Below are 144,179 nucleotides of genomic sequence, written 5' to 3' on the forward strand. Positions count from 1 at the left end.
ACCAGCGGTCACTTTCAGACAGGAAACCGACGCTTTGTGAAGGCAGCACACGGAAGACAGCAATCAACCAATCCTGTTTCACCAGATGAGCCATGCTGCCGTGCACACAGCCAGTGGATGAAGGCAATCTCCTCTTCATGAAGCATTCCGACAAAGAAACCAAAAGAATAACAGAATTCGGATGCTCTGGTGCTTTATATTAATTAATTAACTGATTAATTAATTAATTAATTGGGGGGGGGAGTACATGCGTGGAGGCTGGAGGAAAACCTGTGGGAGTCAGTTCTCCTCTTCCACTGTGTGAATCCCTGGCATCAAACTCAGGTGTCAGGTTTGAGGACAAGCGCCCCTATCCCCTGAGCCATCTTGCCAGCCCGGGTTATATAATGTTTGATCTCCTATGAATAAAGGAAGCTTGGCATTGAGCATCAACACCTGCTGCGACAAAAGGACAAGTTGGGTGTCTCAGGATGAGTGAGTGGGACAACACTACCTTGCCCGAGGTGCCAAACTCTGAACCCTGCTGGGAGCCCTGGGGGGGAAAAAGAAGTCCAGCCAGCTCTGCTGTCAATGCCTGAGAAGCCCTGCCTCCCTTAGGGCCCTGGACACAAATACAGCTTGCACTTTGGCTACTTCACAGACAACAATTTCAGATGAGTCAGGGGAAGCAGAGTTAGTGAGGCTTATTCTAAAGGCAAGTACACACTTTAGATTTGAGAGTGGACAGCAGAAAGAGAGATGTTTGCCCAACAGTGAGGATACAGCACAAGACTGGATGTGAGCATTTTAAGAGCCACACTTAGGTATCTTTGTGATGGCTGCATTCGTGATTCTGTGGCTTTCTGAGTTACGCTGCTGAAAGGCTGTGATTTACAACAAGGCTTACAGGTTAAGCAAAGCTAAAATTTAAGGGATTTAAAAATTAAATAAGAATTATGTGAACTGATTTGCTTAATTTTTCTTATCTTAAAGAAAAAATGTTATTAACTATAAGTAAAACTACAAGGTGAACTAATGAGGTACATGTTTCGATTTAAGGAGGGAGTGTGATAATATGGTAAACCTTGGGGTTGTCTGCATTCTGACCCTAAGTAAGCATGGTTCATTTGCTGTTTTTAGCATCCTTACTTGAGATATTTTTAGGAAAACATACATCTATACAGGTAATTTTGGCTTTATGTGTTCTGTTGAAATTTCTTGCCTTCAGTGAGAAGGAAAGGCAAGCTGGATTCCAGGCTGAGGGGCTTCCTTTTCTTCTCCTGTCCCTTGATTTTCTTTTTGTATTGCTGCAAAACTCAAGTGTAAGCAACCCTGGGAGTTCTCTTGCCATTGTGCAGAACAGAAGAACATACTGAGCTGCTTATAAGTATCCAGGAGGTAAAATTTAGAGCAGAGGGAACTTGGCATGACAAATGAGCCATGCTCTTAACAAAGAAACTGTAAGGGGGAGATCGAGCCAGAGGGTCAGCCAGGAGATTAACACAGATTTCAAAGACCTTCAAGTAAAAACAAAAAGATAACCACAGCTCCAAGAAACCTTCAGATGGCAAAAACCATAATCAGTGGCGAGAACAGTGACTTTAAAACCTGTTGGCAAAAAATTCAGCAAATTCCTGTGTGTGACCCCACCCACCCCTTGACTCTGAGCCGGCTTTGGTGACTGACTCAATTGTAGCCAACAGAATGCACTGGAAGAAAGTCTGCATGACTTCTACCTCAAAAACGCTGGCATTTCCTCCCTGCTTGAAAGGACACTCACTTTTGGAATCTGGAGCCACTATGTGAGATCACTATGTGAGATCAGATGATCACTATAAGGGAGCCTGGATCTCCCCAAGACGCCACGGATAGGCACTCTGTTCTGAGGTGGCGATCCCAGCAGAGAGTCAGGCTCAGCTTTCAGACATGTGACTAAAATTGTCCCTGCCCTATTCCAGCCCTCGGCTGTGGAGTCACCTCCAGATGCTGAGTCTTCCCTGAAAGCCGTGGAACAGAGACCATAATATGCTATTGCTGGGTTAGGCTGATGTGTAACAGGCAGTGGTTGGCTGCTTTGTCCAATTCTACACTCAGAGTTCCCACATTAGTAGTTTGAAATTGGTAGAAGTATTTACACCACAGAAATCAGCAAGTATTCAGGGTGTTGATTATTGGCTGTGCCCATGAATTCCTGACTCTCAGAAACCATGAGGTGAATGAGTTAAACCACACAGTTTGGTAGTCATTAATTATGGATGGCAGCAATTGGAAAAGAAGGAAATGAACTTTGTGAACAAGACTACTGCTGTGGAATAATCCTTCTGTGCACTGTGAAGATGTGTTGCTCTCATTGTAAATAAAGAGCTGACTGGCCAATAGTTAGGTAGGATTTTGGGAGCAGAGAGAATGCTGGGAAGAAAAAGGGTAGAGTCACAAAAGTTGCCAGTCAGATGTAGAGGAAGCAGGACATGAACATGCCATGCCGAAAAAAAATATACTGCCATGTGGCAGAACATAGACAAGAAATATGGATTAATGTAAGTCGTAAGAGCTAGTTAGTAACAAGCCTAAGCTATCAGTCAAACATTTATAAGTAATAATAAGTCTCAGTGTGATTATTTGAGAGCCAGCTGGTGGAACAGAGCTGACTGCCAGGACACAGAGAAACTCCACCTACAGACTACGGTCTTGTTTCTTTTGGGAGAAGAAAGGTATCAAGACATCTGGAGTGAATGGTAAGTTCTCTGTTTTTAAAACTGCTTCATAGTTTTTACTTGATCATTATTATTGTTGTTTGGATGAGGGTCTTACTAAGCTGCCCAGGCCAGTCTCAACCTTGTGAGCTTGAGTGATAAGTATCTAGGACTACAGCTACACATCACCACAACTAAGTTGGCAAATTCTTGAATCTTAGTGGTGGTTGCAAAGATATTCATCGTACACTATTTAATTAAATCACATGTTTTTTCATGTGATTTTTCTGTATCTTTTATAAATAAAACATGTTTTAAAAGAAATCTTTCTCTTTATTTCCAATGTATTCAGCAAGATGCATTTGAATGTGGAATTACTGTTTGCTGACATTAACAATTTAAACGTAAAAGTTGAAATCTAGATTGTGGAAGACTGTAGAGGGCACTAGGCCCTTGTGCTCACAGATAGCACTAGAGAAACCAGGAATCTTAAAAAGTTGTCTCTTCAACAGAAGAGACGGATTCCTGTTTTTCACCCAGAAGGCTGGGAACGGATGTAGTTAACAGCCCGGTGACCTGTGCTATCTGCAAGGCCAGACCACACCTGAATTCCCCATACTCTTCCTCCCCCAACCTTTATCTTGAACATAGTTTCTCAGTCAGTCGAGCCCATCCTTAGGGGAGATGTCACACGTACTTTATAGCTTGGTGACCTCTGTGATGACCAAGACCACGTCAGATCCCCCCCTAGGCCCTTAAGCTATAGAACCCATTTTTATGGCAGAGGTCACACGTACTTAGCAAAAGAGTTTCTATTTAGTTACACCTTAAGCTTTATTGTACACACAGGATTGAGATAATTGTTACCAGGAAATTTTTTTCCAAATTTGTACTGTACTTAAACGTTTTAAGTAAAGTGCCTGGTGTCAGACCCTAGAAGTTTGAGCCAACACTGACTACTGAGTTATGTTGAACCAGATCTCCTTCTTGTCTCATGTGGATGGTTACTCTGCTGACCCTGGTGCTTGCAGAGACTCCCACAGAAGACCAACAAAACTGTGGCCATATGAAATATAATCAGAATGGAAACGGTCACATAGTGTCAAAGAAGAGATGTCCTTGTGTGGCCTTTTGATACTCTGAGTTCCTAATTCCCATAGGACAGAGTTGAAAACAAGCTTAATATGTTAGGAATGTAAGTAAAGCCATCTTGTGTGACTTGGAATAATGTAATGCTTGCAAGATAGGAGTCAGCCACAAGGCAGCTCCTGTGTGAGCCACACCTATGATAGGCTCTGATAACCGACTCCAACATGGCTCCGATATGTTAGCAAACCAGCCCTACATTGTGAGCCAGATAGCACAAAGGCAATGCCCACTGGAACAATACAAACACTGAAACTTTGGAGGCTGCTCCAGCATCCCACTGCCGGAGTCCAGAGACAAGGCATCTCAAGCCTCGGCACTGATTCCCAACGGCAAAAGGACTTTGAGACTGGCTACTGTGTGCTTCTTGGTCCTGGTGACCACGGCTGTGCTCACACTTGCCCGCCTGTCAAGGCTCTCAAGGACCGTTTGGATATTCCAATAGTGTCACCCTCCCTGCCTGCCACAGCTGAAGGATGCCGGTAGAGCTTGCTGCCACAGCGCCCTCACCAGAGAGGAATCCCCAGCAGAAGTCTGCAGCATTTCCTGCCCCACCATTCTCTGCTCTATAAGATGTCTGTTTACATGAGACTACTGTAATAAATGGTATTGTAAGGAACGTTTGTGTGAATAAACTGAGCATATTCTAAAAGCACATCTCCTGTGGACATCCTAACTGCTGAGTGCCTCACAGAGCAGCAGCTCTGCTCGCCATATGTAGTAGCTACCAAAGGTCATATTATAACTTATATGTGATGTCTGAGAATTTGGGGTGGTATAAGTCCAAAAGCCTTATTATATTGTGTGTTATATTTTATATAGAACAGAAATAGAATCTGTGGAATCTGTATTTATTTACCAATACAGTTCAACATATGCAGTGTTCTTACTTGAGCATGCTAGATGGTGCTATATGTTTGGTTACATTGACGATTTGTCCCTGATAGTTGGTTCTCTGTATCTGGACAAAGTTGTGACGACAATGGGAGCAGTAACAATGCCATACCAAGCAGCTGGGCCCAGGCCTGTAGATAAAACTCTCAGTACCTGAGTTTTGCTGTGTTGGTAAAGTACATACATAGCTACACGGTATGCTTTAAGCTATATGATAAAGCTCTTGAGAACATCTGGGCTGCCATAGGTGCTCAGATTTCACCATTAGAAGCTATTCATTTCTATCTGTAGAACAAATATTCCTAAAAAAAAAACGTTGCTTTGGGGCAACACCTTAATAAGATATAATTGACACCGTTCTTAGAGAGACTTACAGGGATGGGACATGTATCCCATACCTGAGCAAGGTAGGTAGGAGAACTCTCAACAAGTGTGTGTGTGTGTGTGTGTGTGTGTGTGTGTGTGTGTGTGTGTGTGTGTTGAAAAGGGAGGTGGAGAATTCAGGGACAATCTTTCTTTTCTTCAAACCAACTCTGTTCAATTACAGATCCTCAAGCTGTTCTGAGAAATCTGCTCCCCTCTCAGACTTGGCTAAGGCTAAAAGTTTTTGTTATCAAAATACAGAAGAATGAGGGAAGAGGGCAATATAACAGTAAGGATATGGAATTGAGCTATTAGCTACCTAAAAATACCTGTAATACACGTGATTCAGTGTATAAATATACATATATAGAGTAGGTGAAATTTCTCCATCTGGGTTGACAATCCTTCCTCGAAGAGCCAAAGACCATCTAATAAAAACCCCAATACCAGGCACGAGAAGCCCTCTTTTGAGTTGTTGGTCAGGGTTATCCACGAGACTCCCAAAATGTCACAGCCTATTGCTATTGCCTCCTAGAGGTGGAAGGTAAGTCCCTATTGCTGAAGAAACTATACACTTTAGATGTGCGGCCCAGAGCTGGAACTGACCTGAAAGCTTCCCCCTGAGGACTAGCTTACATGGTACCATGCAAGATTTCAAAGACGGAAGCAACCAAAAGTCCCACCCAAGTATGATAGCTATGAACCACAACAACAGCCAGCATGGCATGATAACCCAAAGGTGTAATAGTGGCACCCAGACCTTGGCAGTAACCATCAGCTCTCTGATTAGACTTAAGAATCACTCAACAAGAGGGAACTCATGCCTGGTACTGGAAACCAAGTCAACTACCTGGGCCAGTGAATCTATGGATCTTGGAGGAGAACCTATAACCACTATTTTACTAAACCAGCATAATCTTGACTACACTCTAAATATCTGTCCTGACACCCACAGATAAATGTAGTTCTCACCCCTCATCAAGGAAACTTCTCTTTGCAAAAGAGAGAGACGACTACAGAAAACCACAACCAATCAAAATGCAGAGCTGTGGAGTCCAGTCTCATCTATGATAGAGCTCCTGCACCTAAGGCTCAGGGATCATTATGGAAAAGGGAGAGGCAAGACTCTAATAGCCGGAGGAACAGGGAGTAATTGGTGAGGTTTTGTCTCCTAGGAGGATCAGAAGCTACACCCCCGAAGTCTCTCCAACTCATGCCTAAACATGAACTGAACAAAGACAATAGATATGCTAATGTAAACAGAGAAAAGCCCCAGAGGCCTCAACCTTACACAAAGGATGACAGGCAACTAAGGAATACTGAGAGCCATAGAAAGCTTTCCTCAGAGAAGAGCACACCAATCGATGATTCACTATCAAATGGCCAGCCCTGAAAACACACACATACAAGTTGTTAACACTATACAGACTAATCAGGTTATACCTATATATGTAAGTGTGTGTGGTGTGTGTGTGTGTGTGTGTGTGTGTGTGTGTGTGTGTGTGTGTGTGTGTAAGGAAAAAAGAGGCCTTGGAGGGAGGAAAGGGAGAAATGATATAATTATATTAATTTCAAAAATTAAAAGGAATAATTTTTAATTTTTTGTTATCAAAAGGAAATGTTTAGGAATGAGAGAAGATTGTGGTGGGTGAAACAAAATGACTAGTAACGCCATCTTGTTCTGGCTCCATTTTGTAGTTGCTTAGACAGTTCTCAGCACTCTGCCCACCTCCCCAATGGTCACATCTGCCTTGCAACACATTTGAGACTTCCATGACCTTGACCATGGTCCAGATGTATTAATCAAAACAACTAAAGTAAACTAAAATAGATAGAAATAATATAAGTAAAAAATAATTGGCAGGTTATGTCTAAAATACTTACTATGCTGTGTTAGGCATGGACGTTTAAGAGGCTCCAAGCCTTATCTAACTTTGATGTAAACTATGGTCTTTGTGGGTTTTGCCTTTAAAAACTCTGTTCCCCTGAGCTTGGGCACCAAGAGGGTTTTCAGAGGCACAAGCCCACTCTTGGTCTGGCCATCCATATAAAGGACTTAAATTTTTTGATTGGCTTAATCATCGTGGTTGTCAATAGCTATCTCTTGTGGATCATTTCATGAAACATGGAGTCACATACACACATGCATCAGGAATGACTAAGTATGTTCCCTGCAACAATATGCAAACAAGTAATAGTTTTGTTGACTACATAAATGCTATAGATTAAATTTCAAAGACTTACCCACCTCAATAATGGTAGATCAGACCTTTTTGAAAAGTTCATACAAGTTCAAGGATTTTAATTTATTAAAATCTCAGTTTTATTTTAGGAAAAAAGGATTCAGCCTCATTCTTGTTCATGGCATTTGCTCATTTCCTTTGTCACCTCTGAGGTGAGCTTCAAATGGAGGACAGATCATAGACTCCTCTCTGATGCTCTGTGGCTATGTCTGTCTGTCTTCATGTGTCTCCCTCTATCTCCCCACTGGAACTCAGAAAGAGAAACCGACTTGTTTATGTGCTCTTTTCCTTCTGTTTCAATCATCATCTCCCATTTTCATCTGCCATGGCCCCTTACTACCACGGTTACTTCTTAGATCTTGGATCCACTAGCCAATGGTTCTTTGTATGAAGTCCTTGGCTTCAGTGAGAGCCCTCAATGATTCCAGGCAGGAAAGTGGCTCTCTGTGTGTGCTGGAGACTTCCTTAAGTCCTTATAAGAGGTACTGTAAACTAACTTCCATTCTAGCCAGAGAAGTCCTCTTTCCATTCCATTGTGTACATTTGCATGGTGACCCTCCTAGAGGGTACCCCTGCTCCCCCTAACTCCTGCTCAAAGTCCTGTGTTATGATAGGTGTTGACTTTGTGAGAAACTGTATAAAATGGAGTTAATCCTGTCACACTTCAGTGAAATAGAAGGTCAGTTGATGGAACTGCTGCTATCCCAATGAGACTAGCTTTCCATAGGCGCTACCTCCATCAGACACTCAGCACCTGTCAGCTCCTGTAAGCACTGGAAATGCCAGTGAGCCTTCTTTTGTAACAGAGTGTATGACATTTTGGGTCTTTTTTTGTTGTTGTTTTCGAGACAGGGTTTCTCTGTGTAGCTTTGCGCCTTTCCTGGCATCCTTGGTAGCACCAGATCTTGAACTCGACAGAGAGTGCCTTTCTCTTTTTTTTTTTTTTTTTTTTTTTTTTTTTTTTTTTTTTTTTTTAAGGCATTCGCACATCTCGTGTCAGCCATTTTGGTCTTTCCCAACTTTCCTTTGTTCTCAGAGCATACTACATTTCACCCGATCCTAGGCATACGTGTCAAGATAGCAATCCAAATCTTTAATTTTGAAAGAAAGTGCCTTTTTTGGATGCCCACCCCTTTGTTTTGTGAGAACATTATGTTGAATCATAGCACCTTGTGTTCTTGGCCCTGAGCTGTCTCTGTGGCTATTGAGCCACTAACATTTAGGTTTCACATGCAGCTTTGTAAACCATTCCTAGAGAAAGATACAGTGGTTTTTAGTTTTTATTTTATTTTTTATTTTTTTGCTATTGAGGACTACAAAGACAAGAAAATGCAAACTTGGTAACCTTGCATTCACAAAACTCAGTCATCCTATATTATTAGAACATGAGGTTTGATAGAATTCTCTGCTTTCCCGCTTTGTATGATTTTAAAACATAAACCAGCAAAAACTCATCAAAACATACAAAGGGTGTAGCTACTGCTCATTTCTACTGAATTTTTTTCTTCCCTTCCTTTTTTCACACCTACTATTTAACTTATCTGTCATTACTCATTAAGCGACTCAGTAGTGACTTCAGTACCTTAAGGCCTCTGCCAGACTGCGGGTGGCCCCCAGAACAAAGAGCTCATGCAGTCTCGATAGTGACTATGATCTTTTATTTATTTGTTTGTTTTTGACAGTCTTAGGAAGCCCAGGCTGGCCTGGAACTTGCTACAGAGCCAAGATGACTGTTGACTTTCTGATTCTCCTACCTCCACCCCTATGAAGTGCTAGGATCACAACTGTCTAGATGTACCACACTGCACACAGTCCGTGTCCTGCTGGAGTCTGAATCTCGGGATTTGGGGTACACTGGGCAAGCCTACAGCCCTAACCTAACCTGGCAGTATCACTTTCATTCTGTTCTACTCCAACTAAAAACAACACAGTTGAGTAAAACGTGCTTAACAAGACACGGTTGTAAGTCCATTACAATTTAAATATTTATCAGTTTTTTTTTTTTTTAAATGAAAGCATTTCTGAACATCGATAATGTTTTGGGTGGCCAAGATGGCACCCGTTCGTGGTTCTGGTTGTGAGTGTGTTGCTTTGTTTTTGTGGCGGTGGCTTGAATTAGAGAAGCAGAACAGATTAGCATTCAGTTTCCGTGTTCCTTTTCTCTTGCTCAGCATTTTGTCCCTCTGGAGCAACAGACACGACCGCTAAATTGATCGCGCTGCCAGCATGTCCTGCCCTGTCTAACTTGCTAGGCGTGGCTCCAGCACTCCTAGGATGGCCGTGCAGACTTCTTGACCGTAGGCAGGGGAATCCTAAAGCCTGGTGAGGCTTCACAGACAGTAAGTTTTCCTTTTCAGTCCTGTCAGCGGCAACCGTGAGGGCTGACCGGGAGATCTGAGGAGCCAGAAGAGGACCGCTGCGCTCATCTTCAAGCTCATCTGGCGCCGCTGCTTCTGACACAATGTATGGGATGTCTGTGCTGCGCGAGCGCGTGATCCTTTGGACTTGGCATTTCCATTCGGCCGAGTGGAAGTTCCATGCTTGGTCCATGATTGAACTGTACTCGGCACCCCAGTTGCTGAGTCCCCGGACCAGCTTTCTGCCCTCAGAATAGACGAAGCTCCTGGACTTCATTGTTTTGTAGGCGTTGGGGTCTCCCGGGTAGTAGCGCGCGAGTTTGCTCTCCCGCAGCTGGTGGGAAAGGGTGCTTTCGACCGTCAGCTGAGTGCCTGCAACAGCGGCTGCATTCACAGTCGGTGCAGCTTCTGCGCTCTTGAGGTCAAGCTCGCCAGTGGAGGTTCCGGGGTCCAGTCCCGGTCTGGACTCTGCGCTTATGGGGCCGTCCAGGGCAAGCCGGCTGCGGCCTGGAGTGGCGGGCGGGCTGGGGCCCGGGGTGTGGTGCAGGCTACCCGGCTGGTCCAGGTGCGACTTTGCATCCTCTTCCTTCACGCGGAAGGAACAGGTTTTTTTCCGGAACGCCGACCCTGGAGCCGTGGAGAGGGCAGGCTCCTCAAACAGAAGCTCCTCGCCATTGAAATGGTAGCGGTACATGCTGTAGCCATCCGCGCTGTTGATGCTGCTCTGCCGCAGCAGGTAGGTGGCCTCGCATTCTGAGGATGCTCGCGACCGAGCCTGGATCAGATCAGACCTGTCAATGCCCGCCAGATTCTCCAGAGCGCTCACCATCCTGCCCGACAGCTCTTCCAGCTGAGAAAGCCGAAGGTCAACAGTCTGCAGAGATGTTTTCATGAAATTTTCTCTTTCATTGATTTCCTCCAACCTCATTGACATATTTTCAACTCTGGTAAATACAAAGGGATAGGTTTATTAAATTGAGATTAATTCAGCATTGAAAATAGTAGCGATAATGTTGTCGCTGTATGCGCCTCCAGGCTTTGACCACCAGCCTTGCTGAGCCTGTTTGTGCATGTTGCCTACCCCTAATACAAGCTCTCCCTCAAATTACGAGAAGAATTAGGAAATATCAGTTAGCACAGAGTGTTTGCCGTATGCCAGGCATTCTGTTAGAGCAGTGTGCGCTCACTAATAAGTCTTTACTTGGTGCTGGTCTAGGCATAGTTAATCCCCACCAGTGCCCCATGAGATAAGCTCTGTTACTGTCATTCCCATTTTACAGAAAGAAAGTTAAGCCACAGAAAGTGTAAGTAACAGAGGTCACAGCTAAGCTCAGGATGTGTGATTTGCAAATGAGAGGCAAGGTTTGCTTCTGCCGTTGCCTCTCAGCTGGTTCCTCATGCTGCATTAGTAATGAAGAAAGATACTGTGAAGACTGTTGGATGGCCAGCTGCACTGGACTAAGGAAGCTTTCAAGCGCCCAGAGCCTTACTGAGCACACCTTTGGAAGCGCCTGTGAGGGCATTTCCAGAGAGGATTGAGTGGGAAGAATTCCATCCCACTGAATAAAAAGGGGAGAGGAGAACAGTACACCCATAAGCCATGTAGGCCTTGGCCTTTCTCTGCTTCCTGACCTTCCAGATGTGAACGAGCTCCCACCCCACAGCACAAGGCAGCTGCCATGTCTTCTTCCATGATGGACTATACCCCAAGCTGTGAGCCAAAATAAATCCTTCCTCTTTTAAGTTGCTTCTACAAATACAGTAAAACCTCGGTAGCTACCAGAGACTGGTTCCAGGACCCTCATGGGTATCAGAATCCATTAGATGCTCAAGTCCCTTATAAAATGGCACACTAACTGCATATAACCAGTACACCTCCCATATACTTTAAATCATCTTTAGATGATTTATAATGCCTTATGTAATGTAAACGCTGTGTAAAAAATTGCTCCATTTTATTATTTGGGTAATAATGACAATGAAAAAGTTTGCACATGTTTAATATAGAGGGAATTTAAAAAATATTTCTTTTAAAACTTATTATACTTATTATTTTTATTTGTGGTGTGTGTGTATGTATATTTCAGTGTCTGTGCCTTGGAGTCGGGGGTGGGGGTGGAGGCTGAATGTTCCTCAGCGCAGATGTGGAGGTCAAAGGACAATTTGTAGAACTGGTTCTCTCCTACCCTGTGGTCTCAGAGCTCAAACGCAGGTGGTCGAACCTGGTGACAAGCACTTTTATCCACTGAACCATCTTGCCTGCCTTTAGTGCGTATTTTCAGCCTGAGGTTGTTGCATCCACAGATGCAGAACCTACAGATCTGGAAGGCCAAATGTACTAGCCATGACTCTTGATAATTCTAGCTATGACTTTCAGCAATACATGGGCCAGGACAAAATAAATCAATAAAAATTTTCATTGGAAGTTCAAGGCACTCCAAAAAACAAATTTTAACAATTAAGTGCAGATTAACACATAATTTACTTGAAGGACAATGGCTCATTAAATTGTCTGAATACCAGATTCTTGTTTATATTTAATAATATTCTCTTAGTGAGGTTCCACAAGAAAATATAATGGCAAATTATAAATATTTGGTGTTAGATAAATTTTTTAAAAAATCTCCCAGAGCATCAAGCAACAGCTTATGAAACTGTAATGCTGCTCGAATGGAAACCTGCTAGAACCTTGTTTTCTATTTCAACATGTACAATGTGGATAGGTTCATGACATATAACTCCAGGAGGCAGTGAGGTATGCCCAGGATTTTGGACTACTTTTTTTTTTTTTTTTTTTTTTTTTTTTGAGCTGAGGATCCAACCCAGGGTCTTGCGCTTGCTAGGCAAGTGCTCTACCACTGAGCTAAATCCCCAACCCTGGACTACCTTCTAAAAGTTGAATTTGTTCCAGGGATGACTTGGGAATCCTGGCTCTGGGAAACTGAAACAGCTTGTCCAGGCAGGTCCCTCCCTCTGTGACGGCAGACACCTTGATGCAATGCCACTAGGCTTTGATTTTCCTCCCAACTTTCTTCAAAGGAAATGTGTGGTTTCTATAGTAACTTGGCTTGCAGTGCAGTCTCCTTTTAGGCCTTGGGTGTCCTTGCTACATTTCACCATAAACTCCTCTCTGTTCTGCCGACCTCCCTCACACCCGCACTGTGAGAGTCTGCCCTTCCCCTTTCTTCATTGGTTTTCTGGGTGATGCCCAGTGAGCGCTCTTCCTTGCACTACCTCCTCTGCTCACACCGGATATCCGGTGTGCCCCACACAACTTGCCCATGTGCTGGCAAGCGTGCCTGACATTTGCCTGGAGTTGCTTTGGTCAGGGCTACTCTTGTGTCGCCCACACTGACAGCTGCACTTTGCTGCATGGCAGGGTCCTGGTGTCTATTCTTAACTCTTTTCTTGGAGAGGGAACTATTCATGTGCCCCTTGATGAGCTACGTCATTTGAGGAGGGAGGGTCTGGCTTCCTGGAAGCTTTCCACTAAGCAGAATCAAATCCAGTGTGGGCGAGAAGACCTGGCTGCCTTGTGGTATAGTCTCTCTCTCTCTCTCTCTCTCTCTCTCTCTCTCTCTCTCTCTCTCTCTCTCTCTCTCTCTCTTTCTCTCTCTGCCAGTCCAGTCCTGAGGATTTCTTTGCTCTTGCTCCTTGGGGATGTGCGGAAGAATCGCAATGAAGACTTTCCATTACTTTTGAAGGACACTTGGAGTTGACTGTTAAATATGCTCCTTGCTCTCTCTCCTCAACGCAGTGATTCCTTTTGTATTCAAACCACAATGCCTCCGCAACAGTTGAGCTTGAAATCCTTCAACAAACATCACAGCCCAAGATAATGCAGCTGTGCACACATTTAAATAGAAATAAACTGTTATAAATAGAGACAGGCATCTTTCTTCTGACATCTTCTATAATTATCTGCCCCTTCAGATTAACCAATTCAGAGTGCAGTTCGCCAGCCACTCATACATGAAAGAAGAACCCTCAAAGTCAAAGTCACTGTTTTTTCGTTCTGCTTGTACTCTGGTTATCTCTCTAACCTTCCCTTTCCACTGCATGGACTCTGCTCCTGGCCTCTGGGAGGGTTCCCATTTTGACCTCTCACATCTCGTTTCTCTAAGCAACTTCCTGAAGCTAAGAAAGAAATGTTTCGTAATCTAACAGGGGCCAAGAGAAACTGCCAGATGCCTGGTTAGAACCCCTAAACTGTTGCCACTTGGAGACAGCCCATTTTTAATCACTGTGTCGGATGGAAGGAGGTTGACCTGAGGTGAGGTTCTTTTTGTTTGTTCTTTGCCTTTTCTCTCCACGCTGAAATTTTATAGGATATATACAAAAAGAAGGGGAAAATAGGCTGATTTCATTTACCTTTGAAATGATTAATGAGAATAACAAATTATGAATGTCTCAGTTAGTTTTCTATTGCTGTGACAAAATATCATGACCAAGGCAACTTAAGAAAGAAGGTGTGTAATTTGGCTTATAGTTTCAGAGGGCTAGAGACCATGATGGGGGACCAAGAATTCAAATAAATGAGCCTATGGGGGCCATTCTAACTCAAAGCACACATTGCACTCCTTGAAATAGGCTTGTGGACATACATAATGCAAATGCCTTTAGTTCAACTTTAAACGTCTTCATACACTTTCACAGTCTCAACAGTTTCAAAGTCCAAAGCCTCTTCTAAGACACAAGCAATCTATGAATTGTAGCCCCCTGTAAAGTCAAAAAGCAAGTTACACACCCCCAACATACAATGGCACAGATCTACATTACCATTCCAAAAGGGAGGAATGGGGACCTACTGAGGAATTACTGGACTAAAGCCAAGACCCAACCCAGCAGGGCACACTTAACAGCTATAGCTCCATGTCTGATGTCAAAGGGCTCAGATGGCTCCCCCACCCCCAGCTTTGTGCCTACAACAAATTTCTCTCCCTTGGGCCTGTTCCACTTCCCGTTTGCGGCTCTCCTTGGCAGGTCTTCCACGCCTCTGACCTCTACAGCATCCTGGTGTCTCTAACACAATCCGGGCTTCACTTTCACAGCTTCGTGCAATGGGCTCTCTGTGCCTCCATGCACAGATTTCCCTGCCACACATTTGGCCTCAGTGGTTCACCTTAACCACAGATAGAAGATTCCAAGACACCTCTATTCATGTATCCCTCATAATTCGAAAGCCAGAACCACATGGACGGCACTGCCAAATTTGACTATCTTGGGATGAATCCAGGCACCTCTGAATAATATTTGTAGCTGCTTTGATTTGTTGTTGTTGTTTAGGAGCAGAAAATTCCTTAGGCAATTTCTTTTCAGAAGTTGGAAGCTTAGCTGGGTGGGGTCTTGACTTGAGGGCACCCCTCCCTTTGTTTGATTTCTGATCATACTGCTCTGATCTTCTCATTTCTTCCAGCACAAGCCTTAGCTACAGCATTAAATTTCTTGGTGCTCCTCCTCCTCCTCTTCTTCTTTCAATGTACATTTGTATTTATTTTTGATCCACTTGCCCCTTTTCATTATAGATTTGCTTAAGAGTGATTACTAATAACTACATGACAGAGTCAATATTAATCCTGAATCTCTTCTGCCAAGGAAATTAGTGCATTACTTTTCAGTTTAGCCTTGGGCAAATTCTTGGGACAAGAGCAGAAAGCAGCCACATTCATTACCAAAATATCACAAAAATGGTCTCTAGCCCAGTTGCTGATAATGTTCTTCTCTGAAACCTCTTGAACTGGGCCTCCATAGTGTGCATAGCTCTTAACATTATTGTCTTCTAAGTTCCTACAGGGAAAGCCCATTAGGCTCTGATTTTAGAATCCAAAGTCTTCCATATTCCTCCAAAAACAGCATGGTCAGGTCTCAGTAACAGTCCACTCTCTGGTTCCAACTTCTGTCTTAGTCACTTTCCTATTGCTGTGATAAGACACCATGACCAAAGCAATTTATAAAACAAAGTGTTTAATTTGGCTTATGGTTTCAGGGGGTTGGAGTCCATGATGGTGGAGTGAAGGAACACTGAGAGCTTACGTCTTGATTCACAACCACAAAGCAAAGAAAAAGCACACATGCTAGGAATCTCATGACATTTTTTGAAATCTCAAAACTCATTTCCAGTAATACACCTCCTCCAACAAGGACACATCTCCTGATCATTCCTAAATAGTTCTACCGGCTGGGGACCAATCATTCAAATAAATGAGCCTATGGGGGCCAGTCTCATTCCAAACACCACAATGAACTAGTCATGCTTTGGGACTTCTTACTAATCTTGACATCTGACAGAGTGATTCCACATGGTAATGACAGACTACCTAAGATTTACTTGACTTCCTTTTTCTCTCCCTCCCTCCCTCCTTCTCTCCCTCCCTCCCTCCCTCCCTTCTTCTTTCTTTCTTTTCTGAGACAGGGTTTCTCTGTATCCTTGGCTGTCCTGGAACTCACTCTGTAGACCAGTCTGGCCTGGGATACACAGAGATCTGCCTGCCTCTGCCTCCCAAGTGCTGAGATTAAAGATGTGCACCACCACCGCCTGGCTTACTGATGTCTTTCAATGTGCTTAGTTGCTAATATAAGAAACGTCTATTCTTTATGATAGAGGCTCATAGTGAACTGTGATTAATTAGTAAATACATAGATAACCATGTTATTTACAAATAAGAATAGTTCTATTTCTTCCTTTTCAAGAAACATGCAAGCCATTTATTTTTATGGTCTTATTGAAGGGGCTATGACTCTCAGTACATCATTGAATAGCCATGATGAGGTAACTGTCCTTCCATGTTTCAAAATTTTAGCAAGCAAGCAATCAGTTTTTCATCATGTAACTACAGTTTTTGGAAATTCAATTCATCAGATTGAAGAAAGTTCCTAGTTTCCTTAGAGGATTTCAATTTTTAAAATTTTAAAATTACTTTTATTTTTTAAATTGTCTGTGTGCACATGTGTGCATGCATACTTGTTTGCACTCATGTGTGAACATGCAGAGGGCAGAAGTTGATGTTGAATGTTTTCCTCTATTTCTCTCCACCTCATTTTTAAAAATATTTATCATTATTATTTAAAATTATGTGTATATGTGTCTATGTGTGTTTGTATATGGGGAGGGTTGTACATAAGTGTTGGTACCTGTGGTAGCCAGAGACATTAGATCCCCTATAGTCGAGGATGCAAACAGTTGTAAGCCATCCATCATGGGTGCTGGGAATCAAATTTGGGTCCTCTTCAAAAGAAATGTATACTCTTAATGGTTGAGCCATCTCTTCAGCCCCTCTACCTTATTTTTATTTTTTGAAATAGATCCTATTCAACCTAGAGCTCACTGTTTCAGCTAGACTTGCTGGCCAAGCCCCCAGGATCTGCCTGTCTCTGTGCCCCTAGGGCCCCAGCATTGGAATTCTTGGCACAAATCTTAGCACTGGCTTTTCCGTGGCTTCCGGATATCTTACCTCAAGTCCTCAAGTGTGCACCGAGTGTCTTACACACCGAACCATCTTCCCAGCCAGGGTTCTTTCTTTCTTTTTATTTTTTGTCATCAATGAACACTGAATTCTGTCAAGTGTTCCAATTGATATAATCTCATGGCATCATTTTCCTCTGACTTGTTAGTATGGTAGATTATAATATTTGCAATTTTTGACCTAGCTTTTTATCCCTGACTAACCTACTATTTCATTTAATATTAAAAGACATACAGTCCATTATTTTATCTCGATCTCATAAATAAACATGCAAATTGCTAGGAATAGCCTCCTTGCCTGCAGCGTCTTATTTGTGGCTTGTTTGTTTGTTTGTTGTGTATTTGAGACAGGGTCTTGTCCTGTAGCCCTACAACTCTCAACCCTCCTGCACAGTCTCCCAAATGCCACCACACCCAGCCACCTCCAAAATTATTTTACTCTAATCCAAAAGATAACACAGATATGCAATTATGGTGCTCTTTGCTTAAAAACAGTAGCAGCTTCCACACAGGAAAAACAGATTTTGCTGGATACAGGGGCTGTGCTAAGAGCTCCTGTAACTCCACTGGTTACCATCCCATGATGTGGACAACGAGCGTTTTCACGGTATAGAGTGCAGTGTAAGTGCTCAGCAGATCTGACCTCCTGTAGGGATTTCTCTCCCATCCCTATGGTCACATCTCTTCAGACCCCCCCCCCCCATCTTTCCTTCCTGGCTCGTCCTGTTCTTCGTCCTAAAATTTGCTCAAGCCTTCTTCACAAACATCATCAAAATGGAAAAAAAATATTCTCTAAGAACTTGAAAACTCCAAACACCCTATGCCTTTGATTCCAACCTTAAAAAAAAAAACAAAAAACTATTCTTTTTTTTTGTTTGTTTGTTTTGTTTTTTTTTTCAACAGGTTTCTCTTGTACTTTCGCCTTTCCTGAACTCATGGTAGTCAGCTGCCTCAACTCACAGAGATCCGCCTCCCTCCCATGCTGGATAAAGCGTGCCACCACCGCCCGGCCAAAAAACTATTCTTACAATGGCAGTGCCTTCAGTATATACCAAAGAACCAAATGAGTGACAGCCAGGGATGTGACACCAGGGACATCCAATACTGCATGGAAAAGCAAATGTTACCTGGCTTCAGACATTATTTAAATAGACTGACTCGACTATGTTACTTACTAAATGGCTTTTACATTTTTCAAATATTTATTTTATAAAATGTACCAGTACTGCATTCAGATGTTTCCAATAACTTGATCAAGTCACTCACAACTGTTTTTCTAGCATGACTGGTACTCCAAGCTCAAGGGCAGACTTCCTTGGTCGGCAAGCAGGTCCTTTGTGATGCACTGTTCTTCTGAATGCCCCGACACTGATTCCTGACCAGTTCTCTTGCTATTTCCCTCCAGACTGAGCTCCTGGTTTCTGTAACTACTTCCGCAGGCAGACTCACTTGTGAATCACAGGAAGCAGCTCTGGGTTCTGCTGCACACATCACAGCAGCATTCACTTACAACACAGGCCACTCAAGAATACTTGTGCAAAGGGCATTGGGATCATTTTTCTAACTGTCAAATACGGGGTTTTTCATCTGGCAGGGTAGCAGAAAATTCTTGGGGGCTAGCCTTCTCCTTTTATATGAAAGGAAATTCACACAAATAAAATCTCTAAACTTCCTGGGCTCACATGCATCGTGCCTTTGTCTTTGAGTAGAATTTTTAGCTCCACTTAATTTCCAACACCAGTTTTTTTTTTTTTTTTTTTTTTTTACCCTTCTCTTTCTAAAGACATTGAGGAGCCCAGAAATGAATTTGCTTAATCTCTTTGGACTTTAACTAATAATCGCAGCATCCTGTACCCCTTAAGATTTCTCTGTCCGATTCAGAGGTTAGTATAGATTGCCTTTGGATTCCTCTGTTAAGAGAGTGCATCCTAAATGCTACCATCATCCTCCAGGTTTCAGATTAACAGCTGACATTACATACTTACTCTTTTTGTTTGTTTAGTTTAGGTTTTGGTTTTTTTTTTTTTTTTTTTTTTTTTTTTTTTGTTTTTGTTAATAGAAAAAACTCCAGGCTGTTTCTGGTCACTTCCGTACCAACTTCGGGACTCCTGTGAGGGCTGGGGATGGAGTTGCTCCTCTCAGTTCTCTTTATCGTGCATCTGTCCCCAAGAGTCCCTCTCGAAGGAACAATAGTAGTGAGTGGCTGCAGCACAGTTAGCTGCGTTGGAAGACTTACTTGAAACTGTATACGTGAAGGTTCCCCACAACCTGCAGATGCAGCTCGAGTGTCAAAGAATATGCCCGAGTGGAATGAGGTGCCGTTACGAGCCTCCTCCACAGCTCCACCCATCTCGACACTGATTACTAAATAGGTATTTTGGTTTTAGTAAAATATCCGTAAAACTCAAAGTTGAGCAAAAACTTTTTTGTTAAAAAAAATTGAAGCTAGTGCTTCCATATCACTTTAAAACAATAACACATTTAACAACGTGAAACTTCTGGACAATATGTGGAACTTTTGTAGTCATTTTCTAGGGGATTACCTATGCAAGGTACGATTCTGTTGGATTTTGCAGGGATTCTCGTCTGTTAATGTTAGTCTCACCTTCATCTTCTCATGGTGAGACCCTGTGTGTCTTTTTGGAAGGAAAGGACCTAGATGCTCTACCCTAAGCCAGTTATTAAAACATATTTTTTTTTGTGCTGCCACCTTTCCAGGGGGAACAGTCACCCTTTACCTGCAAGGCACCTCACAAATTACACAGAACATTTCCATAATGACAGAGTTAAATAGTCACATCAAAGCATGATGTTAGTGGAGTTAGGTCCAGTTCATTCTTGTACAAACCCATGTTTCAAGATCCCATGGTATTCTACACTTGCGTTCTAAGACTGTTCCTACTCTCTAATTTCATTCCAGATCCATAGCTCATAAAGTTGTCTAATCCACTCTAAATTTTACACCAGGCTATTTTAATTTCCAGTTACTTCCTTGCATAGGGCTGTCTTTAAGGTTAGTAATTATAGGGAGAACACCCAGGGTAGCACCTTGCCCTGACTTGCAGAGATTTCATACATGAAAGACTGAATGAGAACTAATGATGACAGAATGAAACTTAAGCCTCAAGTCTCCTGTCCTTCTCACTCTTTGAAGTCAACAATACACTGAACAGTTTTCAGAAGAAGAATATTAAGCTCCCTAGGACACTAGCTCTGTGTTCCTCATTTATACACCACAGTATATAAATAGAATTATATAATATAAATAGAATTTAGAATTCTAGGCATCGAAATCAATAGCTTCTTCTGGCACTTTCTGTTTGGGCCAGACCCTGTTCAGCTGCTAAGTGAAGCCCATTGGCATCCTGGATTCTCTCTTCCACAGTCCTGGTTCCTCACCCTTCGCCTATCATCACCAAGGCTGTAGAGCCTGGTAAAGATAAATAGTGCCTAGGGGCAATCAAATGTGTTTATGCTGCCATGGGTGACACTGCTAGTATTGTCACAGCTAGTTGATTGTGGTAGCAGAGTCTCTTCAACCTCCAAGTCCCGTGCATCCTTACACTGGGGCTATGGAGTGAGTGCTAGATGGTCTTATGTCAACTCAACACAAGCTAGAGTCACCTGAAAGGAGGAAGCCTTGGTTGAGAAAATGCCTCCAGAAGATCCTGTTGTAGGACATTTTCTTAATTAGTGATTGTGGGTGGGGCCATCCCTGGGCTGCTGGCCCTGGGTTCTATTAGAAAGGGGCCCCCAACTGGATCAGGCCCTCTGGATAGGTGAGACAGTTGATTGGCTTGATCTGTTTGGGAGGCATCTAGGCAGTGGTACCAGGTCCTGGGCTCACTGCATGAGATAGTTGTTTGAAACCTGGGACTTATACAGGGACACTTGGCTCAATCTGGGAGGAGGGGACCGGACCTGCCTGGACTGAGTCTATCAGGTCGATCTCAGTCCTCGGGGGAGACCTTGATCTGGAGGAGGTGGGAATGGGGGTGTGCTGGGGGAAGGGGAGGGGGGCAGGAAGTGGGAGAACAAGGGAATCTGTGACTGTTATGTAGAACTGAATAGTATTGTAAAATAAAAAAAAAATATATATATATATATAAAGAAAGCAGGTTGAGCAAGCCATGGAGAGCAAGCCAATCTGCAGCACTCCTCCAGGGCCTCTGCATCAGCTCCTGCCTCCAGGTTCCTGCCCTGTTTGAGTTCCAGTCCTGACTCCCTTCTATGATGAACAGCAATGCTGAAGTGTAAGTCAAATAAACCCTTTCCTTCCCAACTTGCTTTTTGGTCTTGGTATTTTGTCGCATCAATAGAAACCCTAACTACAACAGGGTGTCTCTGATGGAAGCCACACTGACACGTCCCAGTACAATGCTATGTACTCTCATTACTGCGGCATTTTCATGACTCTGCCAAACAATCCATGGCTATCCCCCTTCTGTGTGTATTTTCCCTGAAAGTAAATACGTGCAACTAGAATCATCCCTGCTGGATTCATGACCGCTGTAGCACTCATGGGTGGTCCTGATTCTTAATATTTTTTTTTCCCTTCTGTGTTCTCAGTCTTCACATTAGTGTCTCCTGCCACTCTTGTGGCCTCTATTTCTTCTGAAGGAGGAATGGTCTTCTGATTGGGGGTTGGAATCCAGGCCACCTGCACATTTTTCCTTCTCTCTGAAAATCAGCTGTCTGCAAGGAAAGTGGTTTTCTGTTTGTCTTGGTCCTACAGAAGCTTGGTGGGACTGATGACCATGAGCAGGAGCTGTGATTACTACTGCCAGTGACTGAGCTGGCACGTCTAATCCTAGGAGTGTATTGGCAAGCACTGAGCCACATTGTCCAGTATAATTCCATTGCTAATGAAGTTGATATTTTTTATCTGTTTGCCTAATGTTCTCTCCCTCTCTCTCTCTGAATTGGCTCTGTGCATGTTAGTTTTATGTCAACTTGATAAGAGCTATAATCATTCTGGAAGAGGGACTCTCAACTGAGAAAATGCCTCCTATGATTTATAAGATTTGCTTATAGGAAGTCTGCAGTGCATTTTCTTGATGAATGACTAATGTGGGTGGACCCAGTTCACTGGGGGCAGTGCTGCCCCTGGGCAAGTGGTCTTAGATGATATAGGAAAGCTTGCTGAGCAAGTCAGTGAGCAGTGTTCCTCAGTGGCTTCTGTCTCAGTTTCTGCTTCCAGATTCCTGCCTTGGCTTTCATTGATGGACCATGACTCAGAATATGGAAGCCAAATAAACTCTTCCTCCCAACTGGTTTTGGTCATGGTGTTTTATCACAGCAATAGAAACTGTAACTAAAACAGACTCTCAGAGTCAAATGAGGAGTAAGAATGTCATTCATTGAGCCCAGAAGGCTCCAGCATTTAATCCATCCCTTTCTCTCTCCAAGCAGCCTTGATTCCCATTAATCTGTAAGATGAGAGCATTAGAATATAATTGGTCCCAAATGTCTTTCTCACTACTGTGTGTTTTGTCTTCTTATGCTCTCTACATCTTTCTAAGATTGATCTCTGCTAGCTACCATCTTGTCTCCTTGTTGAGGTCTCTTTACCAGCACCTCCTCTTCCTCACCACATGAGAAAAGGATACCAAATAACATCTCAACACCATAGATTGTTGGCTTCATTTCAAGCCTACAGGAGACCCAAGACTTAGCCCAGATACATGAATCTGACAGAAAGTCCCCCTGACCAGAATCTATGGTTACAGGTTTGGCTAGCCCAAGCCTAAGGCTCTCCAGAGATAGGGCCAGTTGTATTCAAAATTTGTAACTTGTGAACTCTATTCTGTATGTTTTGAAGTATTAGACATAATAAAACTTATGTAAGTGCTGCACTGGGAGACTGAGGCAGGGGGCTATTAATTTGAGGCCAGGGTGAACTACATAGCAAAATATTACACATGTCAGCAGAATATAATTTTGAAAGGAAAAGAAGAAATATATCACATATTCTATGTCAGAGACTAATATATTTATTGTATTCAAACACTAAATTTTGGTTTTAGAATTCCTTGAAGCCACATGGGCAGAGTAAACATGGTGGATAACAAAATTCTTGATTTTGAAAATCAGAAGTTAAGTCTTTGATAAAGATTTTTCAGAAAAGACTCTTTCCAACCCAGTTGGCCCTGCAGACCCATTGTAGAGATGCAATCACCAAGAGAACCATGTGCCCCACACTAGACTTGCAAAGACTTGGGGAGATGTTGGCACTCCAATTGCCAACCATACACATTGCCAGCTAGTCATTAATCAGGAAGTGATAATCTCATTTTCAATTCAACTGGATTTGAATCAATTAGGAGACACACCCTGAGTGCATATAAGGGTGTTTCCAGAGAGGGTTAACTGAGCCAGGAAGAATTATCCTGATTGTGGGTGGAACCAAATATGGGCTGAGGTCTCAGACTGCATAATGGAAAAAAGAAAGTGGTGAGCTGAGCACCAGCATTCACCTCCCTCAGCTTCTCACCAAGGATTCAGGGAGACTGGCATCTACATGCTCCTGCCAACATGCCTTCCCACCACGATGGGCCTCAGATGACCAGCCTAAATAAAACCCTTCTTTCTTTAAGTTGCTTTCCTAGGTATTTTTATCACAACCACAAGAAACTTAACCAATGCATATGATGAAGATGAAATGTTCAAGGTGACGAGCTCTGACCTGTCCTGCTGGTGGATATTATCATATAGTCTCCTGCCCCCAATTCTTGGTTGGCTGCTGTTGTGATTTGAGGGAAGAGACAATGCCTGCCAACATTAGCCCTTGTTTTGGTGTTGCTAATTTTGAGCATCCCCCTCTCTCCTCCTCCTCTCTCCCCTCCATTTCCTCCTCCTCCTCCTCTTTCTCTTCCTGTTCTTTTTATTTTAATACACATTTAAGGCTGCTCTAGAATTCATTACAAACCTTAGAATGACTTTAAGCTAATGATTCTTCTGCCTTAGTTCCCAAGTGCTGGGGTTAAAGGCATGTGCCACTACGCCCAGCTGATACCAAATGTCCTGGGAGCTGTGCACTATATGGTCCTTTGCCTTTCCCATTCTTAATAAGAATCACTAAGTCTTCAGGAAAACCAAAACCTTAATCCAGATACACAAATCTGACAGAAAACCTCTTCACAGGGGCTGGGAGAAATCAGAACCTGCTATTAAAGGATTAGACCATTTAAGAGCAACAGCTTCTTTAGTACAGGACCAACTGCATCTAAATGTATACTTTATGACCCGCATTATGTCCTGTATATTTTGAAGTATCAGAATACATAAAATGAGTAAAGAGAAGGCCATATAACAAGATTCATGAATAAGTCTATGAAAAAAAAAAAAGCTCTAATATAGAAGGTTCTAGGGAATCAGTGTCTGCCATTACAGGTTTGGCTAGTGAAAACCATAGACATTTGAGCCCAGAGGGAGCATAGTTGAGTTCAATCACCTGCCTCAAGTTCCACAAGGGAACTGGTTGAGAATAGATTAGAGATTTGTAGTCAAGTCAAGAATGAATGATTTTTTTAGTCATTTATTCATTCATAAAACTCTGTTCATACCTTGTGGAATTATTAGGTAGACAAAATCCAGACATGCTGACTATATCATAAGGATCACTGGTCTTGACCCAGTTATGTGTGTTTGGTGGTCAGGGAACTTTTTCACATGGCATTGGCATTTGAGCAGAGATCCAAGGGATGAGTAGGGAAGGTGGGTGTGGGTGGACCAGATAGAGGGATTGGCATGGGCAGAACCCCTGTGTCAGAAAGTGCTTTGAGGAAGTCAAAGAAGAGGAAGGTAAGAAACATGAATCACGATGACATTCAGTTTCTGCCTTGTTGAAGTGGCTGAATGGTGGTGCCATTTATGGAGTCTGGAGCCCAAGAGAGGTCGTCTATATCTGAGAGAACTCGGATCCAGTGGGCTTGTGGGTGGAGCTTTGAGCTGAACGCTTTGCGGCAGCCCAGGGCTGTGCTAGCCAACAGTGAGTCATACTGTAAATCTCTTCCTGAGGACCTAAACGTTGGGTGTTACAAGATATTGCCACTTGATAACAAAAGTAAGTGTTAGAACTTAATGTTCGTTTCCAAGCATTAGGAAGAAGCCATGTGTGGAGTCCCCACCTTGACACACAAGCTCGGCAGACCCTTCACGGAGGGCAATGACTAATGTGCAGAGCCCTGCGTGAGCACATCGGGGAGACGGTGATGAGGCTTCCCAGTGTGTGGTTGCAAAGACACTTGGGCAACCGAGAGGTAAGAGAAGGTCTGATGAATGCCTCGCCAGACCCGAACCCACACCCGGTGGCTGAAGCAGACGCCCGTGAGAGAAAGAGCAGTCGGTCATCAAACAGCAAGCACAGTGTAGAAATGAACTGACTGGAGAGACGGAAGGGGTGGCAGAGTTAGCAGAAACTCCCAACACATGAATGTCTGTTTTGAAAGTAGCCACAAGTACCCCAAATTAGGTACAGACAAGGAGCATCCCTTCCCTGCCTCCGAGGCACTGGCTCCTCTGGTGGTCTGGTCACTGGGAAGAATGTTCCTCCTTTGGCCTAAAGCATTCACCTGTGAGTCAGCCTTGGCAGGGAGCAGCAAACGGAAGCAGAGGAGCAGGAATTTGTTCCCTTCTCTTGTGGGGGCCTCAGCCAAGAAAACAGGAAGTGGTGTGTTTGTATTCCCTGCACACTTTCATACCTATTACGTGTGCACAGAGCCCCAGGAGAAAAGCACAATTTGGTTGTGCACTGATAACTCCATTCATTGAATCACTGGTCCAAGAATGATAAAAATCCAGACAATGCTAGGGGAAGAGAGAAGGGAGCGAGGCAGAGCAAAGCCAAACACAATTTCCATTGTGAATGGCTGACTACAATTATATTCAGGTCAATGTCTAACTCCCAAATGGAAAATTTCTCACTACATTTTGAAGAAATAATTTGTATGTTTTAGAAGTTTAGCAACTACTGTAAACCCATCAATTGAGCGGTTCAAAATCTTATTAAAAATGTACTTCATTAAGGCTGAGTGTTGGTGCAGGTAATCTTTGACTTTAGTTGGTTGAGTTTAGTTGAATTACAAGGTGACTTGGGTTAGGAGGGGTCAGGAACCAGATGTTGCTGGGGCACAGTCAATGGCCTTGCATGCTCCAGAGAGGCTTGAAGATGTGTCTGAGTTCTGTAGCAGTGGTTGGGCTTAGTTGGCCAAAGCTGGCTGAAGAACCCTTTTCAAATTCTATTGTGTTTGTGTTTCTCAGCATATGCTGACATCTGTACCAGAAAACTACTAAGTGCTCACGGATATAAGATGAGCTAGATCCTGCTTAGGTGTGTTTCCTGCATCTGTGTCTACCCACGGTTAGTGGAATTCTCAGGAACAACATACTAGCAAGATCTGAACAAGCTCACATTGCCTTTCCTAAGCAATAAGGTGTCCCAACAATTCTAATTTGAAAAAAATGTAAATAGAAAGAGTTTGTTGTTCCTACCTAACATTTCTTTGCAGGCTACTTATTCCCAGTTTAGGGAATACATCAGACTGGCATACTCCTTTGTCTTCCCCCTTGACTTTCCTTCATCGAACCATTCATTGATTTATGTACTTATTCATCCATCCACCCACCCGTCTTTTGGTCTGCCCATCCATCCATCCATCCATCCATCCATCCATCCATCCATCCATCATCCATCCATCCATCCATCCATCCATCCATCCATCCATCCATGGTTAACTAGTATCATGCTGATTTCTCTGTCAACAGGACAGATCCTGCCTAATTCAGAAGATTAAAGGAAACAGACACCCACCCTTTACCTCAGCCCTCCCAGATCTCACTCTTCATGCTATACCAGAGGTGGGAACCTTTTCTCTGGACTTCACTGCAGCGGCAAGGAACTATGCATGCATGCAGGATGAGGAGCTCAGTCCCCAGTGGACCATCTCTCTTGGTAAAGGGATAGAGGCAGGGATTTTATGGTTTTCTGTAGCTGATATAGGATTTGAGGTAAATACTCCACTTGACGAAGTATGTTTTTTTTCCTGCCTGATTATTTGAAATAAACATTATTTCCCACTTCTGTATACAATTTGCCTCACTCTTGCAGAGGTGGGGGAAAGGTAACTTTTAAAAACACAGTTTAAAATGCAGGAGAATTCTGAGCAACTACTTGTGATCTTAGCCAGAAAAACCCAAGAAGTGATTTGAAATGAACACCCCCGGTAGACTGGGGTGCAGAACTTGGCGCACCTCTCGCACGTGACCCGGATGCGCTCGTCACTGGACGACTGCTGCTCATCCTCCTTTTCCCGGAAGTGCTCCTGCACGCACTGCTCCTCAAACTCATGTAGTTTCTTCAACTCGTCGTCACTGAGGAACAGCTCTGTGTAGGGGGAGAAGTGTCAGGCACGTGAGGACCGCTTTTAGAAGAATCACTTTGGCTGTGTGACTGAGAATTTTATAGTCAGCCTTTGATTAAGCTTTAATTCTACACCACGGATAGGCAGTTTCTTGATTACTTCAAGTAGTTGTTAGCCCCCCCCCCATGCCTCTCCAAAGAGAAAGACTCTATCTCACGCAGCATTCCAAATGCTATCAGAGCAAAATGGATCACTTTTTAATAAAAAGCAAAAGTGAATGGCATCTGTCTGGAAAGCAGAAAGGTTTCCTAGAAAACGTTTTGCACATTATTGCACGGGCAGTCACGCTCATGCGGCTTTTCTCTTTAGATGGAACACATTAACACATTTAAAAGGGTCTTGAAGCATATGGAGGTGTATATAAGAAGGATTTTGCAAACTTTCAGTCTCTGGTCTCCCTGAGTTGGCTTTTTACCGATATTGATTACACTATATATGAGCAAAGCTAAAATACACAGAAAGCAAGAAACATTCTAAAGTGCTCTGCAGTTAGACTGTTACGTTTTTCACACACCTCAACATTTTGGTGAGGCTGCAATGCACGTGTCTATTTAGTACCTTTTTTCCCTTTAAATTAGCCCACAAATAGAAATGGAGAATCCCCAACATACTCAACCCACGGTCCCGTTCCTCCTGGTCCCCTTCTCTTTTTCTTCTGCAGCGACCACTGAGGCGCATAATGATGATATAGATGTGGCTTAAAATGATCATTGGCGGGGGCAGGACTGGCCTGTCATGAAATGTCATGATCAGTTGGTATCGCTGGAACTTCCACACTTGATTAGATATCGACTTGACTTCAAAGAAGGTGTTGCTTAAAAAGAAGACAGTTTTATATTTAGTTTCTATTGTAACTTTGGGGCTATCTGTTGCTTAGATTTAAATGAAAAGACATCATGAGATGGACTTAATACAATCTCACTGAGGCGAATTCCTTAATCACCTGACATTTTGCCTTATCCATCAGTGTGGATTATCTATGCTCAAAAATATCAAGTATGTTGAATTTCGGTTTACACTGTTTTCTTGAAAATTCACACCGAACTCTGCTGACTAATACGCTCAGTGTGTTACTTCATATTTTAAAGGTGCTTTGAAGAGTTATAACTTTCCATTCAAATGACTAGATGACTTGCTTTTGTACTTTGTAGGTGAGTGGCTGATTAATTATTGAGCTTATTTGGTTGAGGTATTTTGGATGTGGGTAAGTGCAATCTTTGTCACAATTTAGCTGCAGGAGTCAGTCAGTGCAAGATTGTACTGTCTGTTAGCGCTGGGGCTTTAAGAAAGCCCATTATTGTCTAGAGACCACAGCTGGAGCCTTGTCTTGTTATATGCTATGACTTTACAATTCTAGGGAGAATTTTTCTTCATATTCCTCAATTGGGCGGATGCTTTGTTTTTGTGTTTTGTTTTTTGACACAGGGTCTCATGTAGCCCAAACTAGTTTTGAACTTGCTGAATAGTTGAGGATGACTTTGAACTCCTTGATCCCCTTGCCTCTATTTCCCAAATCCATCTTAGAATTTTTTTTCAACATTTTAAAGTATTGTCAACATACTCAATGCATGTCAAATGGGCAGTTTTATAAACACTTGATTTAGTAATTTAAGCCACTCTACAGCCCTGACTGATAAGATTTGATATTTTATATATAAAATAATCACAACAGCTTGGGAAGTATTTTTGTGTGTTTCTGGTAGTGAATGAAAAGCACAACTTGCTCAAATCTCCTCTCACTCAGGAGACTTCTGCCTAAGAAAGTATTTTCATTAGATTAAAATGTGTGCTTCAGTGTTAAAATACTAGCCCAGATTAAATTTAGATATATTTAAGTGCTGACTACATCAAGACTAATTACAGTTGAGCAAAAGGACTTCAAACACCCATCACTTTAAAAGCTTTAGCTGAACATATATGCAGGTATCCCCATAACTTTCTGACCCTGAACTGGAGATCTGTAGAGCAATGAACAGCAGCCACCAGGCCTCTGTCACACTCTGTCATGATACCTACTTGAAAACAGCAATCAGTAGGTTGACCAGCAGGATGTTGGCCACCAGGAGATAGCAGGCCATGAGGGCAGGTGTGAGCCAGGCACCAGGGATGCAGGGAGGGAGTCGCTTGCCTTCCTCATCATAGAGATTTTCACCACAAGGAGCTGCAAGAAAAGTTTGTGTTTTTTTTTTTGGGGGGGGGGCTTGTTTTATATTTGTAATGAAAAGGATAAATATCTAGTATGTGTGTTTTGAGTAATCTTTTTTTCTTTTGGGGTGAATACTTACATGTCTGTGTATGCACATCTGTGTGTCTGTAATGTAGAGGCCAGGTGCTCTCCACCTTACTTTTTGAGGCAAGGTCTCTCTCTCTCTCTCTGAACCTGCAGTTTGCTATTTTGGCTACACAGGAGCCAGCAAGCCCCAGGGGTCTTCCTGTCTAGTGTGTGCGGCTTCACCTTGCTTTTTCACGTGGGTTCTGGGGACTTGAACTCAGGTCCTCATGCTCCACAGCAAGCACTTTACCCACTGAGCCAGCTCCCCAGCCCTGTTTTGTTTGAGACAAGTCTTATTATGTAGCCCAGGCTGGCTTACAAACTCGAGGTCCTCTGGCCTCAAACGCCAGGATTACGGTTATGCACACACACACCCCTGACACTTGACTTCATTTGACTTTTGTATTTCATAAGCAATAATTTTCTAAGCAAAAATTCAAATCATATAAAGAAGGTAATAAAATTTATATTTTCACTCTGCGATGGTTATAGTGAGCTTGTTGCGTTTGAAAACACTTTCCATTTTCTTACCACCCCACCCCCTTGCCATGTTTGGAAATCTTGTTCGTTTGTTTGGTAGTACCAGGGAAAATGAACACAGGGCCTTGGACATGCTAGACAGGCATTCTACAATTGAGCTACTCTGAATATATATATATATATAATCAGTTCTTAAATGATGATTAAACAGATCCATTTACCATTATTGTGTCTTCCTATGTTGTCTATTAGAAGCTTACTCTGTTTGCCAATAGCTTATGCTATCTTTTTGTGATTTCCTTGCTTCCATTGTACATTAACTCTGAAAACACTTTTGGTTTCAGGTGTGGGGTCGGGGTCCCTGACAGGCTCTCAGATCAACTATGGAGTTGTGTTTGAAAATGAGTCCTTTCCTTTCTGTTCACAGAGGAGACCTATTTCCCAAAGCAGGCAGGATAGGATGATCTCAATGTGGAACTTATGGTCTGCTTACTTTTTATATGTAGTTTAAAAAAACTACTGGCCTCAGAAAATTGAAGATATATTTAAAAGTAGTATAAGACTATCAGTAATTAGCTGAGGAAAAACATTACTCAATAAAACCCTTCTCAAACTCACCCCACCAATTCCACGTGCACTTACGGTTAATTTCCATGGCGTACACTAGACAGTCATTGGATATGAGGAGTGTGTTTTGTTTTTTAATTGTCCCAGGAGGCAAGGAAAGAAAACAAGATAATGGGTGAGAGGAACATAAAGCAATTTACCAACACAAGCATCACTTTGCTACTAAGACAGGCGAAGACTCAAGCCTGCTTAGAATGAATGTACCCATTATTAATTCTGAGAAACAGATTTTTGTGAATATTCATCTAAATTTATGTCTATAAGCAACAGTTCGAGCTTCAGGGTTAAGCTTTGGAAAGACACGATGTTGTTGCAGAAGATCCTTAAAACTGTTGAGTGTGACCACCAAGCATCCCTGAATCCTGCCACAAACACCTCAGCAGCACAAATAAATACAAAGGTACGGTGAAGCAGGCAGATGAAGGGCTGAAAACCCACACTTAATGATGTTACTAAAAAAGTATAGTCTTTTGTTTACCTCGTCATCATCTCTCATGAACCAGTGTTATTAAAACCACGAACAATAAAAATACTACAGCTCTGACTGTAGTCAGAAACTGCTGTCTTTTTGCTTTAAATATATGTTTAAATAAATTTGGTTTTGGCCAGTTTCTCACATGAATACAAGGTGTACCGACCACTTTCATCCCTACCTTTCTATCTCCCTGTCAACCTCTCTTCCTTCCCACAAATCTCTCTCTCTTATTCATGACTATTCATTGGTTTTTTGACCCACTTAGATTAATCAGGACCATTTATGTGACCACAAGTTTGGAGCTAATCTTTGGAGTCTGGTGGGCTCAGCAGAGAACACAACTACAGGCAAAGATTCTCCCCTTTTCCCAGAGTCTATTGATAGCCAGTCGTTGAGAGGTGAAGGGTAGGGCACTGTGAACGCCCCCCCTCCCATTTCCTTGACTTGTTGGTAGTCCTGGTCTGGTGTGGTCCCCATGCAAGTGTGGTGGGATGTGGATTGTGAGAGCTGAATTGAGTCTAGAGAATGGCGTTTTGTAGCCCATCCTTCCCCCCATCTTCATGACATAAGGGGAGGGGAGCAAAAGGGATAATGGAGGAAGATAAAAGAAATTTTCTCTCTTATGTAGAGTCCAGATTTTATGTATGTGTGTGTGTGTGTGTGTGTGTTAAATACACATATACATATATGTAATAGCAAAGCAGAAATGAGGCTATTTGAAGGCAGGAAGGGGCCAATAAAAGAGAGGAATAAGGACAGGGAGGATACTGGGAGAGGGACAAATAATAGAAAGATACAATGACATGTGAGGTGAAAATGTCATAATGAAGCCCATTATTTTGTATGCTAACTAAAACACAATAGAAAAACCAGAATGATATATATGCTTACTTAATCTAATTTGAAACCAAATTAGATTTTGATGTTTTGATTTACAAAGCTACAGTAAGTGGTTAATTTTGTTATATTTGTAATAATGATGTCTTTAAAAACTACAGAGAAGTTCTTAGTCCAACTCTGCAGCAGCAGATGTACTGACAACTTTGGATTGCACATGAGAGGAGAGTGTTCTCCACCTTCTGTTTCCAAAGAGCAGAACTCTGCAGGCAGCAGGGACGCTCTTGGACTTGGTGCTTCACGACAACGTGTGAGGGACAAGATGTGGTCACTGCATGGAAATAGGACTGAGGTCCCTGGTTCATCAGAGTCCAAACTGTCCTGGTGTCATGCACACAGGGACACCTGAACTTCACACCCTGCACCACAGAGACGCTGCCACCTACCAGCTCGCCTGAAGAGGCACTGGGGCTTAGAGCCCATCCTCGCTTGCAACCCCTTTCCTCTGCTAATCCCAGGTTACTATTGAGAATAAAAAACTGGTACTCCTGTATATGTGCACTGGATAGTCACATTGTAAATTTGTAAAATCATGTGTCAGTTGAAAATAAGTAAACAATATGTTTTTAAGAAGAACACTGGTGGTGAAGAGGTAATAGATAGCTGTATGGGAAACAGTGTGATGATGTGAAGAAAAGGACCACGTGAGGTATCTGTTGCTCTGCTGCGTACACTGCTTTATGGATTAACCCCACCTTCTTTTTCTTGGGGTGGGAGGAAGATATCAGGGTTGAAGACATATTAGTGTACTGGGGCTACATCATGTGATGTAATGTCCAACCGCTCAAGGGAAGTGAGACTCAGAATTCTAGAGTGGCTTTTAGAGAAACAGAAACAGCTGATGCCTCAAAGCCACACTTCACAGTCTGTACTTATTTTTTCATGAAATAATCCAGTGCCTGTGGCAGAATGAAAAATACTTTACTTCCAAATTAATGGACGCTCTTCCATTAACTTGGAACTAACTGATCATCTGCCCTGGAAACAGGGAAGAGAATCTTACTATGAATTCTAGTCTTACGGTCTATCTGGTCTGCAAACACCTCTCCGTAGATCATCCAATAGGGCATGTAGAAGATGTTTCGAGCCAATTTCCAAGAAGGCTTCTCCTCTGGGTGCAAGATGGCTTGGCGAGCTACTCCAAAACTCATCAGCACAACCAGCATGATGACCACAAAGTACAGCATGTCAATCATCTGTGTAGGAAGAACATGCACCTTACTTATGGACTCCTGGACCAAGTTCACCTCGGCTCATGCTATTCCGCTCCTCAAAGATGTCACTTTAATTATGATAAAGAAAGCTTCTTTCCCATCTCCCCTTCTCATCCACAGGCTGGTAGCTTTTTATACCCCATGGAAAGCACGTGTCTTATTCCAGAACCCTGCTGCCTTCATCTGCTCAGGATCTTTCTTGCTTCTCTGTTATTGCTGCCCATTGCTCTAGTTTCGGTTCTAGAATGCCCGTCACCAAAGGTTTTTGAATCATGTTTTCTAGTTCGCATCTAGAATATCCCTCACTAAAGGCCGTGTGTTGAAGGTTTAGTTTTCAGGATGACACTATTGGTCCCCAGGATGGAGATGGAACCTTTAAGAGGTATGGCTTTGTGGGAGGTCCTTAAGTCATCAGGAGGATGGTCGGACCCCATCTCCTTCCTCTCCTTCCTCCTTGCCTTATGCTGTAAACATGCCTGCTCCAACATGTACTCTTACCACAAGGCGCCTCCTTGCCACACACCCAAAGCAACAGGCTCAGCCAACCATGACGGTGAGCTATGCTAGACATTTTCTTTTATGGGTTCTATTTTATTGTGGTGACAAAAAGCTAACTGACACACCCATACACAGATGTTCTTCTGGTAATTGTAACTGGAAATAGAGAAAGGGCCGGCCGTGCTGGCACACATCGCTAATATCAGCACTTGGGAGGCAGAGGCAGGGAGCGTTTTGTGAATCTGAGGTCAGCCTGGTCTACATGCTGATTACCAGGCCAGTCAAGGCTACGTCCTAAGATCCTGTCTTACAAATGAAAAGTGAATGGAAGAAGGGAGGCCTCATAAGAAAACATGGAAGTTTCTAGGAACAGCAGCAAGAGAGACGTTTTCTTGGAAATAAAGACATGAAGAATTGTGAAAACATACTAATCTCCACGTATTACATGAACGCTGAGTGGCTAGTGGTCCTGATGCTAAACCAATGTAACTCCCAGTTCCCCCCTTTTTTGTGGTGCTATCAGTGCATATGTTCTAGGCAGGAACTGAACCATATTGTCAGTGCTAAACTGCTGTAACTCCCAATTCAAACAAACTCCCCTTTTTATGTGTGTGGGTGCTTTGCCTACAAGCCTGTCTCCACCGCATGTATGCGGTGCCAACAGAAGGTGTCAGATCACTCGGGACTGGAGTTACAGACAGTCGTGGCCAACTTACGGCTTCTGGGAACCGAGTGAACTCAGGTTCTCTGGAAGAATAGCCAGTGCCCTTAATCACCGAGCCATCTCTCTAGCTCCTATAATCTCCAATCTTGAATATCCCTGAGTATGAAGGTACTTACTGGAACTAACGAAACCATATGTCCTGTAGCTCAAATACACTTCTATTAAAGTATTTCAAATGATAATTATTATTCTATTATTATCCTATTACTTGATCATTACATAGCTTAGAAGGTCGGCTTTCTTCTGAGACTAGTCCTAACACAAATCATTTTATAATATAGGGACAACTTGCTGGGTCATGGTTAGTATCACATTCTCTAGCTGTTCTAAAATAAATGTCACATGAATGTGTCTCAAACTAATCACACAAAAAACATATATCCACCATCCCACACCAAAGCATATGAGCCAAAGTCTGCTGGATTACAGGTAGGGCCAGCCTTGGTCCTCATTGTCACTGGCTTCTTCCCAGGGGCTAGGAAGTTACCAATCTAAATTTTATTATGAAAGCATTCTGAAATGGATGAAACTTCACAACACACAAAATCCAAATCCTACTGTGAGGAATTTCTAGCCGGGTGGTGGTGGCGCACGCCTTTAATCCCAGCACTCAGGAGGCAGAGGCAGGTGGATCTCTGTGAGTTAGAGGCCAGCCTGGTCTATAGAGTGAGTTCCAGGAAAGGCTCCAAAGCTACACAGAAAAACCCTGTCTCAAAAAACCAAAAAAAAAAAAAAAAAAAAAAAAAAAAGTTCTATAATGGTTTCAGCGCCCCCCCCCTTCAAGAGCAGAGCAAGTAGATTGAGATACAACTATTGCTGATGAATTATTTTAAAAATTTTTAAATACTCTATTTTATGGGTATGGGTACTTTGCCTGTATGTATGTCTATGCAATATGTGCACACAGTGCACTCAGAATCCAGAAGAGAGTGTTGAATCCCCTGGTACCGGAGTTACAGATGGTTAGGAGCCACCCTGTGGGTGCTGGGAACTGAAGCAGCCAGTGCTCTTAACCTCTGCGCCATCTCTCCAGCCTCCTGCTACTGAACTCTTACTACATCTAAGAAACTTAGGCTCTCTTATATCCTGGGACAGCAAAGCAAATTCTTTAAAAAAAAAAAGTGGAGGATATTTTCTTTTCTCTTGCTATCAAAATATATTCAGTACAAAATCAGAACAAATTTGATAAATGCAATTGATCATCCTACAGTTTAAATATAATATAGAAGAAGGACTATGTCATACATTCAGTCCCTAGTACACAGTAATAGATAAATGTCTATATAAGGGTGTGTGTATAGGAATCTTCAACTCATGGTTTCCTGTTGGAATTTATTAAGATGTCAACACGTAGGGCAACTGTACATGTTAAATCAGCTGCAAAGGAAAGACCAAATGAAATCAAAGGAAGCCACACCCAAGCCTGGTCCAGTGTTCTAATGCCAGACAAGCTATCTGGTTACTCATGGGGAGTTGTTACTAACCATCTTTCCAATCATCATCACGTAGGGACCAAGGTATTTGTTGACACCAAAGATGTCTAACACTCGGATGTACCAGAGGATGATGTCCACACAGTAGATGACCCGGCCATAGCCCATGTATGGCTGGTTCTGGAGGCGGAGGATGGCCCCAACCATGAACATAGAAATGGCCACGAGGTCTGTGATGTTCCAGTACTCCTGAAGCCACACTTTGATTTTCTGGCTGAGTTTGCCTGGTTCCGACATGAGGATCTGAAAGTAAACCCCGAAAAGTAAGCAGTAAGCTGAGAGGGACCTATCAGAAACCCTGTCTTCATTAGAATCTAGGAGAGCCAAGAGTGCTGGGACATTCCAGGACACCTGGGCCCTTGTGGCTCAAGATCTCTGCACACCAATTTCTCAGGCAGAGGGTAGAACTAGAGGGGGAAATTCCATGGAATCCTCCGTATTCTTAGATTCAGGGCTTTCGTAGACTCAGGAAATGCCTTCCAAATTGTCTCCTTCTGACTGTAATTAGAGCAGCTGCCTTTTGATTCCCTTTTTAATTATCTGGACTCATGCCTGTTGGCTCACATTCCAGAACTGTAAAGAAGGAAAACTCTAGAGCAGGAACAAGTTCTCTGTTACCACAGAGGGACGACCCACCTGGCAGAGATGGCTGGATGGGGCTGGGAAACACAGACTTGCCAAAATTCCTGCTCAAGTTAGACGTGAGAAGTCAGAGAAAGTTGAACCAGATTTTCCCTCCTGCTCGAGATATTAGCCTTTTGCTTCACCACTGACTAAGAGGACACTTCCACAGAGTCAAGTGGAAACTATTCAGCCAGCAGTATGCACAGTCATGCTCTCACAGTCATGACAGGCACAGTGGCGGCTGAACAGGGCAAGGCAGCCAGGCCAGGGTACCCCTTCAGCTCTGAAAATCATGGGGAGATGCCAGAATCCGAGGGCCAGTGGGGTATTATCCGTCTATCAATTAATCCAGAAGGGCTCACTGTCTCAGCAAGCCGTATGTACTGACTGACAGCTGCCCCATCTCTCCCCAACTATAGGCAGGATCCAGATCTTGACGAAGGGTCAGCAAGAGGACTCAGGGGACAAAGGCACTTGCCATACAAGTCTAGTGACCTGAGTGTGATCACCTGGGACCCACATAAAGGTAGAGGGACAAAGCTGGCTCCCCCAAATTGTCCTCTGACCCTACATGTGTCCTCCCACCATCATATAAAAGTAAGTGAAACATGCACCTTGGGGAGCCCTGGATGTAAAAGCCACGGAAATCTGATGGAGGCCAGCTAGCGAGGCAATAGGAGTCATAAAAGAGGGTGGGGTGTAGAGTGAATTCACGACACTCTTGATTGCTCAGCCGTCACTTGACTGACGACATCCAACTTAATCTGCTGGATGTGGTCAGTAGTAATTACAAAATAGTGTTAATAGCTCTGTGTCCATTGGGTAGAGGTCAGCGATCTGTGCTGTGTGTTTCTTCACTGTAAGTTCATGTTCTGCCCAGATAAAAACTTGCTGTGGGTGACAGCCCATCCCAGGTAGCATTTTCTTTGCTGTCTTCAGAAACTGCCTTTTGGCTTTCCATCTTAAATAAAAGACCTCGTTGATACGTGTCATGCATGAGAGTGTGTCTGTTCTTTTTCAGCACTTCCTTTAAAATCTGGACCCCTCTGTTTGCGGCAGATGCTCTGGGCCCCGCCCAGCTCCCCTGGAGCCTCTCACCAGGTGGGCTTGCCACCCATCTGCTGCAGGTGCTGCTGTGAGGCCCACACCTGCCCCTTTCTGGGAGGCCTGCCCTTGGGTAATTGGCGTCACTGCTGTGCTGGGTGCCAAACACTGGTGTGGGTATGAAACTCGTCACTCTCTTTCAGGGTGGGTCACCTATGGGATTACACAGAGAACAGTCTCTTTCTGAAGCCACACCTCATTCAGCTCCTTCTCCTCTGGCTCCTTCCCCTGTTCCCACTCACCAAGAATTCTTCCTCCACGCACCAGCTGTGTGAGCACACCATGTGATGCAAAGGCCCAAGTTACAGCAAAAATGCGTTCTGGAGGCTGGGGAGGGGGACCTGGGGTGAAGTGCCTTTTGGACGAGTGTAAGGCCCTGAACTTAGATGTCTGGAACTCACATAAAATCTGGACACAGTGGTGTGTCCTATGAAACGCTGTGGTTGGGGGCAGTGATGGGGGGGGGCATTGCAGAGACAGAGGAATCCCAACTTTCTCACCAGCCACTCTAGCCAAAACAGTGAGTTTCAGGCTCATTAAGAGACCCTGTTTCAAACATGAAGGTAGAGGAATGATGGAATGAAGCTAACCTGCACCAGCATGGGCAAGTGTACCCACATGGATGGGTGTATTCGCATGTGCGTGCACACACACACACACACACACACACACACACACACAACTTGCCATCATGTGTATTCCTTCAGTTTTAATCTCAGGTCCTCTTGTACTTCCTGGCTTATCTCAAGTAGCTGGCAGCATTCCCTACAGCTCTTCCCCACACTCAAACCTGTTTTCATTATCAAGTGTCGTTTCTGCTGCTTTGTGTTTTGAACTGTAAGTTCAAAGTCAGTCAGAGGAGGTGCATACATCCGAAGCAAGTGAATAGAACGCTTGGGACGGTGATGCCTCACAGGGAGGGTCCTAGGGCAGCCACTGTCTGCACACAACTCTGCATTAATAAAATCTGGATTTTATTAATGGAACTCAGCAGTTAGTGAGCTGGGAGCGGCCTCTTCAATAATCACCTCTCGTATTTTCTCTAACGCCAGGCTCACGATGTAGGAGATGACAATCCACTCTTGAGGGGAGGGCCATCCGTCCATCCGCACCAGAATGACATAGTTAAAGAGCAGCAGGTAGCCCAGGTAGGAGATCTGAAGAAGAAGAAAAGCTGGTGGTCGTGTCTCAGGGATAACATTCAGGGCTTCATCCACAAGGGGTTGTCTTCTTCTCATAGACTTAGTGGGTACCCTTCCTCCCCCGACATCACCAGTGCAGAAACTGAGGTAGGCTGGGGGCGCCCTACAACTTTGGTATAATGCAGGCGCTAACAGTCCATGCTCCGCCATCTCTTTGTTATGAAGTTTGCAAGAATCATAATATACAAGGGACCTTTTTGGTAATTTGCTGGTGTGTCTTCTACATTCTGGGGAAAAAAGGCAAAGGTGACTTAGCCTTCCTGCCTCCCACAGCTCGTTCTTAAATCTCCCATTGCAGACAGACAACCGAGAGTATAGAGGAGAGAACCTGTGGGTGAATTGTCTTCTGAGGCCCACAGTGCCAGCCTAAGAGTACCCCCACTTTCCAGTGACAGGTCTGTGATTTTTCTGCGGCCATAACAAATGATTCTTTTGACAAGGAAAAGAGTGGAATTGTCTCTCTGCCGCTGGCTCTCTAAAAATGGCACTGTGACCAAGCTATAGTACTCCTGGGCACGACTCTGGGACTGCATGTAGGTAAGCCTGTTCCATCTAAAGGATGCTCCAATGTGTTCTTGTGTCCTGTCCTGCTCTTGCTTCCAGGGAGCCATGTTCTCAGTGGAGTACCGCTCTAAGGCTGGAGAATGACCCGCTATCGCCCAGCACATCTGTTTGGTCAGGGCTTTAGAGAAGAAAGTCTTTGTGGTCCTTCTAAGTGTATCCGGGTTCAGCCTTGCTATCGTTTCTACTGGAAATGCTCCCATTGGCCCATGTGTTCCCAGGGCTGTGGTGCAGCCTTTAGGAGCTGGCACCTGGTGGGAGGCCGGTGGGGGTGGGCCTTTGAAGGTAACCTTGGGACTCTAGTCCCTTCCTTCTACTTTCCTTTTCATTTCCTGTCTGTGCGAAGTATGGTTCTGCTCTGCTGCCGCCTCCCAGCTATGATGTGCTACCTTACCACAGGTTACTGACTGACTGTGGACTGAATCATCAGAACCATGAGCAGATGGAACCCTGTTCTCTTTATTAGCTGATCTGTTGGGGGGTGTGGTTTATAGTAATAGCATGCTGACACAAGCTATATCCTTTCAATAACCATGTCATTTTAGTGGAAAAAAATGGGATCTGTGAGTTGGCTCTTTAATCCACTAGTCATTTTTATTGAAGAACATTTTTACTTTTATTTTAATTTTTTTTTGCGTGTATGGGTATTTTTGCTTGCATATAAGTTTGGGCACCATGTGCCCATGGAAACCAGAAGAGGGTGTTGGATCTCCTGGAACTGCAGTTACAGACCGTTGCGCACCACCGTGTGGGTGCTGGAAATTGAACCTGGGACCTCTGGTAGGGCAGACAGTGCTCTTACTTGCCAAACCATCTCCCCAGCCCCCATTTTTTGTTTATTTTAAAGCCAAATAAAATTTTCCTTAGTTTCAACTACTAAAAGCATTTTAAAAATCCTTTCCCTTAAGCAAATAGAATATGTCTATTTTGCTTCATAAAGTGGTCATGTGGGCTGGGATGGCCAATATTCCTGAATATACAAAATATGGATGACAATATATCGGGATCTAATTCTAAAGCTGTCAGTTAGTCCTAGTTTTGTTTTATGACTCATTTTATCTTAATGAAGCTTTGGACATTTGTTGAAGCTTTGAACTTTTTCTTGATTCTGGTGTAGCTCATTATTCCCCACGTGACCAAGGGCAATCATCGGAGAGAGCCTTACTGTGTAAAACCAGAACTTGACAATGGGCGCATTATAGAATTCACAGATCTTTGTTCCAATGGGAATGCTCCTCTGCTTTTTGTGCTCATTCTCCTCATCCCCCTTTCTCGAGCCAGCATCTGCATTTGCATCCTGGAAAATAGCACAGCATATGGCAGGCAGTCTGCAGGTGGGAATAGGCCATCCCCAGCTCATGGCAGGCAGTCTGCAGGTGGGAATAGGCCATCCCCAGCTCATGGCAGGCAGCCTGCAGGTGGGAATAGGCCATCCCCAGCTCATGGCAGGCAGTCTGCAGGTGTGAATAGGCCATCCCCAGCTCATGGCAGGCAGTCTGCAGGTGGGAATAGGCCATCCCCCAGCAGCTCATGGTAGGCAGTCTGCAGGTGGGAATAGGCCATGCCCAGCTCATGGCAGGCAGCCTGCAGGTGGTAATAGGCCATCCCCAGCTCATGGCAGGCAGTCTGCAGGTGTGAATAGGCCATCCCCAGCTCATGGCAGGCAGTCTGCAGGTGGGAATAGGCCATCCCCAGCTCATGGTAGGCAGTCTTCAGGTGGGAATAGATCATCCCAACCTCAGCCCACGGCAGACAGTCTGCAGGTGGGAATAGGCCATCCCCAGCTCATGGCAGGCAGCCTGCAGGTGGGAATAGGCCATCCCCAGCTCATGGCAGGCAGTCTGCAGATGGGAATAGGCCATCCCCAGCTCATGGCAGGCAGCCTGTAGGTGTGAATAGGCCATCCCCAGCTCATGGCAGGTGGCCGACAGGTGTGAATAGGCCATCCCCAGCTCATGGTAGGCAGCCTGCAGGTGTGAATAGGCCATCCCTAGCTCATGGCAGGTGGCCTACAGGTGGGAACTACCCCATTTCCAGAACAAAGTGGCCTTAACAAGAGGAAATTCTCCAAGTGCCCCTGTTAATAAGCTTTCTAAGTCCATGGTAAAACACATCTGAACACTGCTAGTGAGAGCCACCTGACCCTCTTGGGGGCCACTGACCACATTCTCCTCTTCTTTCTCTTTGCCATCTTCATTCTCCTTGGATGTTTGGTATGAGAAGTCATCATATGTACGGAATTCCAAAAATAGGATGGTGGGTGGTAGAAGGATCCCCATGATGACCTAGGTGATGAGGAACAAATACAGTTTTAAGTTGTGGTAATCCACGGAAAATCTAGTCTCTGTCAGTTACTTCTTGGTGTCTTGGAATGAAATACCTAAGAAAACAAGTTATGGGAGGAAAGACTTATTTTAATCATCACAGTGGGGAGGGGAGGGGATAGGAGGGGAGGGGGGAGGGGAGGCAAAGCACTGCCGTCCTGGCAGAGGGGGCAGGACCTGGACCTGCACTTTGGGCTTTCCCTTTATTTCCTCCATCTGTAGCCTGTGAACTGACGCCATCCACATTTTGAGTAGGTCTCCCCTCTCGACCTTAGTTAATCCTTCCTGGGTATGCCCTCACAGTCCCCTGAGAAGTGTGCTTTACTGATTCAACAACCTTAGATACCAAAACCTGTGGGTGCTTACGGTCGTTATGTGACTCAGTGTTTGCATATAATCTACATGTGTCCTTCCACACGCTTCGAATTATGTCTAGATGGCTGCTAACCTGATGCAGTGTGAGTGCTGGGTTCAAAGCTGCTCCACCCTATTGTGTAGGGAGTGAGACCAAAAGGACGGCTTACATACATTCATACTTACAAATATGGATTTCTAAAAATCACATATCCATCTAGTGTGTGTGTGTCACATGCCACAGTGAATTTGTAGAGATCAGGGCACACCTTGCAAGAGTTGGTGCTCTCCTTCACCCATGTGGGTCAGGGATTGAACTCGCGTCGACAGGCTTGGCAGCAGGCACCTTTGCCCACTAAGACCTTCTGAAAGCCCTTAAAGGGGTTTTTGATGTGTATTCAGTTGATTTCAAGAACATGAAATCCTGGGAGCTGGGGGGCTGACTGTCGAAGTTGTAAAGTTACACTGGCCACACTGTCGGTCTCCTGGGAGCCTGGGTTGTCCTCATTCCTGCCCTGACGATCGGTGGTTTTATGTGCTGGATACTTTGGTAGAATCTCGGATCATGAGAAATTTGAGAATATCCACTGATTTTTTTTTTTTCAAAAGAGAGATGACAAGCAATGTTGTTCGTAATCCAGACTTTAAAAAGCAACATTTAAACATTAAATCCCCACACAGGTAAGTCAAGGTGGAGGCTTAGCTAGAATACTTGCCAGCATGGGTGTGTCCCTGCACTGACTCCCAACACCGTAAAAGCAAACCACACAATTAAAGCAAGTAGATAACTAAACTAAAATCTAATGAATATAGTAACACCTCTGTTTTATATAAAAAATACTGCGGTGTGATGAGAATATGTGCATTTGGGCTTGGAAGGTTCACAGAGGAAGAGCTGAGCTGAGCCCAGAGGGGGAAATGATGCCTGGCTCACAGATAGAGGCTTGCTGCTGCTTTACCCATGCTTCGCTATGCTCCACTGACTGCTAAAAACCTTCCAAGTTTGAATTCTGACCAAACCTGAACCTTAACTTTTGTGTGTAGCTTTCATTTTTCCCTGAAATTTAGATTTCCCATCTGTCTTCTTGTTAAGGAGTATCAATCGTGTTTGCTTCTCTGTTCCTGCAACCTCAACACTTGGGGGCTTCTTAGCCATTGATCAGTCTTTTAGTCCTCTCTCTGTCTCTGTCTGTCTGTCTGTCTGTCTGTCTGTCTGTCTCTCTGTCTCTGTCTCTGTCTCTGTCTCTCTCTCTCTCTCTCTCTCTCTGTGTTTCTATGTGTGGGTGCACATGTGTATGGTGTATGAGCTCATGTGGGAGCCAGAGAGACCTACTTAGTTTGTTTTGCTTTTTGATACAGGGTTTCTCACCGGCCTGGAAGTCACCAATTACAGTCCCCTGGCTGGCCAGCAAGCTCAGGGACCCATCTGTTATGTCTCCCCTGCCGTGAGATTACATGTCTGACTGTTTTTTTTTTTTTTTTTAATGTGGGTCCTAGGAAGTCAAACTTAGTACTCAGGCTTGCAAGGCTAAGTGTTTGACTGGAGCAGCCGGTGTGTCCCCTTCTTCCTGAGTGCGTCCTTCTTAGGCCCCACAGAACTCTGTATTTAAGCAGTTCAACTGCCTCGCATTCCATTGCGTGGATTGCATTGGGGGTTGTAAACACAGGGGCTTATTTATTCTGTGTAATCTTTTGGAATAGCTATGATGAAAGCAGTTTCAGTGTTTGTCTGGTTTATTTTGTATTTATTTTTGCACTCCTTGGGATTAAACCCAGGACCACCTGTGCTCCAGGCAAGGGCTCTACCACCAAGCTGTCTCCTCACCGATTTGACATTTTGTTTGAGTCTCAATGAGTTGTCCCCACTGACTCTAGCTCACTCTGCAGACCAGGCGAGCCTTAAACTTGCACGCTTTTTACCTCAGCTTTGTGCCACCCATCCTGGCCTGGTGCATTGCTTGTTTTAGAGGAATCTGCTTTCCTTGTGCATTTTACTTCTTATTCTGTTGCCATGACAGGATTTGAACCCAGGGCCTCGTGCAAGCTAGACAAAGGTTGAACCACTGAGCTACATCCCTGGCTGTCCTCAGATGTTTTAAAGACCTGGATCAGGTGGGGGGAAAAATCCAGATTCTAAATGTTTTTCTAATCAAAACCATGAAGACGAAGACCTTGCTTTTCTGCTGACTTTTAGGTTACAGCGCTTCTGTTGCTAAGCCAACGCTCATCACATCACACTTGACCTGTCTTCTTTAAAGCCTTTACAATCTCTTTGACCTTGACATTCTGAAGACCTCTACATTTGTTAATATCCAAGGCTGTCTACAATATCAATATAATGAATTGGTGCGCTGCATAGCACTGGGCAGTTAGGCACAGCACCTGTATTTGGAAGAAGTGGAGGTTCTTCTGCTAGTCACTGTGTCATACAGAATGAGTGCCCATCGGAAATTCTAATTACTCCAAAAATCTGAACCCAACTCAGTGCACAGTGGGAAATCCCACACCTGACTTAATGTAATGGGCCATAATCACAATGCAGGCACCCTAGAAATGGTGAATAAAATTAACCCTCGGGATGTGAATAGAAAGTGAACGTGAAACAATTGATTTTGCACTTGGGCTTGAATACCATCTCTAAGATATTATGTCTGTGTAAAAATTTCAAACCTAAAAAGAAATTGAAGACACTTTGGGCCCCAGACATTTCAGATAAGGGATAGTGATCCTGCAGTGTTTCGCCTCTATTTTCATAGAGAGCCCATAAAATCAATATATAATATAATTATTATATGTTGCATGAATTCTAAAAGGTTTTTTTAAAAAATAAAAACCCATAGCCAGATATTGGGGTTAATGCTGAATGATCAGAGAGACAAAGGAACAAGCCACTGCCATGTCTTAATTCTAGAACTCCTCAGCCTGAAAAGCCTTTAGTTCTTATCTTCTCACACCTTATATACCTTTCTCCGCCCAGCCTAGTGCTGGGATTAATGGCGTGTGTGCTTCCCAAGCAGAGGCATGAGCTCTCAAGTGCTGAGATTAAAGGTGTGTGACTCCCAAGTACTGGGATTAAAGGTGTGTGCCACCACTGCCTGGCTCTGTTTCTCTCCTAGACAGAGTCAATCTCGTGTAGTCCAGGGTGGCTTCGAACTCACAGAGATCCAGACGAATCTCTGCCTCCTGAGTGCTAGGATTAAAGGTGTGTGCCACCATTGCCTGGCCTCTATGTTTAATCTAGTGGCTTGTTCTGTCCTCTGACCTTCAGGCAAATATTATTAGGGTACACAATATATCACCACAATTATACAGCTGGATTTCTGGCCGAATAAAATCTTTTCTCAAGATAATCTAGGAGTTTGTTAACTGTTTCGAACTCTCCAAGCCTTTTCATTGTTTCGCATTCTCTCATAAACCGTGTGTAAGGGAGAGGTGTTGTCAGCCAAAGCACTGTAGAAACAGAGAGCAGATCTGTACTTCGTTTTTTTTTTCAATGATTAATTTGTTTTTATGCATATGGATACTGTGTTTGCATGTGTGTCTATGCACCATGTGTGTGTCATGCCTGAGGAGGCCAGAGAGAACATTGGCTCTCCTGAAACTGGAGTCACACATAGTTGTTAGCCACTATGGAGGTGCTGGGAATTGAACCTGGATCCTGTGATGAAGAGCTCTGAGGCAAAGCATGGTGGCTACATGGGGGCCAGAGTGTCTGACTACCTCAGCTCAGGTCCTGTCCCGTACCGTACCGACCACCTCAGACCCTGGGCAACTTCATCACCGAGCTTTGAGTTCCTCATCTGTGAAGCCGGAACTGTTGGAGTGTCTGCTGTGTGGGGTTTCAGAGGGGAACACAGTGGTCCGTCCCCCTTACCTCTCCCAACCACCAGAGGATGCCTGACACAGAGGGTACTGACCTCCACGCCCTCTGTGTGGTGTCCGGATGTCTGCGGCATTGCTACCTAGTGGCAAAGCTAAGGTGCCATACATTTCACACCCCGCTGCCTCCTGAGCATCACCACTCTCTTCTGTGGAGCCACGGATAAGGAACTTCAGGATTACTTGAATACAAGCACTGGGTGTTGTGACAGTCGATATGCTAACTGAGATATCTACTAGGTGACTAATGGGTAGGGGCAGCACACGTTGTGGACAGACTGGACAAGCCGAGGATTTATGTTTGGGGCTGGGGGTTGGGTAGAGTGGGATCATCATGCTACTCAGAACAGCATACAATTTACAACTCAAGCAAGGAGATTAGGGTAAACCTCAGCAGCGGAGAGAGTCTTCATCTGGTTTACAACAGGCCCTTGATTGCCCCCCAAACAAACAAACAAAAACAAAACCTTACGAATTCATTACTTCTTGAATTTTCCATTGAACATTTTCAGGCTGTGGGTGACGAGGTAACAGAAGGGGGCGGGGAGTGAACTCCAGTACCGTAAGGGCCACTGCAGAGGGAACAAGCTACAGGGACTGAGCTCAGCCTAGTGTCCCGTCTGTGTGACCCCAGCGTGGTGACTGCATCACACCCACCTTCAGGCCGGGGTTCTTCCTCATGCGGAGCCTTCCCATCCACATGTCCGTCAGCAGCATCTGGCTGCAGGTGTGAGCGATGAAGTCCCGGTGCTTGGCCGCCACAGCCAGCTTGAGGCAGGTTGAGTTGCTCCAGTTTTTGAGCTCGTAGGTCAGAAGCTTCATGGCCACCTGCTCATCGTGTTTGTAAGACTGATCTAACAGCTCCACAGCAAGCTGCCCAAAATCTCTGCGGGGGTGAAAAAGATGTCGGCGGCGATGAAACCACAGGGGCTGTGAGTTAAACATATGTGTCCATAGCCATCTGGGGAGCTATACAAGACACAGAACACAGGATTGAGGGTGCTTTGATGTCCTCTTAAGTTCTCAAGATCTGTCATCAGAGAAGGGCGCAATAAGTAGCAAGCTCTGATTGGTCAGAGAGGGCACTGATTGCTCTTCCTCCAAACAGAGCTTAGCTGTGTCCCTCGGGACCCCCAGGAGACAAAGTCTTTTACTCGGGATGTACAAAGAACAAGGAGGCAGACTGAAACGGCAGGATCTGTGGGGTTGCGGTAGTAACCAGCGGTTGCTTCGGAGGGACCAATGAGTGGGGTCGGTAGAGCACCAGGATGGCTCGTGGGTGTTGGTTAGGTTCCGATTTTAAATGTGGGTGCTGGCCATGCCCGTGTGTTTGCCGTAAGCCAAACATCTAAACCATGTGCCTTTCATGGGTTGTGTAAGACTTCAACAAGCCGTTGGTTACAAGATAATTCAACATGCCCAGGGCAATGGGACAGAGCGTAGCTGTCACAGGGCCAGAGCGGGTCATCTGATGGTGAATGGCAGCAGCGTAGGAGTCGGGGCATGCAGAAGGTGACATGGCTGAATTTTGAACATAGTTTGTTCTTTTTTCCTCATGACCCTGCTTTTATAAAGACAGCTATAGCCACTTCCTGTTCCTTCGTCTTTGTGTGTGTGTCATGGGATGTGATCACATAGTGATCGTTCTCCTCTGGTTTTGTTTCTCCACCTCTAGCATATTTTGTTGCAGTTATGAAGATGGAGATGGAGGAGGAGGGAGAGTGGCCATTCCTGTCCCTGGAAGGTTCTGCGGTGCACAGTACTTTCTGGTCCTGGTCCTAGGCTGCAGGGCAGCACATCACCAAGGGAGGACTCTGCAAGGCAGGACTGCGTCACCCAAGGTAGGTGAACGTATCTCTGGCCTAAAAATCTTTAGGCTCTGGAGTTAGAGAGATGGCTTAATGGCTAAGAGCATTCATTTCTTTCTTCTGCAGAGGACCCAGGTTCAGTTCCCACTACCCACATGGTGGCTCACAACTACCTGTAACTCCAGCTCCAGGGATTGGACACCCCTCCTCTTCTGACCTCCTCAGACACCAGGCATGCTGGTGGCATCACACACACACACACACACACACACACACACACACACACACACAGAGGCAAAACACTCATACTCATAAAATAAAACCAACCGAAGAGAAAAACATTACAGTCTTTGGTGCTAACATTTAGAAGCCAGCTAATCGTTTTGGAAATCACTGAATCCAGAACAAAAGCACAAGGCTTCCAGACAAAGCTGTCAGGTGCTGGCGCAGCTGCCTGGCTGGGTCTGCCTCAAGTTCATGTGCTAGAAAGTCGTCCCTGGGCTTCAGATTTCCAGTCTGGCACGTGATGAACTTGGAAAGAGCTGGCCACTCCTAACAACAGATGAAACGCCGAACAGGCTGGAGCTCAGCTTCCCTTCCTCACTCCATCCCAGGGAAGACTTCTGTCCCTGGACCGCAGGGACAGGCAGGCAGACACAGAATCATTGCTCACTGTAGCAGACGTGTCCGCAGAACCAGGGCGAGCTTAGGAAACACAACTCTAGCTATAACCCATGTATTACCGAATGCTTGCTATGACCAAGTCCAAATGTAATCCAGGGCCCCACCCAAACAGGTTCCGACAGCGAATGTAGGAGCACCCCCTCTTCGGGTAGGGGAAAGGGAAAAGGAACCTCATTGAAACCTGACACTACTCTGCCCTCCTTAGCCAGGCCTGCCCCAGGAGAACCTAGCTAAACAGAAAGCCTAGCCTGCTGCAGGTATCTGCATGAAGAGAAAAAGCCAACACCAGCCCCCTTTAGCCATCGGCCCCAGCTCCAGGGGAAGAAAAATCCAGAAGGCCTTCTGACATTCAGAGCCCAGTGCATAGATGTGCTGAAGTGTGTACAGCATCCGGGGGTGTTTCTTTACGGGAATCTATTTCACTACTTTTGCATAGAGGAGTGCTTCAATGATTTGCATGAGAAAGCTGCAAACCAAACCAGTAACAACAGCCCAGAGGGACCGCAGTGAGAATACTGACAGACGGGATGGGCAAGGCAGTTTGTGAGTAAGCCTCAACCACAATGGTCCTTAAAGGAGACGTCTGCGCAGTGGTCATGCCTTCAGCGGGGAGAGCACCAGGGCAAGAGTCAGCCGTGGCCTCAGGTTCCCTCAAGATACTCACTTGGAATTGTTGTCCAGATCCTGAGAGATGTCATCTACCAGCTCGCTCTCGGAGGACTCGTGGGCCATGGCCTTGTAGAGCTTACAGGCCACCAAGGCCTTTGCCATGCTCTCCTCCCCACGCTGCCACAGGAAGACAGCCATCTTCTGGCGCTTCATGAGCACAGCCCACACCATGAGCTCATGGAACGGATACTGGAACCGACTCACGGCGGGGTCGTCCACATCAATGTCAATCTCTTCCTCCTTCTTCTTCTTCTTTTTCTTCTTCCCTTTGGCTGGAGGTTCATCATCCTGAGAGGAGAGAAATACCCCTTTGGGAAAAAAAATGGCTCTTCCTAAACTGGCAACAAATTAGCTCTTCAGGAGCTGAAGGAGAGAGGAAGACTTCCATGTCAGAAGCAGCTGAGAGCCTTGGTGAGCCAGGCTCTGGCCTCCACTCTGCACACTGGTTCCTTTGGGAAGGCGCACATGTTTATTATGAAAAGCAAATCACTTAAAACCAAGTGAACTGAAAAGGAATGCTGCTATTTGAGTAACTTATCGCTGGGCTAGCAGCTCTGTTGTTTTTTTTTCTCCAGAGGGTTTTAACTGAGGAGACAAAATAAACATGGAACAACCTCCCCATAAACTAACTACAGATAGCACAACAGGAAAGGTGAAGTCACTGTTTGTCTCTTCAGGGACATCTTCCAACACAGCAGAAGAGCGATACTTGTTTGCAAGATAGAGATGAGCTAGGAACTGACAGAAACCGTGTAAGCAGGGCCTGGTGGCACAGGCCTGTAAAACCAACTAACCCGGAGACTGAGGCAGGAGGTCAGTAAGTTCAACCTCTTCCTGGCCTACAGAGTGCGTCAAAGGCAAGTCTGGGCAACTGAGTGAGGTTCTGCCTCAAAAGAAAAGAAAAGGGCTTGCTATGCAAGATGAGGAACCGAATTTGGATCCCTACGCCACTTAGAAGGCCAGCTGAGGCAGCAAGGGCTTCTAACGCCAGCACTGGGAGGCAGAGGCAAGAGGATCCCTGGGGTCTGATGGCCAAGTGTAGTCCACCAGTGAGGTCCAGCTTCAGGGAATGACTGTCTCAAAAAAACAAAAACAAAACAACAACAACAACAAACAAACAAACAAAAAAAAAAAAACGTGGCCCAACAGGTTCCTGGTGCCAAGTCTAAGGGCCAGAATTCAATTCCAGGACCTCCATGATAGAAGGAGAGAACAGACTTCTACAAGTTGTCCTCTGACCTCTACTGGCATGTGATGCATGCGCGCACGAATAAACACACTCACACACACACACACACACACACACACACACACACACACAGAGGAAAATAAAACTGTAATTAAAAAGAAAACTCAGAATAAAAACTATGCGTCACTGAAGCTATTGGACAGGCAGAAGAGGCTAGAAGGTTGTGTGAAGCCTTGTAAAGGCGAACTTGAAAGTCTAGGTGAAGTCACTTTTAGGAAAATGGAAATGAGCAAGTTCGACTCTGTCAGACAGGAAGCCTAGACGAATTCATATCCTCAGTGCCTGTCATCAAGGAAATGAAAAATAAACTAAAACCAGGCTTGGGGCAGAGAATTACCAACGCACATCTAGACGACTTTGTAGACCAGGTTGGTCCAACCAGATTGAAGGACTCCAGAGAAAGGAAATATCAGAAGATTTGGGGCTCACAATCGAGCCAGAGGCGGGCCTTAGCTGTGAATTCTGAACTGAAGCCTTCTTTGAAAATCCATTCAGAATGGGATGCTGTTAAACACGGTAATTTATTTATAAATATGCTCGACTAAAGCAAACACTATTCTGTGTTACAGCATCTCTCCCACTCATTTGAATATTTTTATGGCTAGTGTGTTGTTGTTTTTATGGGTTTTTCCCCCCTTGGTGCTTAATTTTTAAAGCTTTTTTAATAATGGTGTTGTCAATTCTTTTGTCCCATGGTGAGGTCACTTGAGTTGGCCTTCCTGATGTCAAATAGTATTTATTATTTGCTGACAGTCATTTTGCGAAAGAAACGTAGCAATAAAGTGACCTCTAATGACATTCCTCTACACCCATAGATCAGTTTCTCTCTCAGTCCTCATCAGAGAAGCTTCCTTTTGGAACTCTCAGTTCCAAATGGGACATTTTCACCAAATCCTCCCCTCTGGGCTCAGGGAACTTTGAAGAAGAGGAGGCAGAAAGATTGTAGGATCCAGAGAAACAGTGTCTTCCAGATACAACAGGACTGATCCACATATGAACTCACAGAGACTGTGGCAGTGTGCCTAGGCCTGCACAGAGCCAAACCTCACAGAATCCCAGCACTTGAGATGGGGCAGTAGGCATGAGCCCCCATCCCCAACCAGGAAGCTGTCTCCACTTGATAACTATCAGAAAGGGTTATAGAAATCACAGTTAAGGTCAGCCCGTACCCAGCAGTAGATGGGCACAAAATGAACTCATTAGTATCTCAGGGGATTTTTTTTTTAAAACCTTACTGGTCTTTTGCTTGTATATTATGGCTTCAGGTTTTGAAGTTGTATGGATTTTGTTTGCTTGCTTCGGCGTGTGTCTGTGTGTATCTGCGTTTCTCATGTTCTTTCCTAGTTTCTTTTTTTGTTGTTGTTGGATAGTTTATTTTGCTGTATCATTGTTTGTTGTTTTTATTTATCTGTTTGTTTAAGAGAGAAGAAAAGTGTGCAGTTGGAAGGGTTGGGAGGTAGGGAGGATCTGTGAGGAGATGGAGGGCAACCATGATCAGAATTTATTCTGTGAAAATAACTTTATTTTAATTTAAAAAAAATGTTAGGAATGTTATATAATTTTTAGTTTTCTCATTAGTATCTACTGATAAATGATCATGTCATATCTTTTCCTTGTTTATCTTAACAGTGAGACAACATATTAAAGACTTACTAACATTAAATTATATTTGTATTCTTAGGAAATCTAAATTTCTTATTTAAGACATTACAAAGTTGTATTGAGATTTTTTGGTATTTTATGGTTTTTAAATAGTAGAAATAACATCATTCTCTAAGGGTTTCTGTTCTTTAGGATTTCTTTAGAAACTGGTTTTACGAACTTTATAGCATTAGTTAGGTAGCCTCTATCTTTAAAAGTGTCTGTTATCCCATAGACACCCTCACCAGACATTACAGGCTGTTATCATTGCTTCTGGTTACCTTCCAGAACTTGATAGCAAGATCCCATTGCTGAAAAGACCATGAGTCAAGGAGAAATCAGGCTGGTACTGACCTGGAAGCTTCATCCCTACTGGCTAGCTCTCACAGAGCTGGAAGGCTCTGTACACACTACCAGGGAAAAAAGCTAATCCTGTCCTACCCACTGGGAATCCTGGGAGCTACAGTAATGACTGGTCTGGCAAGACATGTCCACTGGTTCAATAGTAACATGAATATTATTGTAGTAACCAACACTTTCTGATTGGATTTAAGGCTAGCTTCACAAGATGAACCTTTTTTTTCTTGTGCTTGGTACTGGGCCCAAACCCATGGCTGGCTAGGTCATAGGCCTTCAGAGATAACCCAATACATCTGCTAAATGGACATAGTATCAAACTGCCCCCCTAAGGTATTTTTATGCTCATAGATTAGTACATCTTTCAAATCTTATCAGAGAAGCTCATTTTTACAGTAGAAATTGTGGAGCCTCATCTCTAAGGGGGACATTTACGTCATATTTTCTTTCTCCAAGGCTTAGAGATCATTGCAGAAAAAGGGGAAGAAAAATTGTAAGAGCCAGAGGTGGTTGACATCTGCAGTGAAACAGTTCTTGCTAGACATACTAGAGATGTTGCCTGTGTGACCTCACAGTGGCTGTGACTGTTTGCACAAGACCTGCATAAGATCAAGCCAACCAAAATCCCAGCATGGGTGGGGGAGGAGCTTATAAAGTCCCACCCCTAGCTGAGGAGCTACTGGCCATTGATGTCTATGGGGGCAAATAGAGCCAGTTTTCTTCAGGAATGAGGCTTCTGAGAGGCTACCTACACTTCATTAGGTGGTCCTACACCCATGTACATAGTACAGAGGACTCAGTGGCTTTAAAAAACAGCCCATGAAGTTGGGAGGGAAGAAAAGTGCAGGGATATGGGAGGAAATGGAGGGAAGTGAATGAGAGTGAATTTGATTGATTAAAATACATTATACACAGGTACGAAATTCTCAACAAAAAAGAAAATTCATTTTTTAAAATATGATAAACTTAGGCTGGGGAGATGGCTCTGTGGATAGAATGCTTGGCTCTGAAGTATGAGGACTGAGTTCAGATCCCTAGAACTCAGATAAAAGCTGGGCAGGCGTCATACTTGCCTGTAATACTAGAGACAGATTTCCCCAAGCCTAGCTGGTTAGATAAAGTAGTTGTAATCAGTAAGCTCCAGGTTCAGTGAGAGATCCTGCCTCAATAAACACAGTGGAGAACAACTGAGGAAGACATGTGAGGACAACCTCTCGCCTGCACACACCGACACACGTAGGAAAACACAGTCTCCCCCCATTAGCACTTAAATTTTTTAAAGGTTGTATAACCTTTTTTATGATTCATCCAACTCATCTAAGATTTTGGTGAGTTGTGTAGAGTACTCATTAATGGAAAACATTGCCCAATTTTGTGTTAATCTAGATCTAAAAGTTTTCACAGAGTGACCAAAGTATCATAAACTACTACAGACCCGCTGTACTTACTTCCATTCCCAGAAGTTTAAGCGCTTTGGGCTGCATAATGAAGAAGGAGGAAAAGAAAGAAATTGACTCAGGTAACTGTGTTAATGAAGTCAAATACTTTGTATCACCACTAGTTAATGTCAATATCCAAGTGAGGGAATGCCTTCATACGGAAACTGCTTCTGTCAGCAGAAATCAGTTTGGAAAGACATACAGACACTCAGCCCTCCTTGTAAGTAGAACTGAACAAATCTTCTAGCAGAGATTGTGGAGTAGGAGTGAGGAATGCCTCCCACAGAGCTGAGGTTCACATGACTGGGGGTTTGACGGGCTGGAGCAACAAGAAACATTATGGGAGGTCAGGAATTAACTTTGATTATGGTAGAGGAACAGGATCTATTGTGGTAGGGTGGGGATGGCTTGCCACAGCTGTCTCGGATTCCTTGGCTGTACCGTGAGTTTGGCTATGACTGTTTGACCAGCAGGGAGTCCTGGATTTGGGGTGGGGTGGCAACAGATGTTTTTCATGCCCCATGCTTTAGAAGATGACAGCTGCTCCAGGGATCTGTGGGAGGACAGGTTGAGAGAGTAGACATGGGACCAGGAGGAAGGCTATTGTGGGGAAAGAGGGAGGCAGACATGCTCGACAGATTGCCCTGACTGAGCCGGTTTTAAGAGGTGATATGAGTGGCTGCACGTGGAGCTGGGAGACCTCACATGGGGGATGAGGGCAGAGGTAGCGTGGGTGGACTCTGGGACACATGGCGTGAAGAGTTGGGTTCTGCACAGGTAGACTAATCGGGAAGCACATCAAGGAACCACATGCCATTCTGGGAGACACAGGACACTGCGTGTCTGCTGATCTCTACCCTCTTAGGGCCAAACAGGTTGTTGTAGAGAGTCCGGAAACTTTTACGGGTGTAGTTGCAGCGGTAGGCGCCTCCCATGAGATACTCCAGCACCAGTCCTATGTCAATGAGGCTGATGTGATAATCTGGTGGAAGGTTGCTCTGTAAAAAAAGAAGTTCGCTGTGAGGACATCCTCCTCCCACAAGTCAGGCACATGTCATCACCCTGGTAGCAACTTGGCTGTTACTATAACAACCACGTTTGGTCTGCTACCATATGATGTGCAGGGATGGTAGGTTAAACCATATTCCAAAAAATTGGCATAAGCTCTTCCATCGAGAAGAAAGAGTTAGACAGCCATTCACCACAGAGTCTATGGCACACCCATGGCCAGAGAGAATGGTTTGTGGCTGGTACGTGGAGGTGGAGGGAGCTGTGTGATGCCGGAGGACTATAAGCAGATTTATTTGTATGACACATATCCTTGATAGCCCCTTGGAGAGGGGAAGCTAGCCTCAGGGAGGGGCCAAGTTTCATTAGGGAAGTGGGTCTCATGGGAATCTGTAGAAGGCCAGCATATTTTTCAGGAGTGGAGCCTCTCTGGCGAAAGCTTAAATGGGACTCAGTGACTCTGGGGGACACTGAATCTTCAGTAAAGACACAATCAGCAGCTGTCTGGTATGACAGAGAGCTACCAAAGGGACTGAATCTTATCAATGTGGAAGAGGGTCTGCTGGGACAGAGTCCCGGTGGTGAGAAGAAATGGCCTGAAGAGAGCATCCCCTGCATTGTGCCACACATCCACGTTCTAGACAGGCTGACACACCATTGTGTCAATTGGTATTGTAATAGCTGAAATGATTTGGTACACTGGGATCTATGGAATGTCGTTTTTATAAGCAGACTAGCTACACTGGCTGAATCCTTTGCTCATGAAATCTGTATTTCTTCAGATTCTATTATGATCATCAATCATGTTGAGCTCAGGGTTTCATACCTGGTAGGTATGCATTCTGCTGTTGAGCTACATCCCAGCCCAAAGATTCCTTACTGGCAACAAGGAGCTGGATGCTGGGGGAGGGGGGGAATGAAGCTCTGAAGAGCAGCATGTAGCATCATGTGGAACTCACAGGAGTGTCTGAGATGCCTGGGTAGGCTTCCAGGAGATGATGACATGGGAGCAGTGGAGCAGGGATGATGGGTAAAAAGAGAAAGAGCAAATGCTGTGGGTGTGAGGAGGTGTGGCCCAGACAGAATACAGTCTCCCAGGGCTCCCCACGTTCAAGTGGGTTGGTGTAGAGCATGGTGGAACATGATGGGAGGGAGTAGGGGTCACGGGCATGGGCCAGGCCCATTGGGAATGTATGTGTATTCTAACAAGCTTGAACTTCAGGTTGCAGCCATGGAACAATTTGGGGGTGATGATTATGAACAGGGAATCAAGTGGGATGTGGGAGATTATTGAAGTCATTCAACTGGGAAATGGCTGGGCTTGAACTTGGACAGCTCTCACTTTGAAAGTTTACACTTCCTAATCTTTCTCCCTCCTGGGTCTTGAGGGAGGAAGCAGAGTTCTTGTGTGTGTAACAAGGCTCTGGACCAGAGGGTCTCTGAGGTCCTCAGTTCCCAGATTCACTGATTCTATTCTGCTCTGTAGAAATCATATTCTCATATTCTTAGAACTGAATATTGCTAAGAAATATGACCAGGCCATCCAGGACTCTCTCATTCTAGAGAGATAGATTGCTCCTATGAGAACCTGATGTCATCTCTAACTTGTGATGACAAGACATAAGAGATCCCAGGGTAGGACCGAGTGAGCAAGACCCCACAGGAGCACAGGCTGTCCATAGTGGGGAGCCCTGGAGAATAAGGAGAGCAGTTCCCCTTAGAAATGAGGGAACTGCAAAGGCTGAGAACCTCTGATGCAATACCCAGGACACACAGACCTCCTGAGGAGCCTCCTGTTGGTACTTGTGGAATCATGTTGGTGCTACACTATAACCCCGCAGCATCAGTGTGCTCCTGGGCTGTGACAAAGCTTATTCTACCTCCCCTCTACTTCAAGTTTTAGTTTTGCTTTTTGTATTTATGTTTGTTTGTTTGGCATGCATGCATGTGTGTATTTGTGTTTGTATGTGTGGGTACACATGCATGCATGTGTGTGCATGCCTGTGGAGACCTGCAGTTGACAAGTCTGGTGTCTTTCTCAGCTTCTCTCTACCTTGTGTATTGAAGTAGAGGCTAAAATGAACCTGGAGCTTGCCAGCTTACTTCACAGATGCTCTGTCAGTACCTCTGGCAGGCACGGGATTGGGGGCACCATGACCATCCAGCTTAGATCTTTTTAAAAACAATTATATGTATGTATGTATGTATGTATGTATATATATGTATAGATGATAGATAGATAGATAGATAGATAGATAGATAGATAGATAGATAGATAGATTGTGTGTGTGTGTGTGTGTGTGTGTGTGTGTGTGTGTGTGTGTGTGCGCGTGCGCGCATGCCACAGTGCACCTGTGGAGGTCAGAGGAAAACCTGTAGAAGTCACTTCTCTTCTTCTACTGTATGAGTCCCAGAGATCAAACTCAGGTACTCAAACTTGTCAGCAAGCACCTTTACCTGCTGAGTCCTCTCACGGGACCTCACCTAGCATTTACTGGATGCTAGAAATCCAAACTCCAGTTCCAAGCACTTACAGCCTCTCCCTTTATTCTTTTCTTTTTAAAGTAATAAATAAACTCTTGCTATGGACTGAGGAAGTCATTGTTCCCTACGTCTCAAATAATGTTCCCTGTCTCAAATAAAAAGGTAACACATGTCACAACCAGAAGATTGTTCTCCGAACTGCTTTAGCGACGGATGCTAGCAGATCCGGTTCAGGGCAGATGGACTCACCTTCTTTACATCCCTCACCAGCAGATGAAGGGTGTTTGGTGGGCCCAGTCTCTGAAAGGGAAGCAGTCAGCCACAATAAGTATGGTTGGCTCTTCAACTCTTGAGCAAAATTCTGCCCCACTGAATTGTGGGGTTCGTAATGTACTACTGACTCATTTATTTTCTAAGACACCTGGCTGTGGTCACCACATTCAAATGTGTGTGAAATACTTTGGATAGTTTCAGTGTCTTGCAGTGTTGAATATCTGCATGTTTTACACCATGTCTTAGAATGCCGGAAGAAGACATAAGTTTCCAAAACTTGAATTGTACTAGTGTAGGCAGAGCAGATTTCATCCAGACACTTCCTGTTCTGACACAGCACAGCTCCTACCTGTTAAAATTTGTTTTCCCAAGCAACAGTCGACTACTAACCCTGGTTCAGTCTGCTGCTGCCTTAGGACAGGAGGGCCTCTTGCTTCACAAGCATAGGATGTAAATGCAGACTTGCAGGGGTTCATCTGGTCATTTTTAGACTTTTCTCTGTTGCACAAGTAACGCATGAGTCCTCACGAGACACTGAATCTGAATCCTTTCCCCGGGCTAGTGATCCACAGTCTTTTCCTCATTTTCCACATGAGCTACAGCTCTGGGTAAGCCCCATACCCCCAGGGAATGCCTGATGCTATGATGGTGATCTGTGTCATGATGTTCAGTGGGTTGGGACCATCATATACACATTTTCGCCACAGAGATGGCTTTATGAAGATGTGAGCCCCATTGTACAGTGAGGGTCATCTGTCTACTCTAGCTGGAGTGACTGGCTGGCATGGCACAGTTGCTAAGAATATCAACACAGACTGGCCAGGAGCAAGTGAGAATTAGCTGCCCCCCCCCCCCACGGTATACTGGCCTTCCAGCTGAGGCTGCCCCAGTGAGTCTAAACTCAACTGAGCGCTTTTTGTTCTTGTTGTTGCATAATATGTGCCAGGGACAGGAGTATTCTGAGGGCCAGCTAGCCTCCTCCAGCCTTCTCCCTGGGATGCTCACGGTGTTGTAAAGCTCCTCCAGCCTCGGGATGGTGAGGAAGTGTTGCATGTTCACCCCGTTTTCTATCAGGAGCTTCACAAAGTCAACCCGATCTAAGACGAGAGCATCCAGCATGGCTTGTTCCAAGGCATTCACCTGCACGAAATCCAGAAGGGAGACCATGAATTGCCTCCCTGGAGACTCCAGGCAGGGGACATTAGGACACACCATGGAAAGTTCTGGGATGTTCTGAGCTGTATTCTCTGTTTGTTAACCTGGTGCTGGGCATTGAGCCCATGGTCTCACATATGCCAGCCAAGAGCTGTACTAACGGCTGTACTTGGCCTGTGGTTCCCAGGGTTGTTTCCTTTGAATGAACATGCCTTAACCTTCTCTCCTTTCTGCTCAGCCTCGTCCCCACATACTCTGTCAAAGTCTGTTAGGGATTTTATGTTTTTAAAACGAGCTGAAGAGGGTTGGAGAGTTGGCTCAAATGCTAAGAGCACTTACTGCTCTTGAAGAGGACCCAGGTTCAATTCCCAGCACTTACATGGCAGTTTACAACCTGTTTGCCAATGCTAGCCTCAAGGGATCCAATGCCTTCTTCCAACCTCTGTAGGCACTAGGCAAGTAGGTGATGCAATACATACACACAGGCAAAACACCCATACACATAAAATAATAAAAATAAATAAATCTAAATTTTTTAATGAGTTGCAGACAACTATCCCAACGTTGCCCTATTCAGTTTCTCTCTGCTGTTTCCTTGGCTGGGGAGCATCTTTTGATGGTGGTAGGACCATGTGGGCATGTCACAGGCCACTGGGGTGCTGTGTGGGTGAGTGGTCGCACACTCCTAATTATGGAACAAAGGTACCACTCTGAAAGGAAGCCCTGGTCATCGCTCTCTCTGCTTGGCAGGCATGCAGGCACCTGGTACAGAAGAATAAGGGAACCTGACCACATATTTACAGTCCACACAACAAAAACCTTTTGAAGATAGAGCTGGTGGTAGTATGGAGAGGGGTGATGGGTGAGTAGCAGCATCTACCCAGCTTGGGAGGCTGGAGTCCCCGTGCATGATGTTTCTGGGTCTCCCTGCTGCTGAGACGGGCAAACAGGGCCTCTGCAGTGTCAAGTGCATGGCATAATGACAGACACTCCTACTTATGGAACAGTGGTGAACACACTATTGCCACTGGAATATTGGCATCAGCCTGTCAGTCCTCCATCCTGGTGGGGATGACGCAAAGGAGACTAGAGTGTCCCTTCCCTGGAGAACTAGGGCAATGCCAGCTCTGGTCTTTGCAGTCTCAAGACACGTGAGCAAGGACTCTCCACACACCCAGTTCAGCAGCTCGATCTTCCGGGGGTCTGTTTCTTCTTCCACCTCTTCTTTCACTTTGCCTTTCTTCTTGCCTTTTCCTTTCCCTCTCCCCTTGGTGGTGGCTGTTGGTGGCTTCTTCTCCTTCTCTGTGACTTTGGTGTCCACCGGAGGGGCCAGGCTTCCCAGTGGCTGCAATCCACAGCAAGCAGTGTTGGGAAAAGGTACCAAGACTGCCACTTATTCTAAGACAAGCCTGGTGACACCCCAAACTCTATATGCACACACATGGAGTACATACACAGACCTACATCTACATGCTCACCCATGCACACATGGCAGAGACTCACATATATCCACACACATGAATAGTACAAACACATGTACACATTGTAAGGTGTACATGTGCCCATTTACATTCATGCAAACAATGTGCACACGGTGAGGGTGTACACACCCATGGGTTAACCTATGAACATGTACATGAGTACATACATATCATACACCCATGGCACATAAGCACCAGCACACACAGGCATGCACACATGTACACATGCAAACTCTTGTCACCATGGCCTGGATGTCTTATGAAGAACATCCCAATACTGTGAACCACTGTTCATCATGGACACAAAGACTTCATTGGTCTGATGCAATGGCTGTGAGTATTTGAAGTGGATAACATGTCGATTGATGGGTATATTTTGAGGAAAAGATGCCGAGAAGCAAATCAAAAGGTACCAAAGGTGTGCTGATAGTCCTCTAATGATGGGAGAATGTGACCGTGAATGAATCAGAGGTAATATGTAAGAATGCAAGTCACTGTCCAGGAGGAAATGTGAGCTGGAGATTTTTGTGGCTACAGCAGCTCTAGCAGGTGCCTTGGAGCTGCCCAATGTGATTGGTGATGGATGGAGGCTTCAGGGAACATGCAGTGTGGTGATGGATGGAGGCTTCTGGAACACAGGCAGTGTGGTGACAGGCTGAAGACCTCGAAGGCAGAGGGTGCTCACTCAGTGGAATAGGAGGGACAAAGAAGTGGGCCTGACCTCCTGGGAAGTGTGGAGTGTGGGGTGTGCCATGGTAGTGCAGCCAGGGGCAGAAGCACTGGCCCCCTGTGAAGTCCTCTCTACACCGCCTTCCTCCCATCACCTTCCGCTCTCGGGTCATCCCTAATCCCTCCTCTTCTCTTTCCTCTACTTGCTTTGCTGTGTCTTTCTGTCCATTGCTCTGGCTTTGGTCACTGGTGACAGCACTGGTGCCCAGGTCCTGGGCACTACTCGGCCCCCTTCATGTCAATCAAGCCCTTAGTCACGTGACTCAACAGCTGCTTCCTCCTTTAGCCTTCTCTACCAGCTTCTTGGGCACTGCAAGCTCCAGCTTTTTTTTCCTTCCGTGTGGCCAGTGCTTCCCAAGGCTCACACCACCAGCCACTATTAATTCATGAACAACCTTCCCTGTCTAGTTTCAGCCCACACTCCTCCCCAGAGTTCCTTTGGTGAACTCGACACCTCCACATGCGTGGCTCACAGACTCTTCACATCTGTATTAGTTAGCTTTCTGCTGTTGCAACAAACTCCCAGGAGCTTGACACTATGTGTAGCCTATGGTTTTGGAGGCTGAAACTGCAAACAATATGGGTCCGGCACTGCCCAGGGCTCCTTGCTGCATTATGACTGGGGGGGGGGGAAGGACCACAACGGGAGCAGCTGTGGCTGGTGAGGCAGGAAGCCAGAAAATGGGGGAGATGGGGCACCCTTGCTCCCTTTCTTTATCACAGCTTCTCCCACAGGAGCTAGCCATGGTCTGAAGAACGACAGCAATCCTGTTTTGTTTGTTTGTTTGTTTGTTTGAGAAAGGGTTTCTCTGGGTTGCCCTAGCTGTCTTGGATCTCGCTCTGTAGACCAGGCTGGCCCTGGGATCCACCTGGCTCTGCCTCCTGTGTGCTGGGATTAAAGGTGTGCACCACCACCACTCGGCTTCAGAACCCACTTTTTAAGGCTTCTTCCATCCCAACACTGTGGCGATATTTTATTTGTGCTGAAATGTGGTGGTATTTTATTTGTATGTTAATAAATAAAATATGCCTGAAGATCAGAGGTCATAGCCAGCCCTAAATAGAAGTCAGGTGGTGGTAGCACACACCCTTAATCCGATCACACAGCAGGCAGGCAGAGTCTCTGTGTGTTCAAGGACACAGCCAAGCATGGTGACACACACCTTTAATCCCAGTACCAACCATAGAGACCTGGAGGTCTGTATAGACAGGCAGTGATGAGGAAGGGAGGTAGCTGGGCTAAGAGCCAGTGAGGAGAACAGGAAAACAATAGAGGCACAGGTTAGACAGGAAGAAGCTGGTTCTCTTAGAAAGCTACGGCAGTGTGGTTAGCTAAGGTTAACTGGTGGCTCTTCCTATTTCTCTGATCTCTACAGCGTTCACCACTGTATCTGGCTCTGTGTTTCTATTTAATAAGACTATTTAGAAATTCGTCTACACAACACTACTGTTCTGAGCACAAAGCTTCTAGCAGGTGAACCTTGGGGAACAAACCAGAGTCATTAAGATGCCTACTATTAAAACAAGCAAACAACAAAGGTCTGTTATTACAGTTTCAGGGGATCTGATGTCCTCTTCTGGCCTCCATGAGCACTGTATGTATGTAGTACACTCACATACATGCAGGCAAACACCAATATTCATAAAGTAAAAATAAATAAAAGTCTTAAAAAAAGAGTCATTCATCCCAGAAGGCTTAAAAAAAAAAAAAAAAAAGCAGAAACTTAAGCCAGGCAGTGGGTTAAGGTGCACGCCTTTAATCCCAGCACTTTGGAGGCAGGGGCAGGCAAATCTCTGCGAGTTTGAGACCAGCCTGGTCTACAAATTGAGTTCCAGGCCAACCAGGTATACACAGAGAAACCTTGTCTCAAAAAACCAAACCAAAACAAACAAATATAAACAAAAATAAACAGAAACAAAGCAAGAAGTAGAAAATGTTGCTGAGAAAAGAGTGCACCCAGGAGAAATCTCCTCCAAAGCAGTCCTTCCCAGTGCCCCTCATCTCCACGAACTTATCAGCTGTGCAAGATGTGGAACTGAGTGTCCTTGCTGATATCTCGTCCTCTGCCTCCCTCCGTGATTAGCCCATCCCTATATGCAGTCATGTTCCATGCCCAGAACTGCTTAATTCTATCCCGTTTTTGCTTTGTTTTCTGTCTCTTCTCTAGGTCCAGATGCTTTTCCTCATCTGGGTCACTTTAATATTCCATTAGAGGGTTATGCAGCTGCCGTGGATGGTCCCCCCCGCCCCAGTGCTTCTGAAACAAACAGCCCAGTGCAGCCTGGAGTAGATGAAGAAAATATGTAATGCTCTCTACAGACACCTGCACTCAGATGTACACACACACACACACACACACACACAGAGAGAGAGAGAGAGAGAGAGAGAGAGAGAGAGAGAGAGAGAGAGAGAGAGAGAGAACATGCATTAGTGATAATAATGATACTGTCTAAAGAGTAAAGTCAGCCTATAGGACAGTGGTTCTCAACCTTCCTAATGCTGTGACCCTTTAATACAGTTCCTCATGTTGTGGTGACCCCCCAACCATAAAATTATTTTGTTGCTACTTCATAACTGCAATTTTGCTACTGTTAATAAATCATAATGTAAATATCCAATATGCAAGATATCTGATCTGTGGCCCCCAAAGAGGTCACGGCCCACAGGCTGAGAACCACTGTTGTATCATGAGGGAATATGTTGCAAATCAAAAATATGAAAAAGGATTAACGCTCAGAATATATGGAGAACTCCTAAAACTCAACAGCAAAAATCCGATTCAAAAATAAGCAAAAGACTTGAATAGATATTTCTCTGTGGTGATTTATTGTGTATCAAATAAAGCTTGCCTGAGGATCAGAGGACAGAGCCACTAGATTAAACATAAATACCAGGCAGTGGTGGCACACACCTTTAATCCTAGCACTGGGGAGACAGAGATTCAAATGGATCTCTGTGAGTTCAAGGCCATTACATGAGATTGATTCAGTCTAGGAGAGAAACAGAGCCAGGCAGTGGTGGCACACACCTTTAATCCTAGTACTTGGGAGCCACACACTTTTAATCCCAGCACTTGGGATTTCATGCCTTTGACACCAGTATTTAGGAAGCACACACACCATTAACCCCAGCACTAGGAAGGAAGTAAAATGGCTGGGCGAGGAAAAGCATATAACGTGTGAGGAGACAGGAAGTAGGGCCTTTTGGCTAAGGACTTAGAGGATTTGTGGAGATAGGATCCCGCCTTCCATTTGGCCTGAGGATTCGGCAGTGGTGAGAAGTTTCTCTAGCGACTTGTTCTTTGTCTCTCTGATTTTTCAGCATTTTTTATTAAGACTCTTTAGGAATTCATGCAATATTTCTCCAAAGAATTTCACAAGTGGACAGCACAGGTGCTCATCACAAGGGATCACGAAGGAAACACAAACTAAAATCAGCCAAGATGCCATCCCAACACACTAGGATGGCTATTATGAAAAACAAAAAACATAGAAAATAGTACATGTTTTTGAGAAAGTAGAGAAATTAGAGCATTTGCACTTCGGCTGCAGATATACAACTATGAAAATGTTATTGAAAAGATTATGATGACTCCCAAAAAAAACGTTAAACAGAATTTTGCATAATTAGGTGAATTATGACAGAAATCCACTTCTGGATATGTTCCCAAAGGAATTTAAGCAAGACTCAAATGGATACCTGCATATCCACATTCATAATAGTACTACTCCCGATGGCTAGTATTCACCGATGGATGGATGGATGGATGGATGGATGGATGGATGGATGGATGAATAAGCAGGGCCAACACACACAAAGTGGGACTTTTTCTTTTTTTCTCTTTTTTCTCAAGACAGGGTTCCCTGTGTAACCCTGCTGTCTGGAACTCACTTTGTAGACCATACTGGTCTCAACCTCACAGTGCTACACCTGCTTTTGCCTCTTGAGTGCCAGGATTAAAGATGTGCATCATTATACTAGGCCTAAAGTGGAACATTTTTTCAGTCTTAAGAAAGAACAGCCAGGCATAGTGACACATGCTTTTAGTATTAGTACTTGAGAGGCAGAGGCTGGAGGATCTCTGAGTTAGAGGCCAGTCTGGTCTACAGTGTGAGTTTACAGGGCATCCAGGACTTCACAGAGAAACCCTATCTTGAGAAACAAAAAGACAAGAGAGGGAAAATAGATAAAGAAAGAAAGAAATGAAGTTAGAAAGGAAGGAAGGAAGGAAGGAAGGAAGGAAGGAAGGAAGGAAGGAAGGGAGAAAGAGAAAGATAAGGAGACACATGGCACATCCAGAGTGGAGGGCTCTTGAGGACACTGTGCTAAGTGGAAGAAGCCGACTGCCCAAGGATAAACTCCAGGCTTCCATTAATGGGAGCCTCTGAGCCAGAACTGCACAGCTAAGCCACCCCCAAGTTCCTCACCCTCAGAAATGGTACAGGATAACAAATAATGTTGCTTTAAAAAAAAATTCTGTGTATCCCCCAGCTTCTAGGTCCCAGCATTCAGTCATTCAGTCCTGGGTTTTGTTTGCAGGAATCAGCAGCGCACAGCCTGGCCAGCTTTCAGCTGAGTCACCCCCTTCTCACTTTGTAGTCCGGTCATAACGCTCCCTTTTCACATTGCTTGTTTTGCCCATCCCTTTCTTGTCTCTTTCTGTTCCAGGTGCCCTTCCTCCTGGGTGGAAGCCAGTATCTCTTTGTTCACCACCCACACTCAGTGTCCATTCCATGTTTCCAGCAATGTCCTTCCTGGTATTCCATTACAAATTAGCGCCCTATATTCTCTCTCACGCAAGCACATTTTCTATCTTAGCTCCTCTTATAACTTGGAATCCAATATTTGTCTGCTATTTTGTTCCACACCAGCCTCCTTCGTCTTTCCATCCCCCACCCCCACATCTGCCCCCGGCGTTACAGGTTTTCGTGAGTCTGCTCTCTTTACGTCTTTGTCCCCAGCACATGAAACAAGAGCCCCAGACAGAACGCTTTCTGAATGAGTGAGTCAGTATGCAGTTTTGGAAACACGTTGAGCAAGTGTGGAGCGGCGGCCGTTCTCTGCTGCAGCTTCTGGCCTTGTAGCTGTGGGGCGTGGAGAAGGCACAAGGGGTGTGACCACTATAGGAAACGAGCTTCTCCTTGCTCAGATGAGCTCACCCACTCTGCTTTCTGGCTAACATCCAAGAGCACTGTGGGCCACTTCAGAGGAATAGCTTGTAGCCTGGGCTGGTAGAGAAGGGGTTTCTGAGGAGGGGCCTCAGGGCCTGTCCAGAAGAGGGCAGCTGATGGGTGGATGTAACTATCGTACACTTTAGTTGTTGAAACTCTACACTAGATGTCATAATAGGTTAAAATGGAATGTTAGGGGGAAATCCCAGAGAACAAGAGAAGAATGGCAGCCTAGAGAGAGACCAGGTTATTGGTGGCATTTGCTTCAACCACGAGGAAAATCAGGTGATGACATAATTAGACTCTTACAAATGCCAATAGGGTTGTGACGTGGTAGACTAAAGCTACAAGGTAAGAGATAACGAGGAAGAGAGTAACAAGGCCCTGGGTGCCTGCTGCCTGGCCCTAGAATAGCCACCCTGTCCCCAGAGCTGTGGAATGAGGGATTTGTGTAGCAGGTGGTGTGTATGCCAGAACCCTTGCGGGATTTCTGCAGGTGGGTTAATAGGGGTGAAACGATTCTGTTTCTGGGCTGGGGGATGAACAGGCCCAGCACGAGGCAGGTGATAGTCATCTGTGCTGTGCAGGTGAGATCACACCCAACACAGGGTATTACGTTGTAGGTACCACAGCTTTAAAGGGATGTAGGTTGGCATGGACCACATCCACAAAGAGGAAAGTTTGCTTCAAACTTCAAATATGGGCTGAGCAATTATTGCTGGCAATCGTGTCTGTGACATTCCTTTGGGATCCTTGTGTGGCTTTCTAGCCTGTCACTGGCTCATGGTCTAGCTTTTAGAGCAAAGGAGTTGCTTTGATTGAAGGAGTGTCTTAAGGATGCCTGAGTCATTCACCACACATGCTAAATGTGTGTGCTCTTTATGGTTGTATGTGTGTGCACATACAGTTTGCCCTACACCACAACACACACACAATCTTCCAACCACACACATACTGTGTGTCTTTCATATACATTTTCACAGCCATAAACATACAAAATATCCCTCAATAAACACACACACACTTGCCAATCACACACACACACACACACACCTGTCTTCACACATCATACCACAAACACATCATATAGCACATGCATAACAGACACTATTCTACAGATGTGACAAGCATAAAAGTTACATGTGTCCATTCTCTCAAGCTCACACACACACACACACAGAGAGAGAGAGAGAGAGAGAGATGTTATAAACCCATATACACCACACAAGTTAAACTACATCCTTATATCACAACCCATGTATCATAAGACACATATGCTGCACACATGCTGTGCACAGACTTGTTGCATACAATACATTAAACCATACCACAGATACTAGAACAAAGATACCACACACAACAGTCACATCATATATATATATATACACACAACACACATGGAGTTCTCTAGGCACCCCAAAGTTTCATGAAACAGCCTGAAAACTCAGTGCCCTGGAAGGAAACACTGTGGTTAATTTTAATGATCTACTTTCTTCTTTCAAAGAGTAAAAGCCCTCTTTTAGCAGCAATGATGAAAGGTTTGGTGGTTAGTTTCCTCGGGAAGACCCGCTCAGTGAGGAGTCAGTGCTGAGGGCCTTTGTTTCTTTGAAGTTAAACAGCAACATCTTCCAGTAATCTCATGGATTACCCAGACCAGAACCCCGAGATCCATGTCATGATCAAGGACACACTGACACAGCACCATGCCAAGTCACAATAAACATTCTAAAGAGAAAACTGTTCCACCAGGCACAGTGGCGGCTGCCTTTCACCTCAGCACTTGGGAGGTAAAGGCTGGAAGGTCAGGAGTTCAAGACCAGTCTTGCCTCCATAGCACCTTCTTGGCCAGCCTGGACTATACAAGACCTGTCTCCAGAAAAACAAAAACAAAAGCAACAGAAAAAAAAAAAGTTTCACCGGCCAGTGTGGGCCAAAGACGAAGATCTGGCTCCGTGCTATGTCAACTCTGTTCCAAGCCAGTGCCAAGCTCAGCTGATCTGGAGCTGACGCGTTGGTTCCTGGGAAAGGAAGAAGTGAGAGTGTCCTCACTTGTGTCTGGACCACCTGAGTTTGGCAGGCTCTGGGGTGGGAACTTGGACTTCCTAGGGGGAACTGGTTTGGAACTAAGCACCTGCTGCTTCCTCCTTTCTTGTCCTAAATGCCCACCAAAGCTAAGAACTCTGATTTTTTTTTAAAGGTTTCCCGAGAGGAAGCCAGAGGCAATCTCATCCCAAGCCAACTGGGCATAGTTTCCTGGAAGGGATGGAGGAGAACCTACCAATTCAATTCGTTCTTTTCTCATCTGAAAAGGAGAGAAATCTGAAACTGCCGGACATCTGCCAGGCTGGGCCAAGGATCATAAGCCCCTAAGCAGCACAAAGCGCAGGACAGCATCAAGTCTGTAGTGGCCCTCCTCTTGTCACTGTGTCCCCAGACTAGCTGAAAGGAAGGGCGGAAATGCACTTCCCATAGGGAGACCCCACTGTATCACAAGCTCCTGATCACAGCCTGTCGTTAGAGCTGGGGTACAGTGCTCAGGAGTCAGACTATCCATACTAGGACAGCTATGGATAGAAATGACTCTGACAAGTCGGTAACATCCAGGGGTCCCATCAACCCTCTTCCACAAAAAGCTCTCTCAGAGTCTGGTCATTCCAGCATTTCATGCTGAGGTCACCCCAGGCAACCTGGCTGGCTCAGGGTTCTGTTACCCAAAGTCCTTGGTAGGATGGGAAGCAAAGGAACACTTGGTATTGGCAAAGCCCTTGCCAGACAGCTCTGAGAAGACAAAAGACAGAATCGCCACTTCCCCGAAGCTCACCTTTCAGCAGGGCAGTTAAAATGGCCATCTCAACGTCTTGCTGACCCTCAGCACCCATCCGAAACACAGTGACCTAGGAACAGGTGAATGGGGGAAAGACAGGATCAAGGCAACATTTGAAACCAAGAGGAAGAATTGAGCTGTTTTTTTTTTTTTTTTTTTTGTTTTGTTTTGTTTTAAACTGAACACAAAGAGTGATGCAGTGAACCAGAGAGCTGGTCAGACATTCACAAGAGTTTTCAGTCTCCGGGAGTTTCCGTGTTATTCTTGCTATGGAATCCTTGCCTGGATTTGGAGTTTATTCTTTATCCCACCTTGGGAAGGAGGGTGCTGACCCGGGATCTTTCCTCCAATATCTAAATAGCCAACTGAGCTGGTGAACACGCGTCTAATCAGAAGGAATATGTTAACAGGGCATTTGCGAGTTTAGAACTTTGATTCTGTCGTCGTAAATGAATGAGGGGTGCCAGTGCCCTATGAAGACAGCTGCAGGAAAGAACGAGAAATGAGCCCTGCATTTGCAAAGGGAAGCAGATTTGACTTGGCAACCGCATCTAAAGGGCTGTCACGTGTCTCTGTTCCCAGGGATTTTAAGTCTGATTTATGTTTTGCATCTCTGAGTGGAGAGACATGGTATGACATCACCTCATGTTTGCTAAGGTCTGGGAACACCTAGGACTCTCTGTGGGCTTGTTTCCCTCCCGCAGGTGCACACAGGCAGCTAGTTGAGAATGAGTTTCTAAGTTGCCTTTCGGGGAGGTCAACTGAAGTATGCAGAAGTCCGTCGAGCATGTACGGCAGAGCCAGACAAGGAAACAGCTCTCCCCGTGGAATGTGGTCGGAAACAAATTCAAGATACTCACGAGTTCTTTCTTCTTCATGCACTCCATGATAATTGCAAACAGCTGATGCGATTGTGACTTGCTGTAATTAAATGTTTTCTGAATGGTGACTAGGAGCTGGTCCCTCAGGGACTCGTTTATGATCCTGTTCAAAGGGGGACGGAGAGAGAAGGAAGCGAGGGAATTGGGGCAATTCCCGCGTAAACCAGACAGCTTTGCCCACCCAAATGTTTTTGATTTGTGACTACTAATGGAAGAGTTTTGTGTACAGGAGACAAAAAGTCACCCTGGCCTATTAGCAACATTAAAAAGTGGCCTCAGTTTAGCTCTTTGGGAGACTTATAAGGGAAAACAAAGTTAGAGAGAGAGAGAGAGAGAGAGAGAGGAGAGAGAGAGAGAGAGAGAGGATTCGGCAAGGAACCTCACACTGACCTTGGGAACTGGAGAGGAGATCAAGAAAACTCCTTCTGAGTTAGACATTTCTGAGATGTCTGAGCGGATCAAGTCAGATGGTCCCCCTCAGCCTAACAGAAAGCATTAAGAGCTTGCCCTCATCACATGCCAGTCTTACCCTCCTTCTTCGCAGTATTTGTGTGCGAAGGACAAAATGTCGGAGGCGCGTCCGCTGCCGTCGCAAACCACCACGGGGACAGGGGGGTCTTCTCTGAGGTATTCCAGGACAACAGAAACCACATTGGGGCCGCCCTCCACCACGAGGCCCACGACAGGCACACCCTGGCCCAGCCCTGCGACACAACCACACAAGCCAGTGTGGACATGGCCAACTTGTCTTAAGTGCCGAGACAGCAAAAAAGTACACGCTTCCAGCCCCAGGGCTCCCCCTGTGGCGTTAGTGTTGACCAACAGCCGAACTAAGGGGTGAGCTAAGTCAGAGGAAGCGTGACTGTGTTCGCCCTTGCATTTGAACTTCATATCATGGCCTCGCTGTAAGCTCCAGAACCTCAAAACTCGTGAGCTCCCCGACACGCCCGTGTGACCTAACTCCTGTAAAGAACCTGACACAGGGACACCTGGGAGTGAGTTTTAAGAGTCATTGATACGAGTGCTCCTCTTCTGCCTTGCCTGGGGGTGAAATGCCCACACTGGAGGCTGTCTTCTGAGAATGATCCAGTGTAAGGAGGGTTGGGCAGCTAGAGGGGAGCTAGGCCAGTCCAGGGCATCTCCCGTATTGGCATCACAAGGTCAAACCAATGCTCAAAGCACCATCTTACAGATGAGCAATTGTAAAAGGAACGACACCCCACTTGACTCATGAAGAGCAATGGATCTGGAATATAAGAACACATTTGCCTTTGGGACCCTGAAGAGGCACACACGTGGAGAAGTATGCTCGGGTTACTGCCACCAGGGCCTGGGAGAAGGCAGTAGAGGTTAAGCATGCCCAATCTAAATATCTGAAGTCCAAAACTGAACGCATTTTAGGCATCAACATATTTTTGATTGGAGACAATCAGTAGTAAATGTTATGCAAATATGACAAAATTTCATCAACTCTGAAGTCTGAAACACTTCTGGCTCCAGTATATTATCTTAGGGTTGAAAACATGGACCCATTTTTAATGACTTATTTCCAGGGTCTGCCTCTGCTTTAAAATAAGTAAATAATTGGGCTCTTCAAGAACACATTAGGAATAGACAAAGGTTTGGTGATAGAGCCAGTAGGGTAGGCGCTAGGAAGTAGAGGGTGGTAGAATTCTGGGAAGCCGCGATCGTACTGGGAGGAGAGTGAGAGAGAACTCTTCATGACAAATTTGCCTACCTGGAAATGTCAGCCCTGCCTGGCCAGGACATGTTACATAATTGTTCCTTGGCATCTACTGGGGATTAGTTCCAGGACATCACACTATGCCCCTGGACACCAAATTCAAGATGCTCAAGTCTCTTATGTAAAATGGTGCATTATCTACATCTACATTCTCCCGTGTGCTTCAAACCACCTCTAGAGGACTTATAATACCTGAATGATGCAATGGCATGGAAGTAGTTATTATACTATGTTGTTTAGGGATAATGACTAGGAAAAAAAAAACTGTACACATTAATTAAAGACTAAATTTCTCTCCTGAATACTTTCCATCTGTGGCCAGTGAAGTTCTGGGCTTTAGACCCTGTTAGGATTCAGGGTCACTGGTCAGGTTTTGCCAGGTTTCCATAGTTCTAATTAACATTACAAGTGGCAAGTGCTATGCTTTCCCGAGTTGATACTTAAGTATTTAGAACAGCTTTGTTATCTCCTGCTGAAAGAATTCCAGTTAGGTTTGGTTCAGCAAACAAGCATTGAAGGTGGCCATGAACAAGAAATGGATGAAATGGCGTTGCTTCTGTCTTTGATATTCCCATCCAAGCAGGCCTGGGCTCTTACATCTTCAGAAACGTGGTGACTTCGTCTCTGGAAGCAGAGGTGAACTTGTTCTTGGCTCAGGCTCCCAGAGCTCTTTGGAGTAGGGGTGACCACTGGGCCCCCCTTTGCTGTCCTTGCCCCACTCAGAGGCCTAGGCAAAGGATGACAAAGGGAAGCCCACAAGTCACGGGTCCAGGAAGAACTCACAAGTCCGAAACAATGAAAGTGTAAACCAAATGCAACTGATTTATCAAGATCTGATTCTGAGGACCACACCTCACTCACAGCAGCGAGGCTGTCTGCGCAAGATCAAGCCGATCCACATTTCAGCATGGAACTGGGGAGGGGTTGACAGGTGCATGGTTTCTGTGAGAAGGAAGTCAGCTATCTTCAGGAGTGTGCCCCCTCCCCGTAGGTTGACCACTCGCCAGTGGATGGTCCCACACCCGTAAGTGCATGGTCAGCACAATAGGACACAATGGCTGTTTTTAAAAAGAGGGCATGAATTCGGTGGGTAGGGAGGTAAGGGTAGATCTGGGAGAAGCAGGGAAGGGCGGTGTGAATATAAAAAAAATTGTATGAAATTCTTAAAGAATCGATGGAAATATTTTTTGACTGGTTCTTGGCAATCCATAGCCTTTCATGGAGGCCACCCTAGTCCTAACCACTTCCTTACATTATGACCATTTCCCAGGCCTAGATTGTCGTGAAAAAAGATATTACTGGTGATATTAAGAATAAAATATTCTGTGAGATGATTTAAGAATTGTTTGTCAGAATTTTTGCATGTGGCCATGTCCCAGGAGGTTATGCCAGCTCCCTTCGTTTTAACAAGCTCTCATCCTTTCGTCTGGTTGGGGGCCAGTCCTTTCTCTCTATCTTATCCTCAAATTTACCCCAGCAGTGAGTGTTCTTTCCTCATAGCTGTGCCAACTAGACCAAACAAGGATGGTGCCCATCAGAAACAGATGGCCCTGCAGCCAGGCCCAGGGACTTCCTCATCTGGCCCTCTCAGTCCATGAGAGAGACTCAGACCTACAGAGATGTTTAATGACCCTACAACACTTATCTGTTCATAGGATGAATCATACTAAGTCTTTGGAGAGCAATTTTTTTTTCCTGATAAAACATTAAAGAAAAAAAAAAAACCAGCCATAACTACAGTAAACAAGAATGAGGACAAGATGATGGGCAGTGCCCGCCCTCACCGTAACAAACAGTGCAAAGGGTATTTCTCAGACCAACTTGTGAACTTAGGCAAAGCGTCACCTGGCTGCTTGTATGAAGACAATGATAGGTGGCTAGGGCAAAGGGTCTGACCATGGTCCATGGACCTGGCAAGAATCAAGACTCTCAGCATCCCTGACTAACTTCCTCCTCAGCGGGCATCCATTCTGGTGGAGCCGGTCCGCAGCTGGCGTCCCCAGCCTCCTGGGACTTACTTGTGTTGATCTTTTGGAGGGAGATGTGTTTCTCCAGCTGTCTCCGTAGCTTCACCTCAGCACCGTACTTGCCCAGGGTGCCGTTGTCAGCCAGGATGAAGTGAGTGTGGGAATTGTTGAGCACCGAGAGCTTGCTCAGAGGGTTGGACATGGTCTGGTAGACTCTCGTTACCTAACGAAAAGCACAATGTAAATGCAAGCTGTAGGACTTAGACATGAAGAGCCACAGGGCACTCAAGCACTGTGTACCACGTGCACACTTGGTCTCGTTTCTGTACCGTACACACTGAAGGCTGTGTTCTCAATCAGCATGTTAAGACAGAAAGCAACTTGTTTGCTCCAGCGGCGGCTCTCAACCTTCCTAATGCTGTGACCCCTTCATACAGGTCCTCATGCTGTGGTGACCCCCAACCATGCAATTATTCTCATTGCCACTTCATAACTGTAATTTCACTACTGTTATGAGCCGAAATGTAAATATCTGGTATGCAGGGTGTATTTTCATGGTTACGAACTGACTCAAAGGGGTCGCGGCCCACAGGTTGAGAACTGCCACTTTAGATGATGGCAACCCAATAATTGAACGCTTATTTATTGCAGGGAAATGAAAACTGGCAGTAAAACAAAATCTTGAGCACACATTAGTGTCTCTGTGTGTGCCTCTATGTGTGTCTGTGTGGTGTATATACATAGATATTTGTGTGTGTGTGTGTGTGTGTGTGTGGTCAACCTGAGCATCTGCCTCATTTGCTCTCCACCTTATTTTTTAAGACAAGGTCTCTCTCATTAAACGTGGAGCTGACTGACTTGCTAGGCCGGCAGACACTGAGCCCCTAGAACCCTGACTTCTAAGGATTACAGTCACATGCTATCATCCTGGCTTTATATATGAGTGTTATGAATCCAAACTCAAGTCCTTATGCTTGTTCAACAAGCATTTTATCCACTCACTGAGCTGTCTCCCCAGCCCTCTGAGCACACATTTTATAGCAACTTTATTTTTAATAGGCCAGCTATAAACTGTGTGAGATGTTCTTCAAGAGACAGTGGTTAAACAGTCTGTAGTAGCATATCCAGATCACAGAACACAACACCATTCATCAGTGGGAAGGGACACATGACAATCTGAGTGTCCTGAGAGTGACATCGGCTGGAAAAACCCATCCCTATAAGGTTGCATATTATGTGCTACCATATCCCGAAAATAACAAAAACATTATAGAGATATGAAACACATTGGTGATTGTCAGTGTTAAAGAGGAAGCAGAGATGGGAGGAAATTGGTATAGATATTTAAGGAGACAGGGGGCTTCCTTGGGTTGATGGCTATGCTCTGTGTCTTGATGGTATCAATGTCAAGGTTTTGATTGTACCATCATTTTGCAAGAAACTTCCACCAGAGAGATGAGTGAAGGGTGTGCCCTGGTATTTCTTACAACAACATATGAATTTACAATGATCTCAAAATACAGAGTTCAATTTTTAAAAGTTGTTGATGTCTTCAGAGAAAACTTACGTCTTTCCCAACCAGGTCTTCCTTGTTCTCCACCATGCCCCACGGAGCGATTCCTATAGCACAGAGCCGGCCTCTAGACTTGGAGGAGTGGTCTTTCAAGGCATCTCCCACATGGCTGACAACACCTGCAAGCAGCCCATATGCCACATTTCAGGCCCTTCTATGCCACATCACATCACCACTGACAAACTTCAGAGACACATGCCAGCTGAGCCTCCATAATCCCTGTGGATCAGGGGTGAGACCTGTTCTCTTCACGAAGAGAACACACCCCACACAGGTCCTTGCTCAACATAACCATTGATCCTGTGTTAACTCCTGAAGTTGGAAAAAAAGAGCAGACCCCAAAACAGTTGGGCAAGGAGTTCCTCTATAGATTTCTATGATCCAAAGCTGGAATTCACTGAGATCTCATCCATAGTCCTTGGCTGCATTCTGCTAACAGCAGGAGATAGACCACCAGTCATATTCCTCATATATTTTCAGTTTATTTCCCCACAAAGCATGGAAACAATGAGTATTGATTGGCTCATGGAAAAGGACACTTGTCCATGGCTATGCTCAGAGGATGGCACCGACTGAGAGACTCAGATGTTCACTGCCATCACTGTTATTCCCACTGAGGTTGAGACCTCAAATGTCCCCCAAAGCCCCATGCTAGATGCCTAGTGTCCAGCTGGCGACTGTTGGGAGGTAGTGGAAACCATAAGAGAAAGGACCCAGCGTGTGGTTGGTGGGTCACTGGGTGTGCCCTTGCAGAGCTGGCAGCTCCAGTCATGCTCTCTGTTTCACTTCACTGCGTGCTCCCACCGTGAGGTACTGACTGCCACAGGTCCAAAGCAGTGGGGCCAAGTGACCACAGGCGGAAACCTTTAACACTGGGAGCCAGAGTAAACCTCTTCCCTTTATTAGCTGATTATCTCAGGTGTCTCTGTTGGGTGATGGAAAGCCACCTAACAAAATTATGTTTAGACCATTTAAGCAGATCAGCCACAACAACAACAAACCCCTGCTGCATAAAGGTTCCATTCTTGTTACAGCGGGGATCAGGAGTCCATGTGTCCCGTCTCCTGGCCACTCTTACTAGGAGCCCCTCTGCGACCTGAGTTGAGTTCCAGGGGTGTAGATTCCCAGCAAGGGCGGGGCCCCTCTTACCCGTGCTCACACCCCCGGTGAAAATCCAGGCCCCTGTGGTCATGGCAGCTTTGATCAGGCCTTTCCCAAACACCTGCTTCAGCTTGGGCTGCATCTCAAAGGTCTGGAGGCCGCCATGCACGGATATCAAAAGCTTGGGGAGCTCCAGCTGCCAATCTTTCACCATGAGATGGAGCAAGGAGTCTGGCTTGGTGTCGTAGGAGACGCGGATATACTGCAAAAGAATGTGTGATGCTCAGCCCCTGCTCTTGGTTTTGTTTCTCCTATCAGAGGGGAACATGAGTACCACATGTGTTCAAGCAAGAACTCCCTCAGGGCCTCGAGGCCCTCTGTGACCTGGGTCCTCTGCATTAATCTTTAGCCAAGTGACTAAAGGGAACTTGGGGGAAAGATGGCCAGATTTAGCAAGGGAAAACACAGGACACCAGGGCTATGATCTAAATGTTTGTGTTACCCTGACAGCCACATGCTAAAACTCTATCCCAGTGCAGCAGTGGTAAGGGTCGGATAAGGGACAGTGTTCCAGAGGCCCATGGAGTTTATTCTTCCATTCTGTATGCGAACATACAGCAAGAACGTGTCATTTATTAAACAAGGGGCAAAACTGGATGAACTGGGACCTTGACTACAGGCGTCTTAGCCTCTAAAACTGTGCAAAGTACATTTCTGTTTATAAATCCCCCCATCTAAAGTGTTGCAGTATCCGCTGACCAAGCTAATATGCCTGTCTAAATTTGAATTTTTGAATGGTTTAAAAATGAATATTTTAAATAATTTAGCACAGTATCTTTACTCAAAGCAGCACATCACATATAGAGTTGGTACGGAACTGTACTAAAAATTGTCTTCTTTTGTCTGACATTCACACACATCTGAGTACCTTATACTTGTTTGCAAACTTAACCTTGAAAGAATCAATTCCCAGTTGGCTCAGCTAGAACAATGGTCCAGGATGTCGGGCAACGCTATCATTGAGTGAGTAGGAAAGGGTCATGAGCCCACATGTGGACTAGCCTTCTCCTCAGGGTGAAAAAGAAATTAATGGTCGGAGTCTGTGTGTGTTACCTTTTTGTATCCATGCTAATACATAGAGTGCCATTCCAGAAAATTTTGTGTTGTGGTATTTGAAACATAACTGAGATTTATTTGAATACTAATGCTGGGCCAATGAAATGAAATCGCAAAAATAGCATTGAGAATCAGCAGCATGGCATTGTGGGCTGGCGCCTCCCCTCACTGCGGGGCCCACCAGAAAGGGAGCTAGTTTTCCCTACCTACAGCAAACTGTGAGGGACTGTTCCTCTCCTCTTGCTAGCTGAGAAGAGAAGACACAGGGAAGCTGACTTCAGGGGAAAATGCTTGTAGAGGCTCCCCATGTGCCAAGGACGGTGGCAAGTCCATGGTTATTATTACTGTTTTAAAGAACTTTCTTATCACTAGGTGTACCGTTTTTTGGTTTTGTTTGTTTGTTTTCTTTTGTTGTTGTTGTTTTTGTTTTGTTTGTCTTTGTTAACTCGACATAAGCCAGGGTTGTCTGGAAAGAGGGAACCTCAACTGAGAAAATGCTTCTATCAGACTGGCCTGTAGGCAGGTTTGTAGAGCATTTTCTTGATTAATGATTGATGTGGGAGGGCCCAGGGCACTGTGGGTGATGCCAGCCCTGGGCAGGTGGTCCTGGGGTATATAAAAAAGCAGGCTGAGCAAGCCATGAGGAGCAAGCCAGTGAGTAGCACTTCTCCATGGTCTCTGCTTCCGTTCCTGCCTCCAGTTCCCTCAGTGATGAAATGTTACTTGGAAAATAAGATGAAATAAACCCTTTTCTCCTCATTCCTCTTGGCCACAATATTTATCACAGCAATAGAAAGCACCGGAGGACACCAGGGTGGGGCAATAGAGAGTGTGTGCAAGGTTGGGCTAGGGCGTGCCTTGTGGTTTAGAGCTTGGAGTAGATTCATGGAGGCTGCGTGTACTTTACAGTGATGTAAAATCCATCCGCGCAGATTCACCTCATGGACCTGCAGTAATGTGCCTATGAAGGTTTAACTGTAAGCCTGAGGAAGACTCAGGTCTCTGCATCCTGGGGGCCAGGAGACAGGCTCTGGTGAAGGCGGGGTCCCTGTGCATAGTGCCCCATCACCCCTCTTACCATGGCTTTATTGGAGTATCCCCCGCCCTGGAATTCGAGAATCCCATAGGAGTCTGTTGGGTAGCTCTGGGTGTGTTTGCTGACAGACCATTTCCCCGCCTGCGCGTCCACCTGCTTGCTCTCCTCCCCTGTTGAGCTGGGAGCCCCGCTGGGCAATGGGGGGATGTGCTGGTTAATGAGCTGACCACAGCAACACCTGAAAGAAGAGCAAAGCAGACTGATCAGCAGCGTCTCTGTCTCTTCCTTCCCTCTCATGAGTGAGTATCAACTAGCTTGCATGAATGAGCTGGGTCCAACCAGGGCCACAAGAATATCTTCATCATCAGCTTCATCAAGGACAGAAGTGATGATCCCTTTGGTTCTCTTTCCAAAAGAGCGACACATCACTACTTATATACCAGTCTGCTTACAACACAATGGATGGCTGTTCTTTCTTCCTGAATGAGTGAGTGGTCATCGTTTACTGTCTTGAGGATATTAACAGGAGCTGGGCTCTCTGAACACTGCTGAACATTTTGTGACAAAGTACAACCACAGCTCTGGAGCAGATAAGTTGCCTTCTGTAATTCTACAATGCTGCAGGATTCTTCTGTTTTTTAGTGAAACTTTTTTTTTCTGCCTAAGTAGCACTGAAGATTGAGTGGTCCTGTCCTGAGCAGCCATGTTTGGGCTTTGCAGATCTTGATTTTCAGTGTCTCTCCACAACTCAGCCAAACTCTGTCCCATGCTCCTTCCTAGTCTCCTCTGAGCATGTCCCTTGGTCTTTCCATTCATGCCCAGGGTTTCCTTGGTCACTGTCATGGTTGGCTGACACACAGTTCATGCCTGAACCACCGAAGCTTGGAATGCCCCTTAGGGAGAACAGCAGGGGGGCCCAGAATGATGTCTTGGTACATGTGGGGGGCTCTCCTCCCCTTCTGGTTACTTCGCCAGTGTGCTGTGAGCTGATATTTGGGGGTTCTCTCTCTCTCTCTCTCTCTCTCTCTCTCTCTCTCTCTCTCTCTCTCTCTCCATCCCCTTTCCTTCCCTTTCTTTACTTCTCTCCCTCTTTATTTCTTTTTTTCCATTCCCTTTTCTCTTCTCCTTTCCTCTTCTGCCTTCCCCCTCATCCCATCTTTTCCCTTCCTTCCTCCCTTTTTCCCTCCCCCCTCCTCCCCTCTTCCTCCCCTCCCTTCCTTTCTCTTCCCTTCCCTCTTCCTCCTCCCTCCCTCCCCCTCCTGCTCCTCTCTTTCCCCCTCCTCCCCTCTCTCCCTCCCCCATCCTCCCCTCCTCTTTTCCCCCTCCTCCCCTCTCTTCCCCCCCTCCCCTCCCCTCCTCCCCCTCCCCCCTCCCTTCCTCCTAATGTTTTTCACCAGTCTGGAGTCTTACAAAAGCTCATGTGCATTTTAGAACTCGATTGCCAACTTCCATAACAAAGCCACTCTGGTGGGGCAGTGTTGTTAGACTTCTGTTCCTGCCGAGGCGGGACAAGGAGGTGTTGTGGGAGATTCCTTTGTGTTGTAGCTCTGAGACCACCAACGAGTCAGACCTTGGTCTCGAGTCCACATCCTGCTGCCTAAAGAGACATAGAGCTTTCTGGCCAACTCCGAGGAAGATCAAGGGACACTCAGGAGGAATAAGGAGGGGCCCAAAGAGACGCACATCCTTTTCGATCGGGAAAGGTAGAGAAGCGAGGGAGGTGATGTTTCTCTGTTGCTCTGTGGATCTTTCAGGTTTATTCCCTAATATCTGACTCCCGAGATTTATTTTTCAATAAAACAATAAAAGAAGCCACACTTAGGAAGAAAGGTTTAGTCCACAGTTTCAGAGACCTGTGGAGGAGGAACAGAACCAGTCCCCTCTCTGGCCAGGATGCAGAGAGAGAAGGCCTGTGTTAGAAGTCCTCTTTCTCTCTCTTGCTGTACCAGGGCCCCGGCCTTGGGGGTGGTGTGTCTCACACTCAGGGCAGATTCCTCCCTTCGCTAGCCCTTTCTGGAACCACCCTAACAGACACACCCAGAAGTATGGGCCACTAATGAAGGTGTTCCTTAATCGAGTCAAGCTGACATCGAGATTAGCTGTCATCTGGGGATTAAGTTGAATTTGTGTGTCATTTTGTGAGCCATTTTAATCATGACACATCTTTGGATCTGTGAGCAGGGATGTTTTCCAAATTGCTTAGAACTTCATTCATTTCTTTCACTCATGTCTCAGTCTGGGAATCTGTATTACTGGCTTCATGCAACTAGCCGGCAGAGTGTCGTCATCGCCCCCCTCCCCCTGCAACATGTTTTGGGCAGAGCTTATGGAGAATTTGTGTTGATTCTTCTAGAGTGGCTTCAGAGGTCAGTAGAGAGAGACCACCTGGACCTGGGCTCGTTCTGATTACTAATAATGACCAATGGGGAGGCTTTCGACCACTGACCCTGACCGCACCCGTTACTTAATGTAAGTGTATTTCCATTGGATATTTCTCCCCTGAGCTAGCTTGGGTAGTTTGTACCTTTCTGGGAATTTGCTAAATTATCTAATTTGTTGTACAAATGACAGTATTGCTTCGTGCTGGTTTCTGTTTAAGACTGCCTGCTACTCTCTCGCCTGCCGTTACATCTTAGCTCCTCGGTCCTTTTCAGTTTGGCTAATTGAGTCACAGATTCCTGTTCTTTTCCAAGAACAACTTCTGGCTTTTGCCACCCAAGTCCCTCTGCCCTGCAGCATGGGCTGGACAGGCCTCTCCTTCCTCTTGAAGCATGGGCATCTTCCTCTGCTTGCTCCCTGTCCACTCTGCTCCTAACTGCGTCTTCTGGTGGGTGGCTATTCAGAAGTTCTCTTCTTTCTTAGTCCAGGCGTTTATGGGCACAAACCTCGCTCTCAGCCCATGTTAGTGCATCTCCTCAGTTTTGGTGTGTCATGTCTTTATTCCCATTTGTCTTGGAGTATTTTATTCCCCATCTGTTCTCAGCTTTGATCTACCGGTTACAGAGAAGTATCTTCACTTTGTGAGGTACCAGTTTTTTTTTCTTTTTCTATTGATTTCTAACTTTACTTAATTATGGTTGAGGACCATGCTTTGGCGTGTTTAAGAATATTAAGGCTTATGTCACAGCTTGGCCTCTGGTCTGTCTTGGAAACGATCACCTGTACTTGAAAAGATTGTGTTGGTCACGTGTTCTGTAGATACGGTTGTTCCGATCCTCCCCAGAGATAGACGTTCCTTTCATATAAATAAATTAGGGAGTTGGACTGCAGACATCCCAGAAGATTTCCTGAGACTTTCAAAGATCTAGCTGGGAGAGAGCCCAGGGAAGAGCTGCAAAGAGGAATTCTCTGTCAGGGCGTTTCCGTCTCAACAGAGATGCTTATTAGCCCCATGACTCTTTATTAATGGATCCTGTGGGGACAAATTCTGGCATGTCCTTGCCTCTTCGCTCTTCTCCCACAGACATGAGAAGAATAGTTGCTGAGGCATGCTCACAAGCCCTGACTCAGACAATGCCTCCACAACAGCCTCTGACATACCTGTTTGGGTCCTTCGTGCTGGGAATGACAAAGATGCATTCCCTTTTGCAAAACGTTTTCTCTATCCAAGCTTTCTGACCCTGGAAGATAAAGGAATGAAAATTAGATTCCATAAGCCATCATCAGGGTTCATGAAAGAAAATCACATGGCTTGCAAGATAGGTCAGAGGGTAAAGGTATTTGCCACCATGCCTGATGACCTGAGTTCAATTCCTGGGACCCACATCTAGGGAGAGAGCAGACTCCTGCAAGTCTCTGCTCCGTCTATGCACCATTACACATGAGTACATGCACCCAATCAATCAATCAATCAATCAATCAATCAATGTAATTTAAAAAATTAGCATGCCATTAATAGGAAGTTTCCTCTCGTGTGTGTGTGTGTGTGTGTGTGTGTGTGTGTGTGTGTGTGTGTGTGTGTTTCTTTTTTTTATTGCTGGGGATCAAACCTAATGTCTTACCCAAGGCTGAGCTGTGGTCTTGGCCTTGCGTAAGATATCTGAATGGTTGTTTCAATGGAGAGGTTGCATGTGTTTAGGGATCTGGTGTTTTGAAAGTGAGGTGGCCTGGAAACATGTATTTCTATTTCCCTTTTACTGAACTTAATTCACTGGCATCTACCGGCTGAAGATATTCTTTGTGCAAGGCTCTGTGTTGGGTGCTGTGGAGACTTTCCCAGGAGAGGAAGCAGAGGACAGTGTCCTTCACCCTCTAAAAGAAGCAGGTGACGGCTGAGGAAGCACAAGGGGGAGGGGGTGGGGCAGCATCAGGCTGCATCCAGGCCACAAGGACTGAGATAACTTCCTGTAGTGGCTTCTTTCATTGAGAAGGCCAAGGCCCAGATGCCTCTATCCAAGTTACATTGTTCTCAGACACCAGGAACATCCTCACATGGAGGAGGAGGCTCAGAGCAGTGAAACCATAGGTGGAGAGTCAGCAGATCCCTGCGAGCAGGTGCTGGGAGATCCCCGGCAAAACCTGCCCAGGCTGGCTGGCGGAGCGTTAGCAGTGTGTGTGTGTGTGTGTGTGTGTGTGTGTGTGTGTGTGTGTGTGTCTGTGTGTCTGTGTGTGTGTCTGTGTAAATCACTTGCATGCACACAGTGGGGATCAGTCAGTCCCAAAGCCTTTCATATGCTACGCAAACTCACAACCACTGAGCTAACATCCCGTGCCCAAATGATTTAATGACTGCCTGACGGTGGTTCTCAACCTGTGTGTCATAATTCCTTGACAAACTTCTGTCTCCAAAACAATATTTACGTTACAATTCATAACAGTAGCAAAATTACAGTTATGAAGTAGCAGTGAAAATAATGTTATAGTTGGGGGGGGGGTCACCACAACATGACTGTATTAAAGGGCCACAGCATTAGGAAGGCTGAGAACCACTGGGTCTTGAACATTGTGCTGCTGGCCTTGGAAGCCGGTGCTTTTGTGCCCTTGACAGAAACACATCAGTTCAGAGGATGAAACATGGGGAAGTGAGTAGAAGCTTCATCTAGCCCAGACTTCAGGAGCAGAATGTTAGAGCCCGGCTCCACAGCAAAGCAGACATCCCCTGTTTGGAAGGTAGCATGCTCTGCCTGCTTTGTATGTTATTTCTTGCCTCCCAGAGAAGCTCGCAGAGCATGCTCGTGTTTGATTGTGAAAACAGGGTCATGGTGCTTAGACTGTATGCCACAGAATCTGGAATATGTGCCGGCCAAACAAATCCTAAACTCCTACAACTAGATTACCTTTTCAAAGAAATGCTAAGAGGGCAGTTCTGACGAAGTTCTCTGTGTAAGCTGTGAATGGACAAGTCTAAGGGAAACGAGCAAGTTATGGATAGCCGGAGCTGGTCTTCCACTATTGGAGAAAACAGTACAAATATGAGAAATGGAGAAGAGTTGAATGAACTGGACCCAACTGAAATTATCAGTGTGGAGTAATAGTCTGTGATATGTAGGGTTATATGAGAATGGATGTGCCATCTTTCCATACACATATGGGGACACAGGGCATACATGCATACATCTATATGACGTGGTGTATATATTATATGTTGCTTAATATTACAAACTGCCTCAAGACCTAGAGCTTAAAACAATAATAAGCTATCATCTAGCCTTGGGGATCTAGGAAGTGGTTATGTATAAGTTAGGTGCTTCTGAAGGGTCTTTCACAAGGATTCAAGTAAGCAAGACTGTGGCCTCTTCTAAAGAGATGGGTCTGGGGAGGATCCATTTCCTGACTCACAGAGATTTGACTCTCATTCCATCTCCTGCCACATGCGCCTCTCCATAGGCCCACAACATGGCAGCTGAACTCACCAGAGTGAGCAAGCACAAGGACTCTGTGACCTCGTGTCTGACGTCTATTGCATTACCTTCCCATATTCTGCTCATTAGAAGTAAGTCACTCAGCACCCCCACTCAAAGGTATTAAATAACAATGACCCCACGAGGCAGGGGCCAGTGAAGTCACGTGCCTACCACACACACAATTCAGTCTCCATGTATACAGTGTCATATCCATCCCTTGAAAGGGTCTAACAGCAACAACATTCACACAGTCATAGATACACCAGTGTCCAAATACTAGTTTCTAAATTCCAGCCTTCACAAGACCAGGGTTCCTTTAGAAACAAAGCCAGGGCTGGGGCCTGTAACTCCAGGGAGTAAGGGAGTGTTTGCTTCTAATCTACAAGCGTGTCAGAAGAACACGGGAGCCACACTGGAGGACTCCCATTGGCTTTATCTGAGTGTGAAAATAAGTGATCACAATAAAGAATGTGACCTTTGGCTCGAATGTATACCCATGAATCCACACCTGTACAGATGTGCACATTAGGTAAGCACACGGGGGTCGGGAGAGCTGTGTCTTCCGGTGGACGTATCTAATACTTGAAGCAGATGGAATCAGAAAAACAGCTCTGCACCCATCAATCAAAGGTGTGAAGAGTAACAGTGAACTTATGCATCTGCAAGCACAGGTCATAGAGACTTATTATTAGAAAGGGTGAGTTGGACAGTGGAGCCATTTGGTGAACTCTGAGACTGTGTGCACACCCTCAACACCAGAAAAGTCTAGCCCCTGAATCTGCTCAGGACACTCAGACAGCCTGGGGGACAGACATCCTGCTTGTCACACCCTCCAAAGATGTCCAGCCAGTGGAAAGAGAGAGATTCTGTGCCCAGCACCCACATGGCAGCTCACAGCCATCTGTAACTTTAGTTGCAGGAGATACAGCACCCTCTTCTGGACTCTTTGAGCACCAGGCCCTCACAGGGTGCACAGACACACACCCAGGCAAAACACCCATACATACAAAATAACAAACAAAAGACAAGGCATGCCTAGACTCTCCCTGCTGATGCTTTCCGGCACCCTGGAGTAAGAAAGGCAAGAGGGAAGGTACTGGGGAGGTGTCTCAGTGGGTAACCTGAGTTAGGATCTCAGCATACATAAAAAAAGATGGCCGTGGCCCATGTCGGCACCTCCAGTACTGCAGGGAGGTATGCAGAGACAGGTGGGTCCTGAGAGCTCCCTGGCTGTCCAGCCTAGCTGAAACTGTGAACTTCCGGTTCAGTGAGAGACTTTCGTTCAAGGCAACACGGTGGAGAGCATGAGGAAGGCACTGGATGTCCTGCTCTGGCTTTCACACTCACATGTACGGTCACACAACGTGGATAAAGATGCTGTGTGTATGCCCTGACATTCAGGTCTGTGTGTGTTCCAAGGGATGTGGGGTCACAAGCTGCATTAACAACTTGACCTTCTTGTCTGTACTTGAAGGAGGGTGGTCCAACAGGGAGGGCATGGGAGGAAGCAGGGCTGCTAGGACACACTCTTGAGAAGGCTAGGGCCAGGCGCAGGGGTGACATGGGCGGGCGGCAAAGGCAGGGTGTGACTTTGCTCTGGCAGAAACGGGAGAAGCGACTTCCAAGTATAAACACTAGTTTTCTGCTGCCTGAGTCTGTTTACGCAATGGCCATTTCTTGGGCCAAAATTAACAGCAGACTCCACAGGGACACGGCTGCTTTGTGGACCAGTTTGGTCCAGAGAAACCACTCGTTTCATGTGTATATTTAGAGCAGACAACTCAGACTCCCCCCACGGCTGCTCATCCCACACAGGAGCTTGGCCGGACTCTTGCACAGGAAGAGCAGCTAGTTGGCATTAGCACGTAAGAGGAGTCTAGACTTCTGGCTTCTCTTCCTTTTAGCCTTCAGGAGGCGGGGAGACTGGCTGGTGTCCCCGCACACTGCAGGTGTCTGTGGGGTTCCACCCTTGCCTGGATCCCAGGGGAGGCCCACCCGGGGGAGCACCAGCTTGCCAGGGAAGCTCTCCATTGCAAAAGTCGGACAGGCTCCCCAGCCAGAGAGTGCTTATGTGCACAAGGGCTTAAAACCCACAATCATCCCTTCCTGCTCCACCCTCTGCTTCAGGGGAGGCCCTGGCCTGCTGCCAACAGGCCTTTCTGGCTCTTGTGTCTCAAGTTAGACACGGCCTCTCTGTCCCTGTGGCAAAGCAGCCCCTAACATTGCCAGCTTCTGCCAGAAAGTGAAGGTGAGGCTGTCTTCGTAAGGGACTGTAAGCGGGTGTCAGACTCAAGTGATATGGTGTCTATGACGGCATGAAGACCCTATTTCTGGTGGTTCGTTTTCAAAATCCCTCAGAGGCCCAGCCTGTGTGAAATGTCAGGAGTTGTCCCAGCTATCGTTCCCAGTGCCAGGGCTCCCTCTGTCCTTGCCAGGGACATTGCCCTGGGGACACTCCGGGGAGAGTCCCAGATGGGCGTCTCAGGGAAAGAGGGTGATCTTCAAGGCAGGGGAGGGCCAGGTGTCCTCCAGTGGTGTGGACGGGTAAGTTGTCTGTTTCTGGTGACTTCCCTCCCACCCACTCCTAGAAAAGTGACCCCGGTTAAACTCAGTGCGCAACACACAGAGAGACTGGAAGAGGATTAGTTGCGGGGGGTGGAGGGGGGAAGTTAACAGGAGATGGAGGGAATGAAAGAAGGTAGTGGGGTGGATATGAGCAAAATACATTGTGTGCATTTGTGAAATTGTAAAAAAGTGAATAATTAATCGAGGTATAAGACCTAAGTCCTAGAATTTTCCTTAAAGCTTGCAGCTGGGCGCTTTTAGTCCATGTCAGGGACTGTATGACCATCAGCACCATCTACATCAGGACATTTTCATGGCTCCTATAAAATAGTCATGTGGGTTGATGAAATGCCTCAGCAGGCAAGGAAGGCTCTGGCTGCCAAGCCTGATGATCTGAGTGCAGTCCCCAGAATCCACGTCGTAGAAAGAGAGTGCTAACTCCTACAAACTGCCCTGTACACCTGCACTGTGGTACACACACACACACACACACACACACACACACACACACACACACACTAAATGAATAAAAACATTGGAGGCAACCATGCACCTGTTAGTGTTACTTCCTAGCTCATTCCATTCCCTGCTCCTGGCAACAACTGATCTTGTCATGTATGGGTATCTTGGATGATTAGAATTGTATGATCATCCATGCCTGGCTCTTTACACTTACTGTGATGTTTTCCAGGTTTATCCACATCCCAGCCTGTGTCAGTCCCGGATTCCTTTTCAAGTGTCAGAAACAGTGCATTGCAAACACCCACAAAGCCCTGGCTGAGGCAACTGTTTCCAGTTTCCCACCATTGTGATCAATGCTACAAGAAATCATTATTTTTAAAGGAATGTTAAAACCGCCAGGGAAAGGGTGAAGGGAATTCATACTTGTTGGTAGGGAGTGTATGATTTTTTTTCTCTAATTTCTTCATTGTTTCTACTGCATTTTTAATTTTCTAAAAATAAGCACGGTTTATTTTACAGGGAAGAAAAAGAGTCTGTCCCCGGGGTGACCCAGTCAAGATGAGGCAGTTCCCACACCTAGTATCCCCCAGCACCAGCAAGCTCTAAGTCTGGGCTTCTTGTCACACCCTTGGTATGTGGCAGCATCACTAACATCTTCTAGTACTGTTACTGGTGGCCATGCCATATTCAGCTTCCTGCCACTGTGATAAAATCCCAAGGAAATCAAGTTAAAAAAGGAAAGTCACCTCACCTCCCTAATCACTGGAGATTACATGGACCATAGAAGATGTTTGTCTTACCCGTGGATGGGACTCCAGGGAATAACCATCAGGGTAAAGAAACAGACAGAGCACTTGTGGCTGGTGAGATGGAGACTGGGATAGCCATTGGGAAAGCTGGTGTAGAGATTCTTCAAAATTCAGCACAGAATTAGCATAGGGTCCAGCAATTCTATGTGTTTATATCCCAAAGAGTGAGAAACAAGTCATGAAAAGAAGCCAAGAGGTAGATGCAATCCAGTGTCCATCAGTGGATAGATGGATGCACACAATGTTGGGCCAGGTATGCAGTGGAATAGAATTTATCATTTAAAAAGAAAGAAATTCAGACACAGGCTACCACATGGCTGATCACTGACGGGCATTGTGCTAAGTGAAATAAGCCACTTCCAGAAGGACAAATGCCGTATGACTCCACATGCACGAGGTTTCTAGAGCTGTCAGACTCACAGAGACAGGGACTGCAATAGTGGCTGCCCACAGTGCAGGGAGGGGAGATATGGAGTTATTTAATAGGGACAGAGTCTCTGCTCCTCCAGATGAAAGCAATTGAGATTGGCTGTACAGTTATATGAGTGTAGTCAATGCCACCGCAGGTGAAATTAGCCAGACCCAGAAAGACAGACAGCACATTTGCTATCCATGCATCCTAGCAAGTGTATAAATATACGAGGAAGGAGATCGTGGGAGCCAAATGGGGACACAGGAGAAAAGGGACAGTATGGGGCAAATACGGTCAAAGTTCACGATACATTTGAAAGAAATTGTCTTTATGAAACCCAATGTTGGGGTTGGGGATTTAGCTCAGTGGTAGAGTGCTTGCCTAGCAAGCGCAAGGCCCTGGGTTTGATCCTCAGCTCCAAAAAAAAAAAAAAAAAAAAAAAGGAAACCAATGTTATATAGGATGCATATATTCCAATAAAGTTTTTAGTAAAATATCTATAGCTTTGAATAAGATACAGTAAGATGTGTATGATGCATGAAGAAGCAGATTGTTTTGTATTTCAACCAAAAAAGTATAAGAAAATGAAAAAGGTTGAGAGTAACTTATATTTTGTATATTTTGCCACAACTGAAAATTAAGCAGATTAATAATGCTGATTTTCAGTCTGCCCAGAGAACCAGGGCCTAAGAGTGCGCATTTTAACAAGCCCTGTTGTGGGTGGAGGCCTGATCAGTGTGAGCTATACAGCACACACCGTGCCTGTCAGGGGGTCTTTCCAAGGCAGGCTCTCCAGGAACTGCAAGTTCATGTGTTGGAGACAGGTCAGAGAGACCAGTGGCTTGGGGCAGCACCAGGATGATGACAATGTCTAGGCATATGTTGGAAGAAGGAATGTTAATTGAAAAGATGCTTCCATGCTTTTGCCCTGTAAGCAAGTCTGTGGGGTGCTGCCTTGATTAGTGATGGATGTGGAAGGGCTCATCTCACTGTGGGCAGTGCTGACCCTGGGAAATCATCCTGGGTTATGTACGAAAGCAGGCTGAGCAAACTATGGGGAGCAAAGCATCTAAGAGCACATATCCTTGGCTTCTGCTTCATCTCCTGCCTCCAGGTTCCTGCCCTGAGTTCCCTTCATGATGGAACTGATTGGGTCATGTAAGCCGAAATAACCCCCTCTCTCTCCAAGTTGCCTTTGGTCATGGTGTTTATCCAAGCAGTAGGAACCATAACTAAGACAGAGATTTGTACCAGGTCATGGGGAATTCCTATGACAGACCTGGTCATGCATTTGTGGCAGGTTTTTGATGGTACTGGAACTTTGGGCAAGAAAAGCTGTTGCACACTTAAAGCTCAGTGGATTGTTCTGTGGGAGCTTGGAAGGTAAGGATGTTGAGAGAAAAACAGAAGATGAAAGCCTGGCTTGTAAAGTCTAAGAAGGAAGTGAAGACTCTTTTGGGGCCATTCGATATTTTGAATTCAGAATTTGTGTCTGGTCAGCTGGGACTGAAGAGCCAGTGTGATTAGGAAGAGACCAGCATTATGAAGGTTATAAATCTGAGAATATTTCCTCGGAGCCAGCACACAGAAGCTGTGATCCAGAGGGGGCCAAGGCTGCACCCCATCTTGGCAGACAAACTTCATAATGTGTGAAAGTTACCCAAGTGATACTGGGTTTGAAAACATGAAAGAGTCATGACGAACAACCTAGGCTTTGGCCCTGTCGCAGGCCATGGGAGGCCACTGGAGAAGGTGCAGACTCAGTTGCAGTTGAAGCTCCAATGCTGAAGGGGTCATGGGAAGAAAGCAAGGCCTAGCACATGTAGTGAGGTTAGAGTCCCTGAAGAGAGGCCAGGGAGGCTATTGGTGGAACTGCATCCCAATTGCTGTGCAAATCCCAACATTTTGGAGATGCCAGTACCATGGACATCTACCAAGGACAGCAGCAGCCATGCAGGAGTGCCTACCTGAGCCACATGACAAGCTGTGGCTTGTGTGTGGTAGAGGGCAGAGGTGGACGGGTGCCACGGGCAAGCCCTGTGGAGCCCACAGGATTACGAGTGGGTCCCAGATGTGAAGAGCTGAACTTTTTACATGATCGGACCTTGGTTTTGTTTTATTTGTTTGTGACTGTGTTCTGATTCTTCCCTCTTGGAATATGAAATTATGTAAGTTGTTTTATTTTATGGGAGCCCATAGTTAAGACACTTTGGACTTTTAGAGAGACTCTATAATTTCAGAGAGGCTGTGAACTTTGAAAAGAGACATTGGATGTTTTAAAGAGAATGAACTTTTATTTTTATTGTTTTTTGAGACAGGGTAGATACAATTTTTAAAGTGTTTGAATTTCTAAAGATTATGGAACTTTTAAAAGTTGGAATGTCTTATATTATAATACTAATATTAACATGGGGTCTTAGGAATGAACAAGAAAGGAAGGTTTATGGTTTAACAGTCATGTGTTGGGCGTCAAGTGGACAAGGGGTCAATTGTGCTGGTTGATTTTTGTCAACTTGACCCAAACTAGATATATCTGGAAAAGGAACCTCAACTGAGGAAATGCCTCCATGAAATTGGCCTGTAGTTATTGACTTGATTAATGATTAATGTGGGAAGGCCCAGCCCACTATGGGCATTGCCACCCCACCCCCGGCAGGTGGTCCTAGGCTGTGTAAGAAGGCAGGATGAAAAAAATGGGCTATAGAGCTAAACAAAGAATTCTCAACAGAAGAAGCTCAAATGGCTGAATGACATTTAAGAAATTGCTCAACATCCTTAGTCATCAGGGAAATGCAAATCAAAATGACTCTGAGATACCACCTTACACCTGTCAGAATGGCTAAGATCAAAAACACTGAAGACAGCCCATGTTGTAGAGGATATGGAGCAAGATGAACACTCCTCCATTGTTGGTGGGAATGCAAACTTGTACAACCACTTTGGAAATCAATATGGCACTTTCTTAGAAAATTGGGAATCAACCTTCCTCAAGACCCAGCTATACCACTCTTGGGCATATACCCAAGGACACATGCTCAACTATGTTCATAGCAGCATTATTTGTAATAGCCAGAACCTGGAAACAACCTAGATGCTGAAGAATGGATAAATAAAATGTGGTACATGTACACAATGGAGTATACTCAGCAGAGAAAAACAATGACATCATGAGGTTTGCAGGCAAATGGATGGAACTAGAAAAAAGTCATCCTGAGTGAGGTAACCCAGACTCAGAAAGACAAACATGGTATGTACTCACTCATAAGTGAATACTAGATGTAAAGCAAAGATACCCAGACTGCAACTCACAACCCCAGGGAGGCTACCTAGGAAAGAGGACCCTAAGAAAGACACAGGGATTGCCTAATTATGGAGAAATGGATGAGATCTACATGAGCAAACTGGGAGTGAGGTGGGGTAATGGAGGGCAAGTGTGGGGGAAAGAGAGCTTAGGGGAGTGGGAGGTCTCAGCTGGATCAGGAGCAGAGTGGGAGAATGGGGACGGAGATACCATGATGAATGAAGACCCCAGGGGAATAGGAAGAAACAGAGTGCTAGAGAGGTCCTGAGAAATCCACAAAGATACATACACTGTAGACTATTGGCAATGGCCAAATACCCTAACTGTCATGATAGAACCCTCATCCAGTGACTGATGGAAGCGGATGCAGAGATTCACAGCTGAGCCCCAGGTGGAGCTCTGGGAGTCCAATTGGCAAGAGAGAGGAAGGATTATATGAGCAAGAGATATTGAGACCATGATTGGAAAAAGCACAGGGACAAATAGCTAAACTAGCAGAAACACATGAACTGTGAACCAATAGCAGAGGAGCCCCCATGGAACTGAATCAGTCCCTCTGGATAAGTGAGACAGTTGATTAGCTTGAACTATTTGGGAGGCCCCCAGGCAGTGGAGCCAGGACCTGTCCTTGGTGCATGGACTGGCTTTTTGGAGCCTGGGGCCTATGCTAGGACACTTTGCTCAGCCTTGGTGTAGGGAGGAGGGAACTGGACCTGCCTCATCTGAGTCTTACCAGGCTGGGCTGACTCCCCAGGAGAGACCTTGCCTTGGAGGAGGTGGGGATGGAAGGTGGATTGGGGGGGAGGGCTGGGGGGTGGGAGGAGGGAGGATGGGAGAATCCGTGGCTGATATGTGAAATTAAGTTAATTATAAAATAAAAATATTTAAAAAAAAAAAAAAAAAAAAAGGAGGCAGGATGAGCAGGCCATAGAGAACAAGTCAGTAAATAGCATTTATCCATGACCTCTGATTTGGTTCCTGCCTCTAGGTTCTTGCCCTGTTTGAGTTCCTACTTTGGCTTCCCTCAATCATGGACTAAGATTTGTATAGGTCAAATAAGTCCTTTCCTTTCCAAAATGCTTTTGGTCACTGAACTTTACCCCAGCAAAAGAAAACAAACTAAAACAATAAACGCAAGGAAACACATCTTTGTTCACTCATTAGGAGATTTAACAAGATGACTTTTTATTGTTTATCCTGAGACAAGGATTCCCACAGTCCAGTCTGGCCTCATGCTTGCTAATGTAGCCCTGATGGCTTTGAACCCATTATTTCCCTGCTTTCACCTCCCAGGGGCTGCAATTACAGACCTGTGTCATCACATTTGGATAATATGGCAACTTAGAGAGCAAAACAACCCACGACCACATTCAGATTCGAGGCAGCTCTCTGGAGAAGCCACAGGCCTGTTTTGTGGAAATGGAATGAGTGCTGATTCCCAAGTTCAAAAGAGGTTTCAATGGCTAAGTGGACTATGAGTCCCTGAAAAACGAAAAGAACAAGATTGGAGAACTCAGGTTTTCCAGTTTCAGCCGGTGCTCACAACAGTGTTGTACGGGCATAGAGCTAGATGTATAGATCGATGGAAGAGGGTTTGAAGTTCAGGAATAAAGGTAGGGTCCTCCAGATCCACCCCCCCTGCTTGCCTTCAGCCACCACCCCAGCCACTGTGCCACTCCAGAACCAGGTGGGTTCTTTGCATACACAGCCTGCTAGAGATCTTCAGATCCAGGAAGCCCTGGTGATGCATGGTGTCCTGTGTCCCTGAACCCAGATAGAAACCTCCAGCCCGGCCTCTACCCAACCGAATTCCACCAGAGGTTGGTATGGCATCTTGGTCCTCACCCCCATGAGGCACTATTCACTGGGACCCCAGCCTCTGCCACCCAAGGGCCGCCTGTGGGACCAAGTGAGAAGGTTGACAGTGAGAACCTTCAAAGCCTACAGAGGGTTGCTCCTGAGCTCAGAAGTTTTACCTGTATCACTCTGACACCTCATTACCCCATCAATACAGAGTGTCCCCAAGACTGAACCCCATGCGCTTTTCATCCGGTCCACAAATTGACAAGCTTGGGTAACAGCAAGCAAAGATCCAAGAGCCCACTCAACAAGGCAAGACCAAATATCCACACCAAGAAACACCACCAATCACCTAACTCCAGATGCCCAGATTTTATAACAGAAACATGAACAACATGAATAACCCAAACGTCTCCTCCAGAAATCAAATGTCCCACCATAATGTTCCCTTTGCTGATGCACAAGATGGTAATTTTCAAACTTCAGTTATAGATGTGCTCAGAAATAAATCCATATATCTATGGGAAATTTTGTGTAATGAAGGTGTCAGGATCTTTCTGTGGTGGTCTTACAATAAATAGTGCTTGGGAAGTTGTATTATACACACCAGCAAATACATGTAGACCCTTACCTCACACCCTTCATTCACAAAACTAACTCAAATGGAATCAGACCTAAAATTAAGGGCTAAAACCATAAATCTCTTAGAAGAAAGAGGAAAATGGGGCTAAATCTCCATGATCTTGGACTTGGTGGTGTACATCTGAATGACACTAAAATATGAGCAACAAAAGAAAATAGACAAATGATTTCATTAAGTTAAAACTGCCTAAAGTTCCATCCAAGGACATCCCATAGAACAGGAGTAAACATTGACAATCATGTATCTGGTGAGGGTCTGGTATCTAGATTGTATGAAGATGCCTTGTATCAACAACAGAAGCACAGGTGAGCTGAAAAGGAGTCAACGGAGGCACCACACCGTTTGGTCACAGGACTTAGCAGCATCAAGCTGGAACTGGCCTGAAAGCCTTCTCCCTGCCAGCTAGATTTCACAGTGCTGGAAGGTGATATGCATGCCAGTGGGGGAGAAAAGATTATTCTTACCCAGTGCTGGACCATGCGACAATATCAACCTGCTAGGCAAGACATGTCCACTGGTACGATAGTAGCATAGGAATTCTGGGGACAACCCACTTATTTCTGGTCAGACCTGAAGCTTGCTCCAGAGCAGAGAATTCATGCCTGGTACCGAAAACCTGGTCAGAAGCCAAGGGCTTGGGTAGTCCGAGGTCAAGGGGGAACCTACTACGGTTGATTTGTTAAACAAACATGTTGAATGGCCTCATACCATTTCCAGTTATACCCATAGATCAACGCTGCCTTCAGCCTTGGCCAGAGCATCCCCTTTCTGCAGGGGGTGGCAACGCAGACTCATAACTGGTCCAAGTGCTGAGAATTAGTGATTTCTGGAGTGCTCAGCTCTCAATGGGACATCTAAATCAACCTCGCCTTCTGCACGTGGCTCAGGGAACATTTAGGAAGGGGAACAGAAAGAATGTAAGAGCAGGAAGATGGGCAGGAGTGCTGTAAAATGCTGTCCTCTGCATGTTGCCTGCCATACTTACAGACTTCCTGCAGCTGCAGTTATTTATGCCAGACCTGCCCAAGCCAAGACGATCAGTCAGCTTTCTAGAAGGTGGCACTAACTGGACTCAGTGGAATAAAAAAAGAAGGAAGGGAAGGAGGGAGGGAGAAAGGGAGGGAGGGAAGGACGGAGGGAGGGAGGGAGAGAGGGAAGGACGGAGGGAGGGAGGGAGGGAGGAAGAAAAGAAAGAAAAGACATGAAACTGGGAAAGAAACAGAGTGGAAAGTATCCTGAGGGTGTGGGAAGAGATTTGGGGTTGAGGATGATCGAGACACAGTGTATACATGTCTGAAATTATCAGAGAATAATTGATACATTCTAAAAGAAAAGTCAGCAAAGGACTTTAAGAGGCAGTTCTCCCTGGAAATCACAGTAGCCAATAAATACCTGAAAAGCTGTTCAGCGTCACAAATCATTAGGGAAACAGAAATCAAAGCCACAGTGAGATACTGTCTACCTTCACTATTGCCCCATCCTCCAAACAGAAAGCCAGGCCAGCGGGCACCCGCTTGCAGTCACAGTGCCAGCAGGGGGGGAGGGGTGGTGCACAGAGACAGGAAGGTCCCGGGAGCTCACTAGTCAGCCATCTTAGCCTCATCAGCAAGTTCCAGGCCAGTGAGAGACCCTGTCTCAAAACAGCCAAGGTAGATTTGTCTGAGTAAAGGCACTCAAGAAAGACCTCTGACCTCTACATACACATACACACATGTACATGCTCTACATACACACAGCAGCAACCATATGTGTGTATACCATTTATACCCACGCATGCAAATGCACACACACATATACATACAGACATGCACACATGCTGGAAACCAGTAACCAGTGCTTGCAAGGATGTGAACAAACTGATAACCTCATACACTGTGGTGGAAATGTAAAATGGTGCAGCTACTTGGAAAAACAGTTTGGCAGATCCTCAGCAAGTTCAATAAGGAATTATTGCATCACTCAGCATTTCTGTTCTTAAGTATACTCCCACCCCAAAGGGATGACAACAGGGGATTCAAACAAATACATGTTCGTAGCAATATTCACAGCAGCCAAATACTGGAAACTGCTCAAGTGTCTATCAATGCAACAAACTGTGGCCTATGTACACAATGGAACAGTCTTCAGCCGTCCAAATGAAACTATGAAACCCCTCCATAATATGGATATAACACACATGCTCTTACAGTAAGAGTCTTTAAGAGGTAGAAGGAGTATACTCTAAAGAGATAAGCAGTACAGCACTGTGGACACAGGAATCTTTTTTGTTGTTGTTGTTGTTTGTTTTTGGTCACTATTGAATGTTGTATACTGTTCACGCACTGGGTTTTACCCTATCATCTCCACATAACCACAGTGATGCATTGTGATACAGCTTATCCCTGGCTGGAATATCTCTGGTGTCAGGATTTGTCCGCTTCATCACAACACCTTGAGACCTTGCCATCCACACAGTCTGTTGTTAGTAGAAAGATGCACGGGACTGCATTTACAAGTGCTTCATTTCACTGTCAGATAACTTCAAAGAGGGAGAAATGGAGCCATACTGCCTGGGTCTGATGCACCCCAACACCCTTCTTCTGCGTCACTGGCTCCGATCTGATTGGAGCACTGAGGGACCCCAACATAGACCTTGAAGCCCATCAAGAGCACCTGCTCAGGGTTTGCATAATGCTGCCCAGCAGGCTCACACAGAACGCCAAGGTCATCAGGAAGACACAATGCAGAGGGCCTCCCTTGGCGGGCCAAGAGGGTGCACCTCGGGGCCAGCTCCTCTCCCCAACGGGCTCCCATGGCCCACACCCTCTCTTAGTGTGCTCTGTCCTTTCCTACTCCTTTGGGTCCTGTGTCCAGTACTTATCTCTAAAGCCTCCCAGAACGCAGGAGGCTACTCCACTAAACATGTGAGGTACCAGGACCTGCAGGGTGGCCATCCTGCCCCCCCACCCCCCGTTAGTCAAGAGTGAGGATTAATCCAAACCGTGGGTTATGCAAATGTAAGACTAAATAGAGCAGTAAGTTCTAGGAAGCGTAAACATCTCTGTCGTTGACTGGAAGAGATTATGTCAAGATCCTTCCGATAGGATCTGATTTTATGGAAACACACTTGCTGATATGGAAAGAGCTAGAACTGGTTTGTCTAGCATGGCATACCCATGGCTCAGCACTCGAATGTGGGCTCAGCTGCAATATGCTGGGTGGAGGGGAGATCATCACAAAGCCATTCACCATGACCATGTATGCCCCAGGGTCTGCAAGATTTCCAAGACCTTGTGCAGAAAAGCGACATGAAATATCACTTTTATTGAGTTCAGTAAACTGTAGAATTAAAGTTAATTCACTCATTTTTTTTAGTGTAGCTTTATCTCATTTACAATCACGGTAGCATCTCATGCATGCTGTTTCAATTCGTCTCAAGCTGAAATTGCCTCCCCCCACCCCTTGAGACGGAGTCTCACTATGTAGCCCAGTCGACGACCCCTCCTGCCCCAGCCTTCCAAGTGTGGGCATCTCAGAGGTGTGTGTGGTGTTAAACGATGCTGACCAAACTCCATGAGTCTCACTGTGGCAGAGCAGGTGAGGAGAAGCAGAGGCAGGCAGTCCTCAGCTCTCCCGTCGGGTTGTTTTCTTGTTTTGTGGGTTTTTTTGTTTTGTTTTGTTTTTTGAGACAGGGTTTCTCTGTGTAGTTTTGGTGCCTGTCCTGGATCTTGCTCTATAGACCAGGCTGGCCTCAAACTCACAGAGATCTGCCTGGCTCTGCCTCCCGAGTGCTGGGATCAAAGGTGTGTGCCACCGCCACCCAGCTTCTGCTGTTTTAACAACTCATGGGCTGTTCTCCCTGAACACAGCTTTCCTGCCCTATGCTAGAGGATCTGCCTGTCCTGATGCTCTGTTATTAGGAGGAGGGCCCCAGACATGAATGTAGTCTTCAACATCCAGCATATCAAACATTACCAACCCCAGTGTGGAGGGGCAGGCACAGGAGGACAGATAAACAGATAAACTGTTGACAGAGGATGCCTGTGCTTCCCATGTCAATAGAGGGGCAAACCTGGAGGGTGACAACCCAGAAGGAGGGGACATAGGAAACACAAGAGGCCCAGCTGCTGGGGAGAGCATGCAACTGAGGATAGCTCCTGTTCTCGAAGTGGCCTCTAGCACTGTAAACACACACACACACACACACACACACACACACACACACACACACACACATATGCACGCACGCACGCACGCACGCACGCACGCACGCACGCCAACTAAAGATGATTTCTGGAAAGCAGTGAGTTAATACTAATCTACCCTTTCTGCGGGAGCCCAGTAGAATTGTCCCTGACTATGAAGTATCTGGGACATGGACCAATCCCTTTCCCGGGGCCATGATGGCTTCCAGCATTGCTCTGCCTCATCTGCTCACTGCCCAGTCCAGCAGAACTAGTAAGCTTGTTGGAAAAATCTATCTTCACCCAGTTCAGCCTGGGGATGACAAGTGACCTCAAATGTCTGAGTGCCTTCCCTTTTCTTGTACTACTTATGAACATAGAAGTTAAAGAGAGTCAAATCAAGTTCTAGATTTCTAGAAAATAATCAAGCAAACAACAATTATAGCAAACACATGTGACATGAATTGACATTTCCAGTGACATTTTCTTACTTCTAAAATAAGCTGCAAGAGAGTGGCCAACTCACGCTACAAATATAACTGCAAATGCCACGCCAAACACTGCCAGAGACAAGCCTTCCCCAGTCAAAACTGGCATCCCCCTGCGGAGAGCCCGGGCCTTAGTACCGCTGCTGCCCTGAGTCCAGACAGGGTGCGCGTCTCTCCCCTCTCCCCGCCTTCGTTCCCGGTGCCCATGCCTCTACGCACAGTCATTCTCCCCATTAATTAGGTAGATCTCTGTGGCTTAAAAACATGCATATTCGATTTAAAGAAGTTGTTATAGGGGGAGATGGCTCTGTGGTTAGGAGCACTGACTACTCTTACAGAGGACCCAGGTTCAATTCCCAGGACCCGCATGCCGACTCACAACTGTCTGTAACATCAGGATCCAACACCCTCACACAGACAGGCAAGAGACCAATGTACATGAGATAAAAATCAATTAAGAAATAAGTTGTTATAGAAACTTCCAGAAAGGGGAGACATACAAAAGAACAAATATGCAGGTGCTCCCAAGGCCTCCATCCTAAAGTGACAATTGGTAATGCTCCCACGTGCTCACTCTGCCTTTTTTTCTGCAAATGCGTTAGACATGTGGTTAGAGCTGGCAGTACAAATCTCAAGGCTATGAGGGAGTCTTCTGTATGTGATAATTATACATTTTCTCTATCATTTAAAAATGTCTCATAATATTTCCTATGGATAGGCCAGGATTTATGTGTGCTGTTTTTGGCCGACCCTGGGTTGCACTGTGGTGTACAGTGCTGGATGAATGTCCTCATGCCTCCAGGTCATTTCCTCAGGACAGATTCCTCCATGTGGGATCGCTGGCCTTGGCACGTGCTGTTGAACCCGCCAAGGGTCCAATCTACACTTCTGTTGTAAAGTAATCAACGAAAGGGAATGGGGCCTCTACCATATTTCCCCCGAGCCTAATTAAACTTTATCAGTCGAACGTTCTGCAGTTGGAGGCTTCTAAGTACACACCCTCACCCTGTGAAGTTCAGTGTTTTGGAGATTTTAAGGAAGATATCTGTTTCCCCAAAGGAAAGGCGTGGAGGTAAGACACCAAGAAAGGGTAGGTGCTGCCCAGCCCTGGAGTTGGGGCTTCCCAGCAAATCCCAGGCACCTGCCGCCCAGGGACACTCAGAGTATTAGTCATTCCCTGACCTGACAAACCCTCTCCTCTGCCAGTCAACCTGCAGGCAGCTTCGAGCCTCTGGGAACCCAGGCTGAGCCTGGATCCAGTCCTCACTCCCAGGAGGCCCTGAGGCCACCTTGGCAGAGAGAAGCAAGGGGCTGAAGGAGCCAAGCTCCACTTCTGGCTTACCTGCCTCAGCTGCCATGCAGGAGGGGTTCAGCCTGGTCTTCTCCAGCCTCTTCCTTGGCCCAGGCAGGAAACTGGGTGAGGGGGGCTCACTCTTTAAGAGGAGCAGCCCACATGAAGAGCATGTGAGTGTCTATGCCCGCTCCTCATGATCCCCGTGAGACGATGGCCCCATGACCTGGCTCCCAGGCTGCTCAGTGTGGTATGCACAAAAAGCCAGCTCCCTTTGAAGTGGTCCCCACCTCCCCTGCCCGAGTCAGGCCTTCCAAGCTGCAAATGTCAGCCCACTTTGCATAATTGAGACAATTGGACATAATCATTCTTTCAGAAGCCCCACGTCAGGCGGCCAATGCCCCGGCCCTCATGAGCCAGGAAGAGGAGCCACATGCTTCTAATTACTGCTGAGCCTTTTCAAGTTGATCAGGGCTGGGCCAGGGGTTGAGATGAATCCAACGGCAAATGCTGGGAGAGTCCCACATGACTTTCAGGCCCACGTGAAGCTTCTAATCCTCTCTGTCCCTGCCCTGCCAGCAATCTGCCTGACTGGGGTCACAGTCACCCCCAGGCCACCGCAGTGAGAGCTTTTTGGATGTGCTGTAACAACACGCCTGCTTCTGACATGCCTTCTCCACTTGGGCAAGGCCAGTCCGGAAAGGCTCCTTGACATCCGCTCCCTTCGGGCCGCTCTTCACCACGGGTCTGGGGGGGGGGGCTCCTGGGAGCAGGCCCCTCTCTCCTTTACCAGGAACGTGTGTAGTTGCAGACAGCTGGGCTGCCCGAACAGGTCCCTTTTGCAGAAAGGGACACTGAGGGTAGGGAGTGGCTGACTTGCCCAAAGAGCACGCGACCTGGAGCAGGCCTGGCTGCTCACTCCAGGTTGTACTATTCACAGTAGAACCCTAAGGACGGGAAAGTCTGAACCTGTAGACCTCCTGATAGCCAGCAAACTGCAGAAGATCATGGCAGGAGTTGGGTGTGCGTCCAGGGCCATGGGGAGTCTGAACTCCCCCAGAGGATGCAGCAGGGGGCTCCCAGCTAGGCCAGAGACTAGGGCGAGTCTGTCCTTTCCTTTCCTTGGTTCCTTTAAGCTCTGGGCCCATCAAAGGTCGGCACCTGTTGTGCTAATGGACAGGAATTGTGGACCAGTGATTGACATCCCAGGCGCTGAGCCGGGTAGACACCTGGAATGGCAGGCCCACATCACAGCAGCCCGGCCGCAGGTCTGGTTCTTCTAGGCAATGAGTATTTGGCTCCAGTGGGAAATGGTACCAGGAGAAGAAGGATGCTGCGAGGCTGCTGTGGTTCTACCTGAACAGGTGGAGGCTGAGCTTGTGAGGGTGGTTGTTCCCTAGGTGCAAGAATCCTGCCTGAGAGTGGCCAGCAGAGCCAGTGCGGCATTCCTTGTCAGGAGGAAAAGAAAATCAGGGGCTTGGTTTGGTGTCACTGTAGGATCTGAAGTGCTCCAAGGGCTGCTTGCTGCAGGCTGGATGATAGTCATCGAGACTTGCAGGGTGGCGAGCTGTAATGCAATGGACTCTTCATTTGAGAACTAGAACTTAGCTTGAACAAGAAGGTTGCTCACACAGCCGAAGCAGGGAAACGGCTCTCATTTTGAGACGTGAGCTGGATCCTTGGCCTCATCTCTTTTCTTTGCTCCGACTGTCAGTACAAATGTATGGTTTTGAACATGTTCAATGCATCTTTAATCCACAGATTCTTCTTTCCTCACTGTGGCTCCAATTGTCCAATTTCATGTGGGCTCCCAAGTCCTGCTGATACCCCCCAGGAATGTCTCAAAGTGTCCCTGATCTCTGACATGGAGACCTGAGGTGTCCATGATTCAGGCCCAGGTTTTGCCACAGATCTGGACTCCACCAGTCCCCCAAGCAGCCCTGGTTTCACAGTACCTGCTTCTACACAGGACTGTTTCTAAGCACAAGAAAGAGAGTGCAATGTGCAGAGCAACTGAGGGGTGTGTGTTGTGTGTGTGTGTGTGTGTGTGTGTGTGTGTGTGTGATGTTAAAATGTCTCAAGAGCTCAAAATGTCAGTTTGCAATTCACACAGGGACTTAGCATACTTAATGCTCCATCCGAGTCTCTTTCTTTGCTCCTAAAGTCTCCTTCCTAACGGCTAACACGGTTTCCCCTTTCCACGGGTGCAGGCTGGGAAACAATGCCAGCTTCCTTGCTAACTGCTGAAGCAGTTTCAAATGTTGTTTTCTTGCTCTTTTCAACTTTAGGAAAAGACTCTTAGGGTTCTTCTAAATCTCTTAACAAAAATTCTCTTCTAGCTATTCTACAAATGTCTCACATAGTAAAGTTTACTTGCTTAATTTTTCTTTGGTTTTTACATGAGTTGGCTTTTAGATTTAAAAATGAGTTATACTTATAGGAAACATTTTCCTCACCGTAAAGTCAAATGTGCAAACAAGATTGATTCTGCAGAGTCCGGCTACTGTGTCTCTTCTCTCCCTACCTGCTTCTCCACAAGTGAACCTGAGGGGTGTTCTGCCTCCTTTTGATCTTCAGTGTGCACACGTTTGTTTCCCTCCTCTTCCCACAGGGACCTTCACACCGCTTTCCTGCCTTGTTCTTGTGCTTAGCAGTTCCACTCTTCTGGGGTTATAAATCCCTTCATCCCTGCACAGCTTTGCAGCTGGGTGAACGTATGGAAGCTGGCAGCCATGCTCCCCCCCCTCAGTGACTCTCAGGGAAGTTGATGGAGCCCGTGCCCTCTGGCGGACTCTTGGGGGTTCTCCGTCTTACAACCCGCACTGCAACCCAAAACCTCCCCATGCATCTTTTTATACTTGCCAGTAATCTTTAGGTTAGACTCCTAGAAATGGGGCTTCTAGAAATGAGCAGTAAAGGGTAAACGAATGTTCCATCCTTTCAAGGTTGCTTTTTACCAACGTTTATGGAGGTTCTTGGCTTTCTGCAACCTCGTCAGTCACCACAGGATAATGCTTAGCCTTCGACTGACTTTTGCCAATCTCATTAAGAATGCTATCTCAATAGGGGTTAGGTGTAGTTTTCCTTCCTCATCTGGCTTTGCAAAGCAAAACTGACCTTGGAGAATAAAGTGAGAAGCACCAGGAAGGGTGGTGGGTTTAACAGAACTTACCAGTGACACCATCCCTGTATTTTCTGGGCACAAAGCTTTAAAATCACAGTTGACCTCTATCTTTCTGTTCAGATTTTTAAATCAGTTTCAATAATTTATTTCCTCCAAAGATTTTTTTTTTCCATTTCATTCAGTTTTTTTTTTTAATTTGTTGTGCACGGCCATTCACGTTTTTGTTCCTTTCATTTCTCCTGGCTCACCTGTCTGTCTCAAGGCTCATCAGCTATGCCCACCATCTCACAGGACCAATTGACTGACAGTTATTTCCTCTGTGGTTTTTTTTTTATTGTCTGTTTTATCAATGCATCGTTGACTTTCCCTCTGCTCGACAGCGGTTCGGTTGTTAGTTTTGTTTTCTAAAGTTGAAAATGAGGTCACACACTGTTTACAAGTTTACATTAACTGCATAAATCACGAGATTTGGCTGTGACACTCCCACGCGGTCTTAGGCCTGCTTCCGCCTTTCATGTGGACACTCAAAGCGGCAAGCTTCCCCTTAGGCATTGCTTGAGGTGCATCCTGGAAGTTTTAGTAAGTTTAATTTTTGTTCATTTGAAATTTTTTCCATTTTTTTTTCTCAATACTTCTTTAACCCACTGGCTCTATGTGGCTATATTGTTTGATGTCCACATATTTATGAATTTCTCAAATTTCTATTATGGGTTTCTAGTGCAGTCCCATGTGTGCGAAGATATAATCTACATGATCGCAGTCCTTTAACGTCTACTGAAACTTGCTTTGTGGGCTGGCATATAGCAGATGCTGAGGGACATTCCACGTGCACCTGAGTAGAATGTATGCCTTTGGCTTGGTGTGATGGCTCAGCCAGTAAAGGTTCTTACCTCACAAATACGGTGATCTGAGTTCAGTTCCGGGAACCTATCTGTCTTAGATGGGGTTTCCATTGCTGTGAAGAGACACCAGGACCACAGCAGCTCTTATAAAGGAAAGCACTTGATTGAGGTGGCAGCTTACAGCTTCAGAGGTTTAGTTCATGGCAGAGAGCATGGCAACATGCAGGGAGACGTGGTGCTGGCTACATCTTGATCAGAAGGCCACAGGAAGTGTTCTCAGTGTCTCACTGAGGGAAGCTTGCTGTGGGATGGTCTGTATGTCAAATGTGTCCCGCTCTGATTGGTCAATAAATAAAACACTGATTGGCCAGTAGCCAGGCAGGAAGTATAGGCGGGACTAACAGAGAGGAGAATGGAGAGAACAGGAAGGCTGAGGAAGTCACTGCCAGCCACCGCCATGACAAGCAGCATGTGAAGATACCGGCAAGCCACGAGCCACATGGCAAGGTATAGATTCATAGAAATGGATTGATTTAAGATGTGAGAACAGTTAGCAAGAAGCCTGCCACAGCCATACAATTTGTAAGCAATATAAGTCTCTGGGTTTACTTGGTTGGGTCTGAGCAGCTGTGGGACTGGCAGGTGACAGAGATTTGTCCTGACTGTGGGCCAGGCAGGAAAACTCTAGCTACAGAAGCTTGAGTAAAAGAGACCTCATAGCCCACCCCTACAGTGACACACTTCCTCCAACAAGGACACACCTACTCCAACAAAGCCACACCTCCTAGAAGTGCCACTCCTTTGTGGGGCCATTTTTTTTTTTCAAACCATCACACCATATAAGTGTGGAAAGAGCATTGACACTACAGAGTTGTCCTCTGACCTCCACACAGCGGTATGAATACACAAACACAATGATAAATAAAACCGTAAAAGAGTGTACATATTCTTTTTTTTCCCCTTGGACAAAGTGTTCTACTGCATGCCTCTTAGGTAGGTCAGTGTGGTTTAAATATGTTGATTTTCGATGTTGCAGGTAAGCATCTTTTCATATTTGAGGGCCATATGGCATTTCTGTCTCCGTGGAACTTTGCACACCTCCTGCACGTTTCTCCATGTGGTACTTCTCCTCCACCCCCTTTAGAAGAAGCTTGGCATTATACTAAAGGATTGTGGTGCAGGGACAAACACGTGCAGTCCGTCACTCATCCCTCAACTTTACCTGGGCGTCCTGGCTTGTGGCTGCTTTCTCATCCACAGTCTACTGTCCTAACTCATGGATGTCACTCTATGCTCTGCACTGCTAGTGCCGTGTGTGCTGGAGGTGTGACTCAGAAATGACCTCCAACTTGTCACAAGCTGGCTGGTAGGTGGTCCCCCCAGGAGCACACTGGAAACAGGCATCCGGAGGTATATGTGGGGGATAAGCTCCAGGTACCACACCCCTCAGATGTTCAAAAAACGTTACAGTATTTGTCCAGAAGCTACCTCCACCTTCTCGTAGATGTCAAATCATTTCTAGCTGACTTAGAATACTTAACTCGATGCAAATGCCATGTAAATAGTTGTGTCCAATACAGACAAAAGGTTTCTGTACACAGTTTGACCTGAGCTTGGTTGAATCCAGTGATGGAGAATTTGGAGACCAGGAGGACCAAATGCTCCAGAAAGGGGAGAGGAGGCACTTCCACCAGACATGCAAGGCGGAAAGGGAGAGAGCCTCTCATTCAAGAGAAGCCAGAGGGCTCCAAAGTGTGGGGGTGGTTTGGATGGGAGTCTGGGTGGCACATTAGGTGAAGCTGCTGTCATAGGAAGCTGTGTGGCTTCAGAGAACCTAGAGTAGAAGATGGAAATGACTATTTTAATGTGGAATTTCCCATAGTGCCTTGTGAACAGAGGAAGCCAGGTGGCAACTTTAAAATCTTTGATTTTGTTATAAAATATAATTTTGAAAAATTACAAAAGGTAGTTATGAGTGACTAGATGAGACAGAGATCAAGAGATTGACAGATGCCATTGATTGCTTTGAACTTTATCTGTTTCTCCAGGGACTGACTAAATAAAAATGTTTCCCCAGTTGGCGGAGAGTACGATCTTCAGACTTTAAGAGTTCAGGCTTTGGGAATTCCTCTCTCTGTCTGAAGGGCAGAGGGTCTTTCCAGGGAGCAGACTAGTTCAGCTAGGCAGCAGGTATGAGCCCACAGCATCTGCTGGCCAAAAGAATGCAGGTCGGCGTTCTTCAAAGAACTCCGGCCTATCAATAATTTAGTATCCCAGCAGCCTTCCCCTGGGGAACACAGCCCTCGGCACAGTTCCAGGCTAGCAGGAGCTGTATTAAGTCTTCTGCCTGAGGGGGTGCAGGTTCAGGAGAGCCAACGGTGTAAGAAGAGTCCATGAGCAGATTTCAAGTGGGCGGTACCTCCCTCTCGGCTTGTAAGGGTTTTCTTTTTCTTTTTTCCCTCCCTCTTTCCTTTCTCTTCTTGCATCCCAGAGGGTTATGTTGTAATGCTGGCAGATGATGTGCTCTGGGATAACAAACACATTGGTGCAAAGGACCTGCCAAGTCTCGAATAGGCTTTAGTTTTCAGGAAAATGTCTACAGTGAAGGTGACAGTGGTAACTCCCGCCCAAGAGCGCTGCAGCTCTGTTGATTTCCCACGATGTCATGCATGTGCATAGAACTGGCGTGCCCCTGTGGGCAGGCCCCGAGCTCTACAACAGAAGGCAGCAGCTGGAGCTTCTGGATGTTCCAAGGAGAGAGCCTTGGAGACGGCGCACCATGTTCCCACATCTCATCCATCCCCCTTCCACCACTGGCTGACTTCCGAGCGTCACTGTGCTGGAAGTCAACAGACCCAGTGTGACTGATTGACTGCCCTCTGCTGGGACCCAGTGAGGACTTTCAAACACTGTGACTCAGGCTTCTTCAGTCACTCGGGGCTGTGGTGAACCTCCCAGAATGTGGGTCTCATTACAGGCAAGTCAATGTGGCCTTTTCCTCTTTCAAGATGTCTGTGTTCCTGAGCAGAAATCTGGGCAGGAAGCAGAGTAAGGACTTGCTTTGCCTAGGCCTGGCTGCAAACTTGTTTGGTGGACAGCAGTTAACCAGGCAGGCAGCTGTGCCTCCTCACAGGCAGAGTGAGATGCTGCCAGTGTGAGTGAGGAGCGTGATGCTTGGGGGATGGGGCCACGCTTCCAGACAAGCCGTGATTTCTGTTCCGTGCGCTGTGCAGAAACAGGAGCGCTCAGAGGCATCAAGAGGGTCTTGTTCCAGTCACAGCCTATTTGAGTGATGTGTCACCACCCCTAAAATGTGGATTTTTTATTGCAATTTGGGGAATAATAACCTTTAAAAATATGAACCTGTATTAGTCAGGGTTCCCTAGAGCTTGTCAACAGTTCATCCCAGTTCCCTGGGCTGGGAGGCTTCGTTTAGCAGTTCTCTCCTTTCCACAGTGTGTGGCTCCTTTTCCCCAAGAGACAAAGTCACCTTTCCTAGTGACTAAGATGAACGGCGTGACATCTATTTTGAGGCATCCCTAACTCAGAAATGACCCCTCCTGTAGGAGCCAAGGAATGGCATCCTCAAAACTGGCCTAGTCAGATCTTGGGCCTTTTCAAAAACCCTCTCCCTGTGAACAGAGTTTAAGGGACTTGCATGTAGATTTTCCTCTTGAGGCTCATAATATATATGCAGTTACTAGAGCACCGAGGAGTCTCCCAGTGAGGAAACTTCTTTACTTCTGGGCAACCCAGCCTCTCCCTAAACATAACTGCAATTTCTCTTTTGTTCTGAAATCCTTGTCAGACCCAACGTGGCCCAAGAAAGATGCTTCACTCCTCAGACACCAGAGCTTTGCAACCCAGGCTGACGAGTGCTCTGCATTGCACAGCAGTTGTCCAAGTTTCTCATGGAAGGCAGGAGGCTTCTGAAGGTCCCTGATGTGGGCCCCATCGGCTCTGCTGAGGTGAGAATCACTTCTCCCACTGATGGCTCTACAGAAACTACTTCTATGACCACTAACTGCATGTCTGCTTTAGCTGATGGATGGAGGCTTCTAACCATTTGAAGGATAAGAACGGGAGGACAAGCTGTCCTGACTTGTCCAATCTTTCTTATCCTCTTTCTGGCATGATCTAGCGAGAGCCAGCATCAAGGGAGCCCTGGTGACCGACCTCTGCATAGAGTTCTCAGAAGACTACTTGTATTCAGAATGTTCTGCCAGCCCAGCCTTTGGGTTCTACCTGGTGGCACCTACCCAGCCAGTTAATCCTGTCCTTTCCCTTTATAGGTCTCCAACATATGCTGCAGATCTACTTTTCTTCTCGGATTGGCCTTTGACCTTTCCCGTGGCACATCTGTGAAGCCTCTGCTTCTCTCTCCATGGGAGTGCATGCTGTCCACAGGAAGGCCTGGGCAGAAACCTGCAGCTCGCCTGCACACACCCGTGGCACCACGGACTCTATCCTTGCTCTGTCCCATTGCCTGTAGCGTCTATGGTGGGAATTAGCCTGAACTTGCCTTTTCAGTGATAAATAGTTGGGGAAAGCAGGTGGATCTAACTTTTACTAAGCAGCATTGACTCCACTTGAGTCCACAATGTAATTAAAAATGAGCTGGAAGCCTGGCACCTCTGTCCTTCCTTCTTTGGAGAATTTGTTTACCACTCAGAGAGTGTTTATCTAGAAACACGTGATACTATCTCATTCCCTCTGCACTAAAGGCACAGAGAGCCATTGTCCAAAACCTGCATTCGTCGCCTTGGATTTGAGGATGAGCAAGACCTCACAGGTGGGACAGAATGTCCACAATATGAGAATAATTGCCTGTGATAGAGAGGCTACATCCTGGAGCAACTCATCGTGTAGATGACCAAATTGGTCCTCTTAGGAGATGACTGTCATGACCAGATTCACAATTTATGGACCACTCTGTGGGGCTGGAGCTGGACCATGGGCAGGACCACACCTTGACAAGAACTGTGGCATCAAACTTGTCTCTTACTCCTGCTCAAATCTTCTTCTCTTTAAACCAAAAGCTCATATCATTGGATGCCCTAAAGATGGAATTGGGGGTCACTGCACCCCTTTATCACTTCCTCATCCCAGTGTGCATTGATTAATCCATGGTCTCTGCTTTTCATCATCCCTTATCTCCTAGGTTGGTATTTTAAGGTGGGTGGCCAAGCCTGGCTTTCTGGGGCTCCTGGAGACAGCACCTTTGCCTTAAAACTCCAACCACAGATCCCATCTTCCTTAGGAAGCTGTACTCCGCAGGGGAGGGAAGGGACTTTTTCTCAATGCTGAGCAGAGTCCTCTGGCTCTCAGGCCTCAGTAGGGACTGTCATAAGCTCCCTGAGCTTTGCATTTGGGTTGTAAGAGCCACCCTGTGCTGGTTAGGTTTTTATCAGGTTGACACAATCCAGGGTCATCTGTGAACCTCAATTGTGAGAATTCCCCCATTAGACTAGCCTGTAGGCAAGTCTGAAGAGGCATTTTCTTGGCTAGTGATTGACATGGGAAGGCCCAGCCCACTGTGGACAGTGCTATCCCTGGACATGTATATAAGAAAGCAAGCTGAGCAAGCCATGAACAACAAGCCAGGATGCAGTGTTCCTCCATGGTCTTTGTTTCAGTTCCTGCCTCCAAGTTCCTGTTCTGATGGCCCTTTGTGATAGACTGTAGGCTGGAACATGAAATAAATCCTTTCTTCCTCCACTTTGCTTTTGGTCATGGTATTTATCAAAGCAACAGAAAAACCTAAGTAGTTCACAGTCCCTCAGGATAAGGGTGGATAAACCAGTATGCATAGCACTGCCATGGATTAGGGGTCTTCTGGGTTACCCCTGAGATCTTGGCTTTTAGAACTCAAAGTGTTTGGGGAAAAAAAAGAAATGAAAATCCTCTCTGGAGAAAGATGACATGGTCTTATACCTCAAATAATTTCTACCAAAATTTCAAGAATGCTTTGTTGTATACAATTAAATATGAATAGACACTTTTGATTAAAACAAACCATGACCAAAAAAAAAAAAAAAAAAAAAAAAGCCGGGCGGTGGTGGCGCACGCCTTTAATCCCAGCACTCGGGAGGCAGAGCCAGGTGGATCTTTGTGAGTTCAAGGCCAGCCTGGGCTACCAAGTGAGTTCCAGGAAAGGCACAAAGCGACACAGAGAAACCCTGTCTCGAGGGAAAAAAAAAAAAAAAAGAACCATGAAAAAATGACTTATACTCCATTCTTCCTCACAAGCTAATATTGCCCTCTCTTGGTCTCCTTTCTAAATGCTGTGCTAAACCCACACTTATGCCTGTTCACATATGTTCATGTACATATTACAGGATATTACAGGTTAGGATCCTCATATGAGGAAAATATGTGTTTTTTGTTTGTTTGTTTGTTTTTTGTTTCTAAAGTTTGGGTCACCTGGCTTAATAGTATACTTTCTGAATTTGTACATTTTCCTTCAAATACCTTCTTTGTTTGTTTCTTGAGACAGGGTTTCTCTGTGTAGCCTGGCTGTCCTGGAACTCACTCTGGAGTCCAGGCTGGCCTCAGACTCAGAGATCTGCCTGCCTCTGCCTGCTGAGTGCTGGGATTAAAGGCGTGTGCCACCACCGCCCAGCAAATTCCATTTTTCTTTACAGCTTAATAATAATCTCTTTTCTATGTCACCACATTTCCACCCTCTATTTGTCGATGGGTGTCCAGGCTAGTCCCATTCCCTGGCTATTGTAAATACAACAGCAGTAAACACAGATGTGAAGACATCTCTCCAGCAGTTTATGGTGTTCTCTGGGAGTGTGCCCAGGAGTGGAGGAGCTGGGTTATTTGATAGTTCTATTTTTACTGTTTTGAGGAACGTCCAACCTGCTTTCCACAGAGGCTGTACTAACTTTCACTCCCACCAGCAGTGAGAAGTGTTCCCTGTTCCTCACAGCCTCGCCAACGTTTGGTGTCGGATCTCTTGGTCTTAGCCATTCTGAATGGGAAGAATTGGTGTCCCAAAATAGTTTAAATTTGCATTTCCCTGATGACTAGGGATGCTGGAAAAAATTTTAAGCAGTTATTGGGCATTTGTTTGCTTTTTTTGGGAAAACTTTCTGTTCAAGTCATTAGTGCCTCTGTTGATTGGAAGTTTCATTTCCTTAGTGTCCAATTTCTGCAGAGCTTTGTAAAGTCTGTATATGAGCTCCCAGTCTGCAGTGTGGATGTATTGTCCCCTGTTCTGTGGGCTGTCTGTGTGCTCTGCTGATGGCTTCTGTTGCTGTGCAGAAACTTTTAAATTCCGTGTCATCCTTCTCTCGATGCCTGGGCTGTTTCCTGTTCTGTTGGGGTTCTATTCAGAAAGTTCTTATCTGTCTAGAAATCTTAAAGAGCATTCCCTATGGGCTCCCCCAGCAGGTTCAGTGTTTTAGGTTTTCAGCTAAGGCCTTTGATCCATTTTAAATTGATTTTTGTACAAGGTGAGAGCTATGGATCTTATTTCACTCTTCTGCAGGTGGATAGACTATCTGTTGAAGGGGCTTCTTCTTTCCCTTTGTCAAGAATTACAGGAGACAGATTTGTCAGTTCCGGCCCAGGTCTCCTTTGGTTCCCTGTTGTCTGTTTTAATGCCAGTGCCAGGCTCTCTATCACCATAGCTCTGCGGTGTATAATTGGAGGTCAGCTATTGTGATACCTCTGTGTTCTCACTCCTTAGGATTGTTTTTAGCTATTTGTGGCCTTTTGTGGTTTCACAAGAATTCTCAGAGTTTTATAGATCTATGAAATATGAAATTGGAATTCCGATGTTCATACCTTAAATCCATAGATTAGGCTGAGTGTGGTGGTGCACGCCTTTATTCCTAGTACTTGGAAGATAGAGACAGATGAATCTCTGTGAGTCCAGCCTGGTCTGCATAGTGAATTTCAGGACAGCCAGGACTACAATAGAGAGATACTGTCTCATAAAAACAAAGAAACATAAATTATCTGTAGATTATTTTGTAGTATGGCCATTTTGACAATATTAATCTTGCCAGTCCAAGGACATGGAAAGTCTTTCATCAGCTAGCATCATCTTTGGCTTTATTTTTCAGTGGCCGGATGAGTTCTTTTTAGAGATCTTTCACTTCTTTGGTTAGACTTATTTCTAGGTACTTCATATTATTTTGGAAGAAGGATGGATTGCAGGCAAAAAGATACTTGAATCATGAAAGAGCATATGAAGCTAAGTTCTTTTTCTAGTTCCAACTGTGCCATTTTTTTCCTTTGTGGTGGATAGGTGAATAAGATGTACTTGATGGTGAGAGTGAAAAACCCCAAATGAAGGTCCACGGCTTCAGAATGGCCATTCTAACTGTGTAGAAGGTCATTGAGATGTGAGAGTTTGGACAAGTGTTTGAGTGACTACCTTAAACTACCTGTGTGGTATTTTTATTTGCACATTCATTACAATAAAGTGATTCTATTTAAAAAAAAAAAAAGCTATGAAAAAGACTTGTAGAAGTAACAGATAGAAAAAATAAAGATGCTCCAGGAAGGTAAGACCTCGAAATATACGACTATAGTTATGAGTGAGTGTAGTGACTGCTAGCCAGAAAAGGGCAGCCTGACACAGCAGCCGCTGTCCTCCACCCTCTACAGCAGCCTTCCCACCCCGTTCTACCATCCCATGATCACGTCTGCCTTTTGACAGAGAGAGAGAGAGAGAGAGAGAGAGAGAGAGAGAGAGAGAGAGAGAGAGAGATGCAAAAGGCAAGTGAGAACAGCAGTCCCCAAAAGAAGAGATGCAAAGGGAAAGAGGGGGAGAGAGAGAGAGAGGGAGAAGGAGAGGGAGAGGGGGAGGGAGGGAGAGACAGAGACAGAGAGACAGAGAGCAAGTCTGCACCGGTATTAAAGATTCTACAGCCCCAAATGAGTTAATTTCAAGGTTAAGGAGAGTCAAAAGGTTGCAGACTAGAGTCAGATCATCTTAGGCTGTTTCCAGTCCCTTCGAAAGCCACCCACTGCTCACTGTGTCTAACTAACTTCTTTGTGGCTATCAAAACCTTACTATGTATTCTTGGCAGACACTAGCTTCCACCAATCCAGAACCCAAGTGCGACATCAGATAGCATCTGAAAGCTACAGCAGAGTCCCCGCACTTGGCTGTTACCTTCCCATCTATGTCCCCACAAGGTACGTGGCAAATAATGTGATTTATACCTTCCTTTGTTCCCTAGTTAAGAGAACGTCAGGTGACTACTTTCATGGTGCAACACAGGATGTGAAAACTGAATCTGTTCCCTAACCATGGTCACTCATATTTGGCTCCAAGATCAACTCTTACTTCCTTCGAGCTAAGTATTATGCTTTTTGTGTACATACACAAGAAAGAAAAAAAAAGAAAGAAAGAAAGAAAAAGAAAAGAAAGAAAAAGAAAAAAGAAAGAAAGAAAGAAAAGAAAGAAGAAAAAAAGAAAAACAGACTGAAGAGAACAGCCAATTGGTAGATTCGGGTAGATACCTTCCTTCCAAGAGGAGGTACTTGATTTTAAGTGTAAAGTCATAAATTAAAGTAAAAATATAAGGGAAGTTTTATTATGCTAATACTAGTCAGAAGAATGCTAGAGTCACTACAGTCATTTCAGAGGAAGCCGTCTTCAGGAAGAGATGAAGATGCAGTAAATAATGGCAGAGGGTCTGCTCCCCAAGAGGACATACATACCCTTCATGAGTATGTAGGTGCCTGATGACAGTGCCATCTGTAGGAGGCAGAAGCTGGTGAAGCTGTAGAGCTGATACACAGAGCTATTAATACGGCAACCGAGAGCACAAACGACCTCTATCAGTAATTCATCCTTATAACTGCCCAAGAAAATCAGTAAGGGCTTAGCAGTGAAGACTCGACTGAGCCGAACAGCAGCGTCCATAGACTGGAACTAGACTTACAAAAGACTCGTCCACTACTGAAGAATGCCTGAATACAGACACCCCTGAAGGTTCGCCAAGAGACTGTAATTTGAGACATGAGACAGACCTCCTTGGTGTGGCTCTCAGACCTCACACCTGATCGAGGAGCAGAGAGTAATGTCACTGGAGTGCTCAGGCACAAATAGATGCCCATACGAGACAAACACACACCCAAGGCTCGGGACCATCTCAGAAGAGGAAGCAGAAGGACTGTAGGAGCCTGAAGCTGGGGAAGACCACAGGGATCCAGGCTCTTCCAGACCAGACTGCAGTGCTCAGGAACTCACAGCTGTGGTTGCCTGTACACAATCCACAACCCAGCATGGATGGCAGAGGGGCACACGAGCTCTGACCTCAGCTGAGGACTCAGTGACAGTTGGTGGCTTCTAAGGGAGGGAGAACCAGTTTTCTTTAAGGGTGTGGCTCTTGGTAGGCCAACCCTGCTGCAGTGCAGTGGTTACCCCCATACCCATGAGTACATGGGGGTACAAACTGGACTCCGTGGGTTACAATTAAAAAAAAACAAAGTTGGGAAATGGTGGGTAGATGAGGGTGAATCTGGAAGGAGTTAAGGGGAAGAGGGGGTGAATCTGGAAGGAGTCAAGGGGAAGAGGGGGTGAATATGATTAAAATATATTATTTTCATATATGAAATTCTCAAAAATAATAAAATATTATATAAAACTTCAATAAATTTAAAATAACAGAAATGGAATTAAATCAGAAAACAGTAAAGAAAAGAAATCTCCAAATATTTGGAGACTAAACAACTCACTTTACGTGGTAGTCTTTTCAGAAAATGGAAGCAGCATGAACAATTCCTGACTCATTTTATAATGTTAATGTTACCCTAATATAAAAACTAGAGGAACTATTATGAGGCATGCAAACTACATACCAACATTTCTCCCAAATGTAGATGAATTTTTCTCAACAAAGTATCAGTAAATTGAATCCATGAAAAAGTGATGAAGTTGGATTTATTCCAGGTATGCAAGACTAGTTCAGCATTAATACAATTAATGAAATACACTGTATTAACAAATTAAAGGATAATCATATAATTATATCAGTGGCTTCCCAAACAACATTGGAGAAAATTCAGCATTCATGTATTGATAAAAAAAAAAAAAATCTCCAAGAAATAGTAGAGAAGGCCTACCAGAGCTGGTGAGCAAAACCTCCAACTCACATTACATGTAATAATACAGAGGCAGAATCCTTCCCACTAGAAACAGAAGCAAGACAAAACAGCTAGTCCTCTTCGGGAGGATACCATTGTTTTTCAAAATCATACTGAAAATCATATTAACTGTGCCAAGATAAAATGAAGGTGTATCAATGGAAAGAAGTAAAACTATTCACAGATGTCTTGATGATTTTTCAGGAAACTTTTAAAGACTGGGCATGAAAGTTGTTGAAATTTGGAAATGATTGGCAACAAATTCGCAGGATGCAAGGATGTACTGGTAATAGACAAAGTTGATTGTTTTCCCATGTGCCAGGAATGAACAATTAGCTTTGGAATTAATAACACAATGACATTTATATTAGCACCCAAATGGAGTATCTAGAGACAAACTTAGCAAAAGATGTACAACAAAAACAGGAGGGTCTGGACATAGAAGCACACGCCTCTAGTCCCAGCACTTGGGAGGCAGAGGCAGGTGGATCTCTGTGAGTTCAAGGCTAGCCTGGTCTACAGAGTGAGTTCCAGGGCAATCAGAACTACATAGACTCTATCTTAAAAAACCAAAAGAATAAAGAAAGGAAGGAAGGAAGGAAATAAGGAAAAAAGGAAGGAAGAAGAGAAGAGAAGAGAGAGAGACAGAGAGACAGAGAGAGAGAGAGAGAGAGAGAGAGAGAGAGAGAGAGAGAGAGAGAAAACCATGAGGAAAACTGTAAAACTTCAATGAAAGAAATAAATCAAGTTTTAAACAGTCGGAAGGTTATCTTATGTTCACAGAGAAGAAGAGTCAACAAGCTTAGGATGCCAGTTCCTTTCCACATGCTCTATAGAGTCCAATCAAACTTTCAAAATGCAAGTTATTTTTGGGTACTGACAAACTACAGAGAGGCAGAATACCTGGAAGAGCTAATAAAAAAACAAGAGAAAGAAAAATAAGGAAGAGGAGGAGAAATGGAGAAGAACAAGGCCGGAGTACAGATATCAAAGTGCTTAAGACTTAGCAATAAAGCCACAGTTGAAATAGCACAGTACTGGTGAAAGAGCAGATAAGAAGGTCAATAGAGCAGAACAGAGAATGTAGAAATATACTCACTCATATCAATACAATAAACTCAGCTTGAGCAAAGGCAAGGAATACCTCAACAATAGCTGCAAATTCCTCTGCTTGCCAGCATTGCCCCCTCCACAGCAACTGACTCAAATGGATCCCAAGGCTTAAAAGTGAACCACACAACTGTAAAGCCTTCAGATGACAGCTGACGAGTTACTTTTCTATTGCCAGGACAAAACACTAGGACCAAGGCAAGTTATAGAAGGAAGGGTTTATTGGGGGCTCACAGTTCCAGGTATGAATCCATGTCCATCACAACAGGGAACCCAGCCCCCAGGCAGGCAGGAATAGTGCTGGAGCAGCAGCTGAGAGCTCACATCCTGATCCACAAACAGGAAATAGAGAGAACGCTAGGGATGGTGTGAGGTTTTTGAAGCCTCAAAGACCACCCCGTGACACATCTCCTCTCCTAAGGCCACACCTCCTAATTCTTCTCAAACAGTTCCACCAACTGAAGACCAAGTATTTCAATGCAGGAGCCTATAGGGGCCATTCTTATTCAAACCACCACCCCAACCTATGACAATCAAGGTGACCTTGAGCTTGGTGATGGATTGTTAGATAGCGTCAAAAGAAAGACGTATGAAAAAAAAAAAGATCAAGAGTTAGACTTTATTAAGATGAAAAGTTGGGGGCTGGGGAGATGGCTCAGTGGTTAAGAGCACTCATTGCTCTTGCGAAGGACCCAGTTCCCAACACCCACATGGTGGTTCACAACTGTCTGTAACTTCAGTTCCACAGGACCCAAACCCCTCTTGATGAACACATGTGTTACTCATACATACATACAAACAAACCCTCACACACATAAAATAAAATAAAATAAATAAATCTAAAAATATATTTTGATGAAAATTTACACTCTAAGAGATATCTTTAAGAGAATGAAAGAAAAACAAACTGGAAGAAAATATCTGAAGATCTCAGACGAAAAAGGAATTGGATCAAAATATTCATTGAACTCTTAGAACTCAGGAATGACTTGATGATCTCCAGCAAACTTTTAAAGAGTGGACTTCTGAGTAGAAAAGCAAATAACAGTTCTGAAAATGATCTATTACTAATATGTTGGGGTAGGGGCACATATGTCCCATGGAGCACGCGTGGAGGTCAGGAGACAATTTACAGGAGTCTGTTCTCTCCATGTGGATCCTAGGGAACCAAATTCAGGCCATCAGTTTTGGCAGCAAGCTCTTTTTTTTCCCCCTGGAGCTGGGGACCCAACCCAGGACCTTGTGCTTGCTAGGCAAGCGCTCTACCACTGAACTAAATCCCAATCCCTGTAGCAAGCATCTTTACCCACAGAATCATCATATGAGTCCCAAATAACCATTTCTAAACAGTGGAAAGATCTTAGCACCTCACCAAAGAAGATTCAAGGATGGGAAGTAGCCCTGTAAAAAGATGCTCAGCATCATGTACCAGGTCAGCGGAAATCTCAAATGGCAACAGCACACACAGAAGCATCTGTAAGAATAGCTAAAATGCAAAGAGTGACCCTCACAGATGACAGCAAGGATGCAGATGGACAACCCCCCTTGGTGCTGCTTTGCAATGGCTCTTTGAAGGGTAGGCAGGCAGCCTCTTATGAGCTCAACATTGCCTTGCCACATGCCCCAGTGCAGAATGAAATCACAACTTCAATGTCCATCCAGACATAATGGCACATGAATGTAACTCTAGGGCTCTATAGGCAGAGAGCTAGAAGGATTGCCACAAGTTAGAGGCCAGCCTGGTCTACATAAGCAAGTTCCAGGCTAGCCAGGGTTATAAAGTGAGTCAAAAGCCCAAACAAACAAAACCTGCACACAGATGTTTATGCTAACTTGTTCACAATTGCTGAAAAGCTGAAACAAACAAAATGTCATTCAACAGGTGAACGTTGCACGTCACATACAATAGTATTATCATCACTAAGCGAGAACAAGGCACAGATACTGGGGATCTTAACACAAATCACTTAGTGAGAGAAGTCAGTCTGAGTGGGCCACACAGTGTAAGTCCCACCCTACTGTGTGGGTTCAGGGAGATGGAGGCAAGGATGGGTAAGTCAGCTGAAGCACAGGAGACTTATTTTAAAGTTATTATTGTGGGCGTGTGTGGGGGGATTAGAGAATGTTTGTGGAGTCATTTCTCTCTTTCCACCTTTGCATGAATTCCAAGGCTTCTGCAGCAGCCACTGAGGTGGACAGTGGGGGTCAAGCGTCTGCAGTCTCTGCTGCCGGGGTTAGAGGACCTGGAGTCCCAACATCTGCACTGCCCAGGTAGCTAATACTCTACCTTGAAAAGTTATCTAGCTAGAATCCCAGGTAACAATTAAAGTCTAGAAAAAAGCATAAGCCTTCCAATAGAGAGAAAAAAAAGCAAAAAACATTTAATAATTTTTAAAAAAGAAGCAGAGAAGGAGAGATGGGAATATAGTAGCTCAAACATAAGATACATGAGTTGTAAGATGGAAGACTTACATAATTGTGTCAAAATTATATTGCATGCAATACTACAAATGTTTTACATCAAAGGCTAAAATGTCATGCTTTATTAAAAAAAACAAACTACCATATGCCATTTATAACAGGTCTACTTACAATATGAAGCTGTAGAAAGCGTGAAATCAAAAGGAACAAAATAGAGAAAATTCATCTAGCTCAGTGGTTCTCAACCTTCCTAATGCTGTGACCCTTTAATATGGTTCCTCATGTTGTGGTGACCCCCAATCAATCATAAAATCATTTTCATTGCTCCTTCATAACTAATTTTCCTACTGTTATGAATCATAATGTAAATAATGATGTGTAGGATATCTGATATGTGACCCCTGTTGAAAGGGTTGTTCGACCTCCAAGTGGGCCATGACTCAAGGTTGAGAACCGTCCACCGAGGTAAAGGCCATAAGGCAAAAGAACGAATAATATAAAGATATATACTAAAAATCTGGTTCATATGTAAGAAGGAATACTATTCAGCTCTGTGGAAAAATGAAATCACAAATTTTGCAGGGAAATGGATAGACATAGAATGTATATTAAGTGAAGTCACTCAATCTCAGAAAAAAAAACTGGATATGTTCTCCCCCATGTGTGGATCATTGCCTGTGCTACAGACATGGATATCAATAAACAAATTAATGTGTGGACCTAGTATAACATAGAGGGAAGAACAAGAAAGGGTGCTATCAGGCAATGAGAAAGACCAGAACTCAGGTAAAGAACACGTGAGCTGTGAGAAAGTATATGAAGCTAATGGTTTTACCACTTTTAACTCTGTCATGGAGTTTTCTCTTTTTATGGTAGATGTGTGCATTAAAAATATAATCAACAGTGAAAGTGTAAAATCCAAAAAGAAGCTCCACAGCTTCCAAATGGCTGTTCTAACTGCATAGATGTTCATTACAGCATACAGACCTTTGGTCTGGACAGCTGCTGTGTTAACCTCACTACATGATGTTTTCATTTGCAAGTTCTTGACATTAAAGTGACTTTAAAAAAGGCCATTCACCAACAGCCATGCTACCATGGGAGGGGGAAATCTCATGGGGCCCCACCATAAGCAAAGAATTACAGGCAATTAAGGAATGCTGAGAGTAAGCAAGTCTTCCCCAGGCATGAGCCCAGTCATTGACCAACTAACTGGTCAACCCTAAAATCATCACTACTAAATGGACTGAGTAGGTGCTATTCATATATTTATGCGCATATATGTATATGTCACAGTAACAAAGAAAACGAGGTCATGAATCTGTATGGAAGCAAGTGGGCAGAATTGAAGAGGAAAAGAAAGGGGAAATGATGTAATTATACTTTAATTTTTAAAATATAAAAAGTCGGGGCTGGAGAGATTCCTCAGTAGTTAAGAGCACCAGGGTTCAATTCCCAGCACCCACATGGAGTTAGTTCACAATGGTCTGTAATTCCAGTTCCAGGGGATCTGGCACTCCCACACATACACAGGCAAATACCATACACACAGGCAAAACACCAATGCACTATATATATATTATTCTGACAAAAATAAAGAGAAAAGATTCATGCCAGGCAGTGGTGGTGCACACCTTTAATCCCATCATTCAAGAGGCAGAGGCAGGCAGATCTCTGTGAGTTCGAGGCCAGGCTGGGCTACAGAGTGAGTTCCAGGAAAGGTGCAAAGCTACACAGAGAAACCCTGTCTCAAAAAACCAGAGAGAGGAGAAAGAGGATTCAATTCACCATGTGTACACCTCATCAAGCAGAGGGAAAGTGTTTTGATTTTCCCTGCACTTCCCAAATGCGTCCTCACCTCACCACCTTCACAGCTGCAGAAGCTGGTGGGAAGGACGCAAACACCCGCATTTCTCCAATGGAGAAATCGAAAGATTTGCCCCTGCTGAGTGGAATGTGAATGTCCCAAGCCGAGTTTTCCTACTCTCCTTGGGTTTCTGGGCTGTTGCCTTGATAATGGCAAAGCATAGCTCACAGACCTCCTTGGAAGTCATTACATGTATTTCTAAGTCTGTCATGTGGGGACCTCCTGTGGAAAGCTGCCATGTGGCTGCAGTTCAGAATTGTGCAAGGCCTACCAGTTCCTAGGAAAGTCAATCTCTCTCTCTCTCTCTCTCTCTCTCTCTCTCTCTCTCTCTCTCTCTCTCTCTCTCTCTCTCTCTCTGTGTGTGTGTGTGTGTGTGTGTGTGTGTGTGTGTGTGTTTGCTAGGAATCAAAACCAGAGCAAGTGTTCCCCCACTGAGCTGTATACCTAGCTCGCAGAAATCATCTTAGATTCTGAGCAGTAAGGCTCAGGCAAGAGAATTCTGAGTGACAGCCAACACAGTTCCGCAAGAGAAAGGAGGTGTGGCAGCGGGGTGCTCAGAGGAAACTACAGGACGGGAGCTTTGTAACAGCTGAGGACAGACAGGCAGCTGAGGGCATCTCAGGACGGCTTCAGTTTTACATTATTCCTGAGACTGCACACCAACTAAACCGTCTACAACTGCCCGTGGAGGGGCAGGGACAGCCATAAAAGGGATGGGCTAGTGAGGAGGCAGAGCTTTGTGACATTTGTAGTCCGGAGGCAGAGAGTGGAGGGTGATGGGTAGCTGTTTCCTTTTGATTGGCGTGCCCCTCTCTGGTGTGTTGGGGAACAAGGCCTACCCAACTCACGAGAAGTCCTGTCTCCGAGGCCCTCCCTGGAGTGACAGAAGCAGTAGCCAGTTTCTGAGGAAGAGGAGACTCTCGGGTGGTGCCGCCTGCAAGCTAGGCACGGACTGCAGTGATGCATCTTTTTGCAGTGGTCTGGCTCTCCTGTGCTTCTGCAAGTAATCCCAATAGACTCAATGGTTCACCAGGCTGGAAGCGGCCGCAGGCATTACTTTGACATGCCGTTCCCACCTCTATCTGGGGAAACCAAAATAGTCTTCCCAAGAAAAGTCATGCCCGCGGGTGGGTCCGAGAACTCCCAGAATGAATAGCAGTTGTGGAATGAGAGAGATCGAGTATCAGAGAATCTTGGTCTCCCAGAACATGAGTTAACATGGCTTAAAGGCTAGAAGAGAGCTATTTCTATTGGGCCCCAGTGGCTGGTGGGGTATACGCCAGGAATCCATCCTATTCCTAGAAAGGAAGAAGAGCTGGCTTCTCTGTCTCAGAACCATAAAGTCACCTGTGCTGGCTAGTATTATGCCAACTTGGCACATGCTAGAGTCATTGGAGAGGAGGGGACCTCAATTGAGAAATTGCCCCATAAGAACGGGCTGTAGGCAAGCCTGTAGGGTATTTTCTTAATTGGTGATTGATGGGGATGGGCCCAGCCTATTGTGGGTGGGGCCACCCAGGCTGGTGGATCTGGATGCTGTAAGAAAGCAGGATGAGCAAGCCATGGAGAGCAAGCCAGTAGGCAGCACCCCTCCATGACTTCTGCATCAGCTTCTGCTTCCAGGTTCCTACACCGTTTGAGTTCCTGCCCTCACTGCCTTCAAAGATGAACAGTGATGTGGGAAGGTAAGTGAAATCAACCCTCTCCTCCCCAGCTTGTTTGGGCCATAATGTTGCTTCACAGCAACAAAAACCCTAAAACACAACCCATCACTCAAACCTCAGCTCAGGTGGGCTCTGGGTTTAAGGAAGGCCAAGGGCATCTTCTTGGCAGGTGAACTGTGCTGTCACATGGGGTCCTGTAGGAGCGGGCCTGAAGTCAGGTCCATACTCTACTGCAGTCTTCAAAGTTATGAAAAATTTTAAGACAAGAAGGCGTGCGTATTCTTTGGAGCTGTCACCAACAAATGTTCCAGCACATCTCCAACAGAAGTCCCTCCGGTGCCAAACCACGGGAGCCCCCACCAAGTGCCAAAGGCTTGCCTACACTCAGAGCGGTGGTGGCCTCCTCTGGGGCTTGCAGGGTGGAGATGACTCCAGTTAAAGAGGGACTTAGGCACTTTGTGACAAGCAAGTGTCTCCTGAGTGGCTCATGCCCCTCGGCTAACCGGCTGAGCAGCCTCTCTGCTGCGGGTCAGTTCAGGGGACTCCCAGAGCGTGGGGTGTCTCCTGCCGTGGAGGCTTGGAAGGAGGGCTAGGTACCCTCGAGCAGCTGTTAGTCTCACAACTGTCCCACCTGTGCGAACTGCTCAGCCAGTCCAGCCGGGGAACTCGGCACTCTCCGCATCCTTCCAGGGCCCACCTTTCCCCGCTGGTGAGCGAGGCTCTGCCGGCTCAGCACTCTGCTGCCCCCGCCTGGCTGTCTTCAGAGCCAACCTGACCCCCAGCTGTAGTTTGCGTTCTGTGAAAGTATTTTATCAAATGGCTGCTTTTTCAGTCCAAACACTGACCTGCACCAATGTCAGTTAGAACACGTACAAACCAACCCCATTAGTCACAGGAGTTTTATAAGTAGGGGCGGAAAGACATAGAGGAGTGAAAATATTATGAAGGACCATCCTAAAATACATTCGGTGTACGCCAAAGAAGTCAGAGGTTTGTGGTGGCTCTGGGGCCGTGTGACACCTGGCCCATGGTTTAGAAACCTCTGGAGAGTGTGATGTGACACCCACAAGCCACCCTGACAGAGCTCTTTCCACAGGCTCTGTGGGCTCCTGGAGCCGTAGCTATCACCTGTGTGGTTTGGGCACCCAGCCCCTTCTCCATGTCACAACATAGGGCCAGGTCTTCAGCAAGGGTGTACTTGAGGGGTACAGGTATTCCTAGGTACCCGAGGGGGACTGGTTCCAGGGCTCTAAGGTCTATAAGGGCTCAAGCCCTTTGTATAAGACAAGGTTGCATGTCCATAGCATCTATGTACATTCTTTAAGACATATCTGGATGACTAGGTGTATCTATGCTCCGTGTACATATTGAGTGAAGATGTGCATATATGTATTTTGGTGGGACTAGGGCTTGAACCCAGGTCTTTCCACATCCTAAGTCACTGAGCTACACTCTAAGCCCTATATACCACACAGACCGTGTTACTCTGTATTGGTTAGGCGATAGCAATATGAAAAAGTCGATTTAAATCCGTGGATTGAAATCTGAGCCTGTAAAGGGCTCATGACACATTAGTGTGCTTCCTTGTGGATCAAGAAATAGGTTTTTTTTTTCCAGAGCTGTGGGGCTGCCTGGGCCCTAGGCCAGTCCTAGGACCCAAACATTGAAAGCACCTGCCCCCGGGTCCTGCCTGGCACCTGGACTTTTGCACTGATGGCTGTTTGTCTAGCCAGAATGAGATGAGATGGGCCAGAGCAGGGAGATGTAGGTACAGACTGTTTATTGTGAGAACATTCACTGCTTGCCTACTGGTGGGTGACTTGGTCCAGGGACTTTAAGATGGGGTCGATGAGCAGGAGTCCTAGGACTGAGAACCCTTTTGCCCCTGGCTGCTTTCACACCTCCAACATCATCCTCAGCCCTATCTCCCCTTGTCTCTCTGGGCTGCCTATGAGTACCAGTCTTCCCTCTTCACTGAAATGACTCCCAACACCCAGCATAATAAAGTATTGCTGGTAGCTGGGCTCAGCGGCCAGGCCTGCTTTTCCAGGATCAAAGTCTTATCGACAGCCGTTAATCACATGAAAGCAGATATTCCCAAGGCATTAGGCCCACCAGATGCTGTGCGGTTGCCTGGGCCATTAGGAAGATTATGCTTGGACCCAGCCAGCACCCGGCACCCATGGTCTGGGGATGTGGGACTGAGCTCTTGATCTTTAAGCAGGGGAACCAGCTTCCTCCCTGCCCTCTCTCTGTAATAGCCCCGAGATTTCTCTGCTAAAGGATCGCACCTCCCCAAGAAGATGTAAAGATCCCTTCCCATGGCCTCTGCCCACCTCAGAGTGTATCCTTCTAGCTTGATGCCCAGCCACACTGGCAGCCTGGTAAAGCAGGAGCTCTACCTCCCCCCCCCCATACTGGAGGTTCTGCCAGGCCCAAAGCAAGTGAGTAGCCCTGTAGATGCCAGAGTAGGAAAGGCTGAGCCCAAACCAGGAGCAGGTATTCAGCTGGGTACCAGGGCTGAGGGGAAGAGGAAGGACCTTGCAGGCCAACAGTCACAGTACATGTCCCTCTGCACAGTGGGCTGGCCACTTCAGCAGATTTATCCGGGGCACACCACTGCCCAGCCTAAAGTGACCTCATGGCAGAGGCTCACTGTTTAAGCTCTCCAATTCCAGTTCTCGTCTGTATATGGCCAGGTGTGGTCCATTTCTCTCAGTGACTACCCAAAATGTCCTACTGTTGGACTATAGAGGGTATTGGCCGTCAACAAAAGGAGGGCCCCTTAGTAGTTCCAGCGGGCAACCATCCTTTTGCTAGTAACCATGACAACTAATAGTAAAAAGCACATTCGTTTCAGAGGGCTCAGGACATGTCAGACCCTATAGAAATACACATGTGGAGACCGGAGAGTGCCCTTCCTCATGGGGACCTCTCGGGTCTGGGAAATAATCATGGGAATGGCTGATTCAGAGTCAAATGGCCTGAGGAATGAGCTTAGTGGACAGTGGCTGGCCAGGATGAGGCTGCCAGGGAGAAGGGCCAGCTGGTACTTTGGCCCCTCTCAGGCCAGCTAGTAAGCAGCTGGAGGTCCGTGTGGCTGGAATGCTGAAGGAGTGTGGCCAGGAAAGGCTGTGTTGGCCTAGTAGGGCAGGGGTAAGCCTATGCGTGTTCACTGAGTCCCTCATTTCTCACCCCCAATGTCTCCCAAACGGCTCTGGCTGCTTCTAAGAATCTTAAATTAGATCTTCTAAAGCACAGAGAAGAAGCAGCGGAGACGGTTCAGTGAGCAAGGAGCCTGCCACACAAGCATGGGGACCTGATTTTGGACGCTAAGAACCCATGTCAAACCTCGTGCATGGTGATGTGACTCTAATTTCAGTGCTTCTGCAGAGAGAGGGGAAGTGGAGACGGGAGAATCTCTAGAAGCTCGCAGGCCAGCTAGCCTGACACACAATATCCAGCAGCAAACAACACAAGACCCCGCCTTAAACCCAGTGAGGAGGTGAGGATTGGCACTTTAGCTGATCTCTGACCTCCACATGGGCACTATGGCTCAAGTACATACACACGCACGCACGCACGCACGCACGCACGTACGCATGCACGCACCTGCAGAATAAGCCCTATCCTATTTTCACAGGCCTTTGCCCACACCCTCTTTTCTGTCTTTATTCAAGAGCTGTGTGTAAGCCTGGGGTAGAAAAAAGATCTTGGAGATGTCACAGCTCTCTGGGTTTTCTCTTGTGTATACAGTGGGTGGTCCTGTCATTAAACATCTGTCCCAGTTGCTTGCGTTAATCTGCCTTTTGTTGCAGGGAGTGTCAGCATGGAGAATGCAAGAAAAAAAAAAGGACTCTCCTCCCCCCAGTCCTATGTTAAAAACACTGCCAAGACCCCTGGATGTGTGTGCGATGTCCCCCTACCCCCGCCCCACAGTAGCATACGCTCCCTAGAGCAGACAACTCTGCAGGTAATACACCACCGAAGCTAACGTGGGCTTCTTGGGAGAAAGAAGAAAGCTCGAAGGCATAAAGACAGACCCCTTCCTGAACCTCAAAGCGTCAGGTTGTGTACAATAGAGATACAATTTTTATTTGTCAGTTTAAGAATCAAAACACAAGGCTGGAGAGAGGGCTCAGCGGGTAGAGTTCTTGGCATGTAAACACGAGACCCTGAGTTCATATTCCAGAGCCCACATTTTAAAAGCTGGCTGGGGCAGCATGTGTTTGTAGTCCCCGCATCCCTACAGTGAGATGGGAGGTGGAGACAGGTGAATTTCTGGAAGCCAGAGAGCCAGAGAGCCTGCCGGTCATACACGATGTAGAAGGTGTGGAGCGACATCTAGGGCTGTCCTCTGACTTTCACACACACTGCCTGCATTCGTACATGGGGAGATGTAATACATGTATATGCCATACAAACAACACACACACACACACACACACACACACACACACACACACACACACACGCACGCGCACACACACAGAACCTGTTGGATCCAAGGACATATATGAATGAAATAACAGAAATGCAAGCCAGGGAGGTTGAAGAATTGAGACGTGTTTAGCTCTGTATTAGCCAAGACCAAGATGCACTGCCAATAAAACCCTAGTGTATACACTATCAGGCTGGTGGGGAGGGGTGTGGCCGCGAGGGAGGGGCTCTGCTTCCTTGGCATGGGTGGTGAGGTGGGAAGAGCAGCCAGAGCTCCCTGGTGTCCCCAAGACATCCCACATGACTGTGTCTCCCAGCAGCTTCTGCTGTGCTGGGCTTCTGCAAACAGGAACTTTTGCCTCTGGCCTGAAATACACATCGCAGGCTGTTTACAGCCTCTGGTGCTCATGGGGGCATTTCTTCCAGCTGCCATGCACAGCTTCCGCCTGAACCATCATCTCACAGCTCAAGTCTAGCTGCTTCTGAAGATGACCGTAATAATGCCAGTTCCACTTGCTCAAAAGTTAGATCCCAAGTTGCTCTTTCCCTGCAAACTTCCTTTACTCTAGTGTCAATGATCTTATCGAAGTTCAAAGCCAGCTGGAAACGAAGGCTGCATCATGGCCCGGAGATCCAGCAGGTACCGGGACACCTCCCTTCACACAGCCCTCCCACTCATCTCTATTCCTCCTCTGCCCCAAGTCTCCTCAAACTCTGGTCATGCACTGGCTCTTCCCTTCCGCCAGATGCTCTTCTTGTGGGTGTCTGCACGGCTCCCTTCTTCATCCTTCAGGCATTTGCTCAGTGTGCCCCCTCCCCGGATGTCCAGGCCCCTGCTGACTCTTCTGGGAAGGCCACCCCTGGAGGGCATGCTGCTGTTTTCTGGCTTGACATTCGAGACTCCCAGTTCCAGGGAGGCTGCTGGACACACAGCAATGCTGGCGTGTGCTTGTGAGAGAAAGGAGGCGTGCATTTATTAAAGACCAGCCTTTGTCCAAACACCACAATGGGTTTGCAGAGAAAATTAACCAAGAGCGAGTCACAAACAACTCCTTCACTACAATCAGTTTTTGTGCTGGTTTTGGGTTTTGCTTTTCAGTTGGTGTTGTGAACATTAAATCTATACTTGTTACAAGGGTAGTCTGGTGGTGTAAGGCAGGTGGAAACTGAAGACATCCTCAGTGAAGGACACAGGAAAATCCACCTCATTTTATTGATGAGGAAATTAGGCCCAGAGAGACTGAATAACTTTGCTGTAATCACACAGCGAAACCCTAAAGCAGGAGTCCCGCAGGCCAGGGTAGTCAGAGCCTTGATGCGAAAGCTCTATATGTGGAATGCCATGGCAACCTAGTTTCACCCAGAGCCACATCTCGGCTCTGTGTGGGAGGGACCCGTGGGGGATGTGAGCAGGTGCGAGACCCCACAGAGGCTGGGAAGTCCTGGCTAGGAGCCAACCCTGGAACTGCTCTGCCCATTTCCAAATCCCAGAGGCAAGGGGTGGGGGAAGACAGGGCGGAGGCGAAGCCTGGGGGGAAGCCCCTGCCAGCCGGCCGTGGCCCACTCTGGAGGACAGGCAGGGTTGCCAGGAGTGTGGGGTGCAGTTGCAGAGTTCAGAGGCTCTGCTATGTACCAGTACATCTACGACCATGCAGGGGTGGGGAGTGGACACCTGCCGGCTTTAAGGTGGGGTAAGAGAAAGGGGGGGGGGTTAGAGGTCCTTGACAGCCAACAAAGTCATCCTGATCTCTCAAGTGCCACCTCTGGCTCTGCCCCACCCAGGAAATGGCATCATGGCTCAGAGAAGGATGCATGCGTGTTCTCCGCCTCAACACACTGGGCGTACTGCTTTGATGAAAGCCAGGGCCGTCCTGCCCTCCCGAATCTAGGGGCCTCTGAGCAGAATGCGCTGCAGCAGGGATGGGCCCTGGGCTTCAGAACCCCGCCTCCCCCCGCCTTCTGTCAATGTTGTTGCTTCTGAAATCTGAACATTTTCTTTTTAGGGAATGTCACTATTTCGTAGTAACTTCAGGTGACGACATCTTTTTCTTCTGTCTTTCAGGAACACTTTGGTGTGTCTTCAAGGCAAGTGTTTCTCAACTTTTGGGTTGCGACCCCAGATATTTTACATTACAATTCATAACAGTAGCAAACTTACAGTTATGAAGTAGCCATGAAGTGATTTTATGGTTGGGGGTCACCACACCATGAGGAATTGTATGTACTAAAGGGTCACAGCGTTAGGAAGGCTGAGAACCACTGTTCGAGGCGGTGCTGGGTAGTGGGAGGGGCAGGCCTGTTCTGTGCTGTGTGGTACTGGAGCTCACACCTCAGTTTATTCTCAAGAGCCAACTCTCTCGTCCTCTGCACCCTAACAGGATGCTTCCTAGCCTGGGCTCCAAAAACGGTCATGTGGCCCTCGCAAGGAAAGGATTTCTTTAGGGAACTCTGCTGAAATGCAGGTTTCACGCCTCAAGACTTATCAGAGCCTTCAGAGTCCTGATGTGTACTGGAGGGCTCTCACAGTGTGCTGACTCCATTGGTCTGAAGCTGGAATAGTGTTCCCGGGGTGCACTGGACTTTAGGCTGGGTTGGGGTTTCTGTGAGGTGCTGAACAGGGAATACCTCGGTTAGTTATGACTAGTCCCAAGTCATCTGCAGCTTTTCCTTAAGGCTTAGACCCTCCCCGTCATGTCTCAGGCCAACAAATCTTCCAAATGTTTCCTGGTCTCCTTGGCCAGGATCCTCCCCAGAAGGACAGGGCTGTCACCGAGGGTCCCCATCCAAGGCTCTTCTCCTGTGCGTTTCTCCTACAACCTGTAGGGAAGTGCCTTAGTGTCACACAGCCCCTCCTGCGACATGTACTCTTTAGAGGTACCCTTTGGAGGTCTCCAGGCTCTCGTGGGAAATTCAGTAAGTGTTATGACCCAGGCCATGGACACCCCTCAGCCCTGGCCTGCACCATGGTGCTCCCAACTGCCACACCTGCTCATCCTGATGCCAGTGCCCTACCTGGGCCCTGTCCCCACCCGGTCCTGATGGATGCTTCCACTGTCTCTGACATCTTGCACAGGACAGAACTACACATTAACATGAAAGCCTACTGGGATCCCCCAGATTCCAGTCACCCCTCTGAGAAGTGAGGTGACCTAGAGGGAGTCGGGTCTTGTCCCCCTGCTTGGTTACTAAGGTGAATGATTGTTCTTGGTTCCTTGAGTCAAAGTGTGGCTGCCACTTAAGCTGCTACAAAGGGCAAGGGGATACAGCGGACAGTGGGGTACAGAGGGCTGTGGGGTACAGAGGGTGGTGGGGTACAGAGGATGGTGGGGTACAGAGGGCGGTGGGGTACAGAGGGCAGCGGGGTACAGAGGATTTTTGGGTACAGAGGATTTTTGGGTACAGAGGGCTGTGGGGTACAGAAGGTGGCGGGGTACAGAGGGTGGCGGGGTACAGAGGGTGGTGGGGTACAGAGGGCGGCGGGGTACAGAGGGCGGTGGGGTACAGAGGGCGGCGGGGTACAGAGGGCGGCAGGGTACAGAGGGCGGCGAGGTACAGAGGGCGGTGGGGTACAGAGGATTTTTGGGGTACAGGAGGTTAGGGCAAGTTGGCCAGTCCCCTGTGTGCAGCTTTTGGACTGAGGGAGTGAAGGAGATGCAGAGCCAGTGATGTGGAATTGTTTCTCTGAGGCCGGTGGCAGGCAGAGCGCCCCGAGGGCTTCCGTGCCACACCTGGGCTTATTTGAAAAGGATGAAAACACTTCTCAATTGTGAAGGCAACGCTTTGATTTTAAAATCATAAAACAGGTGAGCTGACAGCTGAGCTCTGTTTAAAAAAAAAAAAAGGAAGGAGGTCAGGAAACAGAATTTACATGCAGCACATGAAGAAAGATTATAGACAGAGCTAACCACCTCTTTCCTGAAGAAACACATCTTTTTTTTTTTTTTTTAAATCTCCTTGTGTATTTTGGAGTTTCTATGAGAGGCTTATTGTTTCAGTAACGTAAGTTCCAGGATTTATCCATTTGATACTAGTGACTTGGCTTGCTCATTTTAAGTGCTATGTAGCATTCCACTCTTCAGAGCAGCAGATGCCCCAGCTCACCCTGGCCAATGAGCTCCCGGGTTCCTGGTTTGCTGCAGCATGAGACGCTGATCTGAACATTTTAGTATATTTCCTTGAGTACCCATGCTGGAATTTTCTAAGGGAATCGAAGGTGCAGTTGCCAGGCTGTGCTACCATTTAATTTGTTCAAGACCTTGATCTTCAACTCCAAACTTCATCTGTACTGTTTAGCCAAGTAAAATCTAGACAGGGCATCCATGTCCCACTTGGCCACCTGGAGGCTTTTCCTGCAGAAGGCTGGCTGTGGAAGGCTGAGCCTCCCGGACTAGAGGCAGCTGGCCTTCCTTCACTGATTCAGGTCCACCGGGTGGTTAACATCTTGAGGGGTGGGGCGGGGCTTAAGAGCAAAGGAGATGCTGCCTAGCAGGAAGAGCTGACCAGCCAAGTCAAAGGCCAAACATGCCCTTTTACAACAGTGGACCAGGCATGATGACCCTCGGAAGGGCACCAAGTCCCCAAGGACAAAGAGGCCCAAGTATCCACGAAAAGAGAGGAAACCACACTTTGCACCCGTGGAACTCGTTCCTCAGTATCCCCTTAACTTCCCTAAAAGTCCTACATACTGGTGGGCATGCTGGCTCACCCCTGTAATCCAAGCACTGGGGAGACTGAGGCAGGAGGATTGCTTTGAGTTCAAGACCAGCCTGGACTACACCATGAAACAAAGAACAGTCTGAAGAGCCATCCTTCATTTTCCCTTCAGGGCCCTCATTCTTGGCCTGAGGACTGTCATGAACAGGCCTGGGCACATGAGCACTGAGCCTTTAACTAGGTCGGGTTCTGGCAGGGAGGGTCTGGAGAGTTTGGATTTGGAGGTTGGGGAGGGAGTACAGGGGGATGGAACCCAGGGTCTCTCACATGCAATTCACTACTGGGCCACACTGCCGGCCCATGCAAGAGGTTACCATACATTGTCCTGGGATGAGGTCACCTTGGAAGGGGAGGTGCATCCTCATATATATATATATATATATATATATATATATATATATATAACATCTTGGCCACAGTCTCCCCCTACACCCTCCCCTGCCAGTACCTCCCCCCACCCCATTTGTCCCCTCCCACCCTGCAATCCCCTCCTCTTCTGTCCCTATCGAGGAAACGGCAGATCTCCCATGAGTTATCAATAAAACATGGCATATCAAGTTGTGGTAAGACTAAGAACCTCCCCGCGTATTAAGTCTGGGCAAGGCAACCCAGTATGAGAGCATCCTCTTCTTAAGTGTGAAGTAAAATTGAGTGTGTAGGAGTCGGGGGTGGGGAGAAGGAGGGAGAAGGAGGGCGGGAGAGAGGGAGGGCAAGGAAGAGGGAAAGGGAAAAGGAAAGACCACGCTCAAAGTGTTTCCTCTCTCTGCTGAGTTTACCCACACCCAGACTCGGCCCGATTCACTGGGCTAAGCACCAGGCAGAGAGCAATCAGAGACTGGAATTCCAGAACAGCACAGCCTGCTTCCTGTCAGCGCTTATCAGCTAGTGTGAGCAGCTGTGTTCTGGGGAGGAGGACCTTGCGGCTCCATGTGGGTGCAGCCACACAGCTAGCGGCATGTGGATGTCGCGTTCCTGCCAAGGGTGGTGGTAGATTTGTGAATGTTAATTTACAAGACACCGTGGGTGTGCAGGCTCTGGATTAAGAATGCTGACTCTCACATGCCTGTGAAGACAGAGAGATGTACTGGCCCCCACCCACCAAGGAACCCTGAGGGGTGGATCTTCTCTGTTCTTGAAACTGGGAAAAAGCCTTAAATATATATTTTTTTAAAGTTTCCCATTTTTTCTGTGTGTGTTTTCGGGATCCCGGGACATCGGACACTGGGAAATCCTTGGCTCTGGATGCATGCCCAGCTGTTTATGTGCAGGGAGACCACAGCCTGGCCAGCTCCTGAGTGATGACCCAGTGTCCTGCTTGAACAAAAACCTTCCCCAGGGCACTCAGCTGGCTCACACTGCTGCCCTGGTTTCTATTTCGACACTGACCAGGGCACTGGCTGGCACTGTTCAGAAAGAGCCCCTGCAGGGAAGCACCCTTCTGATCACACTCTCTCTCCCTCCTGTCCCTCACCCTCTGTAGAGGAAGTGTCTAAGAAGGAGCAGAGGATCAGCACCACCCCAATACCCGTGGACTCAACAAGCGTTCAGGAGCCTCTGCCTCCTGGCTTGGGCTCTACCTGATCAGCTGGGTAAGAAATGACCAATCCAGGCCACCGAGTGCAAGAAGAGTGTAGGCCTGTTTGAATGAGCATTCATGACATGAGCATGGCCATGTCAAGGACACCAGTGCCTCTGACTCATGGGAACCACAAGGCCTTTCCCTGGTCCAAGTATGGATGTTGATGATGGGGTGACCTTTGGCTAAAAACAGTAGCACAAATAATACAGAGCTTCCTAGTCCCCCACTTTGTGGACACACCCTCAGAGGCTGCTCCTCTGCAGAGACCACCTACTGAGATCAGCTGACCAGCCTCCTTGTCCATACTGTATATGATAAACACAGATTAGCTGACCAGCCTCCTTGTCCATACTGTATATAATAAACACAGATTAGCTGACCAGCCTCCTTGTCCATACTGTATATAATAAACACAGATTAGCTGACCAGCCTCCTTGTCCATGCTGTATATAATAAACACAGATTAACTAACCAGACACACAGAGTACCCAGGCAGCTGGTTTGTCTCCGTCTGAGGGCTTGGCCCACTGGATCCCAGTTTTACAGTTAGTTGTATCTGGCTTTTTTAATCTCCGGTCACTCCCAGTCAGGTTTCCAGTACCCAGTTGCCTGGGCCATGGTAGCCTGGAGCCAAAGGACCCTTCTTGCAGCCTAGGGACACCCACTCCTGGGCTAGTGTTCAGTCATCTTGGACAGAAGACGAGTCAGCCTAACAGACATGGTAGGTGGCTTTTACGGAAGAGGACTTCCACACAGCCAGCTCCGAGGTCACGGAAACCCAGGCCCAGCTCAGGACTCACTCGGGGTCACCCTCCCTCTCCTAGAAGCCTCGCTGCCCCCCTTTCTCTGGTGTACTCCACACCCTGAGGGTGAGGCCCACACTGCGGGCATCCTAGATCCCCCAAGTCTCCTCAGTACTTCTATGACTCTGTGAACAGGACAAAGCAGGGGGCAAGGGGGAAGCACAGGAGCCCTTACATGGTGTCCTGTGGTGTAGACAAAGGATGCCATGGCTCACAGCCATGAGGACACTGCCCAAAGGTATCTGTGCAACATTCTGAGTGAGAGAATGGAGACAGTAGACAAGGGACACAGAGACAGAAATGTGGGGTCACCTCCTAAGAAGGGAGCTTGATGCAGAAGAGAGTATATATACACACAACATACACACAACACACACAACATATACACACACAGAACACACACACACACACCTGGAAGGCAACAGTCCACTGCAGCAACACTCAAACAGAACAGAGACCCATGTCCCTCTACCCCGCTGTCCATCTGCCCTTGGGCCTCAAGCAAAGTTCACTCACCTTCTGGGACCCGGAGGTGGAGCTCTTGAGGGAGCCGCGCTTAAAGGAGCTGCTCATTTTCCTCAGGGACCCCATGGGTTCTTCTGCCTTCCCTGTGAGGCCCAGCCTGCCACAGGGGAGTCCCTGATGGGCCGAGGCAAGAGACACACAGCTCTTTTTACCAGGCTGGGCACTGGGGCTCAGAGTGTGGGGGAGACTGGTGGCTGGGTCAGCCCAGGAGGAGTTGGGCTGTTTCCCACCGGCCTGCTGGACTCCCACCCAGTGCTCAGAGACTAGATGGCTTCTGTAACATCTGTAATCAGCTTTAATCCTCCACCACCCCCACCCCGGCTTGGTTTTTACGCGGCAGATTTAGCAAATGGCGATTGAAAGTAAAATCTACTTTGAGAAAGTGGTGGCTGCAAAGAGGTGGTGGGGCCACACACGACAAAGATTTAGGGATCCAGAGTGGTGAACAGTGAGAACCTCCAGCACCGGTGCCCAGCACCCCTTGTTGGGCTGTGTCTTAATCAGTGTTTCCATTGCAAGGAAAACACATGACCGAAAGCAAGTTGGGGAGGAAAGGGTTTATTTCAGCTTCTTCTTCTTCTTTTTTTTTTTAAAGATTTATTTATTTATTATGTATACAGAGAAGGGCACCACATCTCATTCCAGATGGTTGTGAGCCACCATGTGGTTGCTGGGAATTGAACTCAGGACCTCTGGAAGAGCAGGCAGTGCTCTAAACCTCTGAGCCATCTCCCCAGCCCTTATTTCAGCTTCTAACTCTCAGGTCATAGTCCATCACAGAGGGAAGTCAGGGCAGGTACTCAAGGCAGGAACCTGGAGGCAGGGACTGAAGCAGAAGCCATGGAGGGATGCTGCTTCCTGGCTTGGTTGCTCATGGCTTGCTCATTCTGCTTTCTTATACCCTCCAGGACCACCTGGCCAAGTGTGGCACCACAAACCCTACTGTGGGCTGGGCTTGCCCACATCAATCACTAATCAAGGAAATGCCCTACAGATTTGCTTACAGGAAATCTGATGGAGGCATTTTCTCAACTGAAGTTCCTCTTCCCAAATAACACTTGTGTCAAGTTGACAAAACGTGTAATGAGCACAGACTGTGGCCAGGTTCCCAGGGAGTCCATGTACCAGTAGGGTGAGTGTCTAGGCCCAGAGAGGATAGGTGGAACTCCCTCCTAAATGCCATCAAGTTGCACTTCTCTAACTGGGTAACAAAGCAGTTTCCCTTGTGTGTGTCCTGTGTCCAACCTCAAGTCCATTCCACATGTTCTACTTGGGCCATCACATTTCAGGGGTGTGGCCTTCCCTTCTAAAAGATAGGACAGGACAGGACACAGATCTGCTATGCTTCTGTGTGGGATAGGGGACAAGTGGTGGCACACAGCAGATCCAGAAGTGCCCCCCCAGGTCTATTCTAGCCCACCCATGATCCATTCTTTTGGGGAAGCCTCTCAAGATGGCTTCATTGGGTGTATGTGTCAGCTAATGTACAGAGGAGAAAAACAAGGCACAGAGAACATAGACAAGTAGGCTCACTAGCATAGGCAAGAAGAAAAAGAGGAAGAGGACTAGGAGAAAGGCGGAGGAGAAGGAGAAGGAGAAGAAGAAGGAGATCAGCACACAGTGTAGACAGATAAGGTTGAAGGTAAGTAAAATCTACCCTGTTAGGGCCATGCAGCCCAAGATCCAATCCTCTCCTCCTTGGGTGTGGCTTCTTGTCCCAGGAGGACTGCTTGGCTGTGGAGGTCCAGAGGCTAGAAGTGTGTGTGGAGGTTCAGAAGGTAGGTTCATGGCCTTTGGGAGTCTGGCTTAGAATGCTGGGGAGCTGGTCTCCCCAGCACATCCCTACCAGGCAATGCTGGTTGTCCACTCCCCAACCCGTTCCGCTCTCCACACCCTTCAATCATTCAGTCAATGCCGTTGACTTCTACTACAGCCATTTCAGCAGGAGCTTGGGACACAGTGGTGATGACCAGGTGACAGTTGTTGTTCTCCTGGAACTGATCCTTCCTGGTGAGGGGGTGTCTTAGTTGGGGTTTCTATCGCTGCAATGAAACACCATGACCAAAAAGCAAGTTGGGGAGGAAAGGGTTTATTTGGCTTACACTTCCACATTGCTGTTCCTCAGCAAAGGAAGTCAAGACAGGAACTCAAACAGGGCAGGATCCTGGTGGCAGAAGCTGATGCAGACAGAGGCGGCCATGGAAGGGTTCCACTTACTGGCTTGCTCCCTGTGGCTGGCTCAGCCTACTTTCTTATAGCAACCAGGACCACCAGCTCAGGGATGGCACCCCCCACACACAATGGGCTGGACCTCCCTCATCAATCACTAATTAAGAAAATGCCCTACAGTCAGATCTTATGGAGGCATTTTCTCAGTTGAGGTTCCCTCCTTTCAGATAACTCTAATTTGTGTCAAATTGACCTAAAGCTAGCCAGCACCGGGAAACCAGACCCATCATCGTTAAGCAATAAAACACAGCATGGTGGAGGCTGGTGGGGGATGGGGAGAGAAAGAGAGAGCAGTGATCAGTGACGGATTGGGTGGAGGTGCTTAAGTTTAGAGAGGAAAGTCTCAGAAGACCTTCAAACATCTGGGCAGAAGGTGGGTGTAGGATCACGCCTTGACTAGAGGGTGTGCCTGACACATTCCAGAAAGAGCTGGAAGAGCAGGTAGATGGGAAGGAGTGATACAGGGAGAATGGAAGAGCTTAATTGTGCCCCTAAGCCCTGAAGACTGAGATTTTATTCATTCTGGTTTACAGTCTAAAGGGCCATAGTTTCTGGACTGGACTAGATGGGAGTCAAGTCAGAGGAATGACGGCCTCTGGAACAGAGTGGTGGCTGCAGCCTCGTAAGGTGCTGGCCTGACTTCAGGGAGAGTCTGAAAGTAAAGCCAAGAGGACGTGCTGAAGGGGTGGGTGCCCAGTCTAAGCAGACGATAAATGACAGGAAACTGCAAGGCACTGGGCCAGAGCTGCTGGAAGGATGAGGTCCTTCCGATGAGGTGCAGACTTGCAGACAGAATACAGTGGCGCGGGCCTGCAATCCCAGCACCAAGGATGCTGAGGCAGGGGGCGTGTTCTGAGTTCTGGGCCTTGCCCTTTGCACTGTCTGCTGTACTGACTCCCCACATGTACAGCTCAGAGTGAGGCCAATCCTTACTATTCCCTGATCTATTGCCCACAGCTGGTCTGCCTCCAGGCTCCTCCCCTCAGGGGTGGGTACCCCTTGAGGAAAGGATAAAGTCAGAGGCCTAGGAGACTTTGAGATAGTCATGTGCCCTGGGTCCCCCACCTTTACCCTATCCTGGTCACCTCCAAACTGTCTCCCAGATCTCTCAAAAGTCAACCTATGCCGTACTTACTAAAAGAGATACCATTTCAAACCTACAGGTGTGGACACACCCTTCTTATTCAAAGCCCTTGGCCCTTAGGCTAGCCCACCCCTCAGCACCCCAGAGTACTGCTCCTGCCTCCCTCTTCCTGTGGCACTGCTCTGGACCATGCTCCCTGACCTTCCTCTGAGCTCCTTGGGGCCTCACTGCCTCTCAGCAATACCAAGATACTGCTCATGGCCTGTGGGTGTAAAGTTACACAGTGAATATCCCCCTCTCTCTCCTCTCTCTCTCTCTCCTCCTTCTCTCCCTCTTCCTCTCTCTCTCTGGAGCTCTCCGGGGCCTTCCCTGGATCTGTTGGGCTCACGTCTTAATTCTACCATTTCTTTAATTTTTAGAGGGGGGAGGGGTATGGAAACCTTTGGGGCTTATTTGATGGATGGTGCTGGCACAATCCTAGCATAAAGACCTGACCAGGAGAGGGCACCTTTGGCCAATTTGCTGTGAAGCTGTAACAGAAGTAAAACTCATAGCAACTGCAGGCACAAACCGGACCTCACAGAATTCTAAAGCGTAGGCACCACATGACGAGCAGGCCCTACCTTATTACCAGAATGCAAGTGATCTTCGGTGCAAGAAAACCCATTCATACAGTTGAGCACATTAACAGATTAACAAAGGCATTCTATGATCATCTCTGTGCTACAGAAGCCATATGGCCCATCCCAGGAGGGCCAAAACTCAGAAAAAGAGCAAAAATCTCCATGATTGACAACATATAGCCACCAGTCCATACTAAGTCAGGAACAAATAAAAATGCTCAGCATCCTTAGAATATGGGAAATTCTGTAGCTTGTTAAGTGGAGAAAAACTTGAAGCATTCCTACCAAGATCAGAAATAAGTCAAGATGTCCACTTACTCCATTCCTATTCAATATAGTGCTTGGATTCCTAGCCAGATCAGTAAGACAAGAAGGAAATAAAAGGGAAACAAATAGGAAAGGAAGAACTCAAAGTATTCCTATTTGCAAGTGACATGATTCTATTCAGTGGAGACCCCGAAGATTTCACCAGGAAACTCCTAGAGCTGAGAAATATTTTCAGCAAAGTGGCAGTTTACAAAGTCAGTAGCCTTCCTGTACACCAAAGACAGACTGAGAGAGCAGTCAGGGAAGCAATCCCATTCATAATAACCTCAAAGTGAAAGACCCATGCAATGAAAACTATGTAACACTGATGATAGAAACAGAGAAAGACACCAGGAGATGAAGAGCCTTCCCATGCACATGGATTGGTAGGACTAATATTGTGAAAATGGCCACACTACTGAAGGTAATCTATGGGTTTAATGCAATCTCCATCAAAACGCCAATATAATTCCCTCACAGAAAAAAATATATATAGTCTTAAATTTTACGTGTATCCTTGTAGGATCCTGGACAGACAAAAGAATGCTGAACAATAAGATGTTGCTGGTATTGGAGGCATCACCACTTCTGACTTCAAGGTATACTACAGAGCTATAGTGACAGAGACAGCATGACTCTGATGTGAACCCAGACACAATGACCCAGTAGAAACATCATCCTCTTAACATCTCCAGGACTTTTATCATGATGGCATGGTAACCTTCGTCAAATGCTCTGCAGTATCAAGATGATTGTGTGGTTTCTGTCCTTAAATTTGTCTATATAGTGTGTTATATTTATTGATTTATGTATGTTGAACCAACCTTCCTCTCTGGAGTGAAGCTCATCTGGTCACAATGAATGATCTGTTGAGCTGTTGGTCAGAGGTATCCCAGAGACCCCCAAAACAAGGCAGGCCATTTTTCTTGGTTAGCTACTAAAACCTGATAGTAAGACCCTATTGTTGAAGACACATACACACTTTCATCATCGTGCACGAGGAAATCAGGAAGTCTCCTTTCTGCCATCTACCTTGTCGTAGCACCAGAAGAACTGGGTAAGCTGTTGGGAGACAAAGGTCATAACAGTTTACCCAACTGTGAACCTTACGGACCACAATAATGACTGGAGTGGCAAGAGATGGCCATAGATACAGTAGTGGAAAAAAACGTTTTGGGGGTAACCATCCTAACTATAATTAAGCCTTGCACCACAGGAGGAAATGCATGCTTGGTACTGTAAATCTGGCCATGTAAATCCACGGCTGGGGAGCTCACAGGCCCCAGGGAGGAACATACTACTGTTGTCTTGCTCAGTGAACATGGTATCAAACCGCCTTCTAAATCCCATCTCTTTACCGGTAGATTAGTGCAGCTCTCAGACCTCACCAGAGAAGTTTCTCGGTGCAGGGGATGGCCATGAAGTGGGTGATAGAAACTCACACCTCATCAGAGTGCAGAGATCAAGTGTCAGTGTTCAGCCGCAAATGGAACATCTAGATCACCTCCCCCGCCAGAAGAGGGCATCGAAAAATTTTAAGGAGCCAGAGGTTGGAGGTTGGAGGACTGGAGCAAAACTTCTTCTGGACATGACAGGGCCACTGCACTCATGAACTCACAAGCACTAGCCACTAACTGAGGAGTTATAGGTAGCTGATGGCCCCTGGAAAAGGGACAACCAGTTTTCTGTAAGGGTGTGGTCCCCAGTGCCAGCCATGCCACGTTAACTGTCCCCCACACCCGTGAGTATGTGAGCGGCACAAACTGGATTTGTTGGGTTAATAAAAAACAAAATAAAAGGATACAAAGTTGGGAAAGGGTGAGTAGTGAATCTGGGAGGAGTTAAGGGGAGGAATGTGGGTGAATAGGATTAAAATACATTGCATGGAATTCTCAAAGAATTAACAAAAATATATATTTTTAAAAGTTGATTCAACATCACTTGACTTTGAAGGATTTTTGTGATGCATTGTTATATAGAATAAAGTGCAAAGAGAGGTAGGTTATGTAATACAATGTTGTTTTATAAATGTAGTATGCTTATATCTATCACCTATCAGTCATCTACCTAGTGACTATGTACAGATGATACACAGTGAGTCTGCCTTAATTCTAGTTCTATCATTTAACAGTAGATGTGTGTACTGAGTACAGATATATGGAAAATGTATGGACAAGTAGTTCTTGCCCCAGGAGCAATCATTTCTGACCTGAGTGTCTGTGTCTTTGATATTTACTTATGCATCCTACATAATATGCTTTCAGTTTTTTGTTTTTTTTTTATTTTGGACATTAGCTTGGGTTAATATAGATGTTGAACACCATTGCTCTCCACCTCCTCCCTATCCATATTTCCGCACCTTTCTTATGGGTGATAACCTAATTCTGAAGTGGAGTTAATTTAATGTATTCATGACTTTGATTTTAAAATTACTTATGTATAACTCATGTAATATTTCTATAATTCTCTTCCAGCCTTTTTAATGGAAGTTGATACGTGCTGCATTTTCTTTTCTTAAATTATATTTTGAGTGTTTTAATTTGTAACATTACTGAGCCCTACATCTAAACCTGCAATGTTACTCTCAATATTGTCAAGTTGGTGACATATGTCCTCCATTTTCTTCAGGGTTATTCTGTATGGTTAATCCAGTGCTTGCTACACAATTGTAGTATTGGGATTTGTCTGACCATCTTTATGGGGTTTCCTGACACCTGGCCTGGATCCCACAAGTTCTTATTTCTTGATATGCTTGATTATTTGATAATAGTGTTTTAAACAATAAGATATATTTTTAATTGTGTGTAGATATGACTTTTGTGGGTATGCGCACATGAGTCTAGGTGCCCAAAGAGTTCAGAAGAGGGCACTGGATCCCCAGAACTGGAGTTGCAGATGGTTGTGGGCTGACATGTAGGTCCTGGGAACTGCATCTGGGTCCTGTGGAAAAGTTCTCTTAGCCAATCTCTCTGGCCACTGGTAGCAGTTTTTGGTAAAGGAAGTCTAGGGAGTACATTTTCAAGACACTGAACATCTGAAAGTGTCTCCATTCAAATTTTGTATCTGATTACATCTAGTTGGCTGGGGTGTAAAACCTTAGCCAGAAGTTAGTTTCCAGTTTAGCATTAATGAGCATTGAGAAGTGCCATCATTCACAACTTTCAGGGGACAGGGCCTTATTATTCAACCCAAGCTGGTCTGGAAGTCATTACGTTGCTCAACCTGGCTTTGGACTTATGATCCTTTGCTTGTGAGTGCTTGGATTCCAGGCATATGGCACCATGTCTGGCTGATTCACAATCTTTTGGATGTGATTTTTTTCCTCTTTGGGGATTATAATTCTCTCTCTCTCTCTCTCTCTCTCTCTCTCTCTCTCTCTCTCTCTCTCTCTCTCTCCAAATTTTGAATAGTATGTGGTTTGTCTCTTTAAAAAGTCTGTTATTATGCTGTGTACTTCATGGGCCCCTAGCTCTGTGTGCGTCTCTTGTGCTGCCTAGCAGTTCGCTGATCTCTTTGTTCTCTAGGGCTAATGCCTCTGTTATCCATTTGCTATCATTTTAGTGAGGTTTTTGAGAGGGAGCAGAGGTTAATGCATATTTTCAATCTACTATGTTTAACCAGAAGTCCATAATAGATTTTAAAAGATTAGTGCTTGATGGAGGTGCGGAGTGCAAGGGAGAAGTTCAAAAGAAAAATGAATGCGTTTTTAAAAGGCGTTTAAATTTTTATAATGCTTGTGTGATACGGCCCCATCACCATATGTGTGTGCGCGCGCACGCGCACACACACACACACACACACACACACACGTGTGCATGCACTGTAAGATGTAGACAAAAATGGCCCTCCATTGCTAATGCTGGCTCTCTTGGGGTAGCCAGATTTTATAGATCTCTATCTGTATCTATATATAATTACATGTATTAAGCGTTTTTCTTTCATTTGCTTGCTGTTTTGTGAGAAGGGGTGGGGACTATAATCCCCTTTCTCAGCACCCTTCCTGCCCACCCCGGAGTTCGCCTGCAGATATTTCCAGATGCGCTGAAGTTCTGCCTCCTGAGTCAACTCTGACAAGCCCAGCTTTTATTTAGCTTCCTTCCTTCCGGGGCGCTGCTGAAGAGCCCCTGAAGAACAAAGAAACCCATGCTCCAAGATGCCTGGCTGCCTTCACCCAGCAGACAGGAGACTGTGCTCCTGCTTGAATGGGAGTTTAGCTTGCTCTTTAAAAAGAAAAGGAAAGTTCTCTCTAGCCAGACAGCAAAGTGCATGGTGTGTTTGTTATTTTTATTCTGCCTGAAGCTAGAGGTACTCACTGTGAAAGAATCAGGCCAGAGGATGACAGAAAGGCTGGACGCAGGCCTTGGCCCGTGGGACTGGCACTCCAGCATGGATGAAGAAACTGATGCCCAGGGGAGGGCTCTGTCTGGCCTGGTCAGATAATTTGTTCACTGCTTTACCCAGGGAGGGCTCTATGAAGAACCCCCAGGGCTGTATGGCTGGGGGCTGGGGGGAGGGGCAGGATTCTGCACCAGTATTTGCCGCTCATGGGTCTGACCCTCTTGTTTCTTCTGATTTTTGGACCTCAAGAACTTAAACGCAGAGATCTAAACCTAACCCGCTGTCTTAGTTGCTTCCTTAGAAAGACTCCCAACAGACTTAGCAGGATGAATCACGAGGGCTATGGAGAATGTCAAAAGAGAAGGGCCAGTTGTCAAGATGTTACGTGTTGTGTGGGTCAGTTGAAAAAAAAAGTCACTCAAAGACGAAATTTTAAGGCCTGTGTGGCACCAGGAAGGTCCAGCCTCTGATGAACCGATCCCCGAACAACTGTACAAAGGTGTATTTATTGATTGTCACACAAAGTTGTGTTTGGGTAAAGTATTTCCTCATACCAAGGTCCCTCCCTAATCTAATCTATATGTCTCTCTAAAGGAAAGCATCGCTTGCCCTCATGACTTTAGTCCTTTACTGTACCATTTGCAGTACACAATACTCCAAGAGCCTCACGTGTGCCAGAGGTGTCTTGGGACCAAAGTCATGGGATGGCTGCAATGTCCCTTCATAAAAACATTTCTACAAATCACGGAAAACAATCACTGTCTTCTACAAAGATTCTTCATTGTTTACCACAATGATTCTTCGAGGCCAAAGTACTTCCAGAAAACAACGATTCATTCTCATGTCTGCCCCAGATAGAGTGGCTCTACTAAATTTGCTACAACAGCCAACTCTGTCTAGTGGAATCACAGCAGAGGCGCTTGTCCCTATGCACTATAAAAA

The 144,179-nt window shown here is 46.0% G+C and overlaps 2 protein-coding genes across 3 annotated transcripts; both read right to left on the reverse strand.

Annotated features, from left to right (window-relative positions):
- Nucleotides 1-8,660: 8,660 nt before the first annotated feature.
- On the reverse strand, nucleotides 8,661-54,920 carry Trpm1 (transient receptor potential cation channel subfamily M member 1). Its single transcript, XM_028872844.2, has 13 exons — nucleotides 54,143-54,920; nucleotides 49,443-49,735; nucleotides 46,944-47,172; nucleotides 41,892-42,014; nucleotides 40,895-41,026; nucleotides 38,995-39,123; nucleotides 36,230-36,481; nucleotides 33,331-33,505; nucleotides 30,953-30,973; nucleotides 29,575-29,719; nucleotides 28,170-28,372; nucleotides 27,389-27,521; nucleotides 8,661-10,619 (listed from the first exon to the last, which is right to left on the reverse strand). The coding sequence occupies exons 1-13, from the start codon at nucleotides 54,176-54,178 to the stop codon at nucleotides 9,452-9,454; spliced, it is 3,039 nt and encodes a 1,012-aa protein (XP_028728677.2). The 5' UTR covers nucleotides 54,179-54,920; the 3' UTR covers nucleotides 8,661-9,451.
- A 3,986-nt stretch (nucleotides 54,921-58,906) lies between these two features.
- Nucleotides 58,907-78,802, reverse strand: LOC119086620 (transient receptor potential cation channel subfamily M member 1-like). Of its 2 annotated transcripts, none has more exons than XM_037198931.1 (9): nucleotides 78,720-78,802; nucleotides 76,574-76,787; nucleotides 75,419-75,543; nucleotides 73,903-74,074; nucleotides 70,670-70,844; nucleotides 70,120-70,243; nucleotides 69,257-69,329; nucleotides 60,228-60,398; nucleotides 58,907-59,038 (listed from the first exon to the last, which is right to left on the reverse strand). In XM_037198931.1, exons 1-9 carry the CDS (start codon nucleotides 78,720-78,722, stop codon nucleotides 58,986-58,988), a joined length of 1,110 nt encoding a protein of 369 aa, XP_037054826.1. In that variant the 5' UTR covers nucleotides 78,723-78,802; the 3' UTR covers nucleotides 58,907-58,985. The 2 variants fall into 2 exon arrangements, with proteins under 2 accessions (XP_037054826.1, XP_037054820.1); XM_037198925.1 differs by lacking the exon at nucleotides 58,907-59,038 and adding an exon at nucleotides 68,353-68,453 and having other exon boundaries at nucleotides 59,565-60,398.
- Nucleotides 78,803-144,179: the final 65,377 nt, after the last annotated feature.

This window comes from Peromyscus leucopus, chromosome 1, assembly GCF_004664715.2.
Source record: "Peromyscus leucopus breed LL Stock chromosome 1, UCI_PerLeu_2.1, whole genome shotgun sequence".
Lineage (NCBI taxonomy): Eukaryota > Metazoa > Chordata > Mammalia > Rodentia > Cricetidae > Peromyscus > Peromyscus leucopus.

Excerpts from the sequence above, each read along its gene's own strand:
- Trpm1 (XM_028872844.2), bottom strand. The coding sequence starts at position 54,178 with ATGCAGCCCAAAGCGCTTAAACTTCTGGGAATGGAA. Across the intron at positions 49,736-54,142 it reads TTAAACTTCTGGGAATGGAA|GATGATGAACCTCCAGCCAA; the intron begins GTAAGTACAGCG and ends CTCTCCTCTCAG. Across the intron at positions 39,124-40,894 it reads TCAAGTTCTGGTTTTACACA|ATCTCCTACCTGGGCTACCT; the intron begins GTAAGGCTCTCT and ends CTTCTTCTTCAG.
- LOC119086620 (XM_037198925.1), bottom strand. Across the intron at positions 69,330-70,119 it reads GCATGAAGAAGAAAGAACTC|GTCACTGTGTTTCGGATGGG; the intron begins GTGAGTATCTTG and ends ACCTGTTCCTAG. Across the intron at positions 68,454-69,256 it reads TTTAACTGCCCTGCTGAAAG|GAACCAACGCGTCAGCTCCA; the intron begins GTGAGCTTCGGG and ends TTCCTTTCCCAG.